Source organism: Phascolarctos cinereus, unplaced genomic scaffold (genome assembly GCF_003287225.1).
Source record: "Phascolarctos cinereus isolate Bilbo 61053 unplaced genomic scaffold, phaCin_HiC Scaffold_5;HRSCAF=322, whole genome shotgun sequence".
Lineage (NCBI taxonomy): Eukaryota > Metazoa > Chordata > Mammalia > Diprotodontia > Phascolarctidae > Phascolarctos > Phascolarctos cinereus.
Genome location: NW_027555958.1, coordinates 182,231,537 through 182,375,715, shown reverse-complemented (window position 1 = coordinate 182,375,715; position 144,179 = coordinate 182,231,537). Strand labels below are relative to the sequence as shown.

At 36.4% G+C, this 144,179-nt stretch overlaps 2 protein-coding genes and 2 pseudogenes across 4 annotated transcripts; all 4 read left to right on the top strand.

Annotated features, from left to right (window-relative positions):
• Window positions 1–25,181: 25,181 nt before the first annotated feature.
• Window positions 25,182–31,780, top strand: RIPPLY2 (ripply transcriptional repressor 2). The gene is made up of 4 exons (XM_020969900.2): window positions 25,182–25,718; window positions 25,984–26,062; window positions 27,116–27,180; window positions 31,345–31,780. Exons 1-4 carry the CDS (start codon window positions 25,609–25,611, stop codon window positions 31,496–31,498), a joined length of 408 nt encoding a protein of 135 aa, XP_020825559.1. The 5' UTR covers window positions 25,182–25,608; the 3' UTR covers window positions 31,499–31,780.
• A 3,665-nt stretch (window positions 31,781–35,445) lies between these two features.
• Window positions 35,446–140,065, top strand: CYB5R4 (cytochrome b5 reductase 4). Of its 3 annotated transcripts, none has more exons than XM_020969898.2 (16): window positions 35,449–35,671; window positions 41,195–41,348; window positions 62,046–62,146; window positions 64,706–64,790; window positions 70,128–70,154; window positions 72,384–72,438; window positions 78,279–78,336; window positions 81,826–81,919; window positions 83,908–83,940; window positions 85,915–86,037; window positions 110,287–110,427; window positions 112,324–112,476; window positions 113,502–113,652; window positions 114,016–114,102; window positions 129,010–129,174; window positions 136,423–140,065. In XM_020969898.2, the coding sequence occupies exons 1-16, from the start codon at window positions 35,597–35,599 to the stop codon at window positions 136,475–136,477; spliced, it is 1,557 nt and encodes a 518-aa protein (XP_020825557.1). In that variant the 5' UTR covers window positions 35,449–35,596; the 3' UTR covers window positions 136,478–140,065. The 3 variants fall into 3 exon arrangements, with proteins under 3 accessions (XP_078011378.1, XP_020825557.1, XP_020825558.1); XM_020969899.2 differs by lacking the exon at window positions 35,449–35,671 and adding an exon at window positions 42,350–42,471 and having other exon boundaries at window positions 41,293–41,348; XM_078155252.1 differs by lacking the exon at window positions 110,287–110,427 and having other exon boundaries at window positions 35,446–35,671.
• On the top strand, window positions 98,552–99,386 carry LOC110196588 (profilin-1 pseudogene; annotated as a pseudogene).
• Window positions 131,672–136,408, top strand: LOC110196593 (small ribosomal subunit protein eS10 pseudogene; annotated as a pseudogene).
• Window positions 140,066–144,179: the final 4,114 nt, after the last annotated feature.

The following is a 144,179-nucleotide window of genomic DNA, read 5'->3' as shown; positions in this document are numbered from 1 at the left end:
GTAATTAGGAACTTTTTTCTATATGACTACTGATAGTTTACAATTCTTACAATGTTTTTTCACATCTTTTGGGGAATGGCTCTCAGTTGTGTGTGTGTGTGTGTGTGTGTGTGTGGGCATGCATTGGGTATGTATATGTGTGCATACTGGAAATCAGATTTTTTAAAATGCTGGAGGCAAAGATTTTTCTTCCTTCTTTTCTTATTCTATCTGTATTAATTTAATTTTAAAAAATTTTAAATGTTATTTACTCAAACTTGCCTATTTAGCTCTATAACTTGTTTTATCCTTTGTTTGGTTAAGAATTTTTTCACTAGTCATAGACTTGAAAGATGCCTCCTTCTGTCTTTCTCTAATTTTTAATGATACAATCTTTTATATTTAAATCACACATCTGCTTGTAGTTTATTGTGGGATATGGTATAAAGTGTTTGCCTCAATCTAAATTGTGACAAACTTTTTTCCAATTTTCCCAACAGTTGTCATGAATGTTTTCTTCATAAAGAGATTTGGAAGGCCCTAGATTTGATGAGTACCAAACAGGACAGATACAAAAAGAAACCAACCCTAACAGACAGGAAAGAATTGGCTATAGGTATAGATTTCATTTCAAAATTAGTAGCCTGTTCAGTCATATCATCGACTGGTTAGAGCAAAAGTCAAGCAAACAGCAAAATAAAAAAGATAGAGATGAAAAGCTGATATCACATGCAATTACAACAGGTGTTTAAATAAGTTGTCAACTCCTGGGGGGGGAAGGAAATAAATAAAAGGAAAGACATTAATTCTATTATTGTTTCCCAGGGAAATTTAACAGATGCAGAATAGTAGTTAGAATAAGATGAAAAACAAGAGGTAAGGGTTCCAGGTTAAGAACCCCTGAGAACTTGAGCTCTGACTAAACCAAGTGGGCAGCTAGGTGATGAAGTGGATAGAGCACTGAGCTTGAAATCAGGAAGACTTATCTTCATGAGTTTGAATCTGGCCTCAGACATTTATTGTGTGTATGACCCTGGGCAAGTCCCTTAACCCTTTTTGCCTCAGTTCCTCATTTGTAAAATGAACTGGAGAAGGAAATGGTAACACTCTACTATTTTTGCCATGAAAACCCGAAATGAGGTCACAAAGAGTTGGATACAAACAGCAACACAAGCCAAACCAGACCATTCTAAGAATGTTTCTATGTGAAATTAGGATAACTAATGGATATTAATTTAAACTGATCTGAAAGTTTTTTTTGTTCTTAGGTGAAGAACTGGTAATGGTAATGGTGCTTAAAAGTAGAGGAGCAATACTTGATTTGGGGAGAAGGAGGATTTAGACATATAACTATAATGGTATAGGGAAACTCCTGGTGTGGAAATTCCTTTCACTGTTAGAGACTTGCACCTCACTTATTTCTGTAGTCTTGTTTTTTTTCTTTTGTTGGTTTGTTTTTTGCTTTTTGGTGAGGCAGTTGGGGTTAAGTGACTTGCCCAGAGTCACACAGCTGCTAAGTGTCAAGTGTCTGAGGCCAGATTTGAACTCAGGTCGTCCTGACTCCAAGGCTGGAACTCTATCCACTGTGCCACCTAGCTGCCCCCCCACTTCTGTAGACTTAGACAGTTTCCTGGATGCATTGAGAATTAAGTAACTCACCCATGGTCACTCAACAAGGCTGTTGAATGAAACTTGAACCCAAGTTTTCATGATGCTAAGGCTGGCTCTCTATCCATTATACCATGCTGCCTCTCAACTTACTATACATCCAAAAGAAATCCATGCTGACGACTATTCTATTTCAAGAAGGAAAGATTCCTAAAAAGTGTAAAAGGTTGTGGACAAGGTTAAGAAAATTCAACTGAAAATATATCAGCAAATGTGCCTACTTTCTCATCTCTATAAAATCTGTATGAATATGGTCTAAACATTGAAGTTGTCTTTGAATGAAATCATGGAAAAACAAGTAGACTGTTGTAGATGGTTTTCCACAGCAGACCACATCCTTATAGTCACACACTGACTGGGAGAGGTATACATAGTATACAATAGTGCTGTATTTATTGTTTATTGTGGGTTTTTTTAAAGCATTTGATTTGATAGAACAAAATACAAACTTGAAGGTTTTCTTTTTTTTTTTTTAAAGCTTTTTACATGTACATTAAAATTGCATGTGACTTATGACAGACGTGACTTTGGAGATAACTTTGTTCAACACTTCACTATGTATTTATATAAAAAAAGGTATAAAACAGGGAGGCATTAGTTCTCACCTAAGGCATTAGTTCTCAAATTTTTTAGTCTCAGGACCTCTTCATATTCTTAAAAACTATTAAAGACCTCTCCCTCTCTGCAAAGAGTTTTTATTTAAGTAGGTTACACCTATTGATATTTGCTGTATTAGAAATTAAAAAAAATCTTAGTGATATTATGAAAATAGCTTTGACCTAAGGCACCCCCTGAAGGGGTTTCTGGACCACACTTTGAGAATCACTGACCTAAGGTATTTTTCTGTGTCATAGAAGATATGGCATATAAACTCTAAACAAAAGTAAGGCTCTCTATTGATGCTACAATTCTCTAAATGTTCTTCTTCATATATATCATTTCCCATCTTCTGATATTGTGGAGTTCCATGATTCAGTTGTCCATGTGAGCAGCTAGATTTTACAGTGAACGGAGCCCTGAGCCTAGAGTCAGGAAGACCTGAGTTCAAATTTGACCTTAGACACCTACTGGCTGTGTAACCCCAGGAAAGGCACACAACCTCTATGTCTGCCTCAGTTTCCTCAACTATAAAATGAAGATAATAATAGCACCTACCTCCCAAGGTTGTTGTAAAGGACAAATGAAGTAATATTTGTGAAGTGCTTACTTAGCGCAGTGTCTGGCGTGTAGTAGACAATTAATGCTTGTTTCCTTCAAAACCATCTCTGAGATCAGGGAGAATATTGACCTTAAAGACAGACTTTGGGGCAGGAATCAATTTGCAATCAAGGAAAACACTTAAGAAAAATGTGATTTGCCTAATCTTCTTTTACTCATTTTTGAGCCCTAGTTGATAAATGGCACCTGTTACTTATGAATCTGTGTATATGGACATGAGTAAATCTCTAGATCTCTAATTTCATCAGTGTAAGGGACTTCCACTGAGCTGAATTCTTTCACTTATGAAATAAGCTCAAGTTGTTGAAGCAAAAGTTAGAAAATCTTTACTCAATCTCTGCAGGATCAATTCCTTAGCAATTACTGATGGAAAACATAATTTGGTAGTACATACATTTGATGAGTGTGCAATAACTTACTTTCAATCAAGTTTGCCATTTTTAAGCTAAAACTAGTCTAAAACACTTTTAAGTTTTGCTGACTTGAAGGAATGAGCTCCCTTCATTTCATTAAACATGCTGTGATGATCATATAATACAAAGCCTTCATGCAATCTCTATTTTTTAGTTATTTTTATATTAAACATTTATCAATTTATTTATTTTTAGTTTTCAACATTCACTTCCACAAGATTTTGAGTTCCAAATTTTCTCCCCATCTCGCCCCTGCCCCACCCCAAGGCAGCATGCATTCTAAATACCCCTTCCCCTAATCTGCCCTCCCTTCTATCACCCCCCCTTCTCTTATTCACTTCCCCTTCTATTTTCCTATAGTCATGCAGTTCTTATGCAATACTCTCTCAAATGAGATATTTTTAAAGTGCTTAGCATAGTACCGAGTACATAGGAGGTGCTTAATAAGTGTTTGCTCCCTTCTCCCCCTTGTAACTATGATAGAAACAATTTACAAATGGTTTTAAAAGATAAGGGTATTTCTTGGTTCCTTTTTCTTCATTCTTTACCTTAAATGATCTGGACCTTTGGCGATGATAGTTTAATGATATGATTTTAAAAGCTATCTATCCCAGAATTCCATGCTGCCACCTGATGTCCAACCCCCAATTTGGCTTTTACAAAAATCTCAATGTGTGTTGATGATAACAGTTTTACTGTCTTTTCTTTGAATAGGTCTTAAAACACTACTGTCCAAATGATGACTAATACAAAGAAAATATTTAATTATTACTCAAAATCCAAAGTGGTGGCTTTAAATGTTAGAGAAGGAAAACCCAGTAACTTTCCCTGAGCTACAATTAATGAATTGATTGATAAGCAGCAGATATTTAATTACATAGGGGTCCATTTAGACATAAAATCACATCTCAAGATAATAAAGGTTACCCATTGGATTTTGGCCGTGGGAAAAAGCACCACCATTTAAAATATACCTTCAGCCTGATCTATTTTCTGGTTATGAATTGAACATTTGGAACCATAACCTTGTGAGTTCAGAGGATTCTTTTAAGGTATGAGAGGAACTCGGCAACCTTCTGACAATATAAAACTAGATCTTGGAGACCCTACTCTATTTGTCCAGAGGACATTCTCCTCTTCCTTGACTCAGGTAGGGAGCATGGATCGCTGAAGGGCATGGGGTCAGAAAAAATGATGCCTTATGTAGTGCCAAGGTAATTCTCCTTGAATGCCTCCATAGCCCCAGAACTACAGGAAACAGTTGGCTGGTGGGGGGGAAAGGAAGTAGGAGGAAATGAATGAGCATTTATTATGCTCTTACTCTGTGCCAGGTGCTGTGCTAAGTACTTTTACAAATGTTTCATTTAATCCTCACAGCAACTCTGTAAGGTAGATAATATTATCATCCCTATTTTACAGTTGAGGAAACTGAGGTAGACAGAGGTTAAGTGACTTGCTCAGGGTCACACAGCTAATAAGTATTTGAGGCCAGATTTGGACTCAGGTCTTCCTGACTCCAAGCCAAGTGCTTTATCCACTGCTTCATCTACCTACTAACACTTCCATTAGACTATTTGATGGCACCAAGTAATGGTGTCTTGAACCAGTCTAATTTATACGTGGTAGTGACCAGAGCATATGGTAAGAATGGGTATCATGAGTCAAATCAAGTCAGTAAGCATTTATTAAGAGCTTATGATTTGCCAGGCATTATGCTAAATTGTGGGGATACAAAGGGTAAAAATACATTCTAATGAGGGAGACAATACATAAACAATTATGTACTCACAAAATATGTACGTGGTAAATTATTGAAGGCAATCTCAGAAGTATTATAACTAATTTGCTGCAAAAATAAATTATAACTAATGATAATTTATTACAATAGTATAATTATAACTAATTGGCTAAATAATAAATAATTAACTATAACAGCATAACTCTGGGTGAGAAGGGAAGGTTGAGTCTAGACTTACTGACCATGTTGGAGTCTGGGTTACTCTTCTTAAGTATCTTTATTTTGGTCCTAGAAGGCCAACCTTGGAGATTTCTTCATTCTTTCACTCTCACTCCCATAACCAGTAGTATGCTGGAGCCATCTCAAACTGGCTGTCAAGAGCAATTGTCAATTTTTCAATGTGAGCATTTACACTTCAGAAATCAGCAAACATTACAAACACAAAACAAACAAAAATTTGATTTATTGGTTTGTTGATTGTCTAGGCTTAAGAAAGTGATGAGGAAAATGTTAATATTGTAGATGAAATTTTAAAATGAGTCATGCAATACACCTCCCTCTCCCAACCCCAGCTGGTTGTTAAATATTTACTAACACACTCGTATTCAATCAGTTGCAAAGTCTTATGGACTTAAGCCTCTTCATCATCTCTCATGTGCATCTATTATTTCTCTCTCAGATCATAGCTACTCTAATCCAGATCTCCATCTCCTCTACTCTGGATTATTTCAAAGCTTCCTAAATCTTGTTAAATTTAATTTCTCCCATTTCCAGTCTATTACACAGCTGCCAAATTGATATTCTTAAAGCATAGACTTGAACATGTCATTCATTCCCTACTCAAGAGCCTCAGTGGATTCTCCCCATACCTACCCCACCTCCAGCTTGTCCCATATCCTCCTCTCACTACTCTTAGGATAAGATACAAACTCCTCCTTTTGGCCTTTAAATTCCTTTACAATATGACTCCAGCCAATCTTTTCAGCGTGGTTTTACATAACTCTCCCTCACATACTCTCTGCTCCAGTTGTTCCCTACACAGAACATTCTGTCCCCACCTCTGTGCCTTTGAACAGGCTGTCCCTGACACCTGGAATGTTCTCCATCTTCATCTCTGTCTGTCTCTTGGGACTGAAGTTCCCTTCAAGGATCTACTCAAGGGCTATCTCCTTCAAGAGGCTTTTCCTGATTTTCCCATTTGCTAGTCCTCATTCCAGCTCCCATCACTGTATGTGTATTTTGCAAACCTACAAAATATAACTATTTTGTAAATATCCATTTACTTATCTATGGAAACGTGGTATCTCCTTAGTAAGATGTAAGTTCCTTGAGGACAGGGATTTTCCTTTTTAAAATTTATATCCCTAGCCCAGTGCTTAGCACATAATACTTTTGGTACTTAATAAATAATTATTTGATGACTTACATGTTTGGGAAAAGGGGGCATTAGAGCAAGTCCATTTTGGTTCAGGTTTAAGAATAGAGATGCTCCAGAGCCATAGAATATGCACCAGATTTGGAGGAGTAGTGATAATAAAATTCTTTTTCCAGATTTGGCTTAGAGCTGACTATCTGAACTATCCTGGCTGAGCTCACTCCCTAAAGAAGGTATACCCTGTACTGATTCCCACTTAGGGCTAAATCTGCTGGCCTGCTTTGGGGTTGAACTATCCCTGGTGGCTCTTCAAGGCAGAGCTTGCTGACAAAAGCCCATTGACTTAATGCATCCATTTGGGAGCTTATTTGTAGTTTATCTTTTATTCCTGTCAATCTCTTACCCTATCATGACTAACTTTGGATTTTCTATCCATCAATCAACAAATATTTCTTAAGTGTTATAGGCACTATGTCAGGTACTTGATATATGAGCACAAAGGATGAAAATATCCCTAACCACAAGGAGCTTACATTCTAATGGGAGAGACAGCAAGTATGCGTAAAAATACATACAGCATAAAGTTAATAATTACAAATATGTACAAAGTAGTTAAATATGAGATAATTTGGGTGGAATGGCACTAGCAATTGGGTGGTGGGGGAGGGAATCAGAAAAGGCTTGGAGCAGAAGAACTCCCTTGAGCTTCATCTATTATAATCCTTTGCCCCAACTGCCCTAATAATCCTCCTGCTCCATGGTCTGCTCCACTTTGGTTCCTGTCTATTTCATCCCATTGTTTCTTCACAGTACGAATCCCCAATCCACCTTCTTGATATACTGCCACTTACTCTTGGCCCAGCTCTGTTTTCTGCCCTGGATGAAAGTCCTCAGTATTGGATGCTTCTCTATTCTCAACTGACCATGTGCCAAGTGACCTCTATTGGAATGAATTAACCTTCAAACCTGCCCCATCTGCTCTTAGCTTTTCCCTTCATCCACCTGGCACCTGCTAACTAGTCTATTCTGTAGAGAGAATACAACTGCCCCATCTGCTGGCTGAGTTTTCTTAATTGATACCCCCTCCCTGACCTGGCTTAGCTGGTCCTTGTTCAGAAAAGGTATATTGTCACATAAACCGTAGATGCCTTTTATGTTTTTGTTTATTTTATCCATCACTAACAAACTTCCAAATCAAATGAAGATAATGAAATATTAGCACAGTGCCTGGCACATAGTAGGTGCTTAACAAATCTTTTCTTCTCAACTTCTTCCTTCTTTCTTTCCTTCCTTCCTTCCTCCCTCTTTCCTTCTCTTCCTCCCATGTCTCCCTGCCTTCCTTCTTCCTTTTCTTCCACACTAAACCATAAAACAAATAATTGATGGAACAAAAGGATGGCATCAGTGCAATATAGAGATTATAAATCTGAAAACCTTACAAAACACTTCCTACAAGCATTCTTTCATGTTTACCCCAGGATTCTGGCAGTTCTGGTTGGGGAAGAAGTTAGATCTGTCTCAATAGGAGACTGAATTCATGTGGCCATTATTAAAAGTCCAAAAGGATTTGGAAATCTCAAATAAAAAGCATTTGTCAAAATTAGGCTATGTTGAAGGACAGAACTGTGAGTACTGAGTTTATAAATAACTTAAACTGCTTCTATTCAATTATTTTCCATTAATGACATTCAGTCTGTTGAAAAAATATGACTGGCTAATGGTTACAACCAAGATTGACAAAAATAAGGTAGTTACAGGCTTATACAATAGACCATAGGTGTTGAGCCAAAAGGAACCTTAGAAATAATTTTTTCTAATCCCTTTATTTTATAGGTGAAGAACCTGAAGTTTAGAGAGGTTGTTGCTCACGTAGGATTGCATAGGTATTAAGTGACAGAGTAGAAATATGAACCAAAATTCTCTGAGATCAAATCTAGCCCTCTTTCCAGTTTATCACATTGGCTATGAGGTTGTAGGGTAGGAGAAAGAATGAATAAAATGCATAAATGAATGAATTAATTAAAAGGTATTTATTAAGTACTTAGTATGTGCTAAATTCTAAGGCTAAAATACTTATGCCAAAGAGAAGAAATCTACGCTTACATTCTTTTTTCCCCAATATATTTTATTTTATTAAATATTTCTCAATTACATGTAAAAAATTTAGCATTTTTTAAAATTTGAGTTCCAAATTCTCTCCCTCCCTCCCACCTCTCCCCTTTCCTTGAGAAGGCAAGTGATTTGATATTAATTATACATGTGAAATCATGCAAACCATATTTCCATATTAACCATATTGTAAAAGAAAACAGACAAAAATAGAAAAATAAAGAAAGTTTAAAAAGTATGCTTCAATCTGTATTCAGAGTTCATCAATGCTCTCTGGAGATGGATAGCATTTTTCATCATGGGTTCTTTTGAATTGTCTTAGATCATTGTCTTGTTCAGAGTAGCCAAATCTTTCATAGTTGATCATCCTTATCACTATTGGTGTTACTGTGTACAATGTTCTCCTAGTTCTTCTCATTTTACTTTGCATCAGTTCCTATGAGTCTTCCCAGGTTTTTCTGAAACCATCCTGCTCATCATTTCTTATAGCACAATAGTATTCCATCACAATCTTATACTACAAATTGTTCGGCCATTATTCTATTGATGGGAATTTCCTTGTTTTCCAATTCTTTGCCACTGCAAAAAGAGCTACTATAAATATTTTTGTACAAATAGGTCCTTTCCCCTTTTCTTTGATCAAGGAGCTTATATTCTAATGGGAGGGGGTAAGAGACAGCACATTAGTAGGAGTGTGCTGGAAACAGTCCTGAGAGCAGATTGTTAAATTTTCCATGTGATCTTTAACACCTCGGAAATGAGCAAATGCTACAAATTAAGGCTTAATATATTGTTTTGTTAATTATGTAGACTTCAGAAAATAATGGAGAAAATATTAATAATAAAGATTAAACTTAAAAGTATAATTTGCTTTTCTGATGGTTGTTACATATTTATCAGCACACAACTGTTAGGGGACTGGGCACCAGAGAGGAGTACTTTGGTTTGGAAAGTTACAGTGAAGTTGCAGTATTTGGTTTAGAAAGTTACAATGAAAGCCTAGTGCCATAGACTGACACACCCTTTCCCATAGCAATGGCAGTATTGGTTTTTTTTTTTTAAATTTTATTATGGTTCCAAAACTAGAAAGCTTCTGTAGAGGTGGGGGAAGAGAGGAGAAAAGGGTATGAACATGGCAATGAGGTGACTGGTGAGAAGATGGCCAGAAAGTAAAGTGAAACATAGCTGGAGCCAACCTATATAGAGTGGGTCAAATGAGCCACTCACCAATCATAACAGCTGGGCCCCAGGGTGGAAGCTGCAGAACTGAGAGAATTAGTCATGCAGGGCATCATCTCTGGCCTCACCAGCAGGGTAGCTTCTGAGACAATGGATGGGAAATTAAATGGAGGAGACTATTAGACATTAGAGATAGAAGCAGAGAGAAGCAAATGATTCTCAGTGTACTCAGCTGATTATGCCAATCTTCGAATTTCACAACGTTGTCCCTTTAGGGGGACATGGTCAAATATGTTTAAAGTGTCATTCAACCAGAGCACCCTCTGAACAAGGCCATCTGTCAGTGATATGCTCTGCCTCTGGTTTTATCTAGTCTCCCCCATCTTTATTGACACAGTATTTGGCTTATTCTGATTTTTTTTCCCACTTGGCTCATCTTTCTTCCTTGGCTATCAAAAGCAGTATGCTTGACCTGATCTATGAATCTTCACTCCTGTACTCTTCACTGCTATGATGACTCTTTCTTCTGACTAATTAGCTTGTGATCCTTGACAGCAAGTTGACTTCTATTTGCCTCTCTTAAGCATGACCAACCCTCCACCCAGGGATGTTGTGAGACTTAAATGAGATAATGGAAGTAAAGCAATTTATAAACCTTAACAACCCATATAAATGCCAGTTATCATCATCATCATCACCATCATTGTCATAATTATCATCCTGTTGATCTCAAATGATGTTTATAGAACTATACTGGGATATAATGGTAAATTTTTATAACCCAGTTCTCAAAAAATGTATGCTACATACACGTTTTAGTTTAATATGCATTATGAACACTTTTTAAATCTAGACAATCAACAAAATAATAAATCAAGCCCTTATTGGTAGCAGTTGCCAACTTCTGAGACGTAAATGCTCATATTGAACATTGAACAAAGGGCTGGTCCAAGCTGCCTCCACTCAGCCCTTAACTCTCTCATGACTCCCACCCACCCACCCACCTAACCATTGCCTTTTCTTTTTCTGCTCTCTTTCATTTCATTTACTTGGTCGATTCCAACTGACTGGATGAAACATTTTTGCCTTGAAGAAAAGCTACAGGGCTTACTTCCTAGGTGATGGAGAAGAGAGCAATGCATCAGTTTCTAATTTCATGGAAGACTATTCAGAGCAGGCTATTGGAGGCAGCTAGGTAGTTTAGTGGTTAGAGTGCTGGGCCTAGAGTCAGGAAGATCTGAGTTTAAATCTGGTCTCAGACACATGTGTGTGACCCTGAGCAAGTCACTTAACCCTGTTTGCCTCAGTTTTCTCATCTGTAAAATGAGTTGGAGAAGGAAATGGCAAACCACTCCAGTATCTTTGTGAAGAAAACCCCATGGACAGTACTGGGGTGTTATGGTCCACAGAGTCACAAAGAGTGAGACACAACTGAACAGCAACAATTAAGAGCAGAGTTTCCAGGTGGTTCTTTCCAAACTGAACCCTAACTTGTTGGATCTCTCTGGTGGTTTTTGTAGCTCTGTTGGGAAGAAGAAGATAAAATAAGTGATAAAACTAACATTTGCCCCCATTTCTCCAAGAGAAGGCAGGAGGATAGACAATTTCTATCCTGGGGTGAGTAAGAGAAGGGGCCACAGGACTGACTGCTTTACATACATTATCTTAATATTCTTGCTATATTCTGCCCTGTGTTAGGCTATCTCTGGATTCCTATGCTCTGTTTTGGGTGTCATAACTTAGGAAGGACATTGATGAGAACATGACGACTAATAACTGAGGGAAAGACAGCTACTCAATGTTTATTTTGGTTCTGTTTTCTCTGCCCCAAATAATAAACTTTGGGCTAGAAAGGACAGAAAAAATGATTAATAGAGATTTAATACTCAAGATAATTAGAGAGCTAGTAAGGGAACATCTCTCTGTCCTTGACAAGTTGAATTCACCAGTACAAGGTGTACTTCATCCTCTAGTACTGAAAGAACCAGCAGATGTGATGTTTGAAATTTCATGGAAAGTGGGAGAGGTACTATGAGACTGAAAAAGAGCAAATGCCCTAATTTTCAAAAAATAAAAGAAAATGGACTTTGAAATCTTTAGGCTGGGAAGTTTGATTTTTGGGAAAATTCTAGAATGTATTATCAAAGGAATGGTTAGCAAACATCTAGAATCCTCAATAATAAGTCATAACTGGCTAAACCTTCTTTCTTTTTTTTATGGGTTTACTAGATTAATAGATAATAGGAATGCTATAGATATGGTTTACCTAAATTTTAGCAAAGTATTTGCCATAGTCTTTCATGATATTCTTGTGTAAGTATAGGAAGATATGGGCTAGATGCTGGTACAATTAGGTGGATTGGGAACTAGTGGAATGAACAGACCCAAAGTGAAGTTATTAGTTATTAGTGTTTCAATATCAGCTTAAAGGAAGGCTTCCAGTAGAATGGTCCAAGGTCCAGAATAGAATGCTTTTCAAATCTGCAGGTGACACAAAACTTTGATGGGTACCTTATACATTAGATGATAGATTACGGATCCGAAAAGGTCTTACTAGCTTAAAATATTGAGCTGTATATAATGAGATGATATTTTATAGAGAGAAATGGAATCTTATATTTGGGTTAAAAAAAGCAACTTCACAAAAACAACGTAGGAGAAGGGAGTGTGGTTAGCTAGTAGTTTGTCTGAAAAAAAATCTGTGAATTTTAGTGAACAGCAAGCTTACTGCGAACTAATAGGGTGACATGACAACAAATAAAACTAATGACATCTTAATCTACATTAAGGGGGACATGATGACCAAGATTAGAGAGGTAATAGTCCTATTGTATTCTGCCTTAGTCAGACCACTTCTTGAGTGTTGTAGCCAGTTTTGAGTGCTGCATCTTAAGAAAGACATTGCCAAATTGGAGAATCCAGAAGAGGGCAGCCAGGATGGTAAAGGACCTCAAGATCATTAGTGGAGGCTGAGAGCTGTCTTTGAATATTTTAAGGAATATTAAAAATTAGATTTGGTCCCAGAGGGCAGTGAAATAGGAACAATGTGTATGTGTGCATGTGTGGGGAGGGGAGACATTACAAGGAGGCAAATTTAGGACTGATGTAAGTAAAAACCATACAAACAGAAAGCCTTCCTAAAAATTAGAGGTATCCAGGAGAATGGGATACCTCAGGAGGCAGTAGGTGCCTCATCTTTAAGGAAAGGCCAGATGATCTCTTATCAGGTATGTCACAGTGTTGATTCTTCTTAAGGTAAAAGTTGGACTTAGTTTCTGAAGTCTCTTCCAGCTCTGAAATTCTATGATTCTGTGAAGCAATGTGGTGGGCTTAAGTAGTCTATAAGCCATTTTCAGTGATGGCTTGCATGCATTGAAAGGCATAAAAGACATCATCCAGGAAATATATGATCAGAAAAGTAGGTGTGATGGGAAAAGTGAAAAACAGGGCTAGTAAATAGGTAGCCTAAATGCAAATGCTCTGCTATCCACTGACCACTAAAAGAACGTAGTACAGACATTCTTCACCTAGGGGCCAAACACTTTAAAATAAAATAATATTGTACCTGTATTTTTATATAACTGGTGTCTTTATAATTCTATGTATTTTATTTTATGCACTTAAAAAGATTATTCTGAGAAGGGGTCCCTAGGCTTCATCAGACTGTCAAAAAGGTCCACAGTACAAAAAAGGGGAAGAACTCCTGGGCTAGAGGATGATTTTATAGCATAAAGTAGAACCATATCCTCTATGGAGGATTTATGGAAGGACATAGACAAGGATCACACAGGGTGGGAGAAGGAGTGAATGAGTTGCTTTCTGCATTGATGGAAGAAGTGATCACCCATACTGGTGAGATCGTGGATTCATTGAAGTATTGAAGAAGTCGTTTATGTCAAATGTTGTAACACAGGCACACTTTGCTCCATATGTCTTGAAGAGCCCTTTGGTTTAAAGCAATAAAATATCAACATGACCTACTAGATTGTTACAGATTGTTCTAGGATGATATGCCCAGGTTATTAAAAATTTAATGCACAATGCCTTTTATGTAAACCCTGTAGAGTTCCCTTTCATAGATCTCGAAGTTAATTATAGTTTAAAATTTGTAATGTATCCATTTAGCCTGGCATTTCTCATCTTTCTTTTCCCAACTGTGTGTTCGTACAATCACATTGTGTAGCAGCAAGGTGACAGGTGAGTACTGATTGCTAGGGTCCTACAACCTTTGATATAGGGATGTTGAAGAGGAGAGGAAAGAGATCAGAAAATGTTATCAGGGAGCTGTTACCAACCTTGGCACAGAGCCCCATGTAAAATACTCTTCCCATAAACACATACAACCAAAGTATTGTGGGGCTGAAATGAGATAATGGATGTAAAGTTCTCTGCAAACCTTAAAACACTACATAAATGCTATCATCATCATCATCATCATCATCATCATCATTATCATCATCATCATCTCATCAGCTTACAGGTACTGTGCCTCCAGTCTGGTGGTGACTTCCTTCCCTGAGTCTTCTACTGCACTCCTGCTGAGTTCATGCAATGTATTACAGGGGTGTGCTGGTAAATCTTTAATAACCAGGCTCTGGGGGAGGGGAAGCAATGTGTAGACAAACACTTTTAAGTTTAATTTGCATTATTAACACTTTCTTAAGTCTAGACAATCAATAAAACAATAAATCAAGACCTAATTTGTAGCAATTGTTATTTTTGAGGTTGAATGCTCACACTGAAACTTAACAATTGGCTTTACTAAGCTGGCATACACACAGAGAAATGCAAACACAGACACACAGGAGAAACCAGGCAGAACTCAGGCAGTCAAGCCACAGAGATGCACTGCTTTCCCGCAAGGAAGTCTCACCTTGTTGTACCTCCTTTCTACTTTTATATATAGCTCGAGTGAATTTACAAATTAGTACAAATAATAAGTACTGAGAAATGGTGGCATGGATTCAAATACACACTATTCAAAGTTATAATTATGTAAAATATAGTAATTTGTTCTAGCCCATTGGTAATTTGCTGTTTGAATTTGAATAATGTGACCATTTCATGGGACTCATTATTTGCAATAAGGAGGAATTAGCTGTATTTGAATGAATGAATGAAAAAAGCATTTATTAAACTCTTACTGTGTACCAAATTCTGGAGAAACACATACAAACACCAAAGAGAAGAAAGTCCTTGCTATCTCAAAGCTTACCTTTTAACGGAAGAGATAACACATACAGGGGAGTGATAGCCAAGAAGGGTTATTCTGGTTTGGATAGTCACAGGGATCCTGAGTGGAGGCAATCAGGAGTTGCTTACCATACCTTTTCCAGGAGCAACGATTGATTTGATTATGGTTTCAGAGATGGAGGGGAGGGAAAGCAGCACAGAGCATCCCTACAAGGTGACACGGACTTGAGGCCATGTCTGAGGAGTAAAGCTCCATGACTGAAGGTGGTCTGGCCTGATATAGTGGTACATGTGAAGCATTCACCAGTCAGGATAGTAAAGCCTCCTCATGGGATTTCAGTTAGGACAGAGTTAAGTCCTTTAGGGAATGTTCTCTAGTATGAGCAGCAAGGCCTCAGTATAGGAAAGATACTGGGTCCCTTTCGAAGACCATTAGCAATTGGTCTAGTCCTCTTGCCCCTAAAATCAACTGGGGTGTCTTCCTGACTATGGTAAGCTGTAGAGATCTCAGAAATCATCTATCAAGAGTTCTTAGTCTGGGGGCTGTGAATTTTTTTAAAAAAATATTTAAAAATATTCAAAAATATTTTGATGACTGTTGAAAATTTTTTTAAAATTTATTTATTTAGCATTTTCTTTTTCCCCAGTTACACATAAAACAGTTTTAACATTCATTTTTAAAACTTTGAGTTCCAAATTCAATCCCTTCCTCCATCTGCACTCCCCCATCTCCATTGAGAAGGTGAGCAATTCGATATAGGATATACATGTGTAGTCATACAAAATATTTCCATAATAGTCATGTTGTGAAAGAATACATAGACAAAAAATTCAAGAAAAATAAAGAAAGTAAAAATATATCTTTCAATCTGTATTCAGACAGCATGAGTTCTTTCTCTGGGGATGGACAGCATTTTTTATCGTAAGTCCTTCAGAGTTGTCTTGGATCATTGTATTGCTGAGAATAGCTAAGTCATTCACAGCTGATCATCTTACAATATTACTGTTATTTTGTACCAATACATTTCACTTTGCATCAGCTCATGGAAGTCTTTCTAGGTTTTTCTGAGAGCATCCTGCTCATCATTTCTTACAATAGTATTCCATCATGATCATATGCAAAAATTTGCTCAGCTATTCCCCAACTGTTGTACATCGCCTCAATTGCCAATTCTTTGGAACCAGAAAAGAGCTGCTATAAATATTTTTGTACATATAGGTCCTTTTCCTTTTTGTTTTTATCTCTTTTGGGATATAATACCACTAGTAGTGGTATTGCTAGGTCAAAAAGTATGCATGGTTTTATAGCCCTTTGGGCATAGTTGCAAATTGCTCTACAGAATGGTTGAATCAGTTCATAACTCCACCAACCATGCATCAATGTCTCATTTTTCCTATATTCCCGACAACATTGGCTATTTTATTTTTCTGTCCTATTTGCTAGTTTAATAGGTATGAGGTAGTACCTCAGAATTGCCTTAATTTGCATTTCTCCAATCAATACTGTGAGAGCAATTTTTTCATATGGCTATAGATAGCTTTGATTACTTCATCTCAAAACTGTTCGTATCTTTTGATCATTTTTGATGACTGTATTTCAATAAAACTGGTTTCCTTTGTAACCCAATGAATTTTGTTTTATGCATTTAGCAATATTATTCTGAGGAGTCAGTAGGCTTCCCTAGATTGCCAAAGGGGTCCAAGATTAAGAACAACCTGGTTTTAGTCCAATCCCCTCATTCTGTATATGAGAAAAAGGAGGCCCCATAGAGGTAAAGGTCATATAGGTGTAAGTGGCCGAGCCAAGGCCATGAATACAGGTCTCCTTATTCCACGTCCATTATACTTCATTAAAGAGTGAGGGATGTAAATGCAGTGGGAAAAATTATGTTTACTCTAATAAATATAGTTTTAGTGCATAGAAAGAGGTTGGATTAGTCTTTAGACTTGAGTCCTTCTCCACTCATGACTTACTTAGCCTGGGTCTACTTATGTCACAAAATGAATCAAATTTGTTCTTGGTGTCTTATTACTGTAACCTAATCATGTCACCTGTTCTTCATCTACCGAATAGGGGGAAAAAGTCATTTCTCTTCATATTGAAAGTTGTGTGAATGAATGAGATGTTAACAAAGTCTTTAATATTTTGTAAGGAGGGCACTATGCTATTAAAATAAATTGAACTGGAGAGTTGAAATGACCTGCACAAATCACTTCTCTTCTCAGGGTATCAGACTAGATATCTAAGGTACTCTAAATGCTGTACTTCTTTCCATGACTTCTTATACTCCTAAATCTGCAACTGATTTGGTGTTCAAACCTAAGTAGCCAGTCAATCTACCTCTGTCATGTAGAGAGGGCAAATTCTCCCAAAGCCAGGCAACTGAGCAAGTTTCCAGTCTAAAGGTCTGTTTTATTTTAGTCGTGTATTACGTATGATTATTATGAATTTTTTTTTGAGGGAAGTGGGGAAGGGTTTATTTGAAAGCAGGGTAGAAACTTACAGAAATAAGCTGTTGGTTCTCCGAATGCATTTCGGCATTTGCCCAATGGCTTGTAGCATAGCCTTTACTTTCTTAAGTGAGTCAGGAGTAATTGAACCCCACCTCCCACATCACGAATTGCCTCTAAGTCCTTCCCCTAAAGTTCCATCAGTGGAAACTTTGCTCAATGGTCTAGCCTTGTGAGAATTTGCCCTCCCTGCTTGTCAGGGCTAGACTGACTGGTTATCCAAGTTTGAATGTCAAATCAGTTAGTTATAGATTTGGGAATGGAGTCTTCATTCCATTCAGAGTCAGAGGACTTGGATTTCAATCCCAGCTCTACTACTTACTAACTTGATGAAGTTTTGTAAGTCAATCAACTTTTCTTGTTCTCAGTTTTCTTGTTTTTAAAATGAGGGCATTGGACCAAGTGATTTTTGAGGATCCTTCCAACTCTGAATATATGATCTTCAGCACTATTTTGATTTTATGAAGGATTTTGGGTTAAGTAAAAAAAAATCCTAGGAACACATGCAGTTCCTTTGCCGTTCCTTCTGGTGTCTATTTCCCAACACTTTAATTTGTTCCTCTAGCATGTCTTGTTTCTAATCTGCATCTTGCTTATTCTTCCCCAAAAAATACATTACAATCTCACCCCATCAATTAAATACTTTTGAGTGATTAACTTTGCCTGGAGACTTGTCTAAAAATGATATAATCACCAAAAAAATTTAATTGATGGATTGCTATCATATTATCATACTCTTCTAGGGATCATACATAAAATGCAGAATAAAGACTAAATGCCTTCTTCCTCCACTGGTGACTCTGTCCTTCTTCTGAGACTGGGCTTCTGATTGGTATGGCTGACCCAGATTCACCACCACACTGCTCCTCCCAGGCCAGCTTCATGCTATGCCACTGTGGGCATACCTCCATCCCCTTTTACCTTGTTGTTCTGGGAACTATAATCAAATCAACTACATTCCTAGAAAAGATACATCAGGCAATGGCCCCATGGCTCTACCCTCCATCCTGGTGATTTCTCTGACAAAATACTTCATCCCATTCTATCCATTGTATACCCTTTTAGACTGTAAGCTCCTTGAAGACAGGGCCTGTCTTGCTTTCTGTATCTGCATTTCCAGTGCAGACACATTAGAAACACTTAATATAATATATTTTTAAAAAATCATTCTTTCTCTTATTTGATATAATACCATACATTACAAGAAAAAACACCTTTGTATAATATTTTGGATCAGAATTTACATCTAATGTTAACTAGTTGTTCTTGCTTTCTCAAAAGACTTTACTGATGACTCATGTGTAGCCGGTGCTTTTCTATGACTGTATATCTTTTTGTGTGTAATACATGAATACCCAGTACTGCTTTGCTTTGTAGTTACAGAGTACTTCCTCCCTAAGTGAGAGACCACACACTTTTCTTTGCTGACAAATTTATGGCTTCCCACTTTTCCTTGTCGTTTAAAATTTGATTCCTATTCTTCTTCTATGTGTTCATCGCTCCCACCCAAGTAAGCATCATCAGCAAGTTTAGGATAAATGCTCTTTTCCAAAATTCAAGTCATTAGGAAAATTAAGAAGTGCTGGGCCTATGACCAGTTCCTTGAGAAGAGTGCTCAATATGACCTTTTCTCTAGGGAAATGACCAACTGTCCAAACCAGCTGTCCAGTCACCAGGTGGTAGCATGATCTAAATAAATCAAAGAAAGGGGTAGGCAGCTATATTTTTCCTGTTATGGTCAGTGCATTCCTACCTATAGATCAGAAATGGTGTCTAGGGTAGTTTAAATTTCCTTCTACTCCTATGAGTCTGTATCATCTGTAGAAGGAAGACTAGATTTCTCTCCCTAATCATAAATGTCATGTTACATATGACAGTGGAATTTTTAAATTAAATCTGAGGACTTATTAAAGATTAGGGATTGGATCTATGGCTTCATTGGTATAAGGAACCCTTAGGTAAAGAGACTTCCTCTATCAATTTAGGTTGGCACTTATTCTACAAAGTAGAGTCTTAGAGATTTGCTAGCATACTAAAGGGTTAAGTGACTTGCTCAGAGTCACACAGCTAATATATGTCAGAGGCAAAGACTGCAAGCCAGGTCTTTCTGACTTTGAAGTCAGTTCTCTATTCACTTCCTCCTATCAAAAGCTTTCTAAAAATCTAAAGTCAGAATATAGAAGAATATTACTTTATGCTGAGAAGGATAAATATCTCAGACTTAAGTAATCTGTGCACTATTTTCTTAGCAATGGCATCTACAACATGGTTTTAACATTTCCATATATGATGTTCAAATTCATGTATATACAAATATTCTGTATTTCTTTTATTCTGCCAAGTACGTATATTGATCCCCATCATCCGATAATACAGTTGTCAGGTAATACATTTACAGAGTAGGTAGATTATGAATCAGAAGATTTAAAAAAATATATGATTTAAAAAACCCGAGCTAATTGAGATACTTGGAGGCTCAAAAGTAAATCTGCCTGTTTTCAATCCAGATATTCCCATGTATGAGTGTGATTAGCACAGACTTGTTAAATCTCTCCCAGGGCCATTTGTGAGCACCCCCTAGTTTAGAACAACACACTCTGGGCCTGGATTTGTCTGCAGTCTTTGGCCTATGCCAGATTCACTGCAATCTTTAAACCTGCCACATAGGAGAAGGTTCTCACAGAGGTCTCTGCAGCCAAAACCCCAGCAAGAGGACATGGAAATTCCATTTGGGAGACTGAAAGCCCTGTGGTCCACAGTGCACAAATGATAGTATGCACAATGGACTATCTCTCCATTAGTTAGTTAACAAACCTTTCCACTCAGTACCAATGGGTACCATCAGAGGATATTATCACTGAAACAAAGCTAACAACAATTATCTAGGATTTGTGGCAAATAAAAATGTTCTGGAGAACTTTTCCATTTTACTCTGTCAATTAATTTTAATGTCATTATAAGGGTGATGGAAAGAGAGGCAACATGGCAAAACAGATAAAGAGCTGGCCTTAGCGTCAAGACGGCTTGAGTTCTAGCTGCCTCTGACACATATTAGTTGTGTGACACAGCTAATCTTCAGTCACTTAAACTCTCCAAGCAGCTCTCTAAAATTAACAGTTACAAGACCCCTGGGCACGGCATTAGGAAGATTCATCTTCAGAATTCAAGTCTGAATTCAGACACTTACTAGCTGTGTGATTCTGGGCAAGTCACTTAACCCTGTTTGCCTCAGTTTCTTCATCTGTAAAATGACCTGGAGAAGAAAATGGCAAACTACTCCAGTATCTTTGCCAAGAAAACCCCCAATGGGGTCATGAAGAGTCAGACATGACTAAAAATGACGGAACAACAACAACAGTTCTTCATCAGTTTCTCAACTAGGAATCCCCTATGTCTGTGAACTACCAAGTAGAGCCCAAAAGAAAGGAAGAAAATCATAACAATCATTTAAAAAATTAAAATCATCATCAATAACATGTGAAACACAGATGAATGTTTCAAAATAACCTTGATTATTAGAAAAGATCATTTGGTTTTCTTTTGCTGTTAATCTTCAAGATTAGCCTTTGAGGCATATTTATAAAACTTTCAAAAATGACTCATAATGAATATTGGTTAACTTACATAACTAAAATAAATATTATTAAACCTATTAATAAAGTCATGTGTAAACAGTTAAACTTTATCTCCCCACTGGCTGCTTAGACCCTCCTTACTTCTCACCTGGACTATTGCAAAAGTTTCTTAACTGAAGCCTACCCTACATCCTATCTCTCACCTCTCCAACTTATTTTTCACACTACAGACAAAGCAATTTCCCAATGTAAAGACCTGACTATATAGCTCCCCTGCTCAAAACCTGTCAGAGAATCACTGTTGTCATTAGGTTGAAATCCTTATTCTGGCCAGTATTTACAACCCTCCACAATCTGGCTTCAACCTACCTTTCTAGCTTTTCCCACTCATGTCTAGCCCTCTTTCTTCTTCATGCATTTGTGCATTCCATTGGCTTCCAAGAGACTCTGACAGTTGAAATGCTTACCTTCTTTCAAGGCCTAGAGCTGAGGGCTACCCTTACTAAGCTAGCCAGAAATGATACCTCCTCCCATCAAATCCTTCAGTTCTCTCTGTTGGATTTGTCCTATGTACTTTAAGGGGCAGACATATGTCATTTTTCATTTTTATATCTCCATCACTTAGCACAATGCATTGCACCAACTAGGTTCTTCTAACATCTATTGAATTGAAATTAACTCCTTTGAGGATGGGGTACAAGTTTTTGTCTTTCTATCCCCAGCATTTAGCACAGTGCCTAGTACATAGTAAGCCCTCAATAAATGTTTGATGATGACTGCTTGAAAAGGGATGCATTACCTTTTCTAAGTGAGTAAAGTAAATTATATTGTCTTGTAGTTTTCTTTATATAATATTTATAAAGTCTTGAATAAGAAGAAATGCACAGGAGCTGTGAACTCTCCTGGGACTGCACCAAGTAGGACCTTTTATCATGGAGGCCCAAGGTGGCAGTAACAGCTGTGAGTCATTATATTCTCCTCAGTCCTTCACACCTCTGAGTCTCACCTCATTGTGTAAGTAGTGGGTAAGTCACATACTTAATGAGGTCTCATTGAGAAGAGAGGCCAACACCAGGTCACATCCAAAAAGAGAACCTAAATTGTATTCTTCTAGTTTTCTTTTTTAACTTTTTCTTATTCTGACTTAGATGTCTGATTATCACATGTAGGGCTTTAATAAATGTTTGTTGAATTAAAGAAAAAAAATAAACATACAGGAGAATTGTGAGCAAGGTTGGTGAACTCCAAAAGACTTTTCTATTATCTGTTTCAATAGCATTTATATTTTCTGTGTAAAGGTCATTGATCATACCCTCATATGGACAGAGACTAGATTTGTGATTATGTTAATATAATGAACTTCCAAATAAGGAAATTCCCTCTCCAAATAATGGTTGGCACTGACTCTACAATTTATGTAGTCTTAGAGAGTTGTCAAGAGCACTGATATGTTAAGTTACTTGTCCAGGGATCACACAGCCAGTACCTATCAGAGGTAGGACTAGAACTGGGTTCTAGGTTGGCTGTCAATCCATTATGTCACACTGACTCTCTCATGTGATTTTAAAAACAATGACAGTAACAACAATCCAACTTTGTACAATTCTTTGTATCTGTCATCCTAACTGAAATATATAGTGCAGAAGTTGGAAGTATAGGTATACCTAGCTTTCTATTATAGATGTATTCCTGGAAAGTTGCACAATAAACTGAATTTGTATAAATTTGAGTATTTTAAATACATTAGAGGAAGTTTCTACTAAAAGTGTAATGCAGAGAATTCTAAGACAACCATTTTTTAAAGTGAAACATTCTTTTGTAAAGCAAATTGTTACACTCAAATCACTGTGTATTTGTAAACCTGGACTTTGTTTTTATACAGTGAAATAGTTTTGAAAATGACTATCGATATGTTTTCCTCTTGACACAATTTGCGTTTATGTTTCCTCCCCTCACAAGTTGATTTACGAGATTCTAACTTTGATGCAAATCCTATTATATATGTGAAGAGAGTTGGTATGACTTTGATCAAGTCATTTACCCTCTTTCAATCCTCAATTTCCTTCTCTGCAAAATAATTTGAAAAGGCTAGAGATCTTTAAGTTCTATACCAGTTCTAAAATTCTGAATTGTATTGCATCTAAATTCGATTTTCGTGTATAGTATTTTTGGGAAAGGATGAGAAAGATACAACTCGATATTATTATTGATTTTTTCTTAATTTAGCAAACAATCTAACGTCGTATTAGTGCTTTTGGTCCTTTCATTTCTTCCTTTTCCATTATAATTATATTTATATTCCAGAGTGTCCATGTGATTTGTTAATCTCTGTTCTTGAAGCATGCAACCATCCGCGTTTGGAAGGGGGAGGGGTAAATTCAGAATAGTAAGGCAGCAACATAGAAGATGATGATGACCTTGAAGTCTGATCAAGTCTCTTACCTATTTGCTGTTGAGTCTGTAGGTAAACCATCCTATTCTAGGACTTATCTACTATATCGTAGAAAGGTTCTTGCCTTTATACCAATCAAACCCTCATGGCAGGAGGTAAGCAGTTTGCATTTCCAGAAACTGTCACTGCTGCTTCTCCTAGCCCTTCTCTATCCCATCCCCAGTCATTAAAAATGTAAAGAGCTGCCTGCTCTGCAGACTGGTGAGAGAAATCTCTGGCCTTCTGGGGAAGGCTTAGTCATGCTTGGTTCAGTGGAAAGGCTAAGGAAGAAAGACAAACAGTATAAGTCATATGAACACAATGCTAAAAATTTGGGCCAAAATGTTAAATTGACTCTGATATTAAAATTTTCTCAGTCACAAAACCCCCTACTTAATATGGCTATTACTGCTTATAATGTTAGAGGGTCCATACTAATAGTATATACATTATGTACAAACTGGCAATTTAACATCTATCCATATTTATTATTCTTAATTCCTCTTCAATTTTCTTAAGCCCAAATGGTTAATGTAATTCTAAGAGAAAGGAAGAGGAATGAGTAGAGCAGCCAAGGACATATTTAGTCCAGACTATTTTTCCCACCCAGAAATGGTTTGACTCACTCATTAAATAGAAAAAAATACTTCACTTTGAATTCAAATTCATTGTTTAGTTATTTTTCAGTTGTGTCCAAACCATCCCGACCTCATTTGGTATTTTCTTGCCAAAGGATACCGGAGTGGTTTGCAATTTCCTTCTCCAGCCCATTTTATAGATGATAAAACTGAAGTTAACAGGGTGAAGTGACTTACCAAGGGTCACACAGCTAGAAGTGTCAGAGGCCAGATGAAGATAAGGCTTCCTGACTCCAGGCCTGGCATTATGTCTACTTCACCACTCAGCTGCCCCCTTGAATTCAAGTAGTCCATCTACAATTTTTAAGACAAAGTGCATCTCATAGTACTTAAAGTTCATAGTTGAGATATCTTGTTGTAGGGGCTCTCTCTAGGACCCTCTTCAAGTCACAACCTCTGGGTACCACAGACAACTCCTTAGGACTTATCTATTAAGCCATAGTTACACATTTAGCACTTAACCTCACTGGGTTATTGTGAGGATCAAATAAGGTGTTTACAAATGCTTAGGTCAGTTCCTTACTTGCAGCAGGCTTAATAAATGTTTGTTCCCTTGGTCTTATGAGCCCCCTTCTCCCCCTTGTGATTTTCATGGGTGCAAGAAATTTCCACAATGACCAAAATCTTTCCTATTATATTTGAAAAAAAAATCTTATTTGCAGAGTTTCTCTCCTAAGCAGCACCCACTGAGTGGATAGCACTGGGTTTAGATGCTAAATGGTTCCAGAATGTGGGTTTTAAGCATAGGCTTGGTTTTTCACAATTAAATGGGGGGAGAGAGGGAGGCAAGAGAAGAAAAACTACTGCAGACAACGTAGCTTAAATAATGTATACCTATACACTGACATTACAAGACTTATGCTTCCTCTGACTCTCTTCTTCATTCCTGGGCCACTTCTTATCATGTTCAGTTGTTTCCTTGACAGATGATCACCATTGTCCAATGGTATTAAAGAAGCCACACATACATGGTTCCGGGAAGGGAAGGTACAAATCAGATTAAATGGCACCCTCCCTTCCTTCAAGGAGTTTAATCTGTTTTATGTATAACAGGGCTCTTATTCACATGCTTGACTGGGCCCTGTGAAAGGGGGTCAAGAAAGCCCCTTTTCATTTGCGTTTCCAGTACCATTCTTGGAGCCCTGGATGTCTAGCTGAGTGCAGCTGCCCTAGCCGAAAAGCCAGGAGACTAGGGCGGTTCGGGTGGCCCCCAGACACTACCAGTTTTTCTGCAAAAATCTCCACAAACCATGTAGATTCGCTTAATCTTTCCTCCTCCCCTCTTCACATGGAAATGGGCTAGTGTGGTTGCCATGTGTCTATTTAAGAGCGATTAACACTTGCTTGCCACAAATCCCTCCTTGGGCCATTTGGGAGCTGCACGCGTTCGCACCCCGCCTTGTTTACCCGAACTGGCCTTCACGCTCAGCCTTTTTGTTTACCCCGCTGGCCGGAGGTCTGGGATGGCGTGGGGAGGGGGGCATTTCTAAATATGCATCAGGAGGTCTTGACTATATAAAAGAAGACCAGGGCTGCCGGATGTGGGAGAAGGATCTCCTGCCTTAGTGACCGGGTGTATACATGGAGAGGTTGGAGAGCTCGGAGTCCCGACCCTACTGGGCCAGCTGCTGCCGTTTGCTTCCTGAAACCCCAGCTTCTCAGACCCTGAGGCCAGGGAACAACAACTCACGGTATTCAACACCTCAATCCCTTTCCCTACGTGTGACTGAAAAATTCCAGTTTTTTTTTCTGCTCCCTTTTCCACATATCCCTCATCTCTCTCTCTTTCTCTCTCTACCCCCTCCACCCCCGCCCCCATCCACTCCAAACCCTCCCCCTTCTGTCTCAGTAAAATCTTAACCCCTCTGCTTTGCGATCACGACAGCCGCCTTGCCTCTGACTCACACTTCTCTCTGGTGTCCTTGCTCTCTTCCCCACACCCCCCGCGACTTGCAGGTCGCCTGCTTTTTGGAGACCTTGGCTTGGCACCCCTAGAGAGGAAGCTGAGAAAATGCGGCCCAACCCCAAGGATACCGTAAGTGGCCCTTGTCCTGTATGAGCCAGAGAGAAATGCACACAGACACTCAGGATTGAGGGGAAGAGTAAAGTGTGTGTGTGTGTGTGTGTGTGTGTGTGTGTGTGTGTGTGTGTGTGTGTGTGTGTGTGTGTGTGTGTGTGTGTGCGCGCGCGCGCGCGCGCGTAAAAGGCTTGGAATGGGGAGACTTGGAGGTAGTGAACGCCAGACTTAATAGGCAGGAAGAGAGAGTACTGGCCATATAGGCAGTAGGACCTTGTGACCCAGAGCAAGTCACTTATTTTCTCTGTGACTGATGCTGTTCGACCTCTCAGAATTGTAGACAGATGCAGTTTCATTTAGCAAGCAATTATTAAAGGTCTATTATGTGCCTGGCACTGAACTTGTGTGCTGGGAGTACAAAAACCTAGCAGTCTGACGCCTTTAAGGAGCTAGCATTGTTTTGGGGGCAATACAGCACGTTCACCAATACACGAAGACAAACATTTAACATAGCATTGGGTGGGGGTGCCAACTGCAATAAGGAGGGGCTCTAAAAGTGTCTGGTCTGTATGTAGCGTTTAAGGATTCTAAGAGTCAGCAGGTGAAAAAGGAAAACATTTCAGGTATGGGGGAGGGCAGAGGCAAAGGCTCGGAGGCGGAAGATAGAACAGCAAATAAGCGAGTTGGGGCGAGACGTAAAGTGCGTGAGGGGGCGGAGAAATGCCGCGATTTGCGTCATTGGAAGGAGTTCGCACATTGACGAAATCACAGATCATTGACATAGGAGGGTCAGGACCCAAGTGACTATTAAAGTCACGATCCTGTGTGTCCCATTTAGCCCCTACCCTATATTGGGCATCTCTGCCATACCTGAGATTCCACCTAGTAGAACCTCTGCCAGTGGGATCAGATGGTTGCTTTCCTTGAAATAGATTTAGATTTGGTTCTTGAAAGGGATCCGCAGCGGCTTCCAGAGCTCGGTAGGCGGGGCTGGCTGTTCTGTGGGGATGATCCATTCTACCGTCTTCTCCTGGAAGTGAGTAATTTGGTTCCTTCTCATTTGAATCTTAGGTGTGTGATCTGCCTGGGATGACAGAAACCTCTGGAAAACTTTCCCAATATAAACATCCAGTCAGGTGAGTGGCATGTCTTACCCCCTCTAATTACTCTTTCACCCTTCCGAGGAGAGTAGTAGGAAGGAATTGCACGATGTAGCTGGCTGGCTGGGTGTCAGATGGTCCAGGACGTCCTTCTTTGGAAAAATAGAACCTTCTTTAAGCTATTCTGTGTTCTGTTTGCAGGTTAATTTTTTTTTCTCTCTGCCAAAATGTAGGAATATAATAGTTCCCTGTCCCCATCTAAAGAATTATTATACCTATTATGTCATAAATTCTTGGGAAATCTTTTATCGTAAAGGGAAACATTAGGGAGAATCTCTGATGCAGAGAAGTACGGCAGTGTCACCTTGCATCTTGCAGATGTTTTAGAAGCCTGCAGGATGTAAATGAAGTTGGCGTCATTCAAGGAGCACTTTTTTTTTTGTTCCTGTTGAAAATGAATAAGAGGAATGAGACTACATGAGATGACAGCTTCAAAGCTAGTAATTTGGTTAGGACAGTGGGGTGATACCCTTAGGAATTAGAAACTGAAGACTAAGAAAGACCCTAGAGATTATGGTCATCTGTCATTTTATAGTCAGAAAGGTTGTGTGATCCAGGGAAGAGCCCTGGAATGGAAGCATTTTCCCAGTTCTGTGATGTCAGGTTAGTCACTGCTGCCAATGAAATGTAAGGCTCATTGTTCTGTCCTTTGTATATTTCATAGGAGTATTATATAGAGCTCTGAGATAATATTTATAGTAAAGCATGTTTATTCACACACAAAGTAACACGTTGGAGAGTGAGGTGTTCCACATAAATGAATTTTCCATATAACCAAAGCCTACACTGTTAGGCAAGAAAGCTTAAAGTTGTAACAGTTCTAATGGAAATATATATGTGTGTGTGTGTGTGTGTGTGTGTGTGTGTGTATGTGTGTGTGTGTACATACATATATTAATATGTACATACATCTGTGTGTGTAATGCTTGCTTTTAAAAATCATATTATGTGTACATGTGTCTTCAATTATGATTTCATTGGTGTAGGGTTCTCTAGATGAGGAAATTCCCTCTACCAATATAGTTCTTCTGCAACTGTTTTGCTATTGACAATTTTACAAAGTTGCCTAGGGGCGCTGAGAGATTTAGTGTCTTGTCCAGGGTCACAAAAGCCTTTGGGTTTTTGAAGCTAGACAACCAGAGTCCACTGAAAATAATTAATCTTTCATTGTCCTTTAATTTTGATGCAGTGATTCTCTCAGGGGTATAAGGTACTGTCCATAGTGGATCTTCTCTCATAGTAAAAAGATTGCTTTATAGTTCATGATTCAGCAGATTCAGCTGTATCCTCCTTTAATGTCAGCTTTCAGTTTTTGATTATTTCCACTTCCATTTCCACTATTGCCATTCCCCCTATGCGCTTCTAATTTGCTAAAAATTAGGGGAAACCAGGTAACAAGGTTATACACATAAGTCTGATCTTCACTCTTTTCCCCTCTTTTTTTTTCTGGCCTAAAAATGCCTTTAGCCTTTTCTTTGAGTGAAATGAATGGGCCTTATAGCCTATTTGACTCTGAGGCCTTTCTTTCTTTCTTTTGGGTTGTGGATGTGCGTTTAAAATGATTAACACTGAACATCAATACAATCAATTAAACTTGCTTACTATTTACATTTAAATTGCTTAATTTCGATGCATAAAGCAGCATGACCATATTTTTAGTCACTCTAAATCCCCAGCAGAGTTTTGTCTATTCATTCTTACTCACTTTTCCTCTGAAACGTTTGTGAATATTGTATACTCCATTTTCCTCATTCTGCTGTTTAAATTTTACACTATTTCCTATAAAACCCTCTAGGTTTCTTTGTAAACCTCATATATGTTGCCCTTAATTGCATTATAGTATTCCATTACATTGATGTACCACAACTTATTTAACTGTTCCCCTATTATTGGACATTTATGCTGTTTCTTTTCTTCCTTCCTTCCTTCCTTCCTTCCTTCCTTCCTTCCTTCCTTCCTTCCTTCCTTCCTTCCTTCCTTCCTTCCTTCCTTCCTTCCTTCCTTCCTTCCTCCTCTCTCTCTCTCTCTCTCTCTCTCTCTCTCTCTCTCTCTCTCTCTCTCTCTCTCTCTCCCTCTCTCTCTCTCCTCTTTCTTTCTTGACAATTATATATACTGTTGCAGAAATCTTTGTACAGATAGCTTCCTTTTTGATTTTGGTTTTGATAGCACTTTCCAAGGACGTTCCCCATGGTGAAATTGCTAGATCAAAGGATATGACTATTTCGGTGACTTTTACTATGTACTAAAGAGATTGTTTTTCACAATGATCCTATAAGTTTGCAATTCCACCAACAATGGATAGGTTGTACCTGTTTGTACACAACTTGCCAGCATAGTGTTTCATTGCTTTTCTTTTCTTTTCTTTCTTTTTTTTGCCCATTTGGTTAATGTAATGTGGTACACCCTCTGAGGCCTTTTTCACTTTCAGGTTCAGGGCAATATTCTGGAGACTGAGGTTGCTGGAATTCTGATATCTGGATATATGTGTATAACCAAATATTGGGATTGAGAAGTGCCCTGTTATTTTTACTTTGACTTTGATTTTGAAAGATGATGATGAACATAGTGTTGCAGTCTCAACATAGGGGGTATAAGGTTCAAATCACAAGATTTTCTATGGAAAATAATGGTTACAGCAAGACACTCATGTGATAGCCCACCATGTTGTTATCTGTGCTTAATTCATTTCTAACTGGAATATGAAAATTTTTGAAGTTCAGAAGTGTATTATTTTAAAAATATGATTCCTGATTCATAGCTTTGTGCTAGGGGGGCTTGAGTTAGAAGTACTTCCACAGGAGGTTTCAGGCAGGGTTTAAATCCTTTTAAGCTGCTTAATTTAGTGATATGACTGCTGCTAACCTAACTGTATAAGGGGTGAGGAATAAAGGCAAATAGGCAGACTCTGGTATAGGGCTAAACAGGAAAATTTTATGACAATCTGAATGTTATGCAGACTTTTTCTTCAACTTAATTATCAGCTTTCAATATGTTTTTCCTCCATCAAAATGATCATTTTTGTTAGAATCACAAAATGGGTTCCAGAAGGACAGAATAAATGCCAAAAAGATTCTTCCTTTGGAAAAAAAATGCAGTGAAGATTTTTAACAGAATGTTCCACCTTTAAGTGTATATTTTCTTATTCAGACTTTTTAGCCAGTCATTCTAATATACGTAACATTCCTTTTAAAATCAGTGGGAATTTTTCACAATGTTCAATTCTGCTTTATGTAGTCAATCTATCTTTTTGAAACCTTACTTTTACCTAAAATATTCCCAGTAGAATATATTGATGTTACCTTGGCAAAGAAGAAAAATGTATTAAATCTGTGAAAAGGATAATAAAATAAAAAATCCATATTAAATAAATTAAGATATTATAATTAGTTTTTCCACACAATCTATTTTACCCACAAAATTAAATTGTTGAGAAAATTTTATATGCAGCAAACCCAATCTGAACCATGAGCAATAGTGATTACTTTAAGGAATGGGAAGTGGCCTTACCTTTATACTAATTATGAATGCTTTCAAAAACAAAATTCTGTTTTTGTTTTTTAGTCTGGCTCTATCTTACAGTCTTCATGATCATATTTGTTGACCATGGACAAAGTCAGGCAATATTTATTAATTTCAAGCAAGGTTTAGATCTATATTGTCTTTGTGCAAAATTCGTAATAATTCAAAATTCAACCTTTGCTGTTATCAGAACTCAAAGCCTTATGTCAGGTTAAATTGTTCTTTAAACTATTTAGGAAATAAAACTGTTTCCGGTAAGTATAAATATATCCATTGTGATTGAAGTAACATAAATCCTGAACCATAGATTCAAGTGAAAATGCTGACATTATACTTCTGTAAAAGGAAGGCAATATTGGTCAGTTCTTTAAGTAGTTGTACATTTTCAACTTAGAACCTTATTTGGGGTGGCAAAAAATCAGTTATAAAGATACTGTTGAAATGTTATCATATGAAAGCTAGGATACTAATACTAACCTCATGGAACCATACAAAGGGCATTTATCAACTGTTGGATCAATGGAAGCTTGGGACATCAATGGGAGAATTTCATGAGTATAAGGATTCTGAAAACAAATATACGTGAAGAATAAAGCATGCTGTGTTGTCCACTTGTTTCAGACTATTTTGGCCCAAATCAAAATGTTATGATTTCTTGTATCAAGAAGCAGAATCTCTTCTGAAAAATTTTCCAATTCAAGCTACAATTTCATTTTATGAAGATTCTGATAGTGAAGAGAGGAGGAGGAGGAGGAGGAGGAGGAGGAGGAGCTGATTCAGGATTCAGGAACTGAATTGAATTGATTCTTTTTGAAGGAATTCAAAGTTTATAGCATTAAAATTTCAATGTACAAATGTATCATAGTGTTTTTAAAATATAATTTATTTGTGTGTAAGTTATTAATAAAATGTTAAAATATTTTACAATTGATAGGGTAGTTTGGCGTTTGTCATGCTTCCCTACTCCCAGGTATAATGCTAGCACCTTATCAGAAACAAGCACATTTTTTTCATTGCATTTTTATCATTTTGAATTATTAAAGTTAAGTTGTGACAATTTTGGGTTTTTTATTAAAAGTTTTGAGAGCAGAACTATAGCGTAATAGATAGAGAGTAAGCTTTGGGGTCAAGAAAGAGGAAGTTCCTGTTTTTTCAGCATGATACACTGGATAAAACTTAGACTTTGGAGTCAGATGACTTGGGTTCAAATCCTACCTCTGATACTTGCTACCTGTGTGACTTTAGACAAGTCACTCCCTGGGTCTCAGTTTCTTCATCTGAAGAATGAGGACACTGGACCAAGTGGCTTCTGTGGTCCCTTCTAGCTACAAATCTATGATCCTACAGGTCTTTGTTACATACTAGCTATATGATCATGGGCATATCACTCAATCTCTTTTTGCCCTAGGCAACCAAGACTATAAATTACATAAGAACCCCTGATCTATTCTAGTGAAGGGAGTAAGCCACACTGGGAATTCCTTGTGTGGATGAAATCACAGATCTAGACTCCTTCATTACATTTTTCATATTCCATAATTCTAAATAAGAGTTCCAATATCCAAGTCATTGTTCATCTTTGTATCCCCAGTGTAGCACTATGCTTTGCACGTAGTAGGCCCTGCATAAATATTTCTTGAATAAATAAGTGAAGCAATCAATAAATACTTCAGTTTTAAATCTGGATCTTACATCATCTGGTATTACCTTCTAGACTTTATAGAATTTTCCAGATGTCAGCTGACATATAATTAGGTACTTCACTGCTCCTTTAAAAGTTTCATGATTTAATCAGTGTGTATACACTGCCCAGCTAGTGTTAACTGAATGATCCAATAATTTATTTTGATTCTTAAATTAGACTATGAAGAAAAATCTCTTGTGCTTCCAAACATGTTTGGTATTAAGAGAAACACCTTTTCAAGTAATAGTATAACCGAGACTTGGGATCCAGTATGGATTTTTAAAAAATCCTTGACAAAAAATGATGCAAATTTCACTTTATATAATCACCTTTCAAATAACTAAACCTGCAATCGTCCAAATATTTTAAAATTAAGCTTCCTTAGTGTATAGTAAATTAAGAAATCTATAATAGTTACTTTTTATTGTTTCAATATGTAGAGTTGAAATGTCCTCTCTCTCTCTGTTTCCTTCTCTCTCTTTTCTTTCTCTCTCTCTGTATATCAATAAATCCACAATAATTACATAATATTACATATGATATTCTTAGTTATATTTATTTTCTTTATACTTCCATATATGTATGTATGTGTATGTCTATATACACACCCACCCATCAACACATACATACAGAGTTCATTCTAACTTCAGACATTGAAATGAAAAAAAATGTAATTATTATAAATTTCATATATATGTAAAATTATAATTTAAAAATATTCACTTACAGACTGGCACAGAAATGCTATTGTTCTATCTCAGGATAGTGACAAGTGAAAACCTGCTCCTTAGATCATAATGAGCATTCAGAAAAGCATAACTGATAGAATCTTTCGAACAAAATCAGTTCATCACTCAGCACCTGCTATATATCAAGCACATAGGGATACAAAGTTGAAAAATGACACTACATATACACACACTCATTCTTTGCCTTATTTTCTAGAATAATAACTGTTATTTCTGGCAAATAATTTGTACGCCAGAACTTTAATTTCCTGCTCCTTATGATCTTGGTTCCAACTGAGGTATTGAAGCATAAAGGGAGATAAAAAAGACAAATGTCAAGTTCAAGCCATGTCTTAAGTCTAGAACGTGACAAAGGGTGGAAAGGGGGTCTCAAGGAACCATGAGACATTAGATCATTGAGCTCCTTGAGAGTGGGGACTGTCTTTTGCCCCTTTTTGTATCTCCAGTGCTTAGCACAGTGCCTGGCACACAGCAGGCACTTAATAAATGCTTGTTGACTGATTGACTGGCTATTCTAAGATTTGGAGCTGTGTTTCTTTTACTTATTTTTTTCCCCCCTATCTTTCTGTGTTGTATTCTTAGGGTTGAAGTCTGAGTGATTTCTAGAAAAGCAACAAAGGATCACAAATCTGAGCTCTAGGTAGTTAGAAATGGGTATTCTTAGTTATGTTTGTGCTCTATATACTTATATTAATCTGTGCTGTTATAGCCAAATGGAGTTATAAGATTGATGAACTCCCAGAATTTCTGGGAGTAAGACTACAGGACTGAAGAAGGAGTTGATTGGGGAGTTAGAATAGATGAGAATTTAAAATATAAATTCCATATCTGTGATTTCATCTGTGTAGGGAATTTCAAGTGTGAGGACACTTTCCCTGGCTCCTCCTACCCTCACTCACCTCCCCACCACTGATAAAGATTGGCAACTATTAATTGCCCACAGGAATTAAGAAAGAGGTTAAGTGACTGAACTAAGGTCACACAACTGCTGGGTGTCACAGGCCAGATATGAGGCTAGATCTTCCAGGTTATGAGACTAGAATCACTAGGCCAGGCTTCTTATTTAAAATTTAAAATGGTACCTAGAAATACAAGTGTCTCAAACCTCACATGAGGGATTTGGGGAGGTTAGGGAATTTTTTTCAATAGATGAAAGAAAGAACATTAGATTCAGAATTAGAGAAGCTGGATTTAAGTCCTGACTTTGCTGTTTATGACCTATATGACTTTCAACAAGTCAATTATCCTTTCTGGGAATCATCCATAAAATGTGAAAGTTGGACTAGATGGGCTCAGTGGTCCCTTCCAGCTTTAAAATTCTGTGATCCTGTTTGTAAATGATTGTAAACTTCTAGGAAGTAAGGCCTATGCAGTGTCTTCATCTGCAAAACGTCCTCATCTTACAATAAAAATAATAATAATAGCACCTGCCTTCCAGGGTTGTTGTGGGGATCAAGTGAGATAATTGTAAAGCACTTAGCACAATGTCTGGCCTAGTAAGCTCTCTATAGAAATGTTGGCTATTATCATTATTATCCTCATCTGTAAAATGGGAATAATAGCAGCTACCTCCCAGGGTTGTTGTAAGGATAAAATGAAAAAAATAATTGTAACAAGTGCACAGTGCCTGGCACATAGTAGGTGCTATATAAATATTGTTATTATCATTATTTATTGTTCTCATCTGTAAAATGGGGGTAATAATAGCAGCTACCTGCCAGGGTTGTTGTGAGGATCTAATGAAATAATAATTGTATAGAGTGCACAGTGCCTGGCACATAGTAGGCGCTATATGAATGTTGTTATGCGAAGTAATATGTTTCTGAAGAGCAAGGACCTCGAATATTGTTAAAGCAGTAAATAACACTAGTGATTATTTATTTCATTGTCTGAAAACCCTGCCTGGCCATAGGCCCTTAAGAAATGCTTGTTGATTGATTGATAAGGAAGAATGGATGCTCTTCCCGGAGGATGACTAGTGCTTAGAGCGAAAGGAGGATCCGGAAAGGTAGGAGCGCGCTGTGGGTGAAAGACATTCTGTCAGCACCAGGAACTGGGACAGCTTCCACTGTACTCATTGGCTCGGCTCTGCGCAGAGTCGCTGTCTCTGGATTTCGGTGCTGAGGTTGGATTCTGTTCAGGATAAGTCAGCCTGAACTTCAGCTTGAGAGCATGCGCAGTTTGCGCCCTGGCTCCACCCTCGCTTAGCAGCTGTGCCGCTTTCCCCAACCTCTCCCCCTCAGCCCCCGCCCGCGGAGGCTGCGGCGGTGACGTGCTGCGTCATGGTGCGCTCCTCACCTGGAGACGCTCTGACGACCCCGGAAGTGGGCCGGGGGCTTGGCCGCTGCCCGGCCGCCGAGCCGGAGCAGTGACTAAAGGGGCCCGGCGAGGCCCGGCCGATTGCAGTCCCCAGGGCGGAGTCCGCACCGCTCTTCCCAGGATGCTGAACGTTCCTTCGCCGGCTTTCCCTGCCCCCGGCTCGCAGCAGCGCGCCGCCTCGGGGGGGCGCAGTAAGGTAAGCCCGGGGAAGGCCCGGCCCTGCGGATGCTCAGGCGGCCCCTCCCGGGCGCGGCCTGCTGCTGCGCTTCCTTCTCCGGCCCCATCCTCTCAGTCCCCGGGCCTCCTGCCTGCCCTTGGTCTCTCTCTTGCCTTTTCTCCTTCCTTTTCCTCACCGTCCTCGGCCCCCTTTCTCCCTCCGGCCATCCTAGGCCAACAGACCTTTCTGAAGTGGCCACTCTGGGACGGGCGTTGGGCTGCAGACCTAGACTGAGGGCTCATTGAGAGCATCGACCGGCGTTTGCCTTTCCTAACGTCCCCTGCGATTAGCACGGTGCCTGGCACATAGACGCTTAAAAAAGGGTTTATTGATTCCTTGATTGATGAATAGGATCCAGACCCTATCAAAGACCTTGTGAGCATAGGGAGGTTTTAGTGGGGAGTAGGGGGAGGTGGAAGGGGACACAAGTCCACATAAGGGCTGGAGGTGTGAACAGTCAGGAAGAGGTTCAGGGAACATGCAAGGAGGTGTTCGAGGATCCGATCAGACACTTTCAGGATAAATTGGCAGTACCTGAGTAGAGTCTTGGAGGAAAAGGAGAAGGACTGACAACAAGGTTGAGGAGAAAGTAGGTGTGGCAGTGCATTGACTTTTTTCTCCCATCCCCAGTTCTTGGGATCATAGATCATAGAACAGCGCTTAGCAGACCTTAAAGTGCTGTATTGTAAAGCTGTTAGTAAGCCCTAACAGTTACATGGTGCTTACTATATGCTAGGCACCATGTGCTACACACTTTACAAATATGTAGTGTTTGCTGTGTGTCAGGTACTGTGTGCTAAGCGCTTTACAAATATTATCTCATTTGGCCTTCACAACAGCCCTTTGAGGTAGGTGCTATTATTATCCCATTTTTACAGATTAAGTGATTTGCCCAGGGTCACAGGGCTAGGAAGCATCTGAAGCTGTGTTTGGACTCAGGTCTTACTGACTCCAGGCCCAGCACTCTGTCCACTGTGGTGCACATGGTGGTCATCATCATAGTCATCTTCATCAGCTTTATAATTATCATTATCTTTATCTTTGTTATACTCATTTATCAAGCAACTGTTAATTGCTGGATTTTGAGGATAAGAATTAAAAAAAAAAACCAAAAAACTAAACCAGGGGCGGGGAACCTGTAGCCCCAAGGCCACGTGTGGCCTTCCTGATCCTTGGGTGTGGCCTTTTGACTGAGTCCAAGTTTTACAGAACAAATCCTTTTATTAAGGAGATTCATTCTGTGAAGTTTGGATTCAGTCAAGGGGCCGGAACTTGAGGACCTAGAGGGCCACATGTGGCCTTGAGGCCAAAGATTCCTCACCCCTGATTCTGCCAATTACATTCAGTTGCAGGAAAACTATAAGATAGATAAACAGATAAGAAAACAAGTTCATTCAAAATATATAATAATTGTTTATATTAGTACTTGAAGATTTGCAAGGGGCTGTACATATGTCATCACATTTATTCCATACACAAAGTAACTTGGAGAAGGCACTGGCGAAGGATGGGATCAGGATCATGGGTGTAGAAGCTGAAGGATCTTAGAAGTCTATATAGCCAAACTCCCTCCATCTAAAGAAGAAATGGAGGTCCAGTCAACCATTAAGCCTTTATTAAGTACCTACTATATGCCAGGCACTGTGCTAAGTGCAGTATATAACAAAGAAAGGCAAAAGATAGCCCCTGCTCTCAAAGAGTTCACAGTCCAGTAGAAGAGACAACATAAAAACAGTTAGGTACAAAGAGATACAAAGAGATAATCAGTAGAGCCAAGGAACTATTATTAAGGGGGATCAGGAAAGGTTTCCATTAGATGGAATTTTAGCTGGGACTTGAGGGAAGCCAGGGAAACCAGGAAGTGGAAATAGGGGGATGGAGAGTATTTCAGACTTGGGAAACAGCCAGTAAAAAAGCACGGAGTTAGGAGTTGAACTCCCTTTTGTCAGCTGTTGCAAGGAGGCCAGTGTCACTATATTGCAGAATATAATAATAATTATACTAATAATGATAACAGGTATTTATATAGTGCTTACTACATCCAAATAAGGACTGTACTGAAGAAGGTGTGAAGAGTGAAAGAAAGAGGTTCAGTGCCTACTACAGGCACTGTGATAAGTGATTTACAAGTATTATGTCATTTGGTCTTTGTAACAGCGCTGGGAGGTAGATGCTATTATCATCATTCCCATTTTACAGTAGAGAAAACTGAGGCAAACAGAGGTTAAATTAATTCCTCAAGGTCACAACAGCTAGTGTCTAAGGCCAGATTTGAAATCCAGTCTTCCTGATGTTCAGGTCTAGCACTGTATCCACTGTGCCATTTGGCTGTCTAAGTATGTGATGAGGAGTAAGGTAAGGCATACAAGATTAGAAAGATAGGAGGGGGCCGGGTCTGAAGAGATTTGAATGCTAGAGGATTTTATATTACGTCCTGGAAGTAATAAGGAGCCACTGGAGTTTATTGAATAGAGAAGTGATGTGGTCAGATCTGCACTTTAGGAGGATAAATTTGACTGCTGAGTGGTGGATGGACTGGAGTGGGTGGAGCCTTGAATTAGGGAGACCAGCCCAAAGGATATTCTAGTAATCCAGTTGTGAGGGTATGAGGGTCTACATCAGGTTAGTGGAAGAGTCAGAGGAGAGAAAGGGGCAATATACCAGAGTTGTTACACAGGCAAAACCAACAGGACTTGGCAACAAATTGGATAGGATAGGTGAGAAAGTGAGAGATTGAGGATGACTTGTAGCTTTCTAATCTGAATGCCTAGGAGGATGGTGGTGCCTTTGACAGTAATAGGGAAGTTCAGAAGCAAAGATGAGTTCAGTTTGGGACTTAATTAAATTTAAGATATCTATGGGACATCCAGTTTGAAAAGTCTGATAGGCATTTGCAGATATGAATCTGGAGGGTAGGAGAGAGGTTCCCTAACCTCTAACTGCATAAATTAGGTTCCCTAACTGCATAGATCTCTCTGAGAATCATCATCATAGAGAAGATAATTGAAACTGTGGAAGCTGATGAAGTCACCAACTGAAGTATTATAGAGGGAGAAGAAAAGAGGGTCCAGGACAGAGCCCTTTGGGACACTCACAGTTAGGGGGATGTGACCTGGACAAAGATCCAGCAAAGAAGCTGAGGAGTGGTCTGACAGCAGGAAGAGGACCAGGATAGAGTCATGGAAATCTAGAGAGAAGAGAATATAAAAGAGAAGAAGATAATTGATAGTGTCAAAGACACCATCAGAGGTCAAGAAGAATGAGGATTGAAAAGAGGCCATTAGAATTGGCGATTAAGAGATCATTAGTAACTTTAGAGAAAGCAGTTTTGATTGAATGATGATCTGGGAAGTAAGATTATAGAGCTAAAAGAGTGAGAAGAAAGGAAATGGAGTTATCAGTTTTAGGTGGATTTTCAAGGAGTTTAGCCATAAAGGGGCAGAAGAGACATGGGGGTGATAGCTAGTGGGGATGGACAGATCAAGTGAGAGTTTTTAGCAGATTGGGGAGGTATGAACATTTTTTTTTAGTGGGTGATCAGGGTTAAGTGACTTGCCCAGGGTCACACAGCTAGTAAGTGTTAAGTGTCTGAAGCTGGATTTTGAAGCTGGATTTGAACTCAGGTCCTCCTGACTCTAAGGCCAGCGCTCTAGTCACTTCGAGATATGAACATTTTTAAAAGTGATTTGTCCAGGGTCCAAGGAAGTGGTTTGACTAGAGCTAAGCCGACATTATTGGGTAGCTTGTAAGTCAAATCAATAAGCAGTTATTAAATACCTACCATGTGTCAGGCACTGTGCTTAGCATAGTGTTACAAGTCAGAGTGGGGATAAAAAGAAAGGCAAAAAAAACAAGCCCTGCTCTCAAGGAAAGCACAGTCTAATGGAGGAGGTAACACCTAAGTAAACAGCTATGTACAGCTCCAAGTGTTATTATATAATCGTATCCACTTAGCTGACACTATCACATATTATTTGCAACAATGAAGTAATGCTACTAATTATCAAAATATAGCCAAGTTCCTCCTCCCCTTTGAATGATTTTGCTGTGTTGCATGAATTTTGGGAGAAATTGTAAATTAATTTTGAATAATTCAATAACCTAATTGTTTCCCTGTTAGCTAGATGAAAAGGGAAGGGAAGGATAATTGGAAGCCTGGCTTAATGAGGAAGATCTGATTTTGTCCCAGAGTGGAAGAGTTTATTTTCTGGCTCATTACTTTCTCTACTTAGTCAGATGATAGCCAAATTATATTATGAAGGAGATTGACGTAGATAGAATGACGTAGATCAGTGCTTCACAAACCGTTCTGCAGAGAATTTTGGTGTTAGCCATATTTTCTCCTACAAAATATTAAATATGAGATTGTTCAAATCTCAATTGTTCAAATATAAATATAAATTTCCAGTATGAAAACAGGTTTAATTTCTTTTATGCTTAAACTCCCTTTTATCCTAGGGAGCTATTCCATTTCCCTAGCATCTGTGAATTCTGTCAATATGTGTCAAACACAGATGTTTTATGTGGCCAATTTAGCTTGAAAAATGATAGACAGAAGGGTATGACATTGGGAGAAAACCAAAGTATTTATTAATTTTGAATTATCTAATCACTATGATTTAGTAAAGACCTTTTCTGAACAGTCTCTGCTGATATATTATTTTTTATTCTACAGTTCTATTGTTACAGACTTTATACTTTCTTATGGAAATTTCTTGTAAACTCTTCTATCACTCATATACTTGTTCATTCATCAAACATTTATTAAGCATGTATAATGCCTTTTTGCTCTTAAACAGGAGTTCTTAGCTTATTTGTGTTATGAACCCCTTTGGCAGTCTGATGAAGCCTATGAACCTCTTCTCAGAATATTTCTAAATGGTTAAAATAAAATATGCAGGATTACAAAGGAAATAAATTATATTGAAATACAGTTATCGAAATACTTTTTAAAAAAAGTTCCTAGATCCAAGATTAAGGACTCCTGCTCTAGAAGATAATGAAAATGTGTTATTTCTATAAAGACCCTTTCAAAGCTTTGAACAGTGCTAGTTTTACTCTTTTCCATTATTTTGTCATACATTTTGCTTCTTTACTGGTTGGTTCATAGTTTCAGTTTTTGTAAAATCCAGATTTTTGTATAGACAGTTGTCCCTGAAACCATTTTAAGTTTTTTTCACTTTCCTCAAATATTTTCCTGTTAGGTACTATTATGAGAAAAGCTGTTTAGATGACTACATTTGTAAGTCTCAGCTGACTGCCCATTATTTCAGTTTTCAATATAAAATTCTAGTGTATAATTTGAACAGCTCCTTGGAGTAGTTGGTAACAAAATTTGCCTATACTAGATATATGAATTCTTAAATTTGATTTTCAGTTTGTTTCCAGGGAGTTAATAAAAACAGAAAAGTGGACATAAGGCGGGAAGCCTTGGGGATGAGTCATCCTCAAATAGGAAAATTTTTAGTTGACTTAAGAGAAGAAATTCTTCTTCCTTTTGAGGTACCTTTAAAGCAAGGCAGAAGTCTTATGGATTGGATTCGACTGACCAAAAGTGGAAAGGATCTCACAGGATTGAAAGGAAGATTAATTGAAGTAACAGAGGAGGAGCTTATAAAACACAACAAAAAAGATGATTGTTGGGTATGCATAAGAGGTAAGTAGTTTTTATTTGTCTATGGGCTTAGGTAAGAATTTTACTGTGTTTTCCGTTGAGAGACCCAATAATGAGAATGGGATCCACAAACAAACTTTTAAAACAAACTCCTTATATTTGCATAACAGTAGAATTCTATTGTAAGAATTAAATTGTGCAACCTTCTTTTTGATATTCCTTGGTATTGCTTGTGTAATTTAATACGCATAAGTAGAAGGCAGCAAACTTCCCAATTGGAAAACATTCTTTTATTTACTTGAAAAGGGAACAGGGTTTTCAAAGCATTTTAATCTAGTAGAACAGAAAAATTAGGTTATCAGTCCTCTACTTATCTAGGAACTTCAGCCGTTTGACTTGAAATCCCACAAACAAGGCCCCTGAGCACTTGAAACAATTGTGACAAAATCCCTACATTTAAATTGAAGTGCTTTACTCCTGAACTCTTAAAGTGTTTTACAGTTTTATTTTTATTTAACCTGAACTTCTTAAACTTTAGTTATCTGTTTTCTCAACTTGAAACATTGAACTAGCAGTGGTAGTGGGAAGGGGAGATAGACTGAGAGCCAGACATTCAAGGAAGAAATTGAAAAACTTAAAAAAAAAAAGCACAGAGCAGAATTACTTTGTAGGACTGCAATGAATATTTATGATGATGATCTTGTTTTATTAAGAAAAAGTTATGTTTTCTACAGTATCCTCAATTTAAGATCAGGGAAATGTATAAAACATTTCTGAAAAATTTTGTTCAAAATGGTTAGGACAAAAAAGGTTTGGTGCTTGAAGGGGTAAGCTTCATTTATGTGGAAATTTCCCTCAAGTGCAAAGCACTTAGTAAACAGTAACTTATTTTGACCTCACAACAACCCTGAGAGGTAAGTGCTTTTGCTGTCTCCATTTTTTAGGTGGAGCAACTGAGTCAAACAGTTTAAATGACTTGCTAAGGCCCATAAATGTAGTAAGTGTCTGAGGCTAGATTTGAACTTAGGTCTTCTTGACTCTAGGTCCAGCTCTCTACCCATTGTGCCACCTAGCTGCCTGCTTAAACTTTCTGACCCTCAGTGTCCTCATTTGTGAAATGAAGGGATAAGACTAGGTGACCTCTTCAGTCCCTTCTAGGTCCAAGGTAAATAACTTTTAATTAAATTGTTAGATTTTCTTTTATCTTTCATTTATGACTGTGTTCTATCTTATCAGTAATTTTTCTTAGGCATTTTTCTTTGATAGCAGCAAAGTAAATGTCTTTTGTTTGTGCTATTAAGAGAAAATGCTTATCATTTTGGCATATTTTAGCATATACTCCACCCAAAACCAAAATAAACTATATGAATGAAAGTAATTTTTATTGTCAAAATAACAAAGTTATATTAAAATGTCAAAAGTTAATCATTAAGGAGATAAGCCACTAAGGTAAATGGCTGGTGTCCATTTCCTATTTCATTTGATTTCCCAGTTCAGGGTCATGTGAAGATTTGATTGTACCCTTTGCCCACCTAATCCCTGATCTCAATCCCCTCCCCTTATAATTCTGGGAACAGTAATCATATCAATATTGCCATTCTTGGAAATGGATATATTGATCATTTGACTTTCTGTCATGGTGACATTCTAGTCCAATATACTGTTCTCTAACTACCATTCCCCTGTGTGTTGTCTTCCCCTATTAGAATGTAAATTCCTTAAAGTCAGGGGCCATCTTTCTTTTTGTATTTGTATTCCCAGTGCTTGGCATAGTGATTGGCACATAATAAGTCTTTACCAAATACTTTTTCATAAATTTATTTCCTACTTATAGACCTTGGCTCACACTCCTTAAGGCTTCTTCCTCTCCCATTCCTACCTTTCCTTTTTGAAATCCAAGGCTCACTTTAAGTGCCACTCAGTTGGTGGTCCTGGTGATCTAAGGTCTCTCTAGTTGTAAGTGATTTCTCTCTCCTTTGAGTCTGCCCATTTCGATCATCAGGTTCTTTATATTCTCTTTCATTGTTAAATTCTCTTAGAATATAAGCTCATTGAGGACAGTGAATGTATGTTTGCCTTTGTATCCTTCATGCTTATCACAGTACGTGGTACATAGTAGGTGCTTGTGGGTTGTGCAGGTATCATCCTTATTAGATCATAAGCCTTAGGTTAAAGACTGTGTGTTGTTTACTTGTATCTCACAAAATAGCTTGGAAAAGGAACTCATTAAGTTTTTTTCCAGAATTATGTTGAGATTGAATCTGAGTACCTTTAAGAATTATTTGAACAAGTATGAGCTGATTCATATTTCATTTTATATATGAGATACATTGTGTTCTACATTGTGTTTAGGTATATAAGATTGAAAAAAGAATGTTGAGACAGTATCCCCAAATGACTGCCTCTTTGTAATTGGTGCTTCATATTGAGTAGGGTAAAATGAGTCTCTGGGAGTCTAGTTTATGAGTCAAAGGTCATATTGGAGGAAAGGCTAAGGGAACAACTGACATAACTCTAATAGAGCTGAATTAGGGACTGACTGCCTTTGTTCTCCCTGTGTAGGGCCCTTTGCATTCAAATAAAACTGACAGAAGACCCTGACTAATTTCTTTGAAACCTTACAGAGTATTGTTGTTTAGCTTATAGAAGAAAGTAATGACTGAATGTAATGACTAATTGATTAGTCAAATTGTTCCCTAAATAGCATATATAAGAACTTGATGAATAATAGTTCCAGAAAAGTTGAGATTTATGTTAGTCTTAGAGATGAGGAAATATTGAGGCATATGTTTTGTGTATTTTTAAAATTCAGTTTATTTTTCTTAAAGTATATCATTGTTATAAAAGCAAAAGCTTCTACTTTGGTATGGCATATTGGGTGATTATGGGAATGGGAGATGTTGATTTGTTTAAATTTCTGTTTAACAAATAGGTAATGGTTCCTCATTGAGCTCCCTCTAAATGGTTTACCCATGTGAATCACCATTGATTATGAAAGCCTAGTGAAACCTAGATTTGACTCCTCCTACCTTCTTTAAAAAAATACCACTCCACAAAAGGGTAAATATCTCTTCCCCATTTCAGCCTAGGCAATATAGACTTTTCTGTCATGTGATATGATCATTAAACATCAGTTTTTTTTTAATGGGGCAATATTAGTAATGTTATATTGGGTTAGGAAATAGGAACAAGGATTATATGTGGAAAACTTTGAATTTAGGTAAAGTATACCCTAATACCCTGGTATTAATGGGCTTTAGGCAGAGCTGGAGTGAAAATTGTCTCAGTGTTTAATACTGGTTGTTACAGTCTAGAGATTGATGGAGGCCAAATGAATGTTGTAGTTTGAAATAGATTTATATCCTAGGTTAGCAATTTAATACTTGAAGCAAGATGACATATGTAAGATGCTTTTTTGTCAACCACATAGCACTATATAGGTATAAGCTTCTATTATTAGATGATTATACAGTATTTTGTTAACAGAATACACTTCTTGGGGCTGCTTGGTGGCACAGTGGATAGGGCACCAGTTCTGGAGTTAGGAGAACCTGAGTTCAGATCTGGCCTCAGACACTTGACACTTACTAGCTGTGTGACCCTGGGCAAGTCACTTAACTTCGATTGCTTTGCCAAAAAAAAAAAAGATACCATTCTCCACTTTTAAAAAATAATTGTTTTGTTTATATTTTGACTATATTTCCTTCTGTATCCCACCACCCCCACTTCCCAGAGAAACATCCTTTATAACAATTTTTTTTAAAAAGAGAAAGGAGGGGAAAAAATTGCTGACGTTCTGTGCAATGTCCCACACCTCTGCAAAGGAGAGGGAAACGATGTTTTTTAATTTGGAGCTATGCTTGATCGTTATAATTACATTACATTTGGTTTTAATTGTTCTGTGCTTGTTCTTTCTATTTACATTGTTGTACTCATTGTATATATTGTTTTTCTAGCACTGCTTACTTTGTTTCTAATCCTAAATTCCTTTCTGACACTAACCCTAATCCCAGATATGTTTGGACAGATAAAGTTGAGTGTTGTGAGGTTAATTTTTTGGACACAGCAAAAATCAGAGGCCATTTTTAAGATATAGAGCAAAGGTTCTTAATTTGGGATTTATTAACTTATTTAAAAATATTTTGATAACCTTATTTCGATATTCAGCATTATTCATTTTCTTTTAAATCTTATATATCTTATTTTATGCATTTTAAAGCATGTAAGGGGTCCCCAGACTTATTTTGCTTTTGCTTAATAGTGTACATGTTAATACCTTGAGATCAAGGACCATTTCATTCTTTTATTTGTGTAAGCAGCACCTTGATCTTGCTCATTAAAACATTTGTTGACTTGAATTGAATTCTCATAGTATAGCAGAGACCAGTAGTGGAATAAAACCTAAAACCTATTTGATTATTATGCAAGGTGACAGGATTAGAGAGCAGTCAGTGTGAGAAGAAAGTTTGCACAGAGTTTTGAAGGGATGTCCAGCAATTTTATTATTTGGGGAAAATAGTCTCTCTTCTTAAATATGTGATAGACTACTTTTGGAAGTAATTTTGAGGATCTTCTACTAGTGAAATGAGTAAGTAGTTTGTAAAGATAGGCACTCATCACTTAGGACAGGATATAAAGAGCTCTGGAGGCAAGAGAAAATCTTCTGGGATTTTTTTGAACTTTATATAATCAAATGTTTGAAAGTGGTTAGAGCCGCTAGATTCAAGCTATAGAGGACCCTAAAATCTATAAAATGTGGAAGATCGTATTCTAATAGACTAATACAGTTGAATAAAATAGCTTGTTATCAGTAGAAATTTGTATTTAAGACCATAGGACTTAGAGCTATTAAGGCCCTTTGATCTAAATCAAATCCCTAGTTTTACTAATGAAGAAATAGGCCAAAAGTGGTTGTGATTTCCTCAAGCTCATATAGAAAGTAAATTGCAGAGCCAGGACATCTCATACAACATCTCCTGTTCCTTTGATTCACCCACTCTGCCTTACGTGATTCTTTTTGCAGAAGCAGTTCTGAAGTTAAGGAGTATCCTAAAATCTTTAGCCTTGACTGACTTTGATTGCAAAACTCAAAATCTCCCATCAGATTATATAATTTTTGGACCAAAGGTTTTGAAAAGATAAGTTTCTTATTTATAAAAAGATTTGAACTTAATAAAGCAATGTCTTTCTTCACCTGAAATCTATTTGAAATGTTTTCTTGACAACTTTGCCAGGATTTGAGGGGTCCCTGGTAGTCTATTAGGTTACCCTGGTAATCTGTTAGATTAATTGCCCAAGTCTAGCTCAGTCAAGACTATTGAAAATGTAGTTAAAGAGGAAGCCACATTATGATATGACAGAAGTGCTGTGTTGACTTTGCAAGGTATCTCATTTAATTGTAGAAATAGGTTCATTTAAATCTTCATATCCTCATGTTTGTACTGTTTTAAGTCTGTAAGAGTGAGTAATATTGAGGGTAAGCATAGGTTTAAGGGATGGAGGAAGGGAGATGATCTCTTCTTTTTTGACCTAAAATAAGGATCAAATAAACAAGAAGGGCTGATTATTAAATAATGTTGGCTTCTTAGTTACAGATACAAGCAAACCTCAAGCATTTAAGTACCTTTGTTGCTAGCATAGGACTAGAGGTTGAGGATACAAAAATCAAATAGTTCCTGTCTTCAAGTGAAATTTTTCCTAGACTAATCCTCTAGATTGTTTTTTTGTATTATTAGATTATAAATGAGTTTGACCAGGTATTTTTCTTTTGGATTCAGGAGAATTAATCCGTTAGGGAAGCAGTCTTCCTAATTCAGATTTCCTATAGATAATGCTTTAGTAGAATTATTGCTCTTCTAGCATTTACCTTTCCTAAAGTTATGATGTTATCTAATGAATAATTTAAGAGAACAAAGTTAAGAAGGCTGTCTCATTGGTTCTGGACCTCTGAGGAGTAATATATATAATAGTAATATAATGCATTAAAGATTTATTAATCACCTACTGTACTTTTTGAGATTTTTAATATCAAGAGAGGAAGAAATTATTTGAGAAAAGTTGAAGGTATAGTCAACTGGATTTGGTGTCTTATTGGAGAAGTAAGGGAGAAGAAAGAGTCAAACAGAATTTTAAAGTAATGTCTATCCTTAAGGATAAATGGTTATGCCATAGAAGCCATGAAAACAATTAAGTTTGGGATGGAAAAGGATAATACAGTGTAAAGCACTGACTGTATTAAGGGCTGGTTGTACAAATAGTGAAGGAAGTCCCTGCTGTCCAGAAGCTTAACATTCTGTTTGGAAAAGACAATACAATTAAGCAAGTTCAGCTACAGTGCACATGTTAAGACTTGATAGTCCTCAGGGAGCAGCCGTAGGACAGGTATCAATGCCTTATGTTTTGAAAGGGATAACTACAGGGGCAGATGATAAGACTGGATAATCTCAGGTTTAGGTTGAGGGGGAAAGCCCAGTTTTAACATGTTGAGTTTGAGGTGGGGATGGATTATGCAAGTAGATATGTCCTATAGGTAGTTGGATGTGAATTTCTGGAACTTGGAAGAGACATCATGACTGGATATAAAGATTTTGGGAGTCATTTGCCTAGGCATAGCAATTGAGGCTTTTAAGAGTGAATGAAATTGTCAGTATAGAGAGAAGAGTGCCCAGGACAGGACTCTGTAGAACATCCTTATTAGAAGCCTAGAAAAGTAGGAGGAATCTATATCTATATCTACATATATCTGTACACATATTAATCAGGAAGATTCCATGTTTAGATATCCTTGGTTGATCTTGTCAGGAAATTGAATCAGGAACGAGAGAAGTAAATTTTTGTTTTATGTATGAGCGTGAGAGGAGTATGTTATGTTAGAAAATTGGCCTCAGAGTCTGGGAGACTGGGGTTCAAGTTCTGGCTCTGTGACCTTGGATAGTAATGTAAGCTCTTTGTCCCTCAGGCAGCTTTGCAACTATAAATTGTAGAGCAGCTGTCTACTAGTATAGAGGGAATTTCTTTCACTGTTCTCATTCTACTTAGTTCTCATAGTCTACTATTCCTCTCTACTTGAGCTATACACAGAGATGGTTATGTGCTTGATATTTCCACATTGTTCTTCAGTGTTACTCTCACTTGATCACTGATAGTGTTCCACTTCCTTGTTCCTAAACTCTGAAATTTTTTTTATCTTACAATAATCTTTTATCATTCCATCTTTCCTTTTGTTTTACAAGCCATAATCCTGTTCTTTGTTGTCATTGTATCTCTATTTCCTCCATCCCTCAGTTGTGTTTGAGGCCATCTGCCTTGCACTGGCTGCGTTTTCCTCTCTTATCTTGGCCCATTGGTGAACACACTCAACTCTACAGTATCCTCTTTCTCACTTGATTTCTTTACCTCCCTCTTCCTCTCTTCCCTTCCCCCCCACCCCGGGACCTATCATAACTTGCCAAGCTCCAACCCTGGATTACTCCTACCATCTGCTTCCTTTACTCCTTCTCACATAGAAGAAAAAAATCACAAAACTGCTAATTGGGTCCACAACTAATTGTTATCTAATCTCAACTGAGTCCTAAATGCACCAAAGCAAAATTCTATTCCTCTCTAATTAATCCACTTCTCCACTCTCCATAGTACCTGCTGTGAGCCTTTTTGTCTGTCCCCAGGCCTTCTATGGCATCCCTTTCTCTCACCCTTTTAGGCAAGAGCCTCAGTGTCATACTTCACTGAAAAAAATTGAGGTCATCTGGTGGGCACTTACTTTCCTCCTTTCCTCTTCAACTCATATCATTCAAACACCTTCCCCACTATCTCCCTCTTCACTCTGGATGAATTGGTGGCTCTTTTGTGTGGCAAAGCCAGCCTCTTGTCAGGATGCAATTTTGATCCCATCCCCTCCAGCTTCTCTAGCAGATTGTCCCCACTATCCCTTTTGATTTCATACTCTTTATATTTGTTAGTACCTTCCCTGTTGCTTACAAACATGTCTGTGTCTCCCCAATCCTTAAAAAAAAAAATTCAAAAACCCCTCACTTTATCCTATAATCTTGCTAAATCTTCTCCTTCATGAGAAAACCACTAGGTGCCTCTGCTTCCTTTTCTCCCACTTTCTTCTAAATCCTCTTTTGTTTGGCCTTTGTCCCTATCATTCAACCGAAAATGCCCTCTCCAAAGTTACTAATAATCTGAATATTAATTAATTATAATCTTATATTTTATATAATATTTACATTTGATATAATATTAATTTCCAAGTCTGTTGGCTTTTTATCAGTCTTGAGCCTCTTGACCTGTCTGCACTATTTGACACTATAGATTGCCTCCTTCTGGATGCTGTCTTCTTGTTATATTTTCATGACTATCTTCTTTCCTTTTCTCCTGACTACTTTTTCTCAATCTTCTTTGCTGCTTCTTCATCCAGTTCATATTGAATAACTGGGTGTCTCCCAAGACTGATATAGGCCCTCTCTTATTTTCACTCTCTATACTTTCTTGCTTGGTAGTCTCATTAGCTCTCTTTGGTTCAATTATCTCTATATAGATGATTTCTGATCTGTATTTCCAGCCTTAGTCTCTCTCCTGAGCTCCAGGGCTCTGTCACCAAGTGCTTTTCTTTTATTTATTTATTTCTTTTATTAAATTTATTTATTTTTAGTTTTCAACCTTCACTTCCACAAGATTTTGAGTTCCAAATTTTCTCCCCTTCAAGTCCCTCCTCCCACCCCAAGATGCCATGCACTCTGAGTACCCCTTCTCCTAATCTGCCCTCCCTTCTCTTATACCCTTTCCCTTCAGTTTTCCTGTAGGGCAGGATAGATTTCTATACCCCATTTCCTGTATATACACCGTGTGCTTTTAGGCATCTTGAATTGGTTGTCCCATAGACCTCTCCAACTTTACATGTTAAAAACAGAACTTATTAATCTTTCTCCAGTCTCTTCCCCCTTTTTAACTTCCCAGGCTTCTGTGTTATTTGCCAAAAGTACATCATTTTCTCAGTCACCTGAGCTTGAAATCTCATTCTTTACTTATTCATCTCACATATCCAATATGGTCAAATCTTATAGTTTCTTCCTTCAGAACACTGCTTGTATACATCCTTTTCTCTGTACTCACATAGCCATTACTACGTGCAAACCCTCATCACCTCTTGCCCAAACTATAATAAATAGCCTTCTGGTTTGTCTCCCTGCCTCAGGGCTCTTCCAACTCCAAACAATTCTCCTTTTTGAAAGCAAGGTGATTTTTCTAAAGTTTTCGCTTATGTCTGATCACCTTAGCTATTGACCCCCTCCTCCTCTCACTCCTCCTGAACTCTAGTGGATCCCTATTACATTTAGGATCATGTATGAACTACTTTTTTTAATATTTAAAGTCCTTTATAACTTGTCCCTTTCCTACGTTTCAGGCCTCTTACACTTTACTCTCCTTCACGAGTTCTCCATTCCAGCATCACTCACCTACTTGCAGTTCCTCAAACATGACACCTTTCATCTCTCATCTCTGTGTCTTTGCACTAGCTTTCTCCCACACCTGGAATGTTCTGTTGCCTTCCCTCTCTGCTGCTTTTAGTTTCCCTGACCTTCAACATTCAGCTCAAATCTCATCTATTCCAGGGGGCCTTTCCTGGTGACCCTACCTACTTATGTTTTCTCCTCTCATATATACCCTACATATATCTTGTATCTACTAGTTGTTTAAATGTTGCCTCCATTCAGCACAGTGCCTGGTACTTAACAAGTGTTTAATCAAGTGACTTGACTTGATAGGAGTTCCCCATATTGAACACATCACAGATCTGGTCTTATATGCATAACACATCCATTATATGGGGTATCCCACAAAGCTTAGTGTAAATTATTAAAGCTTAAACTGCACTAAGACTTTGGGGACATCCTGTATAACATATGCATCGGATTGCTTATAAGTTAATACTCTGATATTGACTGATATTTTTGTGGCCAGCCTGACCTTGTCTTGATCAAAGCTGCCTTGCAATAAGGTTGTGTAATAAAGGATCAGAAACCTGGATGTAGAGGGAATTTGTTATTTAAAAGCCAGATCTTTTATAAAGTCAGTTAACAAGTATTTATTAAGTGCTTACTATGTGGCCTCTGAGAAATATCAGAAGGTAGAGTTCTTTGCATTTGCTTTCCTGACTCTGAGAGGATTTTTAATTCTTAGTAATAATGTACAGAAACACCCTCAGGGGCAGAAAAGAGCAAAACTATATACCTTTGTGGGCTTGGGATTATATGACTCATTGCTGTCTTACTAACTCATCTGGACTGAGATGAAACAAAGCATTATAGTTCTGTATATTAGGAGAATTTATTTATGAGCTTCCTTTCTAGGCCAGTTGAGGAGGAGAAGGTCAGCTTGTCAGCCATGTGCAAAGAATAATTATTTTCTATTAAGTGGTGAATGTGAGCTTAGGTGAAAGTGTGAGTCAGCCATGAGACCAAGTCATTGGCAGAGAGATTTAGAAGAAAATTACATTAAGGAACTGGGTGGTTAGCATAGTCAGTCAACATGAATATCAACAGATAAGGTTTCTGGGCAGATATTTATTTGAGTACTCAGTAGAGAATTGGACAGAGGGGCAGACAGGGAAGTTAGATTTACAATCAGGAAAAGGCTTCTGCTAAAGTGAAGAAGCTGGTCTTTCTGCTCTGAATTGTCCAAAGCCAGATTTTTCTGCTTCTTGGTGATTTCAAGAGTTTAAGATCTTTTGTTAGCTGTTGGTATTTAAGAAACTTGTAAACTTGTGAAACTTCCTGTATTCATTCAACATTCATTAAATTAGCTTATTTTTTTTGTTGTCCTAAGCTCCCTTAAGTTCGTAGGATCATAGATTTAGAGCTGGAAAGGGATCTTAAAAGATCAACTTGTCTAACTAACTAATCTTAGTGATAAAGAAACTGAAGCCTAGAGAGGACTAATTGATTTGCCCAAGGTAACATGGTAAGCCCAGAGCCAAGATTTGAACCAATGTCCTGACTTCCTCTGGTGCTTTTTCCACTACTGCACAAGTGAGCCAATTGAGAGCAAGGAATAATAGATAACAGACCAAGTGCTGTACTGGTACTCACAAAGGATTAAACAACTTAAGAGATAGGCCTCTGTTTATAAAGGGCACTGACAAGAATTACACAGAATGAGTAGTTTGGTGGTGATACTGCTGCTTCCTATTCCTTATTTAAAGTAATTTTTAAAAGAAAAAAAGCAAATAAATGAATTTGTAACAACAAAATATAACAACAAAGATTAGTTAAAAATAGGTCAAAAAAGTTACAGTGAAAGAATCAGTAAAAGCCAAGCAAAGACCTTCAACTAAAAGCTGTTAACAGGCTTATTGGTGCTGGTTAAGTAAGGAGATGAAACTTTTTTCTTTTAGAATGGGATGTTGCCTGCCATTTCCTTGGTTTGTGTCTCAGATGTTATAGAATTGTCCATCTGTGTAGAAGAGGAACCTATGATTTGTCAAGGTCAGATTAATTACCCTTTTGAGGGGAGGTTTAGCACCTTTCCCTTATCATATGTAAAACTAGTAGAAAGCAATGATAACTCACACTTTTATACAGTGTCTCAAAAGTCTTAATTCAGTTTAGAACTTTAATAGCTTAAAGCTGTACTAAGACTTAGGGAACACCTTTAAGGTTTAGAAAGTGCCTTACTCACTGAAATCCTGAGACAGGTAGTACATTTAGGTAGCTAGGTAGTATAGTGAATAGAATGTTGATTTTGGAATCAGGAAGACCTAAGTTTACATCCTGACTTTAATACTTTGTAGCTTTGTGACCTTGGACAAGTCACTTACCTCTTTCATTAGAGTAAATTAGGAGGTAATAGTACCTGCTTCACAGAGTTGTTATAAGGACCAAATGATGTAATAATATATGTAAAGTTCTTTGCAAACCTTAGCTACTGTTATATTATTCCCATTTTAGAGGTAAGGAAACTGAGCATTTGAGACAGACTCATTTTCATATAATAAGTTTTGGAATTGAAGTTCAAACTGTTTGACTGTGTCTTCTGATTCGAAGTCTAGAACTTTTCTCCTTTATCTTTCTTAGTGCAATTAAGTAAACAATTTTTTCATTAGTTACAAAATGTACACAAAACAACTATAGTCAAACTTTAAAAATAACCACCATAGTTGCTTGCAGAGTGCTTGGCATATAGTAAACACTGCAATGAATATATCAGATTGAATCAAATTAAATATATCTCCTATAGATGTCTCCTAGACAGTTTTTTACTTTACTTACTGTTAATTTGTACTTTAAAATATTAGTAAAACTTCATTTATTTTAAAAACATTTTGTAATTCAGACATTTCCTTAATTTAATTTGCTTTTCTCATTCCCTTTTCCCTAGTTAATTCAGAATAGTAAAATTTGAATGTATATTTTATTTGAGTCTAGAGATTATACTTCTTTAAAATATTATGTAATTCCTTTACTGAACACAAGATGGCAAAATAATCACATCACTTGCAGTGTTGACAGTTTGAATTAACTATAATATACCATTTAAAAAGTTTTACACCATTTTGCTCTTATCTTTACATCAGATAAAATTTATGTCAGATAAAGGGCAAGTATAGTCATCCTTTGAAATAAGTCACACATAGACTGATGGTTCTGTTTTAATGGTGCCAGTCAGTTTGTTAGAATTATTTAATTTTAGGTCACACTTCTTTAGCGAGGATGATGAGCATTCTAATGGGGGAAGACAACACAGAAAAGGAGTGAGGGGGACAAAGTACCTTCAGTAGGGGAAGGTAGAAAAGTAGTTTAGAGAGTCAGGAGCCTAGCTGTGTTAAAGGTGAGCATGGCTGGCCTAGGTACTTCCTCATTTCTCTTTCATGGTTCTCTTACTTCCTGTCTGACCACTTCACTTTTCTGGTGGCTAGGTGGCACAGTAGATTGAGAACTGGGCCTGGAATTAGGACAGCTTGAGTTCAAATAGGGCCTTAGACACTTACTAGTTCTGTGTGACCCTGGATAAATCACTTAACCTCTGTTTGCCTCAGTTTCCTCAAATGTAAAGTGGGGATAATAACAGCATGTTCCTTTTAGGGTTGTCGTAAGGATTAGATGAGATAACATTTGTAAAGTGCCTAGAACAGTACTTCGTACATAGTGGACATTATTTTAATGTTTATTTCCTTCTATTCTCCTTTCTCATTTTATATAGAACTGTATTTCTTAACAGGACAGCTTGTACTGTTTTTTACATTTGGTCTCTTAACAGTACATCTCCTGAGCATGAAGAAGTGAATAGCAGTCAACCAGTAAATGTTTATTTTGCACATGCCACACACCAGCTACTGCTTTAGACTCTGGTGATACCAGAAAATAAAACAGTCATTACCTTCATGGAGCTTACATTCTATTAGAGCGAATAGCATGTATAATAAAAAGGAAATGCAGAATTACAAAATAAATACAAGGCAATGAGTGGGGACAGAATTAGCAGCTGAGATGGGAATTTGGAAAGACTTATGTGGGAAATGGTATTTGAGCTGAGCTTTTGAAGAACTAGGGATTTTAAGAGGCAGGTCTGAGGAGGGAGTGCATTCCAAGTCTGGAGAACAACTGAACCTGTTAAGAGGCACCAAGATAGGAGATGGAATGTTACATGTGAGGAATGGTCAATAAGACTAGTTTGGCTGGACAATGACTACATGAAAAGGAGTGATATATAATAAGCCTGGAGAAAGAGCTTGTGAAGGGCCAGGGGCAAGAAAGAAGACTAAGACAGGAAGAACAACTGGACTAAACCAAGTATACAGAAAAGAGGTCCATGCTGAAGGTAACACAGTTTTGAAGAAATTGAGAGTTTGGTTCTCAAGAATCTTAAGTAAGAGAAGATAATAAATGGTTATAAAAATTATGGTGTGACAATAACAGCCACGTTATGTGATGACTAATATTGTTAAACTGAACCCTTCTCAGCATTACAAGGATCTAAAACATCTCCAGAGGCCTCGTAATGGAAAATGCTGTCCACATCCAAAGAAAGAACTGTGGAAGTTGAATTGCTATCACTTATTTTTACCTTCTGTTGAGTTTTGTTTCATCTTTCTGATGGTTCCTCCTATTGGTTTTAATTTTTACTTACAACTTCACTAACGTGAAAATATGTTTAATAGGAATGTAAATGTAAAGCCTATATCAGATTGTGTGCTGTCTTGGGGAGGGTGGGGGAGGAGGAAGGGGGAGAAAAATTTTCAACTCAAAAGAATATGGAAGTGATTGTTGATAAATCAAAATAAATTAATAAAGTAAAAAAAAGAAACTTAAAAAAATTATGGTGTGGTCTTACTATAGAAAAAAGTCCATCAAGAAAACAGACGGATAACAGTTTGTTCCAAGGGCCATGAAGGCAGCTGAAGCAGGCGCTGTGGAGTGCTTAGAGCTTTGGTCAGCTATAGATGACACCAAGATCATCCACTGTGTCCTGAGTCATCACCAGTCATCTTAACTTTTGTCTTGCCACTGTACTTCAATGACTCTGGAAGAGAAGAGTGATGCTGATGACTTTGTGCAGCTCTGCCTCACTTCAGTCCAATCCACTTGCAAGTCAAGACGTCACTCCGTGATGTCATTGGTCCTTTTTGAAAATGAAGGAGGAACAACAACTACCAATCCCTAGTCCCATTTATTAATGTAACTTTTGAGTATCCTTGATACATATATGAGTAGGGAAAAGTAGGCTTTTGCAAATAATATTCTATAGTAGTTCATTTCATTGCAATTGCACATTGCCTGAAAGGTACATAGAATATAAGATCATAATTTTTAAAAAAATTTAATTGGACAGTATAAATATTACCTTAAAATCTTTCTTTCCATAAGATGTGTGGATATGTTAAGATTATATGAAATTACTTGACAGGTACAATTACAGAGATAACTATTTAATCTTATGATTATCAATATCAATATCAATATCCCTAAAATGGGGAGACATGATGCTTGCTAAAAGTGCTTGCTTCTCGTGAAGGATTTTTAGCTCCAAGTCCAATCGTAAGGATTCTCTGTAAGAGCTCCTGTGGCTCCTGCTTGTGTGTAACAATGTATTGTGTGTAACAAAGTGGTGTCTCATAAACCAGAATTTGACCTGTCCGTAGAAGGAAAACTAGGAAGTAAAGAATGTCCATCATCCAGACTGTGATAATCGGATTGATGGTCCATTGACTTGCTCGTTCAAAGCATACATCTTTGATGGGCACTGCCATTTGACAAGGAGGCAGGCCTACAATTGAATAGGAGGAAGAATATGGGCCAGATTGCATTTGGAACAGCTCTATCAGTACATATACCTTCACTGATAGTAAGTTTTTCCTTGAAACAAACACCCATGTTATCAATTTTTTTTGGGAGGGTAAGTCCTGAAAATGTTATGTGCTAGCTGAATTACCATGGGTAAGTCACTCAACCTCTTAGTAATCCCTGGCAACTAAGACTGCAAGTTACAGATAAATTGCTGATCCTCATTGGTAAGGTATTCTAATCTGAGAATTTCCTACACCATTGGAGTCACAGATTTGGATTAAAAGAAACAAGAAAATTCTACTGGTGATATGGCTATGAATGATGGAACAACACAGTCTCCAAACTAAAATTGTGGCTAACCCAAAAGGCAATGAGGAGATGCTTAACATATTACCATTGACAAATCGTGCAGATGAAATTGTATAAAAAAGATTAATATATCCAAATCATGATACTTTGTACAACCTTGAACTTGGTGATACCACAACTAGATACATACATACCCTGAAGAAATCAAAGGCAGAGAGAAAGGACCCATATGTAGAAAAATATTTATAGTAGTACTTTTTATTTTTGCAAATAACTGTAAACTAGAGGGTGCCCATCAATTGGATAATGGCTAAACACATTTTGGTCTATGAATATAATAGAGTGTTACTGTTCTGTAAGAACATAGAAACCTGGGAAAACTTTTATGAACTAATGAAGAGGTGAAGTAAGCAGAAGCAGAAGAATTTACAAAATGAGTACCACAATGTAACCTTGAAAGACTTAACTCTGATTAATGATGACTCCAGAGGACTAATGACAAAGCATATTTCTTACCTCTTCAAGTAGGAGATGGATTAGATATGCAGATAAAATAGATTTTCAGGCATGACCATTGATTTCATTTGATTATGTTAGCTTGTTACAAGTGAAAGGGTGTGTGTGTATGTGTGTGTAAGAGGCAGAGACAGAGAAAAAAAAGCTAGTGATAGTGGTGTACTGCAAAAAGGAGAAAAGAGTATCAATGAAGAAAATGCACAAGAAGAGATTAGAAAGAGAATCAGAGGGCAGCAGACAAGGGAGACAGCTTTGGAACTAGCATGCAGAATTGAGTATACATTTTTAAAATAAGCTACATATACAAATTAGCTATATTTGCAGTTTCTTTTTTTCTTGTTCTGCTTTGTGTAGAAATAATCATGTTTGTCTGTTTTCATCAAGTCCAGAATAACAAAACAGTTTTCAAATGATATAGTCCAAGAGATGTATTGCTGGAAAAAGAAGTGGGCTGGACTTATAGTGAGAATGAGGGCTAACAGATGGAGAGCCCTTTTGATTTGTTGGAGTATTCTTTTTGTAGACCTAGCTTTTTTCCCGAATTTTCATGTAGGTTTTTAGGTCACCATGTAATTAGGTATGGTAGTTTTTAGAAAAAATAGTCATTTATTTTTCCCTTCATTATGAATTTGCTTTTTAAAAACTTTTATTCTTTAACTTTGTTGTCCTCCTTTTAAAAAACAAAACAAAGAAGCATCAAATTAGCTAATGCATCGGTCTTGGTTTTGTTTTCATTTAAAATGGCCTTTTGAGCTTGCTTGGGATTATTAATTTGCTTCTCTACTTTTAAAAATTGGCTGCTTATTTTATTAATACTCTCTGTAAATATTAATACTAAATAACATAAATTTGCCTTTAAAGACTGCTGTAGTTTCAACTGTGAATTTTTAGTATGTCCTGTCACCGTCATTCTCTATTCTCTTCAATATATTTTTTTTATTGTTTTAAGTTGTCTCCAAACTGATCATATTAAGGATATAATATCTAATCTCCATTTAGATTTTCATCTTTTGTTCATATTTCTTTCATTGAGTTACTTTTTTTTAAATCAAATTTTAGTCTATAATGAATGCATATAGGACTTCTGCTGTTTTATTTTTATGTTGTTGTTGTTTTTAAATGCCCTATCGTAAATATCCCACAGATCTCCCCAGATAAATCTGGTCTATAACATGTCCATTCACTAGTCTCCACAGGCCTATCAAATCCAATTTTTTCAGCATTTTGTTCATGTCTGTAATTTCCTTCTTGTTTATCTTTATGATATATTTATGAAGTTCCAAAAGAAGCATATTACCTCTCCTACAGTCTTAAGTTTCCTCATCTGCCAGATGTGTATAACAATAATAGCACTTACCCCACGGGATTTTTGTGAGGATCAGTTGAAATACTATCTGTAAAATGTTTTGCAACCTTAAGCCCCTATATAAATAATATCGTTGTCATCGTCATCATTATCATTGTTTATCAGTAGTAGGTTTTTTTTGGTATTCTAGTTAGCGTACCTAAGTACTTACTGTGTCATTTGTTACATATATACAGTATTAATACTATTCCCATACCTGTGATGTCTTTAAAAATAATATAGGTTCTCTTTTTGTATGTATTTTGAAGGTATCTATTTTTTTTTTTTACCATAGCCTTATCTTAAATCATAACTATATGTCTTGTTTTGGAAACACCTCCCTTCCCTCCCCCCCCATTAAGCTGTATGAATCGTTATCCTTTAGATGTATTCCCTGTAGATGGCATATTGTTATACTTCTATTTGCTAATCCAGTTTGCAGCTCTGTTCTTTTTTTTGAATGGTTTTAGTCCATTTATGTTTAAAAATTGTAATAGTTAATTTTTGTTTTCTTTCCATCATACCCTATTATCAGCAAGTTAATTGATGGTAACAGCCTAATCTTAATTTCCTTGCATTCACAGGAACATAAGATTTTCTCTCTTCCTCTCATACCAAACAGAAATCTTGGGATTATATTTTAATGATATAATCTGTTTTACATTTTCTTGTGTGGTGTAGATAAGAGTATTATTTTAGACTTATGGTTTCACCTCAGTCTCTTCACTTCTTTTATTGGTTAGATTTAAAGAAATAATTTATTCCTTCTCTACTCTTTCCTTCCAGTCTCCCTTTAATTCATAGTCCTTCATTTTCTTAGTGACTCATACAAAGTGGGACTTCAGAAGCAATAGCCTTTTATAGTAGCAATAGCTTATAAATATTGAGTCATCACTTCTGATCTTTTGCTATAAAGAGTTGCTTATCTCATTAAGGTTTGGCTGTGAGGTCAGAAACCCTGACCACTTCAATTTTTTTTCTTTCCGAAAGAATGAAATCTCAGGCAACATTGAAAAATTAGCTTTTCTCATGAAGGGAAAATAAAAATGAATAATTATAGCTTGAAACATAAATGGATTGAATTTACTTTTAAAAGCAAATAGAGTTGTGAAATGGATTAGTAGACAGACTCAACAATATGTTATCTACAGGAAATACACCTAAAACTGTTAAGTTGCAAAGCAGGTGCCAGTCTGCTTTAGGAGAGAGAATTCTTTGTTTGGAGCTCATTAAACTGCTGATGTCACAGATCCAATTTTTAAAAAATAAATACTTCAAGGATCTGTGATTTTTATTAATATAGGTAGTTTCTTTATCGAAGAAGACATACTCCATGATGTAATTGACAATTTTTGAGGGTTGCTGTGCTTAAAAAATTCATTTACCTTCATTCAGACTGCTGATAAGTCTTTCTGAACTTAGGCAAGAGACATATGGACTAGCACCAGGCTTGTATTTGCATTTGAAACCTTTCTGGTTTGATACCATTTGTTAAGAGTACAAACTCTATCATAGCTTTTGATTAGTTATGATCACCTTCATTCTGCCATGAGGCATTGGAGTCAGAGTTTTATTAAGAAACAATTTTAGAATATGACTAATTGAACAAAGTAGAGAGTCATATTAAGCATATAATTTTTTCTTTTTTTAAAAAAAAGTGTTCTTAATACTTTTTGTTTTTAATATACTACACCAGTGAGCCTTCTCTTATAACAAAATAAAACAGTTGAACGAAATCAACCAGTATAGTGATCACATTTGACAGTGTATACAATACTGTACATCAGCAACATGGGTTAGGATATACTAGTAAGGATAGGCATGGGGACCCAGTTTCCCCTTACTTCTCAACTCAAAGGAGGAAGATGCATTTTTTTACCTTAATTCCAGGGCCAAGTTTGCTTGTCGTGATTACATACTACTGAACTGGTTTTTTCCCTTCTCTGCTTTCAACAAACATTCATGAAGTGCTTATACCAGGCAGTGGATTCCCAATTAATTCCTGTCCTCAAGGAGCCCACATCTCATTGAGGAGAAATAATATGAATATAGATAATCAAATTCAGTGAAATTTTTCCTGAAAGTAGGAGATAGTAATGCAAGGCAAAATTATAAGATCACAGTGGTTTAGGATGCTGAGGCCTCTTATTTAATGCTGCTGATGGACTTTGTTTCTCTCTGAGAGCTGGGGTTCATTGTCATTTTGGTAAATAATTCATTTTTTCCTCTGCACTGTTGGTATACCTTGTAAGGGCAATCAAATAAATAATTTAATGAAATTAGCTAATTAAATTTATTAATTAATAAAAATTAAGCTTCTACTTTTATGCTAGGCATTATGTTAGGCTCTGGGAATACATGTACAAAGAATCAAGCAATCACTTCTCACGAGAAGTTTATTTCTGATGGGGAATAAAACAAACATATAAATATGTATATACAGAATAAAGAGAATTATTATAAAGACCTGAGACAGGAAAACCAATTAGGAAGATAGTACAGTAATCTAGGCAAGAGATTATGAGGATCTGAAATAAAGTATGTGAGTAGAGAGAAGAGGTTGGATTCCAGAGGTATTGTGGAGGTAGAAACTGTGAGATTAGCAATTGATTAGATATATAGAGTAAGGGAGAGTGAAGAGTCAGGGACAATGCCAAGGTTCAAGCCTGGGAGACTGCAAGGATGGTGGTTGGTGCCTTTGGCAGGAAAAGGGAAGTTTGGAAAAGGAGAGGGTTTGGAGAGAAAGCTTGCAAGTTCAGTTTTGGCCATGTTTAGTTTATATCCAGTTTGAAATGTCCAGTAATAATTGGTGATGTACTACATTTCAGGGGAGATACTGGGACTGGACCTATAGATAAGGGAGTCATCTACATAGAGGTGACAGTTAAAATCATGGAAGCTTTAAAGTCAGTGAGAGTGTGAAGAGAGAAGAAAAGAGGGCTTAGGACAGAACCTTGTGTCTGCAGTGTTGCCATACACTTAAGGGAGAGAGTTTAATTCTTGTTACTAGCCTTTTATAGCCTAGTATGATGGCAGAAGGTAAAGAGTGAATATATTGATGAATATGTTGTATTGCTATTTGTTCCTTTCTTTTTCAAATGTCTTTCAGACATTGGAGTCAGTACATTTATTAGGAAATTAAAAGTAGGCATTTTTCATCATATACTTTCTTGAAGTTATCAAGATAATAAATTATGATTTTTTTTAAATGAGCCTTTCAGAGTACCTTATTTTACTAACTTTTAAATCAGTTGATTTATGATATTTCTTTTTGTGTTAATGCAGGACTTGTTTATAATGTTAGTCCATATATGGAGTATCACCCAGGTGGGGAGGATGAACTTATGCGAGCAGCAGGCTCAGATGGTACAGACCTTTTTGATCAGGTAAGATGCTAAAAGTAATGGAATATTGTGATTGAAGAGGACTCTTAAATTTGGAGTCTAATGAGGTGGATGCCTACTAGAAAATTTAAAAGTATTTCTGAGGGAAATGGAATTCTGTCTGCATACCTCAAAAAATAATAAAAATACTCTTTCATAAACTATTTCTACCAGTCCACATAGAGAACAGAGAAAAACCTTGGGAGAGATGTATGCATTGAAAAAGAAATCAGACTATTTTAAGGTCTTGAGGTTAGTTAATGTCAGTATGATGAAATGGCTTTTCTCTATGATCCCTTCTTAGCATCAGATCCTATGGTCCAGTTCTTGGAAAAAAATATATTGTAGAAAGCTGCTTTTCTTACATTTGCTTTGTACATAGTCTTGTGATAGTAGTGATTTATCTTTGTTACAGTGTTTTCTTGTTATTAAGAGAGATAGCTGAGTTAATTTTTTAAAGGCTGTTATAGTTTGTTTTTTTTGTTTAAGTTTAGTTTATCTGTTTTTCCTCTCTTATTTTCTTTTGCTATTATAATTAGGATTTATTTTTTACTTGTTCCTCTGGGGCCAGTCAACCAAATATAGCCTAGCTTTTATTTAGTTAAATTATACCTAATTACTGTTTTGGTAATGGTTAATCTTTAGTGGCATCTTGCTGACTTTGGCCATTTTTTAAAGAAAAACATTTAAATTTAGAGAGACAAATCTATGTAATTACTTGTGGATGTAGAATTTTCTGGTTTTATCCTTTTTTGTTTTTTAGTTTATCACATATTTAGATAACTGAGACTATTTTTCATTTAGAAATTCGTTACAGCTAGAGGATGTTGTTCATTGACTGGCTGGCAGGACCTTTTTGATCTCCAACAAATTCTAGGACTGGGAATTATTAATATCCTTCTTGGACTGGAGAGAAACCACAGCTGCACATTAATCTTGATACCATTCTCTTGAGAGAAACTCTTATGAGCTTATTAGGAATGTTTCCAGGTGGCATTTGACTTGTTGATAGCTAGGGATGCAAACCGAGTAGGGGACTTTGTTAAACATTGCCGAGAACTTGAAAATTTCTATGTATGGTTTACTTTGTTTATACATCTATTTTTTTTGAGCTTCTTACTGAATACCTTCAAGACATACTGCTCATACTTTCTACTGGAAGAATGCTGCAAAATGATCCAAAAATTCCAGAGCACAACAAAAGAATCTTACACCCTAATATTGTAAGACGTTTGTTTCTTTGAACTGTACTAGATAAAGGAAGCTGTTTTGCAGGAGCCACTAAAACTGCTATTACAGTTACCATTTTTAGCAATTCAAACCACATCTTCATTTGCTAGACTATTGCATTCTATTTGACTAACAAGACTATTGAGGTTTAAGTTCTTCATCAGTTTCATTCACCATAGGAGTAAATAACTCTCTATGTTCTTACACCTGTATGAAACTCTGCTTCTTTAAAGCACTTCAGAGCCCTAGGGTAGGGGGAATGCTGCAAGCAGCTCTTTTAGACTTAACAATGATACTTAGTTTGTGCTGTTAGTAGTCAAAAGATAGGTTGCTGTGCAACCATCTTTAAGAAAACTGGAGGCCAGTCATAGGAAAAAACAAAGCAAAACAAAAGTAGAAACAAAACTCACTGGAGAGGTCACCTTAATGTGCTGATTGGTAGCCCAGAGCAGAGAATTTTGAGAGCGTGATAAACTAACTGTGGTACTACAGGGTCATTTATTTAAGTGTTTGCATAAAGATTAGTAACTCCATTGTTGTTATCTATGCTGCAGATCTCAAGGGGTCTACAAATCTGCTTGTTTTTTAATTCTTATTTTAATGCTACCTTAGTACTGCTCTCGGCAACTTTATTGTTTTATGAAGTGATGGTCTTGAACCTCTGATTTTTCATCTTATAATTATGAACTTTTAATTTTACCTTACCAAGGATTATGCCCAGTTTTATCATCATGATGTTTAAATTAATAAATGAATGTCAGATAAACATATGCTGATTAGAATTTTCATGGAGAATAGTCCTTGAGAAAACTAGGGAAAAGATATCTTGTTAAGTTTCATAAATCTTCATTTCATCTTTCTTTAGTAAAAGTAAGCCTTTAATTGATTAATAAGTTTTATTAAAAAGCTTTACTTTAATCCTAGGAAATAGTTCTAATATTTTCTGTTTTGTTGATGAAATCCATATCAATGTCAAATTTGTTTCCCGTTCTGGATTGGAAGGATTCATTTATGGAGCATTGTAATGTACTTGATTTAAAAAAAAATCTACGATTCAAAAAGCTAAGTTGATACACTTAGCTGTTTAACATTTTCACTATGTATAGAAATATTATTTCAAAGACAGTGCTGTCTTAGAAAAATATTACTTTCAAGTGAAAATCTTCTTTCTTTTTTCCCATCCCTCATCTCTCCATTCATTTTCTTTGATGGAATCAGCATTTAAATTATTTGGTGAAAATTCTTAGTTGATTGGATATATTAGATCGTGTGCTCATTTAAAATGAGGTCTTATAAGTATGTTTTCTTTGTACTGATTCTTTCCCTTTTCAGGTACATCGTTGGGTCAATTATGAATCTATGCTGAAAGAATGTCTTGTTGGCAGAATGGCTGTCAAGCCTGTTGTGCTTGCTAAAGGTATGTTGTGTTAGACATACTTTGATGTTTCAGAGTTGAAATGCCACACAGAAAATCTTTGTTTTACTTTCACTTTTACTGCCAAGGTAACAGTTATATCTCTTTTTTTCTTACTTTTACTAATGATGAAAAATAAATGAATGTTTCTCTTAAGGCTTTTTGTATTTTTAGATTTTGACCTTTTCCAGAGGGAAATTATTGTTAAGATTTGTGATGTTAGTATGTAGAAGCAAGATCCATCGTACTTCTGTAATGACTGCATTATTTTTAGTGTTTGCCTTTCATGTTCACATCCAACTGATGCATACATTTTATAGAGCATTGTGCTAGCTGGTGGAAGAGATGGAGGTGGTTTTTTTTTTGTTTTTTGTTTTTTGTTTTTTTGGTGAGGCAGTCCAGGTTAAGTGATTGCCCAGAGTCACACAGCTAGTAGGTGTCAAGTGTCTGGTCTGATATCAGATTTGAACTCAGGTCCTCCTGATTCCGGGGCTAGTGCTCTATCTACTGCGCCACCTAGCTGCCCCTGGAAGAGATGAAGTTTAAATAAGACAAATATAATAATTCTAAAACTCACCATTATATTAATTATGAATCCATAGAATCAGAGCAAAGCAGACAGAAAACTCTAGAACATTCCCTCTCCAGCAACCCCATACTCCATAAAAACCATTTGTTTCTCTTTCTCATCATATATCAGGATGGACAAGGGTGAAAGAAACTGAAGTGAAAAAGGTGGCAAGGCTCCCCCATCTCCCTTAAACCTTCATTCCATTTGGTTTTAAGGATAGAGAAAGGAATGTTTATTCCTATGGCAATTTTTCTCCTCCAAATAAGACTCGAAAGTACCGTTAGAATGATTTTTTTAATGAGTTATAAAAAGCCCTCGACCTTGATTCTTTTATGTGGTGGAGGTAGGAGACTCATTTGTTTTTCTTTTCTTTTATTCCTCATAATGGTTACTTCATCCTAGTTCATTAAATTCTTTGCTTGAATACAAGTTTTGATTCTAAATATTTGCATAAAATATGTTCTGTAATAAATCTGTCTTGATGAATAGACCAAGAAAAGCTTGTTTCTGTTCATTGACTGCCACTGATTTCCAGCTCTGATATTTTGTGAAAAGGTAGTTTTGTTAACCTGATTAACCTTTTTGCACCTCCTTTTTTTTTTCCTGACTGTAGTATTACTTGTTTGTCCTCTTGTTGTTGAGTTTTTGAGAAAAAAAATTGTGATATTTTAAAGCCACTACATGTCTCAGAGTTCACATGATTACCCCATATTCTTCCATCCAGTCTAAGTTATACAACTTGTTCACCCAACTTTTGTTTTTATTTTTATTTCAGGGAACAGTATGGAGAGATACTGATACAGGAGAAATACCATTAGGAGTAGTGGAAGTGGGGGTTGAGGTGGGGAGAACAGTGTCCTTCTCACCTTCAGTCCCAAGATCCTAAGGGGGTACTTTGGTGTTTTGGGGGCTTTCTTGGTGTTGTGTAGCTTGAGGGCATGTGCAGTGCAAAGTGTGCATGCTTTGTTTTCAGAACTAAGGCTGCTGTAAAGTTGTGCAATGCGGCACAGGCAAGTGCTGCCAGAAACACCTCAGATTCAGTACGCATTTGATTTTGAATTAATTTTTCGTTCTTGTGCATTCAAAAACCTTTTACTGTTGCCAAATTTTTTGCGACCCCATGTGGGGATATGACCCACGGTTTAAGAAGCACTGTGTATGAGCCTTTCAGTAATGGTCTAGTCAAGTCTCTCTCTAGTCAAGTCTGACACTCTTTAAGTTGCATAGAAGGTGCCAATCTGTATTAGTAAAAGGAGTTTCCCTATCCAGAAGTTTCTTTACCAGTGAAATCATAGATCCAGTCCCTATACCTAACTTATCAGTGTAACAGTTGCCCCTCCTTCAAGTAGAAGGCAGGAGGTCTTTGGTTTTTGTACTGCCAATGGTGAATTGATGGGAATTAGTTGAGAGTTGCACTACATGAACAATTACAGACAGGTTGTAATCTGCTTCACTGAAGGAAACATTGACAATGTGGAGATTACAAATCCATTAACTGATGAAGAGCTCTTGAGCAAATCCCTCACTTTCTCTGGCTCTCCATTTTCCCATCTCTAAAATGAGTGAGTTAGCTAAGATTACCACTTTGTTTCTTTCAGATATAAGTCATGACCCTATAAGCCTATGACGTCCCCCCCACTGCCCTCCCAACAGTTTCTATAGAGCCTCATACCCCATACCAAAGGCCCAACTCCTTTGGCTGATGTTCAAGATCCTTTACAATTTGAACTCTTCTTGTTTTCCATCCAGACCTCATACTGCTCCCTTCTGTATACTTTCCGCTCCAACCAAACTGGGTCATATGCCCTTCATTGTATAGTTTACTATCTGCCTTTACAGTCTTTCCTCCTAGAAATCCTTTTGCTGTAGCATTCTCCCCTCCATATATTTGTGAATTAGAGCCCAGTTTCCCTGTTAGCAATGTCCTTTCACTTTTTATACCTAACATAGCATTTTGCTTGTTTTTTGTGTACTTAATATGATGTATTATTAAATACCATCGTTATTTGTATATGTGCTGTCCACCTTGCCTTTCCCTTCCTACTAGACTGTAAACCCCAAGAGAGCAGGGAACATGGCTTATTTAAACTTTCTATTTCATTTAAGCATTTTGCACAGCACTTTGTGCAAAATAGTCATTTTATAAATATTTATTGAATTACAGTGTTGCAGTATGATTAATGAGTCATTCTGCCCTTTTGAATGTGAATCAGTAATAATAGTTCACATTTATATAATGCTTTTAGGTAGTAATCATGATTTATAGTCTATAGGTGGCAGTGGTAAATCACCAATTTATACTTTGCAAACTTAAAATGTGATAATCATGGATAGCCACAATAAAGTTTTATCTGCGATTAGGATTATGTTTTGCCTAGAATTAGAACTATTGACAATAGAGGTAGTGAGGTGACATAGTAGAGAGAGTGCTGATCTTAGAATAAGGAAGAAGTAAGTTTGAATCCTGCCTTATACACTTAACTAACTATAAATCTGAGTAGGTCAGCCCTCCTTCAACCTTAGTTTTCTTGTCTGTAAGATGTAGACAGTAGCGTCTATCTCACAGGGCTCTGTTGAGAGCAAATAGAGGTAAAAAGCTTTATAAATCTTAAAATGCTATGTAAGTAATAGCTGTCATTATTGTTATTATTTTAGCTGGAAGTGTTTTAGAACCACTTCATTTTACCAGTGAAGAGATTGACCTATATAATTGTCATTATATGGTATCTAGAAGCTCTTTTCAAATATGGAATATTATGGAGCACAGTTTACTTCCATAAACTTTTATTTAACAGGTATACGTATCAGGATTCTGTAAAGTGTTTGTAACACATGCCAATGTCATTTTGTTACTATAGGCTTAGGTTGAAGTTAGGGAATATCTTGAATTCAGAGAAGGAATCAAAGTAGCATTGCTTTCATTAGTACCTTTGAACTACTTCAGATTGATCAAGGACTACTAATTGATCATCCTGTTACATTTCTTGTTTTGTTTTGTTTTGTTTTGTTTTATTTGATTTATTTGTTTTTATACTACAAATGTTTACAGATTATTCTCACTTCATGAAAAATCTCTTGTAACAAAGTAAAAAAGTTGAGAGTTAATAATATGGTGACTTTATCTGAAAATACATGCAACATTCCATACCAGTATTAACTTCACATCTCTATTAAAAAAACTTAACAGGGCAGCTAGGTGGTGCAGTGGATAGAGCACTGACCTTGAAGTCAGGAGGATCTGAGTTCAAATTCGGCCTCAGACACATAACACTCACTAGCTGTGTGACTCTGGGGAGGTCACTTAACCCCAATTGCCTCACCAAAACAACAACAACAAAAATAAACTTAACAGAAATCTATTTTCTCTTCCTTCTAGCCACCCAATTAAAAAAAAAGCACAAATTTCTTTTAACAAATATACATAGTCAAACAAAAGAAATTTTCTCACTGTGTATATATGTATATGTGTGTATGAATATATCTTATTCTGCATCCTAAATCTCTGTTACAGGGAACAAATTTTATCAGTCTTCTGAAATCATAAATAGTTTTAGTATTCTTACGGCTTTCAAGATTCTGGGTTTTGTTTTTTTTGTTGTTGTTGTTGTTGTTTACAATGTTATTATTATACAAATTGTTCTCCTGATTCTGCTCATTTCATTCTTCATCAATTTATAAAAGTCCTTAAAATTAATTCAGTTTATAATATTGATGTTATAGTATAAATTGTTTTGGTTTACTTACTTCATTTTGTTATCAATTCATATAAATCCATGATCTTTTTGAAATTTTGTTTCCTTATTTCTTATAGCACAGTAGTATTTCATCACATTCATGTACCACAACTTATTCAGCTGTTCCTTAATTATTCCAATTGTGGGACACATTCTCTCAGTTTCCAATTTTTTCATGTCTTGAGAGCTTTTATGATTATTTTTTGTATAGAATTTTTCCTATTTCTATGTATGCTGCCAAAGTGAGCATGTATTTTCCTATTTCTTTTATCTCTTTTGGGTATGGATCTAGCAGTGCTGTTGTTGAGTTAAAGGACATGCATTTTTAAATAACTTTTTGTGTGCAATTCCAAATTTCATTCCAGACTGGTTGTATACTTTCTTTGGTCCACTAGAAGCACATAAATATTTCTGTCTTTTCATAGCCTGCTATGAATTTTATTATTTTCCTTTTTGTCTTTGCCACTGTGATGAATATGAGATGGATTCTCAGAATTACTTTTATTTGCCTTTCTCCATTAGCGATTTGGAGCATTTTAAAATATGGGTATGTTAGATTTTTATGGACAATGTGGATATTTGAGAAACGAAGAATGTGTGGTGCCATGGACAGAGTGCCGGATTTAAAGTCAGGGCATATTGGTTCAAATCTCAGTTTTCCTGCTTACTCTCTTTGTGACATTGGACAAGTCACTTGAGCTCTCTGAGGCTCAGTTTTCCCATATGCAAACAAGAGGATTAGAAAGGTGACCTTTGTAGTCCTTCCTTTCTTTAAATCTTTGATCCTATGAGCCTACTTTGAAAAAACAGCTGAGTTCTTAATGCTTAGTTAATTGTTAGGTAGAATGAATTTCTTTTGCTACCTGACTTAATTTAATTCTTATAAATGTGTTTTGATTCGGATTTGGTTTTAAAGCATGTCCATTCTGAAAGCTGATTTCCTTTTTTTATTGTCTTATATTCTGATATTTGCTCACTTTCTACTTAATATAGGATCCTTTAAAAATTTTATTTATCTTTTGTATTTCCTTGTAGAGAATCATGAGAAGAAACCTTTAAATGGTAAGTCTTTACAAAGAAGATTATGGAAGATGATATTTCTGTGGACTCCTTTGGAACCAAGTTTGTCTTCTTGATATTTTAGTAATTTTCTTAATATTAATGCCATTTATATGCACTTATCAAAACTAGGAATCCTAGAATTTTAGGCTTGACCAGACAAATGATAAAATCTTTGATCCATGTAAAAACTTCTTTTATAATACCACCACCAACTACTGCTTATTTGAAATAATACCATTGACTCACCAATATTTCACAGTGTTCATGAACTTTCTCCTCACTTATGCTGGACTATATAATATTTAATAGTATCTTTTATAATGATATATGTTTATTGTGTTTGTTGTACTCTTTTCGGTTTGAAGACAAGTCTCCTTTCTCAGAGCAAAATATTTAGTAATTTTGCCTTCTCTCTCTTATCCCTCAACTTTGCACTGGGCCTATCTTTTCTATATTCACTTTGATGTTTATTTTTCTTGCTCTGACTTTAAAAAGATGTGTTTATTGTCTTTGGCAGTTTTCCCGTGCCTCAGTTAACTCCTTAACTTTCCTAACATTATTCTTACATAGGGGCATAGATTTAGAGTTGGTAGGGACCCCAAAAGTCATCTAGTCTAGCTCCTCTTTTTATAAATGAGGAAGTTGAGGCACAGAGAGGTTAATTAATTTACCCAAGGTCATGTAGAAAGTCAGAGATAAGGTTTGGATACAGTACCTCTAACTTCAGACTTTTTTCTACCATGCCTACTACTCATTTTTTCCTAAAACAGTAGGTCCATAGATGAAAAAGAAAATATTTATTTGAGATTGAAAAACTAGTTCACGATCAGAAAATTTTCCTTCATTTTTTAGTTATTTCAACTATTATATTTTTATTTTATGACAAATATCCTTTTGTTCTTTGATACTAAAAGTATCAAAAGAACAAGCTAATATGAGGCTTGTGTTATATGGTCAGTATGCTACCTTTTCAGTAATTAGTGGACTGATGGTCCTCATGCATTTGCTAACAACCATAGTTGTTTGGTTCATCAATAACAAACTCCCAATATGTTTTTCTTGCAATCTTATTTCTAAATATAATCTTTTCCAATAAAGAGGGTTTTTTTCATATTATTTATTTTTGTATGTATGTAAAATTGCCTGTACATTACTAATTTTAATTTCCCTGTATGTAAGAGGGAAAGAATACAAGAAAGAAAATGATAGTATTATTGTGCTAATACTCTGAAAATGTCATCAGAAATGCCACACTAGCATTGGACTTTGTTCAACTCTAAGAACTGGAAGATAGCTTCTGTAATGAGAATGTTATATGAAACAAGCTGAGCCTGTGAAACCAAAGGAATGTTCATAGAAAAGGGGGGAAAAGAAACTTTAGTATTGGAAATAGATCAGTGTTGCTTAGTGCTTTCGTGGTAGTCTATGAAGTGGTCTAAAATGTCACCTAAAAGTGGGTCTTTTAAGGCATATTTTCCATTTCTGGTTTGAGTCTTTGTTAGTATGTAAATGAACATTTAAACTGTAGTGATATCATAAGGTTTTATGTGTGTGTGAATGATGCCAAATGAGTGAAAGTAGAATTCTGAAAACCACTATCACATAATTGAAAAATAAATGAATAATAGAAAAATCAGCATGACATAGAACAGAGAGGCTTGACTGATGAGTTTGCAGATCCATTGAAGAAGATAATTTTAGGCAGTGATGCATATATTCTTGATATTTGCATTTTTAGGGGTTTTAGGATCCTTAAAAACAGGAACACTCCTGAAATAGATTGAAGGCTGTTAAAATTCTGACATAAAGGAACATTTTTTTTTGCTTGTCATTTTAGGAGTAATTGGTTTTATTTTTTGTGGTTACTCCATTTACCAATTCAGATCACACAGGCCTTCTACACCTTGATAAATTGTCTTCCTGAGCTGCTATAGCAGGAAAAAAAAAATCATCACTTTGCCAGTATTTGGTGTTGAGCCTTTCCAGACTTATCTAGCCTGGGCTGAAGTTGCATACAAAAGTTCATCTCTGCACAGATTTTGTGTCACTGACTTAACTTTCAAAAACCCCGAGTTACCATGCCACCTTATATGTACTTCCTCAGTACATCTTCACTTGGGTCTTCAGCTTTTAAAATTTTTTCTGTATAATTTCACATATTTTAATTTTGATTTAGTAGAATAACATGTTGGTGAAATTTCCATTTCTTAAAAAAGTTTCTCTTTATAGGCATACTTCTCAAAAGCAAAGTACCAGATTTACCTGTCAAAGAAATTTCTCCAAGGTATGTATTGTGATTTCACTTTGAGTGAAATAAATATGAGTTTAGTTAGTAGAAAGTACATATGGTGGGTTGAGAATTTCTTCACATTTCCAATGTAAAAATTTTTTAAATAATTTATCAAACACAATAATGTATTAAAATATATCTCACCTACTATTACTATCGTACAATAAATATATACAGTAAGTCCTCATTTATTTTATGTTGTGGGAGATTGAGATATTCCTTAAAGTGAATATTCTCAATAAATTAAAATTGTCCTTTTAAGTGACGAAACTGATTTTTTATTTTTGATGGAAATCTTTCTAAGGTGTGTTGCACATTTCTATCCCTTAGTATTATTATTGAATAATATATTGAGCAAAATTTAACTTTTTTCATAATTTTCAATCCACTCTGTAATTCTCTCAGTATTCTTCTCACTTCAATTAGCTCTTTCCTGATGCTTCTAGAATTGTAGACTGAGTTGACAAGGACCTCAAAAGCCATTTAATTCATATTGATCTGCAGTATAGCTGTCCTCTTGGTGACATCACTTCATGGTCATCCAACCTCTGTTTCAACACTTGAATAGAAAATCACTGCAGATCTAATTATTAGGAATTTTCCCCTTAAATTGAGCTGAAGTCTTTCTTTTTGATCCTGGGTCTAGGGAAGATGTAATTAATCTACTTTCTGTATGGTAGTACCTTCTTCATATATTTGAAGACTACTATTATGAACTTGTTCTACCACCTGAAACCTTTTTATTTTTTAGGCTAAACTCCCAATTTCTTTCAACTGACCCTGGAAATGGCATGGTTTAAGAGTTTTCTTGCCACCTTAGTCTTCCATTAGGCCGTTAATATTGCTGCTGCATCCCCACCCCTAAGATGTGTCCAAACTGGAACTAATGCTACAGATATGTTCTCATAAGGGCACAATACTGTGAAACAATCATCTCCCTCCTTCTGCTAATATAGCTTAAAGGCCTTTTATTTGGAGGGGAGGGTTGTTATTGTCATGTCACATGTCATACTGATAACTCGTTTTTACCCCATGCTGTACTTATACAATTTATTTTTTTGAACCCAAGTATAGGACTTAATTTTATTCCTGTTAAATTCTGTCTTATTAGAGTTGACTGAGTCTAGTCTGTCAATTTTTTTTTATATATTGATTCTGTTATTTAATGTATTAGCTCATCCTTTTCTGCTTCATGTCATGTACCAATTTGATAAGCCTTCTGAATAGGACCAAAGACTGCATCCTGTGTCACTCTACTGGAGATTTTCCATCATTCTATTAATCACCACTTTTGGGGTCAGTCATTCAACAAATTATAAATCCACCTAAATAATTTTGTTATCTAGCTATAACTCTCTCCACCTCGTCCACAAGAATATCATGAGAAACTTTTGTCAGATGCCTTGCCGAAAATCTGTATGTCATGTGTCTGCCATATGGGCAAGTAATTTTATCTGTCTCAGCCTGAGTTCCTATATTACTAAAATAAGAATATAATGCTTGTACTACCCACATCACAGAGTTGTTGTGAGGAAAGCACCTTTTAAAACATAAAGTAAATGTGAGCTGGTGGTAGTGGTTGATTTGTCATTAAGATTTTCCAGACAATTTTTATTGTTTTGGGTGGAATAGGAGGAGTGCTGCATGAAAGTCCTTCCCCTCCCCCTCCCCTCCAGATCTCTGTGATTTCACTGATGTAGGGAGTCCCCAGTGAGGAAATTTCTTCTACCTACGCAGATCAGTAACACTTATACCACTTATGACTTTACAGAGTTGCCTCAGGTACTTAGAGCTTAAGTGACTTACTCTGAAGCACAGAGGTAGTATGTATTAGAGGAAGGACTTGAACCCAAGTCTTCCTGATTTGTAGGATGGCTCTGTCTGCCATGCCATCTTTCCTCTCACTGGTCTAGGTACTCTGTCAAAAAAAAAAAGATGAGATTAGTCTTACATGGCTTCATTTTTTAAAGTATTTTATTGGTACCTTTTGTCATTGTATCACAGTCATTTCAGTCCCATGTATCCCCACTGAACCCTTCCTTATGACAAAAACAATTAATAAAAATATCCTATACATTGACCATATCTGACAGAGTATATAGTATTCTGTTTTCAAAGTTCCTCACTTCATTGCGCAAGGAAGAAGTTATGTTTTATTATCTTTTCTATTCATTGGTTTTTCAGTTACTTAGAATTTAGTTCCTTTTAACGATCTTTTCATTTACATTGTTATAGTCATTGTATTTTGTTCTTTGGGTTCTTATTTTGCTCTGCATCAGTTCATACAAACCTTCCCATATTTCTCTGAATTCCTCATATTCATTTTTTCTTACTATGCAGACATTTTTCAGCCATTTCCAAATCAGCAGGCATGCATTTTGTTTACAGCTTTTTACAACCATGAGGATGTTGGTGTGAATATTTTGTTACATGTTGGCACTTTGTTTTTATCTTTGGTCTGCATGGGAGTTATATGCCCAGAGTTTGTATGACTAAGTCTTCGTGACCCTATGCTACCTCAGTGATTGTACTGTTCATTTTTCTAAGTGCTCACAAAGTGTTTTATTTGTAATACATTTTAGATTCTATTCAGGAATTGAAAGGAAGCTCTATAGTTTCAAAAATCTGTTTTTCCTCTTTGAAAATTGAGATGTCATTTTCTTGTCTTCTAGCTTATAGCACCTGCATTTCTCTATGATTCTTTAATGATAGCTATTAAGCAACCACATCTGTAAGTTCTTTCAATTCCCCAGAGTATAATTTTTCTGAGCCTAATCATTCAGACTTATTGAAAGTACCTAGATGTGGGCTCTCTTAATATTATCTAATAAATTCTTAGTTTTAATTTCCTCCTAACTTTCTTGTTCTCTCTGTCCCATTTTGACAGTTGTTTACTTGCTAGAGAAAACAGAAAGAAAATAGGAGTTTGAGACGGTCTACCTTGTCTCCTTAATCATTTGTCATTTCGTTCATCATCTCAAGTGGTCTACTTTCTTGATCTTCCTCTTGTCCTAGTCGAGCTAGGACTAGATGCCCTTAGCATTTAGCACAAGCCTAAGGTTGTTTTACATTTTAACAGCCTTAATACTTTTACAGATCTGTTTTACTCTTTTGCATTCATTCTCTGTTCTATTGTTCCAGGTTCAGCCTCTTGTGTGGTCAGTCAATGAGTTTTTTTATTCATCTACTTTGTAGCTAGTGCTTTCTTTTCTTCCTTATCATATTAGTTTATTTTTTGGTCATCAGAGCTAACTTCCTTTGTGAAAAGGGATAGGCTGTTAAAGCCTATCATCCTTGCTTTTCAGCTCTTTAAATTCAACTTTGCCAAAGTCTAGGACACATGCCAGAATAAGTGTTCCCCTCTCAACCTGTTAAGAACTCTGAGTGTCTGGCACAAAATCATTATAGTACACAATTAACATATTTTTCTTGAATGCATATTGAATTGTTGAAGGTGGTATAATCATCCTCTCAGGGTTCCCAACATTTCTGTTCTTCATCTGCTTCAAAGCCATTGTTTACTATAGGAATGCTAGATAACCAAAGTTCCTCAAGTTAATAGCTTTAATTTATATGCAATTCTAAGACATTTGACTCTAGTGAAAAACTAGAAGGATTCCGTACCTCCATTGTGGCACAAAGAGCATTTGCTTTGTAGAAAGGTTTTCTTGATATGAAAACATCTTTTTGCTTATTTGTTACCATGTGGTTGTATTTTGAATAGTTGAGAATGATGGAAAACTGGGCTATCAGATAAATAGTTTTTCTTTTTGAGTACTCTTGATGACTTGATTAAATGACGGCATTAAAGACAATAGATAGTCTCATAATTGATTTAAGTACCTTTCTTAAGTTTTATTTTGCTTTGAAGCTTGGAAGGTTTTCTTTGTTTCTGTTTTTTTTCTCTTATTTTTCAAATAGTAGACCAAGTTCTATGTTGAAAATGTGGGAAATGGTTTTTATCTTTTATGAGTTGAAGTGCTTATCACATTGGAAACGTGGACAAATTTTCTTCATGGGCAGTGTAGTGGGTGACTAAAAGGAAGTACTGCAGTAATAGTGGGAAGAGTGCTGGACCTAGAGTCAGGGGAAACTTGAGTTCAAATCCAACCTCTGACAAGTATTTCCTGTGTGACCATGGACAAGTCACATAGCTGCTCTGAAACTAATAATAACAATAATAATAATAATATCCATATTGCCAGATCAAATATACATAAAATGCTTTGCAAACCTTAAAGTACTTTATTAATGTCAGTCATTATTGGCAAAGGAATCTAATGGAAATATTTCTGATATTGTTAAAGATTCTTTGTTAATTTGCCCATATATGACAGGTAAGTTTCTCTTAGATCCAAGAATAATCACAGGACTTTTGTCCATTGAGTGTTCTGAACCAGCGACTGTAGCTCAACACGCAGGGAGGTAGGTTCCCTGGCTTTCCAGGCAAAAATACACTTATGAAATTGGATTACAAACAGAACTGTTTAGGGCAACAAATGTATCAGATTTTAAAAATCCAAATTAGTATTGCTCTTCAGTATATTCACTTTAGATTTCGTTATTGCTGACATTACTCCATGCTTTTTGCAACTCTTTTAGAATTGTATACTGAGCCAGTTTGTGAACCATAGAACCGTAGAAAAATTATCAGTCTGATCACATCTTGTTTGTTTGTTTTTGCCAAAAATGGTATCACTTAGTCTAATTACCTACCCTACTGCTTAGATTTGTCAGCAAATGACTTTTAGCTATCTGTTTTCAGAGGGTAATGATGTTGAATATGCTAATTACTACTTTTGTAGTATATTAAAGTTTACAAAGGACTTGAAAATTTTTTTATGATTGAAAATATTCGAAAGATTATACCTTGTTCTGCAGACAATTCCAGAAGAGTTGTTCTAAAAACATTTTAAGAATGTTTGCTCCTTGCCAAGAGGATGGAAACAAATCATTTAAACGTTTAAGAAAAGGCATAATTCACATATAAAATTGCTGCCAGAAATATTGAAGATGTAAGGTAGTTGTTGACCACCAGTGAATAACACACAGCTTCTACTCTGATCCCTCTCTCCTCTCTTGTCTCTCTATCTCTCTATTTGTACATATGTATTCTATATATACTCTCTTTGTATATGTACATACACATACATAAACACACACACACACACACATACCCTTCTGCTCTATATTATAGCAGTTTACATGCTTTTTTGTTGTTGTTGTTGTTTTTACTTCTTAGAGCACCATAAACTTCCAGGTGTTTAGTAGCTGCCCATTTCAGTGGTTTTTTTTTCTTTTCAGTATGCGTTTCTGAGGATTAGAAAAGTAAATTTCACAACTTAGCATTAACTTGATGTTTAGTCAGTCATTTTCTCTGGGACTTAGTCATTTATTTGTTATGGGATGATTAGGAGTTAAGATAATCCCTTACCAAATTTTTTGTTCATGGGCATTTGCTAATTATCATTATTGAGATGGAATAGATGTTAGTTCCACTTTCAATGGAAGTGTCAAAAATTTCTAATAGTGCTTAATCCAAGTTACCCCTACACAGAAGTAGACAATTCAGATTTTGAAAATTTGTTCAGTGAGAATAGTAAGTGTTTGTCTCTAGTTAGCAACCTTGACCTAAGATCTTATATAAAAAGTATAATTTAAATACATCATGTAATAAAGTGAAGAGGTAGTTTTTGTGTGGAGTATAAGTTTTAAAAGGTATGTATTTTCCTGAAAACTGAAAATATGAAGATGTTTAATGATTTTGGTTTATTCTTGTGGACTGGATTGTTTAAATCAAGATCTAAACATTTTTTCTTCACAATCTTTTACAGCTATGATTGGTTCCAAACAGAATCCTTAGTCACCATTGTCATATATACCAAACAGAAGGTAAATGTTTCTTTGAAATCAGAGAAAAATCTAAAAACCAGACTAGGAGGTATTTTTTATTTCATCCCTGATGAGATTTCATGTGTAGAAATGCCCTCCCCCTTTAAAATCCCACAAAATTCTGTTAGTGTAATTTGCAGAACAAATGAGAATATTTGTTAGTTTCAACTGTCTTTGAAGTAACAGACTTCCAGGTCACAAATTGAACTTGTAAGAAGGGGAAACCAGGGTCTCAGAGGGATGCTATTTCCTTGATTCTCTACAGTCATTCGGCTACAGATTGAGCATCAGTACATTCCCATGTCCTCCTTCTCTAGCCAGCAGACTCCAGGGAGCTGTGCATCTTAAAAGATAAGAACTAGTAGCTGAAGTAATAAAGATCTGGTATTTCTGCTGTAATCACAGAGCTAAGTCAGCCATCCTGGCCATTCATGACTTCATGTTACGATTACGCGCTGACTTCTGCTTGAAACTTAGTTCCCTTGGTGTCTTATAGCAAAATTGACCCTTTTACAAAAAGAATTCTGTCTTGTCTTATAGAAGACCTGCCAGCCACCATCTGGCAGAGTCAAGGAGACGAGGTCTACCACAAATCTGCCCCTTATGACTAGCTGTAGCATGGATGGTAAGGACCTGCACATTTACTGCTGCCACCTCTTGCTCTTGATAGCCTTTAGGTATATTAACTGAATATATGTCTGTGTGAGCATATGTATTATATATACATATTAGATAAAGGATCTTCGATATTGTTTATGTGGGAATTTCATTCACTGATAGAGATTGTAACTCATTGTTACTTAGTTGATAATTCTTAGTTACCTAAGTCTCTGGAAATCTAAGTGATTTACCTAAAGATAGAGTTAGGATTGAGTCTTGAATATGTATCTTTCTGACTCCCAAGTCCAGTGTTGTACACTATGCCATGTTGCCTTTCTAGGTTAGTGGGATACTAGTTGCAGGATATGTGTTGTGGGCTAGGGTGGGAAGGAAAAATTCCTAGGTGGAGAGTATGGTTCAGATGATATATATCAAGTTTAATTGTACACGTGGTATAAAAACTAGGAATTTCTAAAGACATTTTGTGGATGAGATCTTTTGAAAACTTTATAAGCCTAGGTTAAATGATATATTACTGATTTCCCATATTTATGGGAAATGAAATGTGTACATACTTTTGCGAGTTTAATCAATCAATAGTCATCAGTTTTGTGAAAAGGTAACAGTACAGGCCAAATTCAGCACTATATTTCCAAATGGTATTTTGAAAATGGTTTTTGTTCTTTTGAACCAAGCAAAACCCTTTGGAAATTTTAATTATATTATCTCTTGTTTTTCCTGCTTGTTACTTTTTGTAGTTAATGATCCTAGAAATACCAATGAAAGAAAAGTTTCAGCTCATGAAGGAAATGATAAACTCTGGTTTCAGTATACTTGAAACTTGGTTTATGATAGGACCTTTTTTTTTTTTGCTCTGTGTTTGTTCATTTAGGCATATAATTTATAGCCCTACCCTTGATTTTCAAGTTTAGACACCGTATTGAATCTCCACATAGGGGTGAGAATACATGGACCTTATTGTGCAACAAGTTGAGAATCCCTGCTGTGATCGCTGTGAAAGTGGTTGCCTCACTAAAATGTTTCTATATAGTTACTTTACTGCACATTGAAAATTTAATAACTTTTCCTTGTTGTTGAAAGGTTAAGGATTTTGATAGATCTTCCTAACCCAGTCTTCCATTGGTCGTTAGTTTTGATTTTACTTCTGTGGCCTCTTTGGAACAGAGACTATTGACCCTTAGCACAGCACCTAGATCATACTCCATGTTTAATGTTTTTCACTAATTCGGGGTTGAATCAAGTTCTAAAAGTTCTTATTAAATCTTACTCTCTGGAATATGTTCTTTCTTTGTCCCTCTGCCTCCAGTGGTGGATTGATTTACTTGTTCTGGTAACGTAGCTAGCGTTATAGTTTAGTATTGAACAACTAAGAAACCCAAGTGAGATAACCCACTATTAATTTAGGTTTTCTAAAAAGTTGATGTACAAAAACAAAGGTGTTAATTTTAGGGCAAAAATAAGTTTACTTAAAATTTTAAAAGCATAATATCAAGAAACCTCAAATAACAAAACATAAAATGTAATAATCACTTTCAAGTCAATCCTCAGATTGCTTCTTCTCCCCCCAGGCTGAAATCTGGTTTCTCCGTACCATGCTGCTGCAGAACAGGAGAGGAAAGTAGTCAGTTTTGCTGCTATGCCATTCACCTCTGTGTGGAGCAGTTAATTTACTTTATCGACCAATTTTTAAAATAACAGACAATACCAAAGTAATAAGAGAAAGGAAAGAAAAATTTGGGGTGTTTTACTTCTGTTTTGCCCCCAGTTATACCACCTTCTCACCTCAGTTCAAATTGTGCTAGATCTTTCTACAACTTAGTGCCTCCTGTTCTGTAGCAGTCAGAGGCAAAAACCCTCTGCCCACTCCTTGCTTATTGTCTCTCCTCACTGTCGTCCTTTGTTCTGCCATGCTTTTTACCTCTCTCTGTTCATCACACTTGGAGAAGAGAAGAACATTTCTTCTTCCTCTTGTCTCTGAAAAATTATCACCAGCATCACAGTTTTCCTAGTAAATCTCAATGTAATCAGGTGAAAAGTTCAGGGTTTAGCAGAATAGAATGCTATTTGGGAAACACTGATCTAGCAAATTGTGTTTGTGAGAGATTGGATGGCATCCTGGTGAACTAGAAGAGATTGAAAGTCCAAAAGTAGATTTTTCTTTATGCTTACAAATTAGTATACTGTTACTTTTACTTAGCATTTACCTAAATAGTTTGAATAAATTATTTATTTAAGGTCAATAATCTTTCTCAGTTCTTCCAAAGATCTTGAATTTTATTAATCGTGGGCACTCCTTGTGCTAACTCAGATGAAAAGTTATGCCTTAGATGGTCTCACAAGTTACTGCCAGCTTCACCCCCTCCCCCACCATCTCCTTCCCTACTTAATCAGTAAGTTGTCTTCTGGTGGTGAACTCTTTGAATTTGGCAAGGCCAGTCCTTGCCCTCCACTTGAAGCCTTTCCAGTTTGTTAAGAACTGTCAGAGCTTGAGCTTCTCTGGCCTTGTCACTGAGAACCTAAAGTTGCCTTCAGATCAATGTGGACATGGGAGTATCACAGAGAGACTTTAATGGCTGAATGTTCTATCTAAGGAACCTTATGTGAGGAAGAAAAAATTATTAGAATTTAGTTGGAAGGACTTTAGAGGTGATCTAGTTCAAACTCTCCTTAATTTGCAGTTAGGGGAAGTGAGCCTAGAGGGACCAAGTGTCTAACCTAGTTTGGCAGAGCCAGGACTAGAATACAGGTCTTTTGCCTTTCAGTGCATTTTTTTTTTTGCTCTCCTACACTTACTGGAAAGTTCATGCATTGAGGATTTTTAAAAGTTCAAATCGTATCACCTTTTAAAATTTTTGTTTTCCGTCTAAGGATATGGATTCAGAGTCTGTAATAGTTGACTATCAAGATGGTTGCTTTAGAGCAGAAATTGTTGTCAACGATTATTCCTATCTTCTACATACTGGTAAGTGCATTTTTATGGATGAAACAATATTTTTACTCAGTCTTTGCATGATAACTCTGTAAAATACACAGTGCGAGTATTGTTATCCCTATTTTATAAATGGGGAAATTGAAGTTCGGTAAAATAAGCACCCTGGTTCCACAGCTACATGTATCAGAGCTTGGGCCCAATTTAGTACCTCAGATGCTTAAGGCTTATTTTTTTCTTACTACAACATACTGACTCTGCAGTTTGTTCTAAATATGATAATTTGGTTCTAAATTAAATTAAATTTCTGAATAGAAACTTAATCCATTAGTGCTTTTGATCAAAATATTCTTATACAGAAATGAAATGGAAATTGATTAAAATTAAATCTATAAAAATTAAATTAAGCATCTATAGTAAAAGTTAATTATGCCCATTGGTTGTTCATCATTCTAAAATTTTCAGTAATTTCAGTATCTTTTTTTTTTCTCTTTTCTGTTCTCCCCATGTACCCTGTAGGGCCAATAACGTTAGCATTTTAGCTTTCCATATTGAAGAAATTAAGTATAATCCAGATCAGTAATATTTATTGATTCAACATTAATGAAGTTAGTTTTTTTAATCTTTAGTCGTCAGAAAAATGGTGTCTGTCATGTGTTCCAACTGAACTTGCTTCTTCCAAATTCTGACTTTTTATTGTTCTGTCTCTTCTGCTCCATTACCAGATATGAGTGAGATAGTTGAAACAAGCTAGATGAGATTTTTCCTTCTTCCCACAGTTTTCTTTTCTGAAAACCGTTTCTAGTGCTTCTGGCTTTAATTTCTCACCATTTTCTCACTTGAAAATGAAAGTATAGTAATTTGTGAGGGCAGACAAGTAACATAGACCTAATTAGAAGCCAGCAGTAGAACATACATGCATATGCAAAATGCTTATAGGAAAATGCCCTATTATTTCAGTTTCTTAGAGAGGTCTTAGTAATGGTACATTTAGCATCTATTCTTAGTTACAGAATATTGCGTTTTACTTTTGCAGAACATGGCCGAAGCTCTAAGATGTGTCTGCTGGCTTAGCATCATGCTGACTACACCTTACTCTGTTAAAGAAGTGTCTTCAGCCTGGCACTTGGTCTGAGTTAATCTTTTTTTTTTTTAATACCCATAGGAGTTAAAGAAACAGTTCAGGCAGTCTTAAACTTCTCATCCAGAAATGCATCTAATCTAGTTTTCTTTCTTTCTCTCTGTTTTTTCAATGTTAGTGTAAAGCCCGCTGGGCTGTGTCTTTCAGAAGAACATTTGCTTATCTTGTGTGCCCAGCTGTATTGTCAGAATATGTTAGTCATTAGCATTGAAGTGGTTCTCTTTGTGAAACGATCTTTTCCCAATATCCTTAATGGATGAGATATGTTCTAACTGATCTGTATAGCTGAACAGTTCACCTACCATAAATAAAAAAAAGGTATAAAATTTGTTGTTATTGAAATTGAATCAAAAGTTCCAAAATTTCAAAAAAGTCAAGTCTCAATTGTTCATTCTAGTGAAGTAGGCTTGATTTTAGGTTATTGAAAAGAGATTGAAATTATTTTTGCTTGGATATGTATATTGAATAGCAAATTTATGTGTACTTACAGGCATTTAGTCCTCTGTTTTGGGGCCTGACTCGTTCTTCGTTCTGTGGTCTGCAACTCAGCTGGACAGTAGTGAGGAGGCAGCTTTGGATTATTCACTTGTGGAAAATTGAGAATTGGCCCTTTAAATTGTGGGAAATAGTAAATGAAAATATTAACTTTTTTTGACATATTGAAGAAAAGTGTTTTAAGTGGTTTTGGTCTCAATTTTGATTGAATAGAATTCATATCTTTTGGCCTCTCAGAGTTATTTATTACTTAAGATAATTGGAGCATATTATGTTACTAGAACTTAAGATGAAGATGATCTCTTCTGGTACTTGTAGATTCAGTGATTTGAAAGAAAATTTGACTTATGAGAAGTGAAGACTAAATCAGATATTTCTGTTGTAGAGTTGAGCCATGAAATTCAAGAGGACATTACTGGTAAGTTTATAAATTAAAATTTTTTTCTTAATTCTATTCAATAACTTTATCATTGTTAATTTTTTTATATAAGTACTAAAATATACCTATATTCCAAACTGTTTAAATCATCAGATCTTGAGAAATTCGTATTCAAGAGCTACATTATTCTTTGTCACCTACTTCCATTTTTGTTTCTCTAGTTTTTCCCTCCCTTTTTTCCTTTCTTCCTTCCTTCTCTTATATCTATCTCCCTTATCTGTTTCGTGTCTTCTATTTTTCCATTCTTCTGCTTTTCATTATCCTTCTCACTTCCTTCTTTCCATTCTCTTTCCCATTTTCTCTCTTGCAATAGCTATCATTTTTATTAGAGCAAATACATGTTTAAGTATGTACATTTACATATTTAATACTAATAATGGTGAGTTTAAAGCATGTTGAATCAAGAATATTCAGATTTTATAGAATGTTTTGCTGTGTATCCATGCCCAATGTGGGCTTTTAATTTTTGGTTATAAGATAAACGAATGGCACTATATTATATTTATAAAACCTGTAGTAATTCTGTAACTATAGCAAAATAATGAGTAGAATATATGTGCCAAAAAGTGCTTAACATTTTAAAGTCATGCAAATGGTTTTTTAAAAATATTTTCAAGGACGTTTTCATTAGCTTTCAGACTCATTTAAGTTAGTTATATTTACCAACAAACCTACTTCTTTCTGTTTTTTTTCCCTGCATAATTAAGTTCTGCATCTGCCTACCCCATTTATCCTCAGTTTTCTCAGAGCTGTTAAAAAAGAGATAATTAAATTTATTTTAGAGCCATCAAATGCTCACTGGCTTATTAAGTTTAGGCTTTTTTTTTTTTAGCTTTGCTAATTAATTGGCATGACTAAGCATGTTGACCAGACATACAGAAGCATGGCCCTTGAGCAATTAGCTTCAAATAAGTTAATATGAGTATAAAGCAAATTAGCCTGGTTTTAAAAACAGCCTGCATAAAGAATTTACTCCATCCAGTATATTGAGAAACCAGTTTCACTTGCTAGTTTGCCAGATTTCCTTGAAAATTACCTTACACCATGATAGATTTACTGACATTCAGCTAGAGATTATGTCCAGAAACCTTAGGGCCACCTTTCAAAAGAACATAAATCAATTGGAAACTTTTATAGAAGTAACTTTCGATTAATTCATATTGGCTGTTGTGCCTATGATTTAAGACATAATGCTTCAGTAACAAATTTGGGGTAGAAGTTGGGAGGGATAGTTCCAAGAAAAGAGATGGGAGTGACTTAAAGCCCATTCTGGACAACCTACAACTCTGTTTACTTTTATACTGGTTGATTAGGAAGTGAATTGGGTGTGAAAGGAAAGGAAAATAGTACTTGAGGATCAAACCAGTTTTCTGAGAAGCCTCAAAGAAAAGTATAAGAATGAACCCCTGAGATCATTAGAGATATGGATAGAACAGTACATCATAACCTTATATCCATAGTCCCTTGCACTCCTAGATCTGTGATCCAGTGATCAAGCTAAAAACTTATCCAATTATTATCAGGAAAAGAAGCTTTTTATATTGGAGCCGTCAAAATGGAGATGTTTCTCTCCTAGGCATCAGAAAATTGAGGAAGTTCCCGGGACAGCATTTGTTTTGGACATGCTTGGAACTTGGACAGAGGAGTTTCAGGGCCTCAGAAATAAAGGATTGACCCTGATAGGGTACAGATTTGGGAATCTAGCAAGTAAATTTGGTTCCTTTTAAACCATTTCGTGTGTAGTTTTTTAGAAGCAATGAGTCAGAAGGAATTTTGTTGAAAATATAACCAAAACATTAGTTTACATTTGTTCCTGTTTTTACCATGAAGTATGTCATGTCTGTGACATTGATAAGTTTGGAATGGATTGGTTTTTTTTTTAAAGAGCTGACTTTTGGTGGGCTAATATAAACTGTGATCCAAGTTTTGAATACTAATGGAATTTATTTTTAGCACGTGTTACAGAAAAAACGGGTAAAGTAGAGATTATTCTGAAGAAAAAAAATAATGTCTCTTGGAAGTATCTTGGACATCCCCTGGAGAGTCATAATTCATTTACTGCACACAGAGAAAAAGGTATAATGTTGTGTTATGAATTCTAGACTGAGAAAACTGATATTTATGTCAGCAGGAAAATTTAGGCAGAACAGAGCACTGCTGGGATAATACTGGAATTTCTGAAGGTTTATCTGAGTAGTCAAAATGCCCTTGTACCAATGTTTAGTGAGTTAAGAAGTCAAGAAACTTCATACTTACCAAACCTTGTTTCTCATAGTGGCTTTGTCTATTTCTGAGCTTTCCAGTAGTAAAAAGGTGAAAATGATTGGTTTGATCATTAAAATACTTTGTGTAGGCCCAGCTACTACTTTCTACTCTAGCTATATAGAAACAAATTTTTATTTATTCCTTGTACACAACATTCCATCTTTTTTGCTTCCATGTTTTACACAGATTTTTTTTTTCTATTTCTAGAATTCTCTCCATCCTCACTTCCATTTCTTGGAATCTCTAGCTTAGTTTTCAAGGCTTAGGTCAAATGACATCTGCTGTATGTGACCTTTTTTGTGTTCCCTCAATTAGCAGCATTCTTCCCCACATTATTTTGTATTTTCTTATCTGTGTACATGATTCCCTAAGTAGATTGAAAGCTACTTGAGGGTAGTTGGAATTGTTTTCATTTTTGTCTCTATACCTGCAGTACCTAGCACTTAGTAGTTAGCTGGTATGCTTATTGAACCAATTTGAATTACATTGGAAGGGAGTTACCTGCTGTATATGACTTAAAGCCCTGTTTTGCACATAATTTGATGGGAATGACTCTCTTGGCTCATTTTGTTATTTAATGAGTTTTGTAAAAATAGTTTTATCCAAATTTTGCTAATAAAAATTTTTGGTAAACGAAAGTTTCTTGTCAGGAAAATGCATGCAAAAAAGTGAGAATTTAATTGGAAAGTGAGATTACCCACTATAGTAGGAGCCCATTCAGCTATGGATAAATTGTGTAACAAATAATTAAGCTTTATTATGTTTTATAAAAGAGCTAAATAACTATTTAAGAAGCAGTATTCTGGGATCAGTTAGGTGGTGCAGTGGATAGAGCACTGGCCCTGGATTCAGGAGGATCTGAGTTCAAATGTGGCCTCAGACACATAACACTTACTAGCTGTGTGACCCTGGACAAGTCACTTAATCCCGTTGCACCCCCCCCCAAAAAAAAGAAAGAAGCAGTATTCTATTTTTTCAAATTTAAGGGGAAAGGGTCAGGCAGTAACATATTGAGTATTTGCTAAGTATGACTGGTGTGGTATGTTCCCCAGGAGCTTAATTCTAGTGCCAGGTAAACCACGTATGCATAAAATTAAAAGGAAGCTGATTAACAAATATATCTTGATATGATGCAAACGGAATACATAAATATTGTGTGGTTGAGCACTAAGTGAACATACAGGTAAAGTTAATCACTGAAGATTTGTTAGAAGTGAATTTTTAGTAGTGATTGAAAATAGTTGAGGGCTGAGGTTTGACAGAGAGGAAGATAAGAATATTCTGACTAGAAATAATAACAAAAACAAAGGTATGGAGGAAAGAGCAGATGAGTTAGAAATAAGAATTCTTAGTAGTTTGATATTTGAAGAAATGCAGTGAAGAACAATAGAGATGAAGTTCAGGGAAGAACAATAAAGATTTAGATAATCTTTAGTAGAAGAGAAAGGGAAAAGAGACAAGAACAAATAGAATAGTGGCTTTTAAAAAAAATTAGTCTTAAGTTAGCTTATACCCTATTACATGATAAATTCAAAATCAATCTGACCTGAATATTAAAGTTCAGATACCATAAACATTTTAGAAAAGAAGCAGATTACATTCAGTTCATTTCATAGCTATGAGTAGGAGATGGATTTTACCTTGATAAAGAATAATTACAGAAGATAAAATAGATAATTTTGATTACACAAAATTAAAATGATTTTTATACAAACAAAATTAATGCATAGAGGATAAGAAGGGAAGCAGCTAACTGGTAAAAAAAATCTATCACATTCCTTGGATAAGGATTGGGCATCCAAAATCATAGACAACTGACAGAAACGTATAAAAACAGTCAGTCCCCAGTGGATAGAGGATATGAATAAACATTTCTCAACAGAAAAAGTGCAAACTCTTAATCATATGAAAGAATGATGCAAATCACTAATAATAAGAGAAATGCAAATCAAAACAACCATGATGTTTTATTTCATACCCAACAAATTGACAAAGATGGCAAGAGGTAGAAATTGTATTGAAGGAGGTGTGGAAAGACACACATTAGTGCATTCTTGATGGAACTGCAAATTACTACGAACATTCTTGAAGGCAATTTAGAATTATCCAAATAAAAGTGACTAAAATGTCTCTATTTTTTTATTCACTTATTAATTTCCTAGACATATGCCCCAGGGATCTTATTGACAAGAAGAAAGGCTCCATATACACCAAAATATTAGATTTTTGTGGTAGCAAAGAAGCAAGAGTAGATATCCATTAATTGGGGAATGGCTAAACAAATTATGTACCTGCATGTAATTGAATATGTTATTCTGCTCTAAGAAATAATGAACATGTTGAATACAGAGAAGTATAAAAATATTTACATGAACTGATGCAAAGTAAAGTAAGCAGAGCCAGTAAAATAGTTTACCCAATGACTACAACAATGTAAATGGAAAGAATAACAATCACAAAACAACAAAAAATGAATGTGACAAAATTATAGGGAACAGACTTGGCCCCAAAGAAGAGATATATAAGAAAAACCTCCCCCCACTTCTTTGCAGAGAAGAGGTTTCTATGCATGTTGAACTTGAATGTAGTGTTAAACATTTTTGATTTGTTGATTGGCTTTACCTACTTTTAAAAAAAATTTCCGGTTTTTTTCTTTTTAAAAATTCTTTTTAAAAGGGATGGCGTTCTGAGAGAGGCATTGAGGTAATGGAAAACTAGGTGGTGTAAAAAATAAAATATATCAATGAAAATCCATTTTAAGTAAAGAATTTCAAAACATTTAAGAACACCCAAACTGACCTCTGTTGGATACAAACAGATGAACAGTTATAATGATGATGGTAGAAATGGTGAATAATTTATTTATTATTTTTAGGTTTACAAAACCCTTTATATCTATTATCTTATTTGATCCTCAGAACAACTTTCACAAGTGTCAGTCTCTGAAATACTCTATTGTAAAGACTGTATTCTTAAACTCTTATTCCCTATAGTGACATTCTCCTTGAGCCCTAAGTTACTGGTGTGGTTTTAGTTAGAACAATTGACTTTATTTTTAGGCTGACCAAGGAGGGGTCCCCAAAACTGAATATGTGCATTTGTCATAATTTTTAGTAACCTTTTTTTTGTAAGTGTGGTTACATATTTTACTCACCTTGACTGAAGTATCTTTTGATAATATCTGAAGATTTTTCCCTCAAGAAAATGCTTTCCTACTAGAAATTTAGAATATTTTGTGGCAGCTCTCTAATTGGGGCATTTCCGTGACTGACAGTCTTCATTTCTTCCAATGTCATCTCCTTTGCGTTACCAGCCTACTGACTCCTTCTTACTGCGATTTTTAAAATTTATTTTAACCTCGTGAGGAGATTTGTTTGTTTTTTAATACAACTGCTTCTTATGGCATATGTAAAAACCATCTGTCTCAAGTTAAAAAAGATAAAGTCTCACATGAACAACATTAATTCGGCTTCATCTCTGTGGCTCATAGGGAGGTTATGGCATCTGAAATGGTCAGACTAGAAACCTACTATAATTTTTCCCTTTTCCTTTTTATTATTCTGATTTTGAAAACACCAGCAAATATGAATATTTCCATATACAGGGAACAGAAAAAAAGAATCACATGTGAAACAGTCAATCTCATTACTTACAAGAATAACTCATTTTAAAAGTGTCATTCATTTCATGTTGAGTCTACTCTGGCTTTTTGTGTTCTTACTAAATCCGATTTCTTCTGTACATTTTCTTGAATATTTTCTTCATGCATTCTTTTGTTCTCATGGCATCACTATCATGAGCTCCCTGCTTTTCCGTCTCACTTCTCCCTGCCTTGAGCCCTCCTCTATAACAAGTTAGCATCATCAAGCAAAACCATTGTATCCATTGGCCATATCTTAAAAGAAATGTTTCATTTGATACCTCTAATACATCTTCTTTCTTGTCCAGAGGTAGGAAGCATGTCATTTCATGTTTAGTCATTGCATTGATCAAGACTTTAAGAATTGATTTTTTAAAAAATAATATTGTAGTCATGTAAGTTAGCCATCTAATTATATTCATCGTATTCTAAATCAGTTCATACACATCGCTTCAGGACATCCCTTTTGTCATTACTTACAGCACAATAATATTCCATTAATTCATTATACTTTAAATTGTTTAGCTTTTTTCCCATTGATGAGCATGGCTTCTCCTTCTTAGTCTTTCCTGCAACAAAATGTGGTACTATCAGTGCTTTTGCATATGTGGATCCTTTGCCTCTTTGTTTTATCTTTTCTGGATATATACTAAGTAATATATTCTAAGCTAAACTATGCAGAATTAGCAACTTTTTGTGTAGAGTTCCAAATTGTTTTATATAATGAGGAGTCACAGCTCCACCAACAGTGCATTAATGTGCCTGTTCCCTCTTAGTCCCTGCAACAGTGATCATTTTGCCTTTTTTTCCTTTTTGCCAGTCTGTTAGGTATGAGGTAGAAGTCGGAGTTGCTTCATTGTGCATTTCTTTTAGAATTAGTTATTTGGAGAATTCTTCATATGATTTGTTGATAGCTTGCTTTTCTTTAATTGAGAATTACCTGTTCATGTCCTTTGGCCACTTATCTATTGGGGATACCCTTTCTTTAGAGGTAAAGATATAGGCATCAGTGAAGAGGATGAGTGTGCAAATTTTAGCCGTTTTCTGTAGTAGATGAAATGTATGTATAGGCATACACACACACACACACACGTATGCGTGTGTGTGTGTGTGTGTGTGATGGCTATAGTGTGAACTGGCTAGTATCTGTTAAAAAAATTTAGAAAATTAGCTGGTGTTATGTTGACACTTCTGTTTTTATCCCAGTACTTTGTTTAGGTGACTACTGCCGTCTTTATGGTTTACCAAAAAAATGTTTAAGTGTAACATTTATGCTCAGACAACTTAATAATTAACTTATGGAAAGGGGAGAAAAATAATTTTGACTTGAGTAAAAATGAAGCATAAACAAAAAATGAATTTCTTTTTTATTGCTAGATTTTAATCAGGCTCTTTAAATGATATCTCTCTCCCTTCCCCTCTTTCCCTTCATCTCTCCTTCCATCTCTCTCTTTCTCTCTCTCTCTCTCCCCCCTCCCTCTCCCTTCCTTTGTCTCTCTCCCTGTCCCTCTCTCCTCTTTCTCTCACACATCTCTCTCACACACACACACACACACACACACACACACACACACACACACCCTTTCTAGCATGTATACCTTTGAAAATGTAATTACCAGTACACAATTCATGGGACATTAAAATAGATATGCATACTGTAAAATAGATATGCATACTGTTTGTGGCCCATACTGGCCTGAACAACTTGACTGCAAACAAATGAACAGATCCACAACCGAGAGTCTCAGTTTTAGTTTCATTGTCACTTGTTTTTTGTGATCATTTCATTTTTGCTCTTCTTATCCACTATAATTCTTGCCTGTAATAGTATAATAATACTTGAGATCTAAAGTATTTATTATATGTTATAGAGATATAGAGTATTGCCCTTCACTGGGTCCCATAAAGTATTTATTTCCACTTAGCACATAGATATGTATTTAACCCCCACCCCTTTCTGCATAAGGAACTATAAGATTTCTTAGCATCCTGCTTTCTTCCGTTTTCATCTCTGTGAGGAGGGCCTGAATCTGGCACATCAGCAGAGGGTGATACAAGATGCAGATGACTAGTTAACTGTTAGTTGCATCTAAAAAGTCAAGAGGGCAAAAAAAGCTTAGATAGGAAAGTCAGAAATTCCAGAAGATTCCAGCTCCTAAGCACCTGCTGCTGCATACACAGTGGCCACGGTGGACATTGATAAATCCCATTTAACAATGGGAAAAATCCAGTCTTAAAAATTTTGTGGCAGCTTTGTGTTCTCTCTATTTGACGTTTATGTGTTGAGTGTCTTTTTGTTGTTGTTTGGTTGCTTCAGTCATGTCGGACTCTTTGTGACCCTGTTTTGGTGTTTTCTTGGCAGAGATACTGGAGTGGCTCGCCATGTCTACCGCTATGTAAATTTAGGTGTCCCTCTTGAGGGGTTGATGTTGTTCCTCGTTTGTAAAGTAAGTCAGTCAATATTAAGTGCTTGCTATTTGCAAAGCACTGTACTAAATTGCTAGAGATAGAAGCTCACAATCTAATGGGTCAAGACAATAAGCAAACAAATAGTTATAAATAAGCTATGTGCAGTGAAAATAGGAAATAATTAGAAGAGGAAAGGCATTAGAATTAGGAAGGGTTAGGAAAGGCTTTCTGTAGAAGATGGGATTTTGGTTAGGACTTGAAGGAAGCCAGTAGGTGGGGATGAGGAGGGAGAATATTCTAGGTATGGAGGGCAGCCAGAGAAAATTCCCAGAGCTGAGAGATGAAGGGTCTTGTTGAGCAACAGCAGGTAGGCCAGTGTCATTGTATTGAAGGGTATGTATGCATTAGGGAGTAAGGCATAAGGTGACTGGAAAAGTGGTGAAGTGGAGCAGGGACTAGGTTCTGAAGGGCTTTGATAGACAGGATTTTCTGTTTGATCCTGGAGGTGATAGGGAACCATTGGATTTTATTGAGAGAGGAGAAGGGATGGTGACATGCTGGTTTGCTTATTTCTTGTTGGAAAGTTGGCCTGAGTTCAGAATTTCATTTTGGAGCCAGTAACTGATAAAGTGTCTCATTTTATGTCTAGCATATAAATTAAACACATTTTTGAGGCTATTTTAAAATAGAAAAGGAAGACATATATGGTAATTTGCTTTAGGTTTTCATTTCTAGCTTAGTAGTTTATATCAACAAAGAACAGAAGAAGGCAAGATAGTGAGGAGATAGCATTTGAAAATATAGTAGGAACTGTGCCCATTTTGTAGACAAATATGATTTTATGGACCTAATAACTTTTAGAAACTTTCTGCCAGACTGCATTAATGGGAACCTTTGGTTTTGTTCTTTTCATTATCTTGGTTTTTAAGATTTGCCTGGATAAGTTTCTGGAGACAGATGAAAGGAGAGATACAAAAACAAAATGTGAGTCTGTTATCTCTCTCAATGTTTAAATAATTTTCAGGTCCTTAGGAAAAGCAATTTTCCTCTAGTTAATTAACATGTATCAAGTGCTCTAGTCCAGCACCTCTCCTTTTACAGATGAGAAACTAAGGCTTATAGGGTAGGTTACTTGCCTAACATCATATAGGTGGTAAGTATCAGAGCTGGGAATTGATCCCAGATCTTCTAACTGCAAATTCAGCTTGCTTTCCTCTATTGCATACTGCTATTGATGCCCTTTATTATGTTATCACAGTCATTTGTGGGATGAGCTTTCCTTCCCTATTCTCCTCCTCACTCACTCCCACTGACCCTTTCCTTTGTAACAAAGCAAAACAAAATTTGAGCAAAAACACCAAATACATTGTCTGTATCTGACAACACTGTCTGCTATGTATGTATGTATGTATGTATGTATGTATGTATGTATGTATGTCATGAACACATGACAGTTTGGCTTGATAACCCTTTGCCTCTCTTCTTTGGTGGAGGAAGGTATATTTCATTATCCATTTTTCTCAACCATCAATGGTTTTTCTTTTAAACTTTGTCTTCCTCTTAGTGGTCTTTTAATTTTCATTGTTATAGTCATTTCCTGATGTTCTTTTGGTTCTTATTTCATTGTACATTAGTTTATGTAGATCTTACCATCATTCAGTTTTTCATGATATTTGTTACTGCATAGAAGTATTTATTTATAGCCATATATCATAGTTTTTCCAACAGTTCCCCAACTGAGGGCACCTACTTTGTTTCTGGTTCTTTTATACCACTAAGAGTATTACTATTAATATTTTCATATATTGTGGACTTTTGTTTCTGTCTTTGATCTCTTTGGAGTATATCCCTAGTAGTGGGATGGATTCCAAGGCCATATCCAGAAAAGACCAATTTACAGTCCTACCAAAAGACTGTTTGTCTTCTCAAAGACAAATATTCCATCCAACATGAACCATACCCATCTTCTGTCATTTTTGTGTATTTGCAGTGTGAAGTGAAATCTCAGAATTGTTTTAATTTGCATTTTTCTTTATTAATATTTTGAAGCATATTTTTTATAGTCATTTGTAGTTTGTACTTCTTCATGTCTTACATTTACTTATTTATGAACACGCATTATCTTTTCACTTTGTGCTTCTATCTTCAGTGCACCAATGTCTGGCAGATAGGCACTTAAAATGTTTGTTGATTGATTGATTGAAAACTTGTTTGTGTATATCCTTGAATCTCTTATCTATGGGAAATGGCTCTCTGTATTACATTTTTGTGTTAATTCCTTATGTATTTTGGATACCAGACTTTCAGCAGTGGTACTTGATGCAAATGTTTTTTCTCCATTCAGCAGTTTATCTTCTTTCTCTTTATCTTCATTGTTATATACAGAATTAAAATTGTCTGCTTTGTTTTTTGTAATCTCCTCTGACCCTAGTTTGATTAAGGCTTCTTCTAGCTATAGTTACGAAAGTTACCGCTATCCTATTTATTTATGATATGACCTTTTGTATTAAAATTACAGATCTATTTTGAGCATATTTTGCTATATTATATAAGTTGTCAGCCTCATAAGAAACCTAATTTCTGCCAAACTTATTCCCAGTTTCTCCAGAAATTTTTGTCAGAAAGGGAGTTCTTATTTCAGTAATCTGTTACTGAGTTTATTGGATATTGAGCTACTGTTCTTTCTTACATAGTTGCTTCCATTAATACTTTTCTCTTTGTTAGCCTGTAACAAATTTGTTTTGATGACTACTGTTTTATAATATTATTTGGGGTCAGGTAATGCTACAATTGCATTTATCTTTGTGTGTTTCATTGTTTCCTTTGAGATTTCTAGACCTTTTGTTCTTCAAAATGAATCTCATATGCCATGTCGATTTGCAGTAGCTAAAATTATCTTGAGAATTTTATTTCTGTTTATGACTGTATAGTTATTGGCAACAATTAAGATGGTTGAAAAATGTTTACAGTGATAGGTATGTACTGTTTCTTTAGAACTATTTAGTCAAAAGATTTCATACGGTACCTATGGTCTACTTTATAGTTTTATCATCAGAAGTGCTTTTTACTTGATTTAAAAATTTGTAAAATTGATTTTAGGCCAGATAAATGTGAGTAATAGATACCTAATGTAGTTCCATGTATTCAGAGAGTACTCTGTAATTTCTCAATGACTGTAATACCATAATAATATTAATTAACAAACTTCATATTGACTATTAGAGCAAAGTCTTAGTTAACTAGAGCCTTTAAAGCTGGAATTAATTTTTCTGTTTCTATAACTATACTTTTAAGATTCACGTCAGTTCTGCTTTCATAAAATTTCACACATCCTTCCTTGTTTCACTACTCACAATTATTCCCACTCTACCTAGTTCGGGCCCTCATTGCCTTTCCTCAGGGGTGGGGAACCTGTGGCCTTGAGGTCACTTGTGGCCTTCTAGGTTCTTGGGTGTGGCTTTTGACTGAGTCCAGGTTTTACGGAACAAATCCTTTTATTAGGGGGATTTGTTCTGTGAAGTTTGGATTCAGTCAAAGGGCTGCAGTTGAACAGCTAAAGGGCCGCATGTGACCTTGAGGCCACAGGTTCCCCACTGTTGAGCTAGGCTGTTGGTCTCTCCTGTTTCCTTTCCATGCATAACTGCCAAAGAAATCTTCCCAAGTTACAGATTGCCATGTTATTTTCCTCTTTAGAAGTCTGTACTGTGGGGCAGCTAGGTGGTGCAGTGGATAGAGCACCGGCCCTGATGTCAGAAGGACCTGAGTTCAAATCTGGCCTCAGACCAAACACTTGACACTTACTAGCTGTGTGACCCTGGGCAAGTCACTTAATCCCAATTGCCTAAAAATAAAAAAAAAGAAGTCTCTACTGTGTACCTATTGCCTCTAGTATAAAATACAAAGGCCTTTATAATATGACTCCAATCTGCCTTTCATCTCTGCCCTCAGAATCCTCGTTTTCCTTTAAGATTCAACTGAGATGTTACCATGGTACTCTTTCCCCGATGTTAGTGTCTTCTTAATTTTTGCATCTCCTAATAGACTGTAGACTTCTTGAGGAACTATCTCATTTTTGTTTGTATCTGCAGCATCTAACCCAGGGTCTTGCACATAGGGATGCTTAATGAATGTTGGTTACATTTCATGTAAAACTTGGGGAGGTCCCCTTAGACTCTGTAATTCTGTCAGTGTAGAAAACTGACATTTCTCTACATTCTTAGTATTTCAAAGTATGTTATTCTTTCCAGGTTGATTGTGTTGGATCCTATCCCATAAGGGTTGGTTATATAAGAATAGTAAAACTTCATTAATTTCAACTAATTGGGGGAAGGCTTAACAGAATTTGTGAAAAACCTATATTTTAAAGTGTTTTAAAAGGGAGAAAATTTTTTTATACCTGTCCATTGACTTCTGACTGCTAGATTTATGAGGATGCCCCCTATGATGTTTTCTCAACCATTGTACTTTTCTAGTAATAGCATTCCTTCAACAAACATTTATTAAGTGCCTATCATGTGCCAAGGTACTATGCCAGACACTGGGGATACAAAGACAAAAATGAAAGGTCCTGCCTTCAAGGAACTTACATTCCATTGAGGGGAAATGCCATGAACACAAATGAGTCAGTATAAAATATATAGGAAATAATTTCTGGTGAGGAGAGCACTAGCAACTAGAGGGATAAAGATAAGACCTTATGTCGGAAGTGGTGTTTTGAGGTGAACTTGGATGAGAAGATGGTTATTCTAAGAGGCAGAGATGAGGAATCCATGCCAAGAGGGACAGTCTCTGCAAAGACACAAAGATGAGGAGGTGGAGTGTTATATCCATGTAATAGCAATTAGACCAGCTTGGTTGAAATGTAGAGGACTTAGAGGGGAGTAATATCGAATTTGTGTGGAAAGGTGGGCTGGAACCAGTTTGGGAAGGGTACTAAATGCCAAGCAGAGGAGTTTATATCTTATCCTAGAGGCAACCAGAAGCAGTTGAAACTTCTCGAGCAGAGGAATGGCATAGTTAGATTTGTGCTTTAGTAATATTAATTTTGTATCTGTGTGGAGGATAAAATAGAGAGGGGAGAGAATGAATCCATAAAGACTATTTAGTGTCTCACTGCTTTCTAGTACTCCAATAGTCTAGGTAAGAGGCGATGACCTGAACTGGTATGATGATCATATGAGTAAAGAGAAAAGCACATATAGGAGAGATGTTTTAGAGGTAGAAGAGACAGAACTTGTCCTCTCATTGTATATGAGGTGAGGAAGAAGGCTTGTTCAAATTGACACAGAAGTTGTGAACCTGGGTGACTGGAAGGGTAGTGTTGCCCTCAGCAGAAATAGGGAAGTTAATCACATTCCCCTGCAACATTACAACGCCTCAGCTACAATGTCTTGAGGTTTGTTCTTCTGTTTAGTGATGGTGTGATGGTAACATTAACTCCTCAGAGCATTGGTCTGCCTGTAGTCATTATGTTCTATACTGCATTGCATACATATTGTTCCTGTGAAATGAACTTCTCTTAGATTGTTTTCATGGAACCAGTTAATAAGATGAGTAGGGTATGCCTAATAGATAGTGAATTTCTAGATTGAAGTATAGGTATCCTTTAAATCTATAATGTGAATATACTTCTCTGTACTGATTTCCCCACTCAGACCAACCCCTTCAAAGAATCTTCACAGCCGTCCCAGCTTCCTTTCTATATAGGAACTCCTGGTCCTGTGTTGGCTTAGATACAGATCCTTGACCTTCTGATATCCTGCAGTTGGCTAACTTGCCCTGACCAGTGACCAACACCAGTGGTGCATCTCTAAAATTAGGTATTTGGACTAGATTGGTCTAAGGGCTTTTCAGGTTCTAAATGTATGTAGGAATCTAAAATATTCCCACCATGGCTTTACTGTCATAAATAGACATCATAAACTTCTAACAGGTGCCCAATAGTATATTTTCAAACACATACATGTTTTACCCAGACTGACACACAAGTGGACAGGCAGCCCATTAAATTGATTTCTTAGTAAGAATCAAGAATAACCAACACTCTTGTGTGATATGCTGCTTTCTAAGTCATATTAGACTTAGAAGGTATCCAATATGTTGGGTAGATATCCTGGAGGATTTTTCTAAGGACATGGATAAGGAATAGAATGAAAAAGCAAGGATGAATTGTGATCTTCACTATTGTAATTGGCATTAATTTTTTATTATGTAAATGCATGCTTTTAAAGTACTTGAAAACAGTTTGTTCTCAAGTGTTTTAAACATCTGTGAAGCGGAGCCGAGGGCAGCAGAGAGCACGGAGCCGCGAGCCCAGACAGCAGCGCATGCCCCGAACTCTCTGCCACCCTCTGCCCGCAGCAGCAGCAGAACCAGACAGCCCAGCACTATGGTCAACTGGAATGCCTACATCGACAACCACGTGGTGGACGTGACCTATCAGGATGCAGCCATAGGCTATTAAGGACTCACTCTTTCTGCTGCTCTACTTGGGAAAACCTTCATCAGTATTATTTTGTGAGAGGTAGGCATATTGGTTGGAAAGAACCAATCAAGTTTCTTCATAAAATGGACTAATACTGAGGAAACACAAAAATGTTCAGTGTTAAGGTACTCACTTCTACAAAGTTGGGAGTTTACTATGGATCTTCATGCCTAGAGCACTGCCTAACTGCAACCTCACTGTCTGCCTGACTGCCAACAAGTCAGTTCCGTTGATGGAAAAGGAAGGTGTTCAAGGTGCGGGTTGATTGGTAAATGTTATGAAATGGCTTCCCACCTTTGATATTCCTAGAACTTCCTCCCCTCTTTTCTGTTCCTTTCTTCCCCTATGTCCTCTCCATTCTTTTTGTTCTTACCCTGTACACTCATTATTTTGAACCCTTCCCCCAACTCCTTTTGTTGTCATTCTTGCCAAAAAAAACCATACCCTGGGTAGCCTTGAGTTGGGTGAAAAGGCAAATACCTTCTTCCCCTAAAACACAAGTTTCCCTCTGTTGTATTGTGAAAATCTGGGGGAGGAGAGTAGTAAGTGTTACTGTCAGATAATTTTTTTAAAAATCTTTTCTTGAAGCTTAATTTTGGAATACGAAAATAAAGGATTCTCAAACTTTCTGGTTATTTTTTGTATTACTAAATAATTCAGTCTGTCTCAGCTGTCACCAATTCTAAAAGAAATGTATGTTACTCTATCATTTAGTTGTCCCTGTGTATATTTTTGATACTTTAGTGGATCTGTGTTGTCTTTCATATTGTTTTGTTTTCTGTGTACTGGCTATGTTGTTTTAGGCGGTGTGCATATAGTCTCACTGGTTGGTTGGAGTAAGGTGATTTGGGAAAGACTTCCAAGAAGAAATGAAAAAAAGTATTAGATTTAAAAATAGGTAAAGGTCTTAAGAAGTTTATGGATAGGTCATGTGTTGGCTGCAGAGAAAATTAAAAGTAACTAAGAAGTCTGAGAGAGAAGGTGAGCTCAGAGCAAGTTGACAAGAGAGATGAATAGTAATAGACATGTAATGAATGTGGATGTTATGGGTACCTTGCTCACGTTTATTATTGAATATATTAAGGAATCAGTGGAGAGTCATGAAGAGTAGTGTTAATATTTTTTAATAATGTTTGACATAGGTAAAATTATACTTGAGAGAACTTTTGGGACCATTCTTTTGTATTTATTGGAAATCTCTTGAGGTTATGGTTCCCTAATTAGGGCACACAGCAATGAAGAACTTTTTCTTAAGGAATGGAAAAAAGGTATTAATTTAGACAAGTGGAAGAGTTTGGGGAAATATATAGAAAGGGAACATGAGGCATCACTGATGGCTTCCAAGATTGCAGAGACAGTTGTAGTGAAGTTGTACCTGTAAGTGTATTCTTCTTTTCCTGCATTTATTTTCCGGCTCACTATCTCTGTAAGTAATTTTCTATATCAAAAGTCATTGAATGTCATCAGTGCACATCCCCCATTATAGGGGGATGGTTTAGATTTTTCTCATTGTTTATTGAAATTTCACTTCTGTAGTAACATTCATAATTCACAAGTTTTATATCAGTAATATCAGTTAGTTCTTATGTAAGAGATCCCAGAATATTTCTCAAAGAACATTGCTGATCATATATGTGTTGTTTCTGTTCAGTGTGCATTAAGTGCCTGTTTAATGGATCTGATTTCTGACAGTTTTTGAGGCATAGCTGGCCCTGCTGAACAGTCTTCAGTCATGATACTGATAAAGAATAAAGATAATGAAGAATCAAATTGAAACACAAATCTATCATTCTTCCACATCCTGCTCTTCCAGAATTCTAAAAATTATGTTCCTGAGTGAATGAAAATAAAGTTTCTAAATTCTGGAAGTCTTTAACACTTTAAAAAATGTGTAGCTAAGGGATGATTACTATATTGATATTCATTTATATCAGAGCTATTCCAGTGCAGATGGAGCCTGAAAACGAGATTTAAAAAAAAAATACATCAGTAACGTGCCCCATGACTCCCTCTCCTCCCAAGGAGAACTCTCCCTTTTCACAATGAAGTATAGTTAAGCAAAATAAGTTAGTATGTTGGCCCTACTTGACAGCATATACCTCATTCTGCACCTATAACCTCTTAGAAAATTCAAAAGATACATGCTTCACCATCAGTCTTCTAAAGTCATGAGTAGTTTCTGCATTGATAGAATTCTGATGTTTTTCACTGTTATTTTCCTTAGTATGATTGTAGTCACTATCATTTATTTTTCTGATATTTCCTACTTTGCACCAGTTCTTATAGGTCTTACTAAGTTTTTCTGAATTCTTCATATTTGTAATTTCTTATGGTGTAATATAGTATTTCATTGCTTTCATATTCCACAAATTGTTTAGCTCCCTAGTCAGTGGACACCCACTTTGCTTCAAGTTTTTTGTCACCAAAAAAAGGGCTATTATAAACATTTTGTTGTGAATAATACTTTTCATTTGGTCTTTAACTTCCTTGGGGAATATGCCTAGCAATAGAGTCAAAAAGGCAGGATTTGAACCCAAGTCCTCTGACTCCAGAGTCTACATTCTTTCTACTGTACTGTAAATTTCTCTTCTTATTCTGACTACATTGATAGAATAAATGAAGGTATAGTAAGTCTGGAGAGGTGGGATAGCAACAGATTGAGAAATGTTTGAATATCACATAGAGGAGGAGTTTGTCTTTTATTTGTTTGTTTTTTATACTGGAATCAGTAGATGATTTTTGAGTCTAGAGAGGGTTATGGTCAGAGCTGTGCTTTATGACTATCACTTGGGCAACTGTGTGGAGGAAGACCATTTAAGAGGCTGTTTCCAGTACTCCAGATAAGAGGTGATGATGGTGATTGTAAAAGTAACTTTGTGAGTAGGGAGAAGGCAATAAATATGAGAGATGATTTGGATATAGAATCCACAGGATTTCCTGCTGAATCTATCTATACTCTCAGAGATGCTTCAGGTGGGTCCAGAACTGTATCAGACCTTTTTTTTTAGGATGGGCACAGACTGGTATTTACAGTCATAGGTTGGTTCCGACCTTTACCCTGGGTGTGCTGATAATGGCCTAAACCTTAGGGCTCTGTTTATACCAGTCTGTGCTAAATTGTTGCACACCCAGTAGGTACTTAATACCTGTTGAATTGATCATACAATAACTAACACAGTGGCATTGGATGGGAGTCTGCTTTAAAGCAAAACTACTTAAGGATAATAGCAATAGTTAGCATTTCTATAGCTCTTACTATGTGCCCAGCACTGTTCTAGAGACTTCGTAATTATTATCTCATTTGATTCTCACAACAACTCTGGGAGGTAGGTGATCTGTGTGTTGTAACTCATAAATAAGAAAGAGATGGTAAAGGGGTAAGATATGGATATTTTAACTAAAGACTAGATTGATTATTTCAGTATTTTTTTAAATATCTTGCATTTAGGTGCCAGAGGCAGAACTAGAACACAATGTGCTAAAATTTGAATTTGTTCCTTTGACATCCACTTAAATATTTTTATGTGAGAGGCTGTACTAGAACAGAGAAGTATTATTAATCTGGTATACTGTTTTTGCCTAATAGATGGCTTATAAATGGAAATACTTAATTCTTTTAGCTTCCATAATAAATCTCTGCATTTGATATCCTTTAGTGCTGTACCTACCTTATGATTACTCAGTTGTAGGTAATAGTTATCTTTTGTTTCTTCAGTGACTCAAACCTGTGATTTGAAATCTTAAGATAGAAACTCTTCACTAATGTAGATTGGCATTTTGTCAGAAATTTAAGAGTCCTAGGGATTTGTCTAAAGTAGTGGTGTGGAACTCATATATGAAAGGATTCTTGCCTGTGGCATATTGACTTGGAAAACCTCAAATTAACATTATCTGTGTATTATATTTTTATTTATTTTGTTAAGCATTTCCTAGTTTCATTTTATTCTTGTTTAGGCACCAGTTCAGAGTTTTGCTGCTCCCCAGTTTGATGCCTCTGATGTATAGCACTAAAAGATTAAGTGACTTGCCCAGAGTTATACTTCGAGTATGTGTCAGAAGCAAGTCTTGAAACTTCTTGGCTCCAGTTCTGGCCCCACCTACTCATTCGTCATTCTGTTTTTTTGTTTTTTTTTTACATTTGATATGTTACTCTTTTTAATGAAAATGTATAATTCATTTCACTTAAATAGTCATACTTTGTTGTTCTTGTTCTGACCTATAATTTTATCATTTAAAGGAACTCCCATCTATTGTAGATTATCTGTTAATTTATTGCTTTAGTAAATTGCCTAAGGGAATTTAGAAGTTAAATTAGTTGTCCTTAATCATGTAGCTAATATGTGTTAGAGGTAAGACTTGAACTCGTGTCTTCCTGATAACAAAGCTGGCCCCGTGCCCACTATGCCTATGCAAAATGAGCACTTTTTTTCCTGGCATCAGTTACACACAAATACATTTTCCTTATGACTTGATGTTTTAAATTTAAAGAATGGAAATCTTTGTAAAATGGAGACTTCCTCTTAAATAGGATATCATTTAACTTTTAATTGATGACTCAAGGTAAATAAAGTGGAGTACAGTTATTCCTTCCATGTCTCAACTTTCCTCATTGCAGTTTTGATATGTCACAGGTCCGTTATAAGAAATTAAATGGGAATTTTGTGGGAGTTTTTAGAAGCCACAGATGACATGCGAAAGCCAGCAGACAGCACATAAAAAGTTAAGAAACTCAGAAATGCATAAAATATGTGTATAATGTTGTATGATAACAACATATTTTATCCTTTAATTCCATAGTAATTCAGACTTCTCTAGTACCAAAGGAGAGCCAAAAAGTTTTTATGTGAATTTTCCAGGTCGTAGGGGTACCATGCCCCTAACCCATGCCCTCAGGAACTGATTAGCATTTATTAAGCATCAAATTGTGCCAAATACTGTGCTATGTGTCAGAGACATAAAGATAAAAATAAAAATGGGCCCGATTTTCGTAGTTTTCATCATAGTTTTTAATGTTTTTGGTTTTCTGTCTGTTGCCTCATTGTCAGTTGTCTTTTCTTTCTTTCAAATTATAAATTACCTAACAGGGTGCCTGGTACATAATAGGCACTTAATAAATGCTTGTTCCCTCTTCTCCACTCCCCCTCATCAGACTTCCTGACTCCTACAACTTTTTCCTTAACCCTCCCCTGCCAAAATAACCAATTGTTTACAAAGTAAAACATTTAAACTTCAGTGGTGGGTCTTTGTGACAGCAGTTTTGATTATTCAGAGGCCTTATCCCCATAAGATTTGCTGAAGAGTTGATGTTGCCAAAAGTCTTGACTTCCAGCTAAGTGTGGTATATTGTTGTATTTTACTTCATCCAGCAACTTGAAATTCTGTCAAAGCTTTTTAAAATTTCATTTTGTTTTGAAGAGACAGTACCTGTTAACCTTTTATATTTTGGGAGCTCTATTTCACCTATTTTTTGAAAGCTTTTCTCTTCACCTTTTCACTTAGACCAGTAGGACTGGGAAACCTTCGGCCTCCAGGCCACATGTGGTCCTCTAGATCCTCAGGTGGGGCCGTTTGACCAAACCTAAACTTCACAGAACAGATCACCTTTAGTAAAAAGATTTATTCTGTAAAACTTGGACTCAGTCAAAAGGCCACACCCAAGGATTTAGAAGGCCACATGTGGCCTTGAGGCTGCAAGTGCCCCACCCTTGGACCAAGTGAGTCTTTGTTCATAAATGCTTTATAAAAAACTGATCTCCATTGGATTTTAGGGATTCTGGTGTGTATACTATCTAATCAGTGGATTGATTACAAATACTAGGTTTATTAAATAGTTTCAGCTTCTGTATTTTTTTAAGGATAGTTTTACTGAATTTTTGAAAAAGAACTATGGTTAATTTGAGCTGTAACTTAAGGAAATTCCAACAAGTCAGCATTTATTAAGCACTAACTGCCTAGTAAAGAAGCAGAAAGTCCCTCTAAAGTGGTGATAACTTTGTACTTTTTCAGTCTTAAAAAATTTATTTCAGTGCTCTAAAACTTTATATGAAAACATAATGGAACCAGATCTATCTAGGTAAGTAAAATGCTCCAGGTAACAAATCCTTGAAGGAAGGAAACTCTTAATAAAGTCAGTTGTGTTTTTAAAAAACAAATTTCTTGTGTGTAGATTGGTTTGCCTAAGCATAGAATGTATCTGATGAAGGATAAACATGGCCAGAATTTAGGGGTATATAGGTCTTGAGAATTTCTTGTTGAAAACCTTACAGAATCAGAATCACTGAATTTGAGAATTGGAACAGGCATCTAATTCAACTCATATTAAAGGAATCCCTATTAAAATATGCTGACAATTGGTCATTGGATTTCGGCTTGGGAAGGAATCTAAAACCTCTAGAAACAAGCCATTCTGCTTCTGAAAATCTCTAATTGTTAGGAAATTTGCCCTGACATTAAAGCTAAATTGGCTTCTTTTTTGACACCCATTACGTTGCTCTTAGTTTTACACTCTGAGGTCATACGGAATAAATCTAACCCTTCCTCTATATGATAGCCTTTCAGATACTTGAACATAGCTATCATTCCCCCTCACCCTATCCCACCCCAACCAAATCATCTTTTTTCTTGTTAAATATGCCCTGTGTTTTCCACCTGTCCTCATATGTCATGAACTTCACCGTCTGGTTTCTCTTCCTTTGGCATTCTGTAGCTTGTCAATCTCCTCCTTAAACCCTGATGCCCAGAATTAAACATAATATTCCAGATGAGACCTGAGAAAAACAGTACAGTGAGATTATTACTTCCCTGTCCTAAAAGTCATTCCCTACCCTCTCCCTGCAGTCCAAGATTGCTTTAACATTTTAGCTATCATATCACAGTGCTGACTCTATGAACTTGTAGTCCACTAAAACCTCAGACCCTTTTCTGAACTACTGCTATCTATGCCTCCCCATCTTATATTTGTGGAATTTATTAATTTTTTTTGTATCCGAGACCAACACTTTACATTTATCCCAATTAAATTGTATCTTAGTAGAGATCCACCCCCCGATGCTCTAACTTTTCTAGATCTTAACTTTTCCTGCAGTGTGTTAGTTGTCCTTCCCAGGTTTTTCACCTATAGATTTGATAAGTATACTATCTCTGCTTTTATCAGTCATTGATTAATAGGTTAAACATCATAGAATCAAATGGAGACTTCCTGCCATGTTGACACTGAACTATTAACAACTACTCTTTGAGTCTGTTCTGAATCCATCTGTTCATATTATCTAATCCATATCTCTCCATTTTATCCACAAGAATAGTGTGGGATACTTCATCAAAAGCTTTAGTTCAATCTAGTTAAATCTGTATCCACAGCATTCCCCTCATCTGCTAGTCTTACCAGAAAAGGAAAGATTTGTTAGTCTGATACAATTTATTCCTGATGAAGCCATGCCAGTTCTTTGTAATCACTGCTTACCTTTCTAGATATTCCTCAACTATCTCATTAATGATTCTTTCAAGAATTTTCTCAGGAATCTAAGTGAAACTGACTTTTTCCAAGTTTGCAAACTCTCTTCCCTGTTTTGCAGATTGGGGCATTTCCCTTTCTCCAATCTCATGGTACCATTCTTGTTTTCTATAGTCTTTTCAGATGTCACTCACAGTTGTTCTGCTCTCACCTCTGCCCTTTCTTTCAGTAGCAGAGGATGTAATTCATCTTGGCCAGGTAACTTGAATTCATCAACAGCAATGAGGTGCTCTTTTACCATCTCCTTACTTATCTACAGCATCGGCTCCTAGTTATTTGTTTTTGTTCTGTCCATTTCAGGGTAAGGGTCTTTCCCCTTTGTAAAGGAAACAGAAACAAAAGAAGAAATGAGCAGCTCTGCCATTTCTCTATTGTGAGTCACCATCATTCCATCCACTTCAAGCAAAGGGTCTGGCCCTTCTTTGATCCTCCTTTTTCTCTCAGTGATACTTTGAACATCTCCTTTTATCCTTAGTTTTTCTTGCCAACTTCATTCAGATAATTCTGAACTGTAGCATTTCTTACACTGTTTTTGCAAGACTTTGTCAACCTTATTGATCTTCTGTCACTCTGGGTTTGCTTCTATCTTTATATTTCTTTTTGAAATCTAAGTTGGTTGATTAGTTCCTGGTACATTTACGTAAGTCTTCAGACTTTCCCATTTTGACTCCTTATTGGAACTGTTTCCCTTTCTGTCTTCAGAATTTCATTCCTGAGCATCTCACATCATTCCTGGGCTGACTTTCTTTGAAGCATAGGATACCAACTCTCTTTACTCTGGAAGTCCATGGTACCCTACCTGTGATTAAAAGAGTTTTCCTTTATTGGTTCCTCTGCCTTTTGAAAGATGACATTTTCACTAAGCCAAGACAGAAAGTCAGTAGCTATTCTGCTTTTTTTGGTGGGGGGGAGAAAGAGAAAGAGAGAGAGAGAGAGAGACAGAGAGAGAGAGAGAGAGACAGAGACAGAGAGAAAAGAAGAAGAAGAAGAAGAAAAAGAGGAGGAGGAGGAGAAAGGGGGAAGGGGAGGAGGACTGGAAGAGGGGAGGGGAGGGGAGAGGAGAGAAAGCTCCAGCAGATGTCTGGATATTGAAGTCCTTCATTACTAGTATATCATACCTCTGTGCCAGGCATGTGATCTGTTTCCACAGTCCTCATCTAAATATTTCTTCTTTCTGTACAGGTAGTTTTAGGCCAGGTATACCGCAATGGAAAAAAAAATCACTTCTATTTCTAACGCCTTTAACTGTCAATCCAAATACTCTTCATCATATTTCCCTCTTCAGGTTCTTGGATTTTCTCATATGAGTATACCATCTTATTATACAGTGTCATCCCACCTGTTTTGTTCTACCTCCTAAAAAAATTTACCTGTTTTGTTTCTTCAGAATAAGGCATTATCCCTCCAAATCCATGTTCCAGTCATGGCTCTCCCTCCAACAAGTTTTATTGATAGCTATGAGATCAAATTTGCCCTTGTTTGTGGACTGTTCCTGACCAAGGACTAGGAGAGGCCACTGGAGTTACTGCTTCAAATTCTTTTTTTTACTATTACTTCCTTCCTCTAAAATGCACATTTTAGTCATCAGCTTAGTCAGGCTTCATTCGTATAGGTCTGCAAATATATCCACTGCCCCTTGATACAAGCAGTCTCAGTGCTTAACTTAAACCTGTCCCCAGGATCCCCACTCTCACAAACTCCTTGTTCATTCACTCTCAACCTTCTCCCCAAATAATTACAATAAAAAAGGCCATACAGTATACCACATCTTAGCTCCACTACTTTATTGATTTCTTGACTATGGGAAAGTCCCTGAAACCAATATGGACCCTTGATTTCTGGAACTAGAATTATGTTTCCCAGGAAGTAGGAGGTAACTGCTTCAATTTGAGGAGCAAACTATCTCAAAATAACATTTTCCTATCATTAACATACTTTCGTCTGACATTATGCAACATATCCTCCATACCTACTCTCTTATTTGTACCCTTGATAATGAAGTTTCTGTCAAGAAATATCATTGGAACACTTACTCCACCTTGATTGAAGTTAATACCTCTATTAAGCACTTTGGTGTAAGTTAATTTTAGACCGTTAAGTGTCATTTGGTATATCTGAGCAGTAATTTGTTAAATAGTACTCCTGAGGATGGGGAATGCAATTCTGATGTCTTACTTTTAGCAGAAACCAACACAGAGGCCATTTAGAACTTAAGAGTCCAGATTTTGCACCTTTTCCCCACCCCTCTTTTCTGCTAATCTGTAGTTCATATTTGTGAGCATTTAGCCAGACTTTGTCTTGTTGCTTCAGGATTTGAAAATATCAATGATTTTATTAGTGTTAGACACCTATGCATATGATGGCAACCTTCTGTGCCTTAGTAAGCCATTTCATGAGTTGATGTGGTAAAAAAAAATTATATAGTAATCAGCTTTCTGATATTGAGCTTCTTCACACTTAACCAAGCCAGTATGTCATTGGAGCCTTTTGATCCCTTTTGATCTTGATAGGAGCTGCCAGAACTTGTCCTCTGCTGTTTTGATAATCAGGCACTCAGGGTCACCTAAATGCCAGAGGAAGACATCAGAATGGTTGGAGTTTGTCTTATAGGAGAAATTTTAAAATGGCTAAAAGTACTTCAGGTTCCTGTCCCAAAAATACTATGTGTTTCAAAACTATGTACAGTCTCTTTGTAAAACAGACTTTATTACTTGTAATTGTTAAAAGCAGGCTTGGAATAAAGAGGTGTCAAAGTAAAGCAGATTCTGTGACCAGAAAGAGTTAATGATAGGGCAGAATCTTACCAATTCAGGGAAAAATCAGAATTCTTTTAAAAACAGATTCTGGAACCATATATTTAGAGCCAAGACAGGACTTTAGTGATGTAGTCCTTCAACCTTATTTCACAGGAAAGGAAGCTAAGGCCCAGAGAAGTCCTAGTAAGGTCACATGGGTGACAGGTGGCAGGGCCAAGATTTTAACAGAGATCCTATGACAAAACCAGTGTTCTTTATACTAAACCAATCATACAAATTGGAGGAAATCATAGAATGGTCATATACCATTCTTCATGGGTGATTTTTAGGTTTTGCATATATTTTGTGGATTTTTAAAAAAATTTGGAATTAGAATCCTCAATCTAACTTAGGTTGTAAGTTCATATATGCTGACATGCTGACTCACATGAATTTCTGAGCTTTTTGATAATGATATTCCCTCCAGTGCCACAGGTCACAACCTATCCATGCCTCCCCATCCTGTGCAACTCTTGTCCATGATCTCCTGTAAGTTCTTCCAAAGAATCTACTGAGGGCCCTCTTTGCTCTTGATAGAAAGAGAATGCTAGTTTATGTAATAGGATGTTTTTGTTTTTTTAGTTTGTTTTTAATGCCATGTCCCCACAGAAACAGATATTCCTGAGTTTCAGACAGATTTTATAAAAGTTACTTAAGAAAGGATTTTAGAATGCATAATATATCTGTGGTCATTTCAATTATACAATTTAATTATGGTTCTACTAAAAAAAGTTTAAAATTAAATTATAAAACTAAATTAGTTTTCATTAGAAATGTATTTGTTTCTTAGTGATAGATTTTTAGTTTATTTTCTAAAATTGCAAAAATACTTAGAAATAGACTTTAGTAAACAGTAATCACAGGAGAAAAATGTTGGAAAAAACATTTACTGTACAGAATTTTCAAGGTATTTTGATAAATGAAAAACTCAAATTAGACAGCATGGTTATAGACTCTCCATTCCCAGCAAGTTGTGTTTGTTCTTCATTTTGTGTGTGTACGTGTGTGTGTGTGTGTGTGTGTGTGTGTGTGTGTGATGTGTGTGTGTGTTTGTTGGTCAAGAGGGGAGAAAGATGAGGATAGGGTATAGACTAGAGATTTCATTGATGAGGGAACTCCTTTTACTATGCAGTTCAGCAACTTTTCTACAACTTAGTCCTAGAGAGTTACAACTTGTTAAATATATTCAAGAATAAGAAAAACTCAATCATTTTTCTAGGGCTGTACTATAGGAAGTGCAAGCTGATTTCCAAGGTGGATGTTACCCATGATACCAAACTTTACTGCTTAATGATGCCACCAGGTACTCATCTTCAGGTGCCCATTGGGCAACATGTTTACCTCAAACAAACTATTGCAGGTAAGTTGCATGGAGGCATAAAGGAATAATTTTAAAATAATTTCATGTTGTAAAACTACACATTCAGAGTTTAACTTTATGAAATGATAAAATTAGTTTTTTCAGTATTTTTTATTCTGTGATTTATTGTAAGACAATAGCACATTTTCCTGGGTGGCTAAGCTTAGATTGTGATTGCCAGATGCTAAATATCAGAAGTAGGTGAAGGCTTTGCTAAATATATGCTTCAGCATCCTTTCGTACACATATGTTAGAAATGTTTTAGCTTTAATAATAGAATTAAAGAAATTGCCACCTCGTGTTTAGACATGATCAGTCAGTAAACATTTGTTATGTGCCTCCTGTGTGCCAGGCACTAGGCTAAGTGCTGGGGACATGAAGAAATACCAAAGACAGTCCCTGCCCTTAGGGATCCTCGTGATCCCCAGCCTTCTATGATATTAGTATTAAAAGTGACATATATTCCTACTTCTCTTAAATAGCCATTTATAGTTTTGTTATTTACAAATTTCTAAAAAACCCTTCCCAGGTTGCTTATGTTTCCTGCCAGCACTGTTGCTTAGTCCTAAGAGGTTTGGTTTTTTTTTTTGCCAGTTGTGTGAAATGAGTGCTCCTTTTTGTCCTTAACTTAGATGATTGCTCTTTGAAAAGGTGTGCCTTTGGGGCTTTGGAGAATGTCTACATTACCTTACCTATGTTAATAACTCTTATAGATTTTCTTTGTGACCCATCTCTGAGTTTGTCTTTCAAGGTGGAAGAGGCCTAATTTTGATTAAGCCACCATTAGTAATCGGCTCCTTCATCCATCTAGCCACTTTAGTTGTTTGTCTCTGGGTCTTCACTTTATAAATTTTAGCTGCTTTTCCATCTCTAAAACTGGGATAATATGTACTTTCTCTACTTACCTTACATAGCATTTATGAGCAAAGTGTTTAAAGCACTGTATCAATGTGAGTTGTTATGTTTGGCATTACATTATGTTGGCCTTTGGGCAACTGTGTTAGACTACATGTCCAAAGCAGTGTTTTCCTAATTGTAAACTCCATGTGGGCAGGGACCTTGTCTTATGGAATTCAACACACTTGTTAACTACCTACTATGTGCAGAGCACTGGGCTAGGAAAAGATTATGTTTATGTAAGATTTTGTCCTTGTTCTTGTATCTCCACTATGGCCTAGCATAGTATCCTGTATATAGAAGGGACTTGTTAAGTGTGGCTACGCTGAATTGTCTATAATCAAAACTGGAGAGGTAATACCATGCTTTGCCCAGTAGTATTTTTTACCTTTTCTCTTAACAGTTACTAATCTTGAGAATGCTGCTGAAAAGCCATCTCATATCTGTAGTATACTTTAACTTATAGGCATTTTGATGAACCAGAAAAAATAAAGAGAAACCCTAAGAAGAATTTTGACAACTCATACTATGTATATGCTAACTTTTGTTCTTTAGACTCTGATTAAGCCGAATATTTATAAAATTATATGTTTATTTTTCCGTTATGTTGTTCTTATGGATAACTTGGTTAAGATTACTTTGTAATTTTCATTGCTACAGCTGGATCATGAAAACTTGATTCTATTGTGCATGGTTTGGTTATGTAATAATTTTGGTATTGGCTGTTGCCCATGGGCAAATTTTGACATCTCTATACTAGTATACTACTCCATTAGGAAAGAAATTGGCCTAACTTATTAACATAAATTTATTGTTATTATTCAGTTATGCCACCTGTGCCAAAAATTATATTTATAATAAATAATTTGTAACAGTGATCCATTTAAAAGCAATAATAATAAACATGTCAACATGGTTATATTGGGCATTTAAATATCCTGTATAATTGTGCCAGTGTATTTTTTACATTTGTATGTCTTTGGTTTTGGCTTCTTCCAGGTGCAGAAATAGTGAAGCCGTATACACCTGTATTAGAATCCTTACACTCAGATTTAAGGGAACCACTTCATCCTCATAACAAATATATCTATGTAATTATCAAAATCTATCACACTGGACTCTTCACACCACATTTTGATTGTCTTCAAATAGGTAAGTATTTGTGTGTTATTTTCTTACTGCTTTTTTGTGTTTTAGATTAGTTTATTCTCCAAGGAGTTATAGAGGGGTTTGTATCTCTTAGCTTTGAGTCTTATTCTGCCCTGTCCCTCTTCTCCCAACTCTTATTCTCTTATCTTTCTGTAAGATTTTTTCTTTATGATTATTATGACTATTGTTTTGTCTAAGTACGCATCTATAACTTCAGTATTGACCCTGCTGTGGAAGAGGGTAGAAATATTTCATTCATTTTGCTCAGTCTAAGCAATTTTAAATCATATGACTTGCTATTTCCAAGGAACTCGTTCTGGAGGCCACTGTCTTACTGAAGTAATACTTTATGATTTACAGAAAGGACATTCTGAACTCAGCCATCCAGGCTTCCTAGATTGCAGAGTGATCCCTCCAGATTGTAGGTTCATAGATGATTAAGTTTTGTTTTCAGTTTTTGAGTTTGGCTATAGGAAAAATGGAGGGAAATTTAATGTTAACTAGTCAGATTTGTCTCACTAGTACTCTTAAAGTGTTTGCTAGGGGAAAGATTGAAATCATTGGATTGATTAGCCTGAGATTTTATAATGATATTTCTGTATGAGTCCTATGAATCAGCAAGCTTCTAGTGAGCATCTAATAATGTACCTTGCACTTGGCCCTCAGCACAGTAGATTATAACTTGGATAAGGTCTGGGCCCTGCTACTGAGAAGCTTATGATTATATTGGACTGCCAGTCAGTCCTGCACTATTGCAAGTTATCTGTTGCCAGTTTTCCACAGTTGTAAAACATGAATAATATAGAAGAGGGTATATAGTAAAATTACATTATTGTGCAGCTCTTCATTCTATATGTCAGAAATATTGACAGTCAAATCATCTCCTTGGCAGCATAACTGTATTATACAAATTTTAATAGGACATGCAATCAAGAATCCTGTCACCAGCATCATGTTATAAGAGACCTCTACTGTCTTTGATTTTCTAGGATTTCACTTCTTTTTTCTGAATTTATTTTATTGTATAGGGGATTATGTTTCTTTGAGTAATCCTGAGGGCAACTTTAAAAAATCTCAGCTCCAAGATTTAGAAGAACTGTTCTTATTGGCAGCTGGAACAGGCTTCACACCAATGGTTAAAATATTGAATTATGCTTTGGCTAATATAACCAATCTCAGGTATGTAAACTTTATTTGTAGATTTTTTAAAAAATACAATGTTGACAATTTGAATTAATATGTTTTCTGAAGCTCAGTTAGAGCAGTACAGCATATATTACTTCTCTCTGATTTTAATATTGCAGTAAAACTTCTGAAACATATTTTTTATTATCCTGCCAATCATTCCTCATTCTTCCTCTGGCCCGAGGTTGATTATTAAGGGGATTGGTTCCTTCATTTCACTTTACTTTGTTCCCTGTAGCCACCTTGTAGTATAACAGATTTTCACTTCACTTTCCCTTTATTGTACATTTTTATACATAATTTAAAAATTCAGTTGAAAGAGTTCATGCTGTTGTACAATGTAGCATTTGCTTTTAGGAAAGTGAAGCTGATGTTTTTCAACAAGACGGAAGAAGATATCCTTTGGAGGAACCAGTTGGAGCAGTTAGCAGACAAGGAGAGAAGGTAATAAGATAGTGGCCATACGTTGCCTGAAAAAATAGGTAGTGGATTCTGAACCCAGCTATATTAAATAGGAACTCTGAGTCTGAAATGGACATTAAAAAAAGCTATAAGCTAATATATTTGCTAGAAAGAAGACAATCTGCTGAATTTATCAAGGTGATATTGACTCATTGTTATTAAAGTAGCGATTCTTTGGGCTTATATTATCTCCTTTGACTTACTTTTCAGCATTAAGAATATTGAATGTTAAATTTGCTGCATTTGTTAAAAATTATAAATAATGAGAAAAATTATCATCATGTGTTACTTATTTTTATCATATTGTAGATTTTGTATAGACCATTTTATGGTTGTATATACTTTCTTTTGTTTGTTTGTTTTTGCTAGCAGTGGGGTTAAGTGACTTGCCCACGGTCACACAGCTAGTAAGTGTCAAATGTCTGAGGCCAGATTTGAACTCCCTTAGTTCCCTGTCAGGTTCTCCTGACTCCAAGGCCATTGCTCTGTCCACTGTGCCACCTAGCTGCCACCGTTGTATATACCTTCATAAAAGAATAGAACAAGACTTCTGAGAAAGTCTATGAGGGATATGGGTAGGCCGATTTATTCTCTTCATTTTATTTTTTTCCCCAGAGGGAAAGTGTATTGGGAAAAGTTAACTTGCAATAGATATTGAAGGGAGATGGTTGGTTTGTTAGATGGGAAGTGGGATGGTATTCCCGATCAAATCGATAGTTTAAAAGAAGTCTAGACTCAGGAATAGAATCAGATGGCAAAATCTGGAATTTTATTTTTGAGAGTTACCAAAATGCCCTTACTTTTTGACCCATTGATATCAGTAGCATGTTCTAGTAAGGAAGGTTTATACACACACACACACGCACACACACACACATATATAAAATGGCAGTTTCCAAAGTAGATGTTCATTGATTGAGGAATGGCTAAATAAATTGTGACACATGGATGTGATGGAATGTTTCTATGCAAAGTAAATTGGATTAGGAAAGCAATATATACAAAATATAAAAATGTGAATGAAAAAACAATGGATAAAACCGACCACTATCTAATTATAATGACCAAGCTTTACCTCAAAGAAGAAATGAGAAAATCTTCCTCTCTTCCTTGCAGAAGTAGAGGACTGTGAGTATGAAACATCATACATACTGTCAGACTCAATTAGATTGGCCCAAAATAATTGGCTTGTCCCTAAAGGCAGTTGAATTGGATAAAAAAGTAGAGAACCAGCAAATTTTTTAATAGCGTTTCATTAATATCTTTTGTTTTTATTTCACTTTCATTTCTGGATGCTTCCTTTACCTAGTGAACAACCCCTTGTAGTACAGTTGGGAAAAAACACCCAACCAACACATCAGCCGTGGCCAGTAGTAGAGCAGGATGCTCTAACCATAGTTGTACACCTCTGCAAAAGAAGGAAGGGTATATATTTTCTTACTTCTTCTCTAAGGCCAAACTTGGTCCTTATAAATACAAAGCATTCAATTTTGTTTTTTTGCCCATGACATATACATTATTTTGTACATGAAGTGTATTGTGTTTCTGGTTCTGCTTACTTCATTCTGCATCAGTTCATATAAGTCTTTCCAAGTTTCTCTGAATTCTTCACATTCACCTTTTCTTTTAGCATAGTAATATTCTATTACATTCATATTTCAATTTGGCCATTTCCCATTCATTAGGAATACTTTGGTGAACATCAGACCTTTCTGTCTGTGACCTCTTTGAGGGATACTGTAAGCATTGGGATCCTTGGATCAAAGAGTATGGGCATTTTAAAAAGCTTTTAAAAATTATGTTTTTTAAAAAGCATAATTCTGAATTAGTTTCTAGTTCTGTTACCAGTGTGTATTTGTCTTTATAGCCCTTCTGATTAATTCTGTAAAATAATTTCTGCTAACTTGCTTTTTATTAGGTATCACACTAAATAACAGTGCATTGCATTTGGTGGGTGTTCTTTATTAATGTGTTGTGTCTTTTGATCTTAAGCTCCAGGACTTAGAGTAGTTAAGGGGCCAAAAGCCTAAAAAATGTCCATTCTCCTTTAATCTTATTTGCTTTTAATTGCCTTCATTTGCTAGTTGTAGTCAGTACAAGCTATCCAGTCTTTCTCTATTTCTTTACATGAAGAGAAAAGTCTGTTTTATATGCTTGCCCTACATCATATGGCTTGTCTGGCTCAAGCCAGAAGAAAAAGAAATTAGACCATCTTGTGTTTATATACTCCTTAATGTGCCTACTGTGGTTTTCCTTCAGCTAACCCACTTTTCCCTTAGTTCCCTGTACTTGGAAGACTAGAGCTGATGTTACTGATTGATTACTTACATCTGCATACTTTTGGTCTCTTGCCTAACCTCTAAAAGCCTTTAGCTTACTTTCAAACTCATTTTCCCCCAGAATGTACATTTTCAAACACATTTAAGCAGAACACAACTAGATTTGTATAGTAGTAATTCTTTCTATAAAAACAGTCTTTTCTTGATTTTTCATTATAAATTCAAATTCAGCTAACTTTTATAAAGCACCTGCTCTGTGCAGAATAGTGTGCTTGGCATTGGGGGAAAGATAGTATTTAAATAAGATGGAGGGCTCCTCATTGAGCTCATAATCTAGTTGGAGAATAAGACACAAATAAATGCAAATTACAATAATAAAACAGTATTACATGGTTAGTACATTAAAGAGGTAGAAGACAAAATGCTATATGAATACCAAAGGGGAAGATTGTTAAGGATATGAGGGAAGAGGAGAAGAAAGGTGAGGACTAAGGAAGACTTTATGGAGGAGGTACCACTTAAGTTCAACTTTAAAGGATGAGTAAAGTCATTAGCAGATGGAGAGGGAAGAGGAAGCTTATTCTAAGCATGGATAACTAGAGGTGGGCAATGTACTGAATGTCTTTAGAAGATAGAGTAAGGTCAGTTTGGCTAGGGAAGAGTTCTTAGAGAAAGAATAACATGTAATAAGGCTATAAAGGTAGGGTGCTATCAGATTGTGAAAGAGTTTGATCATTACTCTGTGTAATAGAGACTCAAGGAAGATTTGTTTTAACATGAGGGACTGCATCTTAGAATTGGAAGGGAATTGAGGCATTCTTGTCCAAGCTATGTCTTGACAAGAATGCCTTTTACAACATTCAACCTTTGCTTGAAGTGCTCAAAAGAAAGGAAATCCAGTTTCTCCCAAGGCAGCCTATTAGACTTTGGGATAACTGTAATTGTTAGGAAGCATGGAACTGCCTCTGTAATTTTCACTAGCTGCTTTTGGTTCTGCTTTCTGAGGCTAAGTTAAAACAGAACAACAAAACAAGTCTAATCTCTCTTCTATATAATATTACAGATACTTTAAGACAGCTATTATCTCCCCCTCCCCCTACAGTCATCCCTTTTTTCAGCTAAAATCACCAGTTTCATTGACATTTTTTTTCAAAAAGTATGATTTTGAAGCCCCTCACTATTTTTACTATTCAGTTTCTCAGTGTCCTTGCTACGATAGGGCCTCTAGAACTGAACATGTGTTCCATATGTGGACTGACCAGAGCAGGGGACAGGCATGCTACTTCTCTTTCTTTTTAGGTATGAGGCCTGCCTCATTTCAGACTGAGATTGCATTGGCTGTTATGGTGACCATAGCACACAGTTTATTTATTGAGCTTGCAGGCTACTAAAACTCCCAAGGTCTTTTTTGTTTGTTTGTTTTTCATATGTAGGTATGAGGTTGTAAGGTTGGGTTTTTTTTGCGTGCTTTTTCCCCCATAGGATAGTAGACTATTAGATCACTGAGGTACCTTAGAAATCACCTAGTCCACCTCCTCTCATTTGCCAGTTTACAGATCCAGTGAAGTGAGACTTGATTGAGTCTCTTTATTGTATATATAATCATATCCTCTTAGTATATGAATTACATATAAAAGCACCAGGTCAGTTAAAAAGATTTCCCTGAGTTTTTTGTTAGAATACTCTTTGATTTTACGTGTTTTCTCCATGTTTTGTAGGATAAAGTATGTCAAATGTTATTTGTAAAGTCCCAAAGGTCTGTGTTGTGCTAATAGTAGACCTTTTCCACTGTCCCCAGAAGGAAGAAGTATTATAAATCATTGAAAGAGGTAGATTCCAGTTTGATAAAAGGCAGAACTTCTTCACAGTTAATTCTGTCCAAAAGTAGAATGGTAGGCTTCACTGTTTAGGTGATGCTTTGATGACTGTTTGTCAGAGCTCTCTGAGCTCTTGTAGGGGATATCCCTGAATAAGCATGGGTTGGACTGGATAGGTAATCTCTGGATTCCTTTCCAACCCTGAGATTATCTGATTTTTTCAATTATGTGCATGTAAAATAGAGTATAATTGTCACTTTCTAGAAGATACCTCTAAGACAATCAGTAGTCATTAAACATTTATTAAGCAACTGCTGTGTGCCAGATACTTGCTGAGAGCTGGGGATGCATAGAAAGGCAAAAGCCAAGTTTCTGCTCTCAAGGAGCTCACAGTCTAATGGGAGAGATAACAGCAAGCAATTATGTACAAATAAGGTATAAGGATGAATTGGAGCTAATCAACAGAGGAAAGGCACTGCTGGCAAGATTGTGGGTGTTATACTTTATCCTGACAAAGCTTGTTTATAATTTGTATTAATGGCTGCAATGTAGATGAAAGAGCATGAGACCTGCAGTCAGAGTGAGTTCTATTGCTAGCTCTGCCACTCACTAGCATGTGGCCTGAGAAAAATCACGTCACTCCTCTGGACATCACTTTGCTAGTATTATCCTTGTTATACCTACCTCACTAGTGAACTCTCAGGTGCTGAGTGAGTGTAAAGGGTTATCTAGAAAATTAAGGGACTGGACTAGATATTTTCTAAGGTCCTTTTCTTCCCTAAAATTCTCTGATTATATAATCTCTTCTACTTTAATTTTGTGCATGTTATTATTATAATAATTTATATTATTATCTAATTATACAATGTAATTATATGTTATATCATATATAACACAATGTATAATTATCTAATTATTATAATAATCTATTTAGTTGAAATAGATTTAGCCAGTTGAAATTATTAGAAAAGAAAGAAGACTTAATTTATCTTCCTAATTTCTTTCTTCATCCACTCCTTGCTTATTCAGCTTCATCAGTGAGGTAACCTTGGGGGTTCTAGTTCAGGCTTGGAAACATACTATAATCCAGAGTAGCCTGTCTTAAGTATGGAGAGGCTCATCACCAGGGAGTATTCTCAAGGTGATGAGCTAAGGTGTGATCTGCATCAGTAGTGAGAGTACTCATGCTGCAAATGTGTGATTCTTTTGACCTCTTCTGAAATGGGGGGTGGGAAATCCACTTTTTTTTCTTGTTCTTATCAGGAGTGCAGTGTGTTGCAATGAAAAGAGCACTGTATTCAGAGGACCTGGATTCAATTCCTGGCTCAACTGTTTATTCCCTGTGTGACACTGGCTAATACATTTAACCTCTTTGGATCTCAGTTTCTTCTGTAAAATGGGAGGATTGGACTACATGACCTCTGAGGTTCCTTCCAGATTAATATCTGTGTTTCTTTAAGACCTGTGATTTCATTGAAGGGGAAATTCCTAATGTGGACACTCCTTCCATTGAAGCAGGAACTCAGAAGCTTAGAGAATTGTGTAGGGTACTGAGAGATTAAGTAATATATCTATTATCACACAGATAAAATGTGTCAGAGGCAGGGTTTGAACTCAGGTTTTCTAAACTCTGTCAAAAATTCATACACATTGGAGAGTAAAAGAGAGCTAGAATAGAGTTGAGCAGAGAACAATAAAATGTAATAGTGGGCTTTATTCCATTATTAACTTCCAGAAAAGTTTTGCTTTGAATTATTTGCTTGATTTTCTTTAGCAACTACGTGTGTTTACATCTCAAGAGTTTTCTTTCCCAGACCAAAGCTGATGTATTACATTTTAGTGTACGGGGTTACTTTTGAAAACTTATTTTTAGAATAGGTACGTCTTAATATTATATGGTATTTGTTGTCATTTTTTATATGTTATCTTACATCTTGTGAATTAACATATGTATGTATAAGTGGGGGTCATCCAGTTCAACTCATAACGCAGCCTTTGGAATCCCCTGTATGTCATCTTCAGCAGATGGTCTTCCAGCTTCTGCTTGAAGAGTTCTGAATTCTAAGCATTTCACAAAATCATTGAGTCAAAAGGATTTCAAGAGACTTCCCACTATAATTCTTGGCCTTTGAGTAGTAGTAGCATCAGTTTTAGGTTGTTGAAAAGAGTGCTAGACTTGGAATTTAGAGACCTATGTTTGAATTCTGGCTCTGTCACCAACTGTGGGCAAATCATTATATTTTCCTTGGCCTCAGTTTTCTTATCTGTATAACAGGAATAATACTGTTTTCGCTGTCTTCCTTACAGAGCTGTTGTGGAAAAGTACTTTGTCAGCCTTCAAGTGTTTTATTATTATTGCTTTGATCATTTCAGGCAATGGGTTACTCTCTTTCAGAAATCTTCAGGAGAGGACATTGCTTAGTAGTTGTTGGTACTTTGTTCCAGAGTTAAAAATCCCTTACTAAGTATCTGATGTTTTACATCAGTCTCTTTTGAAACCTTTTCCTTCTATCTTCTCTGGAGATGGAAAGCAGCTGATCAGCACTCTTCTGGTGAATAACCTTGTATTATGTAACAGGATGGCCTATGGTTTCCTCTGCTGCCTACGTAGTAGTTATAGCCTGTGTCAGCCAAACTGAACCTGCCTCTAACCTGTGGTTGGCCAGAGCCCAATAACAGGAGCAGGCTAGAGACAGGAAAGTCAGAAATCAAACAGAAGTTTAATTTCAAAGTGAGGGTAATGGCTTGCAAGAAGGAGGCAGATTAGATACCTGTGCTGGGGTCCCACCCCTAGTGGGGGGACTGGAGGCAGTGTGGGAAGATCTCAGTACTTACACCAGTGGTTGTGAACTAAGCTGTAGCCCTGACAATGAGGGGGTTACAGCAACAGTGATATAAGTTTGATTCAAAGAAAGGCTTCATGACCAGAATGTGGGTACTTGTCTAAACTTGTCTGAGCACAGAGAGTACCTGGTGCTGGTGAAAGCAATATAATAATTATATGAAACAATTCTAGGATTTTGCTGTGGCTGAGATCATCCAGAGGGTGAGTGCAAAGGATTGTTGTTATGCCAAGCTCAGGGCACAGCTTGCTTGCTGGGCCTTAGCTCTGGAATGCAGGGTATCTCCTAATATCTTGACATTTCTCCCTTTCGCTAAAAGGATATAAGCCAAGATGCTGCAAGAGAGAGTTGGGCCAAGATGAGTAAGTATTTTTATCCCAAGAGGTCAGTTCTTTGTGGGAACCTATTGGCGAAATGTGTCCCAGGTATCACACTAGCCGTTGTTTGCTTGAAAGCAGAAAAGAGAGGGGGGTCAAGCATTCTTAGAGGGAAATTCTTAAGAGATTCTTAGAGGGAGAAAATGCCAACATATGCTTGAATCCTAGGCCTTGCTTGTTGGGCCCATAACAAAAGGGAAGAGGAGAAAAAACTAGAACAGTATATTCAGCCCTTGTCTAGAATCTTGGGACAGTTGTCTTATCTGGATGTCAGCTGTTTCTAGGTCCATACTAGACGAACTTTGAGGTCCCTGAAGAGTTCTGCTGTCCACTCAGGAGTAGGGGCTTTCTTTAGATGATCCAGGAGTATACACCCACAAGTTTGACAGCTGTGGGAGTAGTTAGAAGGACTTGGTAGGGGCCCTTAGAAGACATATATGGGTTTGACAATTATGAGAAAATTGCTACTACAATGCAATTAAGTTTTCTCACAATTCCCATAATTGCCTCCATTAAGTCAGGTCACATTAATATCATGTTACAGATCACACTACTTAGAGGGCTCACAATGGGCTAGTTTTGAGAAGGGAGATTTACATGTCACCAAGGTAACCAAGAAAACTTAAACATCTTGATACAAAAGACCGAAGCAATACCATGGTTATCACCAATATTAACTAACATCAAGTCTCCTTGTATATTAGTAACCCATTCTCAATGTCCATTTAATCAGCATATTTTGAATCCCAGATGTCTCATGTAGTTATCTGGTCCCTAGATACCCTTTCTTGAACAATAGGCTTTATTCTTAGGACAGCTCTAAAAAGTACTCTGCTTCTGTGGTTCCAAATCCAGGGGTTCCTAGATAATTCAGAAACTTCAGAGAATTTTGCGGTTTCTATCCTTACTTAAATCTTGTACTTGATGTAAGAATCTTTTAAAAATTTATGAGGGTCCAGCTGCAAAATGAACTTTCCTGCCCTTTAAGATTATCAGACAGATACCTTAAAAATGGGAAAATAATTTCACTTTCTTTACCATTATCAACACAATCTATTTGTAACTTCGTTAATCCTTAATAAATCTTTATTCCAGTTTTGAGAACTTATTGCTAAAACATACTCAAAGCCTGAATTTCCATGATAAATAAATTTGGAAGTCAATCATATACATATGTATATAGTTCTTAGAGAAAACTTTCTAATCCTGTTGCTTTCTCAAAATTTACTGTTCCATTTAATTAGAAAACTTTCACATTACATCTTTATCTAGTTACTTTGTTTAATCATTTCTCCCATAGGAGGATATCATCCCTATATTATCATTTGACTAAAAAATTGTAAGATGTTCATATTTGCATCCTAGTATAACAATCAGAGATGTTCTAATATCAGTCTGTTATTTAATAGACTTAGTAGTGTACTTAAAAAACTTCTTAATTATAGAAATTTGCTATAAAAGGAAAAAGGGTGTTATAGTTATAACAATGCAATGTGTCGTAACAGAGGGAAAAACGCCCTTAGCTCTGTTTGATTCCAGGGATGAGTCATATCTGACATATGTAGTCATAGGTGATATCATGTAGTCACAGGGTATTAATAACAAGGCTCAGGATTAACCAGGTGGGAAAATTTCCTTTTCAGAAAGGAAATAATACAGTGGAGAAATAGAGTCATAAGGATTCCACCTAGGGTGTGCCACAGTTGTCCCCAAAACTTTTCCCAGGCACAGATATCCACCTTTAGCAGTTCCTAAACTGCAGCACATGCTATTTTCTACTTACTATTGGCTGGCTTCATGACAGTTCTGATGGCTATCCCTGTAATCAAACCTCAAAACAATAGTAAATTATAGTGCCAGGAATTTTTATCTTAAATAGCAAAATTTCACTAACCATAGCTTGAGGCTTGAATATCTTTCCTGATGTTTCCCTAACAGTTAACATTTCATTTATCTTTTATTTATAAATTAAAACTACCCGTATTCAGGGGCTTCACACATACAGCAAATAACTGATAGTTGACTCATCATTAATATGTTGAAGCTACATCATTAAACCACCCTATACACTTTCATAATAGTCAAGAATTTCAGGGGCAGCTAGGTGGCGCAGTGGAGAGAGTGCTGGCCCTGAAGTCAGGAGGACCCAAGTTCAAATGTGGCCTCAGACCAAACACTTGACACCTACTAACTGTGTGACCCTGGGCAAGTCACTTAACCCCAATTGCCTCACCAAAAAAAAAAAAAAGAATTTCAAAAGAAAATTTGATATTATGAATTATTATTATTGTTATCTGCTTTACAACAAAATATACCACATTAAATATTTAACAGTTTTCAAATATCTGTTTTTATCACATCTTTTTAAAAGCCCAATTCATAATCTAACAGCATCCAGATTAAAAAGTTGTTTTGTCTAACAGGATTTCTGTTACAGTGGCCTCTCAAATTTCACAATATAATAGAATTTAGAAATACAATAATGACGTAAACAATATCATGTGTTTAAAACATGAAGCAAAACTTCAGATGACATCGATTGCATTTCCAAATTGTCACATATAAAAATCATTGATTTTATTAATTACCTTGGGCATTTTAAAACCACTTTAGATCAGGTTTGAAACAATTACATTCAATTCAAGAAATAATGTAGTCTTAGCATATGGTAGTCACTGTGTTAAGCACTTTACAATCATTATATCATTTGATCCTCCCAACAACCCTGGAAGTTGGGTACCATTATTAGTTTTCTCTTTACAGATCAAGAAACTGGTGTAAATAGAGATAATATAACTTGTTTAAGATTACACAGCTAATAAATTTCTGCAGCTGGAACATAAAGTTTCCCTACATTTTTCTAGCATTTTTTTTTTTGCAACACCTGGATTTGGGGATCTGATCTGGGATGAGAGGTATTAACAGGGAGAGGGTCTCTTGACCTGGAGGAGTCACAGGAATCCCTTTGGTTTAAACAATCTTTTCTCTTTTCTTGATTAGAAAGTCAAGAGAGGGTTAACAAGAGATTGCTATAAGGTACAAACCATTTACCTATTTTTTTCCTTTCTTCACTCTAGGATTACTTCCAAACTAGCTGCCTTCCTTCATTGCCCTAGAGCAATGAAGCTATTACTCTTGCCATTTACTTTTAAAACTTTTATAAAATCTAATCCTTATTTTTCCTTAAAACACATTCTACAAAGTGGTACTCCAAAACTTACTAAAATATTTTAGAAGGGAGTGAGTTCCTGGAATTACCCCAAAGTCTCAGGAGTTCTGTCCTACGGTCTTAAAAATTATAAATCTCCAAACCTCCAAAATCTGCTAAGATGTTTTTAGCAGTTCCACGAACTTTGATTATCTCACTTTATTTCTGTAATTCCAACATAGCCAAAGCTGAAATGACGGGAAAAAAAGTGTCTTGCAGATGTTTTCTTTTTCTCTCTTCTTATAAGCTAATCTGTCACAGAAAACCTAAAGTGGAAGTTAGTCCTGCTTACCTGAGACAGTTGCTTCAACTATGAAAATTCATTAATCCTTCCCAGTGTTCTAAACTGTCTGGCTACAGCCCTTAGAAGTTTTTCTGGCTGACTGCATTTTAAATCTTTCAAGGTAATAGAATCTAGCTCACAACACAAAGACACACAGATATTTTATATTTTACAAACACACAAACACAGACAAAATGACAACAAAGATACAAACATGCATAGAATTCTAACAAAGCCCACAATTACAATTCTAATTTTAACCATTTTGACACAGTTACTGAGGCATGCAATTAAAAAAAACAGTCAGAGGTACACAGTTGTAATTTTACAGAGGCATGCAGTTTAAAAATAGCAGAGGCACGCAGAGAGGCCAATTAACAGAGGTGTGCAGTTTAAGAAAGAATGTCTTTACCAGAGTGATCTGAGATGAACCGGGCCACTGGAGGGCCCCCTAGAGTTTTTCCTCACAAAGAATGCTGAGCTCAGTGAAGGCTGGAGCTCAGAGAATTGGAGCAGGGACCAAGGGCAGAGGACTCACCAGATGAGGGTGGGGTCAGACTCTGGAGAAATCAATCTCTGGTGGTGCCTGGTCCATTCCCACTAGTACTGGAGAGTCCAGTGGCCAGGTTCCATATCGGATCCCACTTCTGACACCAGTTAATGTCAACCAGATGGAACTGGCCTCTAACCTGTGGATGGCTAGAGCCCAACAGAGCAGGCTAGAAGCAGAAGAGTCAGGAATCAAACAAAAGTTTAATTTCAAAGTGAGGGAAATATCTTGCAAGTAAGGAGGCAGATTGGACGTATGTGTCTGGGCCTTGCCACTAGTGGGGGACCCAAGGCAGTGTGGGGAGATCTCCATACTTGTACCAGTGGCTACACAGTGGGTTATAGCCCTGACAATGAAGGGTAACAGCAATAGTGAGATAAGTTTGATTCATAGTAGGGCTTCATGACCTGAACATGGGTACTTGTCTGAACTTGTCTGAGCTCAAAGGACACCTGGTGCTGGTGAAAGCAATAAAATAATTATATGAAACAATTCTGGGATTTTGCTGTGGCTGAGATCATCGAGAGGGTGAGTGCAAAGGATTGTTGTTATGCCAAGCTCCGGGCACAGCTTGCTTGCTGAGCCTTAGCTCTGGAGAACAGGGTGTCTTCTAATATTTTGACCCCTGCGACTTAAAAACTGACATTAAAAATGCGGCCATTGAGTGAGTAAATCTACTAGTTACTGAGTGCAAGAGAAACAACATTTTGATGTTGAGTGCTCTTGAGGATATGCCACTGATTAAGTGCTTTTATTAGCACCCTGAGAATAGAAAGTGCCTGTGGGCACTTACTGCCAGTAGAGAGATAAGTATAATGTATACTCTCTGGTAGTTTTGTAGCTCATTCAAGTTTCATAGCTAAGTGGAAAACAGAACAGAGAATTTATAGACATTTTATTGTTAATATATCTAAAGTTATTTGGCCTTCTAATTGGTCTCCCTACCTCATGTCTCTTCCCTTTCCAATTCATCCTCCACTCAGTTGTCAAAGTGATACTTCTAAATCAGGAGTCTGACTATGTCACTTTTTTGCTCAGTAAACTCTAGTGGCCTCTTATTACTTCTCCATTTAAATTCAAACTCCTCAGGCGTTTAAGTCTTTTACAATCTCTTTCTTACCTACCTTTCTAGCCTTATATGTTATTGCCCTCTACCTACTCTTTGGTCCCACCAAACCAGCCTTCTTGTTTTTCTTTACACATTAAATTCCCTTTCCTTTCTTCATACCTTTGCCTAGGTACAGCCTACTGATAGAACCGTGGTACAACTTTTTGTTATACCTTGTACCTGGAATATACTCCCTTTTTGCTACTACTTTTTAAAAGGGAGCAGTAAGAATTCCTAGTTTCTTTTAGAGTTCAGATCAGACACTGCTGTATAAGGTCTCTCCTGATCTAGCTGTCTGCATGTGCTTTTTCTCCCCTTCCAAAAATCATATTCAGTTATCCCTTCCATATCATGGGGGTTAGGGACACAGTGCCCCTGTGATCTGGAAAATCTGCGCAAAACTTTTTGGCCCTCTCTTTGTACCAGAGAAGAAGTTTGAATTTTTTCTTTTTCTTTTGTGGGGAATTACTATAAAGTACTATGTATATTTTATGCATTTTTGTGTTGTCTTTTTCTGTGTTATCTGCTGGCTTTCCCATGTTGTCTGTGGCTTTCACAAAACTCCCGAAAAAATCCTATTTAATTTCTTATGTCAACCTGTGATATATTGAAACCCCAATGGGAAACAGTCAAAATGTGGAAAGGATAACCATATGTATGTAATACAGCTATAACTATACTTACATATATCCATATATACACACATACATGTATACCTACATGTGTGTATATAGATATGGTTATGTATGTGTTGTTATGTGCATACAATACATATATGTATATCTGCTTACATGTATACACATATACACATATAGAGAATATATTTTTGTGGGTATATGTCACCTTCTATAGAATATAAACTCCTTGAGAGCAGAGACTGTTCATTTTTGCCTTTGAATCCCTCGTGCCTCACTCAATTCCTGGCACTTGATAGGTGCTTAACTAATATTTATCTGTCGCTTCATGTAGGGAAGCATCTATATTTCTCTGTACATAAGTGGCAGATTTTAAGAGATATTGTTTTTTGCTCTTTCAGTTGAGTATCTTAAATTGATTTTGAATCCAGGTCTTTGTGAATGAGTTGCTATAGCAAGAAAGATAAGGTGAATTACTTTTATGGGAAGGGCTGATACGAAATTGGACAGTTTTGCTGGAAGCATCACCTTTTCAAGAACATGTATTTCCTGTTCACTAAAGTCTAACCAGTTCCCTGGGCATTTGGAACGTTGTGGGAAAAAAAATCAGTTTTCTGTGACATTTGGTAAAATGAAGAAGGGCCTAATAATATGGTAATAAAACCATGATGCCAGTACCCTTGCTCAGCAACAATGAAAGCTATTGACTTTGGCTTTTCTTGTGATTTGGAGTATCAAAAGTTAGTTGCTGCTGCTATTCAGCAATCAGTCTGAATGTTCACTGAGACATTTAGAAGCAGATTTGATTCACTGCTATTGAAATGAACATAGTGATAATACCAATGTTTTTTTTTTTCTGAAATGGATCAAAAGAACTCAGGTATAACTTGATATTTTAAATTCATTTTATTATTGACTAGCAATTTAAGTAACAAGTTCACTGTGCCTTTGAGAAAATTAGCTTTCTGGTAGTTGAGTATTTGATAGCGTTATTGTGAATTATCTCCATTATTTTTTCCATTTTAACAATGTCACCCTTTGTGCTCACATTTTGTAGTTTGTATTTGTTACAATTGGTAAAAGATTATTATTAGAAATAGGAGTTCTGAATTCCCTTGGAACCAGTTTTTTGCTGTGTTTGGAGAAACAGGCAAAATATTTCTACTTAGTATTCACAAAATCTCATGCTCAGTAAACATGGATTTAGAATTTTGAGTATTTGTTAATGATCTAATGTATTCTTTGGGAAGCACCTTAAACTTTCTACTCTACAAAAATATAAAAATAAATTTGAGGAAAGAAAAGTAATACGATATAAATCTTGCAAGAAGCTAAGGAAAACAGTGATTGGCTTATTGTAAGACTTTGAACTCAGAAGACTGGGGTTTGAGTCCTGGCTTTTTCTCTCATTAGCTTTGTGACCTTAAGCAAGTTTCTTCACCTCCCTAAGTCCTAAGCATGGTACTACATAGCTGTGGATATCACTTGAGACGGTGTATGGCAAGAATTACATAAACATAGGGGCTGTTATTTGACATATGCCATCCATAACTGTTCTAGGTTAACAATATTTTATGTTGTTTATACTCATCTGCATACCATCTGTACAGCATAGTTATATAATTTCCTTGAGGGCAGAGGTTGTTTTGTTTATACCCCCAACACCTGGCACAGTGCCTATCACATAGAAGACATGTAATAAATGTTTGTTGAATTGAGCATATATATATATATATATATTTAGGAACAATATGTAACCTTTTTTTTTTAATTTGTGCCCTTTTTGTAGATTTGAAGTTGAATTTATTCTCTCAGAGCCCACCTGTGAATGGATAGGCAAACAGGGAAGAATTTCATTACCTCTTCTTTCTAAGTTTGTGAAAAGAAGCTTGGAAAACTCTAGAGTCCTCATCTGCATTTGTGGGCCAGCACCCTTCACAGAACAAGGAATAAGGTAAATATGAATAACAAAAAATGACCATAACAACCATTAAAAAATAAAATTAATCTTTATATCATACAGTTGTAATTAAGAGGTAGCTACATAGCTTAGTGCAGGGTGTCAACTCAAATAGAAACATGAGGTGGGGTGATGAAGGCACTAAACTATACATAAGGTTCCCTGTGGGTGTATATTGACTTAGAAAACCACATATTAATATTTTATTCTGTTATATTTTTATTGTGTTAAATATTTCCCAATTACATTTTAAGCTGGTTTGGGCCACATGTAGGAGTGTTGTAGGCCATGTGTTTGATACCTCTGGGCCTGGAGTCAGGGAGACCTGAATTTGAATCCTTCCTTGGATATTTACGAGATGTATGACCTTGGGCAAGTCACTTAACCTCTCTGAGCCTCAATCTCGTTTGTAAAATGGGGACAATAATGGCATCAGTCTCACAAAACTGGGAGAATTAAATGAGAATTATCTCATTTTATATATATTAATATGTAAAGAGCCTTGTGAACCTTTACAAGTTATATAAATGTTAGCTAGTGTTATTATTAGTTGCAGAGTTGGGAGCAGAAAGAATATGTTATTCACTATGAAAAGAAGAGATGGCCAGCTCCCAGTTATTTAAGCTGCTGAAAAGACAGAGGAATGTGGATGAATTCAAAAACCCCATTTTAGACATTTAGTTTTAGCCTCTTACTACACTTTTTAACAGAAATGTCAAGGAAAACTTAAGGCTGACTTGTGGTTTAATTCTTTCCTCTTTGCTTCACTGTCAAGTGGTGCAAATACCAATAAACAATAAAGTGATTGAAAGCCAAGCATTAGGAGGAAAAGGATGAGAAAAAGCATTAATTTCCCCACACACACAGAAATAATCAATACGTGAGTAATCAAGAATTGATAGTAGTGGACAGCATAAAAGACTATTTGAAAATGACTGTTGTCTGATTCCATTTTATAATAATGCTTGAAAATATTCAGACAAACAGATCCATCATTCAAAATTTATGAATAGGGGCAGCGAGGTTTCTCAGTGGATAGAGCTTCTGTCTGGCCTTGGAATCAGGAGGACTTGAGTTCACATCTGGCCTCAGACCAAACACTTCACACTTACTAGCTGTGTGACCCTGGGCAAGTCACTTAACCCCAATTGCCTAAATATAATTTAAAAAAAAAGACGGAAACTACTAGGTGAAAGACCTTTTTCTAATTCTTGTCACTAAATTTCATTTCCTTTTCAGTCTAAAAAAAGTAAATAAATTTCTGCATATAGAGACTTGGAGAAAAATTTTCATTTCATTTTTGGTTTAACTAATTTTAGAATATTCCCTCTTGAATTGACGTTATTTGAAAATAGGTAATCTTTTTCCTTCAAATGGATGTTATATTCTATGCTTTTTCAAATCCATGCTACAACTTTTAATCTGCAGTGAAGAGTAATTAATGATGTTCTTAGAATAAGTTATTGGGAAGAATGCATCTTTGCAGGCATTAGACTAATTGCACTGCTAATGATATGGTATAGGAGTTCTTAAGATATGGTACATGGACCCCTTTGAATAGATTTCAAGAGATCTATGATCTTAAATGGGAAGAACATTACATTTTTATTTTCACTAACCTGAGATTTGGTGTTTTCTTCAATTATTAAGTAAAAACAAATATTGTCCTGAGAAGTCCATAGACTTCATGAGACTGCCATATGGGTCCATGACATAAAAAATGTTGAAAAATCCTCTGTGGTGATAACAAGATTAGGTTTAGCAGTAGAAAAGACTCACTTTCAAACCCTGCTTTTGACACATACTAGTCTTCTCAGTCACTTAACCTCTGTGTGCCTCAGAAAACCTTCTAAAACATTGTCTTGTAAGTCATGTGGGTTGTGATTTACCCTAGAGGAAGGAGTTGCCATCCCAGGAATTTCCTGTGCTGACTAAATCATATGGTTGTTTATACACACGTGTACATATTATATATGTTTTGAACTGAATATATTGTATACAATATGTGGGAATGTACAAATTACATTTGTGTTTATAGTATTGTTAATAATGGTCATTAGTTTAAGTAATTTCAAACATTGCATTGTCAAAAGTAATTTCTATTAGGCCTTAGAATGTCATCTTGAAGCAGGTTTGCTTTTTTGATGTTAGTTTGTTTAGACTCATATTAAAACAGATTTGCATTTCCTTAGCTGAGCAGTGAGGAACTGAGGCATCTAGAGGTGTGATGGATGATAGCAAGAAACCAGCCCAGGATTTTGAATTTGTTACAGATAATTAATCCTCACAGTTACACCCAGGACTTAGTTGTTTGTATTTCAATTGCAGCAGTTATTTAAACCTCTCTGTATTACATTATACACATAAAAAGTCAAAGTGAAAGGACAAAGGAATAATCTATGGAAGAAATGACCAAGAAATGGGGGCAACTTATTACTTCTCATAATTCGGACATGTGAGAAGAAAAGCTAAACGTGGAGGAGGAGTTAGGATGAGTGAAGATATCATGAACCTCACTCATGATAATATTTGTAAAATGCTTAGCACAGTGCTTGGCACGTACTAGCTGCTTGTTTCCTTCCTTCGCTGTCATTGGAACCAGGCAAAGGAGCACTGAAACACACACACACACACACACACACACACACACACACACACAATTTGATGTAGAAATATATTAAATCCAGCAGGAAAACAGGTGGGGACAAGGAGAGATGGGTGTAAGAAGGAGGGTAGCATCCAGGAGGGAATGAATAGTCACAAGTAAGACAAACTTTGCAGAAGAAACATTTATTACGTTTTATAGATGAAACTTAGAGAACCCTAGAGATTTAGCTAAAAGAATTACTTGACACAGTTAATATCTTATTATTATATATCTACAAAAATTGTCATTCTTTTTGTATGCTGCCACCATAACCCAGCAGGAGGAGCTAAGAAAAAGAATTCCATTCAAAATATCTACACACCTTTCTAGCCCAGCTCCATCTATGCTATAACAGCTGCTGAAATATTGATACCCAAGATGCCGTTTATGAATTCCTTTTTCAAGGGGGAATAATAGTAGTTAAAAAAAGTTGTCCACATTCCAATATACCCTGACCTGGTAGGCAACAATGTACCCAATTTGCATGTCATGAAGCCCATGCAGTTTGCACGGAGACATTTCAGCTGGTACCTTACCAATGAGGGTATTCAGTCCCTCAAGGATTACCTTTATCCATTCATTTAGATTGTACCTGCCTTGCTTTTCAGAAGTCACTGGAGATAGACAGACCACAGCCCAAAGGTCTCGAGAGTGAGTGGTTTGCACAACTTATGAAGCTGACAGAGAACCATGCAGATAAAGTGTCACTTCCCCTGACAAGAAGGCTGAGGCTGGTGCTGGATTAGCAACCAAATTCCATTATAGATGTGGATTTGGTAGTGGATGTGATCAGCCTCCCTAATAAAAGAAATTTGTTTCATATTGAATAAAATTTAGGGAGAAAAACAACTGCAAAATATGTAAAATATCTGGGTGCCCAGCTACTATGCCACATACAGGAATTATATAAATACAACTATAAAGCATTCTTTTTAAAATAAAAGAAAGACTTAAAGAATTGATGAGAGATTAATTTCTTATTTTTGGGCTGTGCCAGTATAATAAGGATGACAGTCCTACTGAAATTTATTTATAGATTCATTGCCATTGCAATTAAACTCCCAGAGTTAATTTTATAGAACTAGATAAAATAATAACAAAATTCTTATAGGTGAACATAAGGTCAAGATCAAAGGAAATAAATAATAGGAAGGAAGGGGCATTGCAGTACCAGATCTCTGTGTTCCACAAAGTAATAATCATCGAAACACTTTGGTCCTGGTTTAAAGCAAATAGAAAAGTTGATCAGTAGATCCGTTTGTTAGGCAAGACCCTGAGACAATTGAACACAGCAGCATATTGTTTGATAAATGCAGGGAAGGCACTGATTACTGAATTAAGACATCCATTTTCAACAAAAAAATTGTTAGGAAAATTGGAAAGCAATATGGCAGAAATCAGATTTTGATTACATCTCCTACTATACGCTGCAGGAAGCTCAAAATGGATATGTGACCTAGATATTAAAGGTCATATCATAAACAAATTAGAAGAGAAGAGAAAGACATAACTTTGACAGCAGTTGGGAAGGAATTAGGATGGAAAAGAATACTGACTCTGGAGTCAGGGAACGTAGATTTAAAACCTGCTTCTGAAGTGTGTTACCTGTATGACCTTGTACAAGTCATATAACCTCCTTAATATGAGTTTACTTTTCTGAAAATGAGGGGTTTTGTTTAAATAGTCTATCAGATCTCTTCTAGATCATGTTCTGTGATCCTGTGAGTAAATAAAAGGCAATTCTGATGATATAAAATTGAAATTGAATAGTTAAAAGGGAAGCAGTTAACTGTTTATTGCAAAGTTTATTGCAAACTTCTCTGAAAAAGATTTGGTATCCAAGGTATTTAGGGAATTTGTAGAAACATATGAAAACAATCACTGCTACCTAATAGATAAATGTCAAAGAATATGAACTGGTGATTTTCAAAAGAAAAAAGTGAAGGTATTAATAACCACACCAAAAAATGCTCCCCATCAGTAATAGTAAGAGAAATGCAAATTAAAGCGACTCTTAGTTTCATACCCATCAAGCCTGGCAAAAAAAACTAAAAAGAAAAATGGCAATTGTTGGAGAGCCTATGGTCATAATAATGCCCTGTTAGTGGAGTTTTGGATTGTTCTGGCCATTCTGGAAAGCAGTTTAGAATTATACCCAAGTAGTTACTAAACTGTACATACCCTTTGACCTCACGATTCTCCAAATAGGCCAAAAGAAAGTGAAATAACTTGCCAAAGTGTTCGAAAAATTTAATAGCAGTACTTTTTTTTGTAGCTACCACACCCCATATATGTTCTTTTCCCTATTAGAAGTAAACTCTTTGAGGGGTCTAAGGACAATCTTGTTCTTTGCATTTGCATCCTCATTGCTTCGCAGTTTCTGACCCATAGTAAATGCTTAATAAATCTTTTTCATTCACAGAAATGGAAACAAAGTGCTTGTGTAACTTTTAACAGTTGTTAACAGTTCCCTGTTAATCCCTTAACAAATTATAGTATATAAATACAATAAAATAGTTTGCACCATAAGAAATGGTAAAAAGGGATGGATTCAGAGAAACATTTTGAAAGACAAGTTGCATCTGATTAGTGTCATGACCAGGCACAACTTCAGAAAACTGGTGATGTAGCATCCAGTTCCTTCTCTATTCGTGCACAGCCACCAGCTTATTGCAGGGCCTCCAGCATCTCTTGCCCAGATTACTGTAATGACCTTAATTCATCTCACTGCCTTAAGTCATGTCCCAGTCCATCCTATCCTCCATGCAGAGTGACTTCTGAAATACAAATCTGACCGTATCACTTCCTTATACAGTCAACTCCAGTGGCTCCCTATTTCCACTAGAATAAAATAGAACCTCCTCTCTTTAGCATTTTTGTTGTTGTTGTTCAGTTATGTCTGACTCTCTGTTACCCCATTTGAGAGAGATACTGGCAGAGATATTGGAGTGATTTGCCATTTCCTTCTCCAGCTTATTTTACAGATAAGGAAACTGAGGCAGATAGCATTAAGTGACTTGCCCAAGGTCACACAGCTAGTCTGAGGCCAGATTTGCACTTAGGTCTTCCTGATTCCAGGCCCAGCACTCTATCTACTGGGCCACCTAACTGCCCCTTCTTTAGCTTTTAAAACTCTTCAAAACGTGGCCCCAACCAACCTGACTCTCCAGCCTAATTGTGCATTACTTCCCCTCCCACACAGATCCAGCCAGACTGGTCTTCTGTGTGTCCCTCTCATGTTGCATTCTCTCTCATTTTAGAGCCTCTGTATTGACTGTCTCCTCTGAAATTCATTCCTTCCTCTCCTCTTCCTCCTATAACCCCTTTCTTCTTTCAGGAAAGCTCAAAAGCGTTATCTTATACCTAAAATTTTCCCTGAACCTTCACACTTCCTATCTTGTATTTAATTATACTTTTTTGTGTTTATTCTCTTTGTATTTATTCCACATAGACTTATTTATGTACTTGTCTCACTCTGTTAGAATGAAAATCCTTTGCAAATAGGTTTTGTTTTATTCTTTGTATTTGTATCCCCAGGACCTGGCTGAATGCCTGGCATGTAGTAGGTACTTTATAAGTACTTATTGGTTGATTTTATTGTTCTTGGCATATAGACAATGGAACTGGAATTGAAAACTAAGATGTATGATTTCAGACATAGCCAATGTGAGAATCTGATTTGCTAGACTATAGTTGTTGCTAGGGAGGGATTTTTTTAGGGATGGGAGTGGGGGTGTTCAGGAGGAAGAATTGTTAAGAGAGTGAAGGAGAGGTATTGATACTAATGCAAAAAAAATAAAGAAAAAGAAAAGGACATTAATGAAACATTAAAAATACTCAGAAGAGAGCCAAAGGAAATTCAAAAGAGGACACAGATAAGTAGGGGAGTGTTAGAAATTATTGTATATCTTAAAATAAAAATAAGCTGTACATTTTTCAAAAGGCAGGTAGTTGGCTGCAGTTTAAGAAGTTTTTTTCCTACATTTGCTATGGTTGTAGAGATAACCTTAATATTGGTGGTGGGGAGAAGGGCGTTTGGGTCAGCTAGATAGTGCAGTGGATGGAGCACCAGACCTAAAGCCAGAAGGACTCATCTTCGTGAGTTCAAATCTAGCCTCGGACATTAACTAGCTGTGTGACCCTGGGCAAGTCAGTTAACTCTGCCTCAGTTTCCTCATCTGTAAAATGACCTGAAGAAGGAAATGGCAAACCACTCCAGTATCCTTGCCAAGAAAACCCCAGTGAGGTCACAAAGAGTTGGACATAACTGAAGTGAAGGAAAAGCAGACATTTTTAAGAGTACTCTTAGGAAATATTTTAGACAACCTTTTTTTCTACTTGGCTTTAGCATGCTATGCATATTGAATATATATTTTATAGAGTGGGTAGTCATTTCTGAAATGTATTTGTTATTTTCCTCTTAAAGCAATTTAAAGATAGTTTTAAAAAGATTTTGTCCAGGTTAAGTGGCTTAGCCAGACTGAATCTCTTAGTGGCATGATGTTCTGGTATTATTGACAGACTATTAACTTTACCTTTTCCTTTCTCCTTTCTGATGATCCTAAAGAAACATACATTTTGGTTTTCTCTTTCAGATTGCTGAAGGATCTTAACTTTTCCCAAGAAGAGGTCCATAGTTTTACTGCATAGTGAAGAGCTCCTGCAGGATCTTGCCAAATTTATGTAGCTGTTTCTGAGTGCGTGGATTTTTTTTTAAAGGAAACTTTTTTTTATACACATAATAGAAGGTGCCTACAAGGCCAATCTTAGGGTTTCTTCAGTGACATGCAGCCGTCTCTTCAGTAACAACATTTGTCAGACTTTGTCTTGGCATCTTGACCGATGTTACTACTGCTGTTCGCTTTTCATCTGGGTAGTTCATTCATGGAGACAGTATTTATGGCTCTAGATGAAAAATGTTACAGAATCACTTTTAAACGATTCACTGTTCTACTGTAAGGCCCTATTATAAGTATTTTATGATTCATTATGTGGTAAATGGTCACTTTGATCACATTTCTATGCTGTAAAATGTCTTCTTAGCAATACAGTCTGAATTTTACATTGCACTGTTAACTCAGGAAATGATCACTTAGGTTCTTGTTATTAGTATTAAACTATGGAATGTTATGATTTATTAAATGACCCAAACAAGTTTTTTTATGTATATGACATTGATACAAAGTAGGATAAAATTATATGTAAGTATTTTTTTAATCCTTGTTGGAAATGTGATGAATGTAGCAAGGGTGGACCTCTAGCTCTAAAATCCATTGTCCCTCTGTGTATAACTTTAGAGCTGGAAGGGACCTTACAAGTCATTAGATCCAACCATTTCATTTATAGATGAGGAAACTGAGACACAGAGAAGTTAGAAGTAAATCATTCACCCAAGGTCACAAAGATAGTTAGTATAGGGCAGCTGGGTCTTAGACCGTAGGTATCCCAACCCCGAGTTGAAAGTTGTAGCATCTAAGAAGAATTCAGGGAGAGGGAGCTGTTTAGAATTTTGGATAAACCTTTGTGGAAATGCTTGGATACATGAGAAAATAACCCAAGATAAATGATAGTGAAAGAGGCAGGTGTCACTTCTTTAACCAAAATAAAAATAAAAATCTGGGCACATCAGTGCAGAGAATGTGACTTTAATCAGCCAGAAGAAAGCATTTGAAAGGTTGTTCCATTGGGGGAGTAGGGAGGGAAGGGAGAATGCAGACTAGGAGTGAGTTAAGTTCTAATACTTTATTTTGAGACGGTTGGCTGTCTGATTTTGTAAGGAACATTGTGTAACTACTTTGTTCTTTGCTTGTCATTCTTCCCTTACCTCACAGTGGGGAAATTTCCTTAGTGGGGGTGTGAACAGTTTATTCTTTCTCCTCACCAGTATTAAAGACCTTCACCTGCCTCCATGGAGGCGTGCAGAAAAGGGCTAGCAAGATAGTTAAAATGAAGTAAGTGCACATGGATGGGTGATTTTATTGAATGGTGAGTAGTGAGGTCAAATAGCTGAAGTGACTTGGATTTTTTTCAGTTTCGCTTAGTATAATATCATCATGTTGGATATTGTTTTCATAGAGGTAAGGTAAAGTCTAACTTTATTTTACAAAATTTTGTAATTAGATAACCGATCTTGTGGCCAGGAACCATACCTCATCCTCCCAATCCCAATTGAAAAACCCTAAATTGAGGAGGGATGGAAATGAATGAGATTCTGAGTTCTGTTACTGAACTTGCCTCTAACTAGCTATATGAAATGTGACTTACACTTCTTTGAACCTTATTTTTCCTCATCTATAAAATCAGTTTATTTTTAAGGCCTCTTCTAGCTCTAAACTTTTAAGTTCAAATTTTCTGAAGCACTTAAAAGTGTTCTGCAGTTCAGAATGTCCAGAAAAGTCTTCCTCTACCTCTTTGTACCCCTCTGACTAAACTGATTTCCCTTAATTAAGCACCAGCATTAAAAGAAATAGTTGCTTATTCATTTGTGTTTTCTCTGTATTAGGACTGGAGCATTGGAATTTTCTTCTGGTTTTCATCCTAAATGTGTATTTCATCTACATTATGGGATTATGTGGGCTAGCCTTGGACTTCACCACCTCATTCTTGATTTTTGGGCAACTTGTGACATTAACATCCCATCCTACATATCCCTTGGCTTCCATGATACTGGTCTCTCCTAGTTCTCCTGTCTGTCTGCTCCTTCTCAGACTCCTTTGAGGCCCTTCTTCCCAGGCCCAAAGTATGGGTGTCCTTGATGGTTCTATCCATCTAACCTCTTGTCTATATATTCCCTCCTTTGGTTGTCTCATGTGCTCCTGTAGCCCCAAAACTTCTTCATAGATGACTCACAAATCCCAATCCCTCCTCTGCTGGACATCACCTGGCTTTCTCACAGACAGTGTAAATGTCGTATGTCAGAAAGTGAACTGAGAGGCAGTTGGGTCACACAGCGGATTGTGCGCTGGGCCTGGAGTCAGGAAAATATGAGTTTGTATTTCGCCTTCGGAAACTTCCCAGCTAGGTGACCATGGGCAAGTCACTTAACCTCTGTCTGCCTCACTTTCCTCAGCTGTAAAATGGGGATAATAATAGCACCTACCCACCAACCTTCCGAGGTTGTTACTCCCTCCCCATCCTAAACCCAGCCACATTTAACTGATATATTTCTGTTGGTGGCACCATCATCCCCATAGTCACCAAAGTGTGAAAACTAGGAGACGTTTTCCACCCTTTTAGGTCATTCCTCCCACATCCATTCAGTTACCAAATCCTAATGATTGCACCATGCACTATGTTCCATAGATTTTTTATCAGCCTCACACTGCCACTGATCTAGCTCAGGTCTTCATCATCCCTTTTCTATACTGTTAAGAGCTCCCTGCCGCTAGTATCTCTCCCTCCAACGCATCCTACGTACAGGTGCCCAGATATCCTTAGTATATAGTTCTTAGAACATGTCACATCACAAATGTGTCAAGGATCTAGATTTAATTGGTGGAGGGAGTTCTTTCACAGCCCATGTTATAACTTAGTTGCCTGGAGCTCAGAGAGATTGGTTGACTTGCCCATGGCTAGTAAGGGTCAGAGGCAAGATTTGAACCAGGACTTTGTGCCTCTAATTCCTAACCTCTGTTCCGTGCCATATCTCAACCATGTCATTCCATTTCTCAAAAACCTTAAGTGTCTCCCTGTTTCCTTCACAGTGAAGTACAAAGCTTCAAGCCTGGCTTTTAAGGGTCTTACTCTGTCTTCAGCATATCTTTCCAGACTTATGTCACTCTCCCTTTATGCAATCTCTATTCCAGATGAACTAGGTATTCCCTGATATAATCCTAGATACTCCCTGACCTTTTCATACACTCATGCACATTCTCTCATCTCTGCATTCATACTGATTGTTCCCTATTCCCAAGACACATTGCCTCCTTGATTCTGACTCTTGAAATTGTTCTCTTCCTTCAGGGTGAATGGTCCCAGGTACCAACTCTTCCATGAAACCTTCCTAGAGCCTTCCAGTTAGAAAGGATCCCTCCCTTCTCAGATTTTCCTATAAAGTTTCCTTTTCCCTCATTACTTTTTGACTTGTTACATACTTATGTACAGATCACTCCCTCATTAGATTGTGAACCCCATGAGGGCAGGAATTATGTTGGGGGTTTTTTCCCCCAATCTTTGTATCGGCACTCAGCACAGTGCCTGGCACATAGTAGGTGCTTAATAAATGTTGGCTGAAGTGAATTTGAATTTAGACATTATTCTCCCGACCCCCAAACCCCCGCACGTAAACTTTAGGACGTAACTCTTTGTGGAACTTCACACCATTTGGAAAAGTAAGAAAAAAGGATATTTCCAGAGGACAATGGAAATCTGTTTTATGTTAAAAAAAAAAAGATAAATCTTGAAGTTCCATGGGTTTTGCTGAAATATGTTTCTTTAGTAATTTTAATCAGGTTAAAGAGAGGAAAATGCCTAATTTTGAGGAGGATTCATTTTCACAAATCAAAAAATTGCATTGGTCACAGATTAGATCGCCACATAAAATACTATTAGAGAAACATCACAGAGTATAGTGTGTATGTATTTTATTTTATGTATTGAAAAACATTCTGAGAATGGGTCCATAATTATCACCCAACTGCCAAAGGCATTCATGACAAGAATGTTTAAGAATCTCTTGTTTAAGTACTGCCTTTGATGCATTCAAGCTGTGTAATCATGGACAAGTAATTTACCTTTCAGTGCTCCAGCATCTTTAAGATTCTAAATTCTAAGTTACTGGTGGGAAATTCTGCTCAGGAATTCTTTACAGTAATGAAATCAGAGGTCTGGGGAGAAAAAAAGGGATCTGGTTATTGAAAATTCAAATGAAGTGTATGGATGCTTCAGGATCATTCTGCATTGGAGAAGGGCTGGAGAGATCCCACACAATAAGGTGATATCCTGTTAGGTAAAATCCCCTAAAACTGTCAACTACAATTCTAGAATGGCAAACGTTGCCCTATTAATGAGTGCCTAAAGAGCATCTCTTGTGCAAAACAGTTTACCCAGCAAAGTCCTCCAGAGAAACCAGAGGTAGCCAAATTTTGCTGTGAATCCTCAAACCCTGTATTTCATGTGATAGCTCCCAAGTAACAGATCACCCAAAAGCGACATGGATATGTTCAGTACCTTTAACTTTCATTCAAAAATCAATGGTTTGTCCCCATTGTTAAATTGCTCCTCTCTGAGTTCTCGTCTGTCTATATCTTTCTGGTAGGTGGATATGAATTTCATAAATTTATTTATTTTTAGTTCCAAATTTCTCACCCCTCCCCCCACCCCAAGAGGGCATGCATTCTGAATACCCCTTCCCCTGGTCTGCCTTCTCTTCTGTCTCTCCCCCCTCCCTTCTCTTATCCCCTTCCCCTTCTATTTTCCTCTAGAGCAGGATAGAGTTCTGTACCCCGTTTCCTGTATTTCTTATTTCCCAGTTGCATGTGGAAACAGTGGATATGAATTTCAGCAACTTACTAAAACAGGTCTATACAATAGAGCAAGTGAGGAGTCCTCCCTGGTTTCTTAATCAAGTTGTTGATCTCAGCACTGTGAAGTACACAATATGTCTGATCCAGATCATTTTAATAGACTAATTAGAAAACATTCACAGAGCAAGGAAATGAACCCTTTGGAAGACTCATCTCCTGCTGGAGCCCAATGAATGTGCAAATCTCGATTGGGTTGCCAATGCAAATGAGGCTTTTAGAAACTTGTTCTTGGTGGTGGATTTCTACTCCCACCCTCTCACTGTTCTTCTGTGATTGTTTGTTTACCCATGCTTTAGTTACTCAGTTTTATTTCTTGGCATGAATACCTCAGAAGAGACTGCCAGTCAACAGAGGTTCACATGAGACTGCTCTACAAATTCAATTGGAGTCTTTTTTTTTTAAATGCAGTTGTTGACTCTTTACATTATTTTTTTTTAACAAGCTTTTGCCAGTATTGCTTTAAAGCATTGTGTTTACCTGACTGAGTAGATAGAGCTCAGGTAGGGTGTTGTTTGCTTTCTTGGGATTTATTTAATTCCTTAAGCCCATGGCTGTACTTTCCAGTTGACAAATGAAAGCATTCTACCAGAAAACTTTTATGAGAGAGAAGATGGACTGAAGATTGGGACTGGGGAAGGGAGAGCAAGAAAGAAAGAGAATGACAGGCGCAGACAATGAAGCAATGTTTTTATTACAAAATGCCAGGGTAATTTAAAAAAATTATGAGGTGCTTTAAACTACCTGATCCTAAAATGATTTATACAATTTACATAAATATGTAAATAAAAATTACATAATTTTTTCATTTTGTAGCATTTCAAAGATTGCAGAGCTAAAAAGTATTTAAATTTTTTTTATTTTAACATTTTTTTAAAAAATTGAGTTCTTATGTGCAAAGGACCATAAAACTGTGCGTACCCTTTGATACAGCAGTACCACTATTGGGTCTGTATCCCAAAGACATCATGAAAAAGAGGAAAAGGAACCACATGTGCTTTTTCGTGGTGGCAAAAAGTTAGAAATTGAGGGGATTCCCATAAATTGGGCAATGGCTGTCCCCAAATGGTAAATGGTGAAAGGATATGAACAGACATTTCTCAGATGAAGAAATTAAAGCCATATGAAAAAATGCTCTAAATCATTATTGATTAGAGAAATGCAAATCAAAACAACCCTGAGGTACCACATCACACCTATCAGATTGGCCAACATGACAAAACAGGAAAATGATAAATGTTGGAGAAGATGTGGGAAAATTGGAACACTAATCCAATTGTTGGTGGAGTTGTGAAATGATTCAACTATTTTGGAGAACAATTTGGAACTATGCCCAAAGGGCTATAAGACTGTGCATACCCTTTGACCCGGCAATAGCACTTCTAGGGCTATATCCCAAAGAGATCATACAAATGGGAAAAGGAGCTACATGTACAAAAATATTCATAGCAGCTCTTTTTGTGGTGGCAAAGAATTGGAAATTGAGAGGATGCCCATCAATTGGGGAATGGCTGAGCAAGTTGTGGTATATGGATGTAATGGAATGCTATTGTTCTGTAAGAAATGATGAGCAGGTGGTTTTCAAAAAACCTGGAAAGAGTTACATGAACTGATAGTGAAGTGAGCAGAACCAGGAGAACACTGTACACAGCAACACTGTGTGATGATTAACTATGATAGACTTAGCTCTTCCAAGACAATTCCAAAAGATTCGTAATGGAAAATACCACATCCAAAGAAAGAACGATGGAGTTTCAATGCAGATTGAAGCGTACTATTTTCACTTTTTTGTTGTTTTTTGTTTTTTCTTTCTCTTTCTCTTTTTCTGATTCTTCTTTCACAACATGACTAATGTGGATGATTATACATGTATAACCTATATCAGATTATTTGCTGTCTTAGGGAGGGAAGAAAGGGAGAGATAAAAATTTGGAACCCGAAATTTTACAAAAGTTAATATTGAAAACTATTTTTATGTTAATTAGAAAAAAATAAAATATTAAGGAAAAAAAATTGAGTTCTAAATCCTCTCCATCCTTCCCTCCCTTCCCCTACCCATTGAGAAAGCAAACAATATGATACTCATTAGATATATGAAGGTATGCAAAACATTTCCATATTAGCCATGTCACAAAAAAAAGCAAGAAAAATAAGATAAAAAGAAGCATATTTTAATCTGTAGTCCGAATTCATTAGTTCTCTCTGGAGGTAGATAGCATTTTTCATTGAGGGTCCTTTGGAATTATTTTGCCTCATTTTATTGATCACAATAACTAAGTCTTCCACAGTTGATCATCATTACAATATTACTGTTACCATGTATAATATTCTTGTTATTTTCATTTCACTTTGCATCACTTCATATGTCTTCCCAGATTTTTCTGAAACCATCCTGCTGATCATTTCTAATAGCACAATAGTATTCTGTCCCGATTATATAGCATGACTTGTTCAGCCATTCCCCAATAAATGGGCATCCCTTCAATTTCTAATTCTTTGCCACCACCAAAGGAGTTGCTGTAAGTGTTTTTGTACATATGGGTCCTTTTCCCTTTTTCTGGATCTCTTTGAGATACAGAACTAGTAGTGGTATCGCTGGGTCAAAAAGTATACAGTTTATTGGCCCTTTGGGTATAGTTCCAAACTCCACCAACAGTTCATTAGTGTTTCCCTTTTGTCCCACATCCCCTTCAGAATTTGTCATTTTACTTTTCTGTTATGTTAGACAATCTGATAATTATGAGTTGTATTGTACTTCATAATTGTTTTCTAAATATATATTTCATTTGGCAAATTATTACAAATATTTAAGCAACTCATTGCTACTTTTC

What these genes read in the sequence shown, in the direction of transcription:
- RIPPLY2 (XM_020969900.2), top strand. Translation starts at nt 25,609, where the DNA reads ATGGAGAGGTTGGAGAGCTCGGAGTCCCGACCCTACTGGGCCAGCTGC. An exon ending in CCAGGGAACAACAACTCACG is followed by an intron (nt 25,719 to 25,983) that starts GTATTCAACACC and finishes CGCGACTTGCAG; the next exon opens with GTCGCCTGCTTTTTGGAGAC. An exon ending in CAATATAAACATCCAGTCAG is followed by an intron (nt 27,181 to 31,344) that starts GTGAGTGGCATG and finishes CACTTGTTTCAG; the next exon opens with ACTATTTTGGCCCAAATCAA.
- CYB5R4 (XM_020969898.2), top strand. Translation starts at nt 35,597, where the DNA reads ATGCTGAACGTTCCTTCGCCGGCTTTCCCTGCCCCCGGCTCGCAGCAG. An exon ending in GTCAAAGAAATTTCTCCAAG is followed by an intron (nt 72,439 to 78,278) that starts GTATGTATTGTG and finishes AATCTTTTACAG; the next exon opens with CTATGATTGGTTCCAAACAG. An exon ending in TACTGCACACAGAGAAAAAG is followed by an intron (nt 86,038 to 110,286) that starts GTATAATGTTGT and finishes TCATTTTTCTAG; the next exon opens with GGCTGTACTATAGGAAGTGC.